Source organism: Eubalaena glacialis, chromosome 3 (genome assembly GCF_028564815.1).
Source record: "Eubalaena glacialis isolate mEubGla1 chromosome 3, mEubGla1.1.hap2.+ XY, whole genome shotgun sequence".
NCBI lineage: Eukaryota > Metazoa > Chordata > Mammalia > Artiodactyla > Balaenidae > Eubalaena > Eubalaena glacialis.
Genome location: NC_083718.1, coordinates 138,521,221 through 138,665,399, shown reverse-complemented (window position 1 = coordinate 138,665,399; position 144,179 = coordinate 138,521,221). Strand labels below are relative to the sequence as shown.

The 144,179-nt window shown below is 36.5% G+C and overlaps 1 protein-coding gene across 1 annotated transcript; it reads left to right on the top strand.

Annotated features, from left to right (window-relative positions):
* Positions 1–33,970: 33,970 nt before the first annotated feature.
* On the top strand, positions 33,971–102,152 carry LEPR (leptin receptor). The gene is made up of 18 exons (XM_061186478.1): positions 33,971–34,010; positions 38,485–38,814; positions 40,739–40,862; positions 54,619–54,827; positions 58,747–58,892; positions 60,698–60,842; positions 66,052–66,342; positions 66,502–66,619; positions 69,109–69,308; positions 71,494–71,642; positions 72,669–72,828; positions 72,946–73,028; positions 75,856–76,072; positions 76,875–77,057; positions 78,805–78,900; positions 80,290–80,392; positions 81,329–81,404; positions 101,325–102,152. Exons 1-18 carry the CDS (start codon positions 33,971–33,973, stop codon positions 102,150–102,152), a joined length of 3,498 nt encoding a protein of 1,165 aa, XP_061042461.1.
* The last annotated feature ends 42,027 nt before the right edge of the window (positions 102,153–144,179 follow it).

Below are 144,179 nucleotides of genomic sequence, written 5' to 3'. Positions count from 1 at the left end.
TGAAGACAGCAAGAAGGCCGGACCCTGATACTCAAGCTTTGATTCTGGATCAGTTTGTTGGCCTGGACTCACCAGGAAGCCCATTTCACTTCTAATGGCTGTGAGAGCTAGAAAGTTATTTCTTTGATTTGATTTAAATCTAGCTACCTATGCTTTCTATTCACTGATTTTAGTTTGGTTTACAGGAGCTATATACTGAAAAATCTACCACATCTTTTGATGATTGTGTTTCCAGTGTTTGAGGTAAACTGTAATTCTTGCTTGCTTCCAAAAGCAAATTTTCTCTAGTTTCATTTGGCGTGCCTATTAAAATACAGAGTTCTGGGGACTTCCCTAGTGGTCCAGTGTTAAGAATCTGCCTTCCAATGCAGGGGACGCGGGTCGATCCCTGGTCGGGGAGCTAAGATCCCACATGCTGCGGGGCAACTAAGCCCATGTGCCACAACTAGAGAGAGGCCTGGGCCGCAGTGAAGATCCCATGTGCCGCAACTAAGACCCGACGCAGCCAAAAATAAATAAATAGATATTTTAAAAAAAATACACAGTTCTGTTTCCCCATCTCCGGAGACTTTTATTCATTAGGTCTGTGGTGGGCTCCAGGATTTTTGTATGAGCTGTGTTTGCAACTGAGTAGTTTTATCAGCCTGTTTCCTGTATGTAGTAATTTGGAGGTCCAACAGCTTTCTTCCATTTTGTATGCTGTCTCTTTAATTCCAAGCTGGCAGTGTTTCTACTGGTATAAAATTGTCAAGAATCTATGAGGTCTCCTGCATATGTTAAAGGAATTCACTCCAGAAGAACAGAGGCTTGTCTATAGATGTTCCCCAGATAATCCCATCTCTATATTAGAGCTTTGAGGGGAACTATGAGTCAATCTCTCCAGAGAGATTTGTGGGACTGAATACTCTGACTTATTAATCTTTCTGAAGTATTAGCCAAAGGTTGACCAGCCACATTCTTGGCTTTTTCTCTGCAGAATGCTTTCCTGGTAGTGAAGCTCTTAATTTTTGTGTTTTGTTTGAAACTGGATAAGCTGAGAACTTCTCAAATCTAGCCCTGGTTCCTTTTTGTTTGAGTTCTTTCCTCAAGTTGGACAGCCACATGTAAACCGATGAAGTCAGAACACACCCTCACACCATACACAAAAATAAACTCAAAATGGCTTAAAGACTTAAACATAAGACATGACACCATAAAACTCCTAGAAGAGATCACAGGCAAAACATTCTCTGGCATAAATTGTACCAATGATTTCTTAGGTCAGTCTCCCAAGGCAATAGAAATAAAAACAAAAATAAACAAATGGACCTAATCAAACTTAAAAGCTTTTGCACAGCAAAGGAAACCATAAACAAAATGAAAAGACAACCTACAGACTGGGAGAAAATACTTGTAACCGATGTGACTGACAAGGGCCTAATTTCCAAAATATACAAACAGCTCATATGACTCAACAACAAAAAGGAAAACAAACAACCCAATCAAAAAATGGGAAGAAGGCCTAAATAGACATTTCTACAATGAAGAAACACAAATGGCCAATAGGCACATGAAAAGATGCTCAATATCACTAATTATTAGAGAAATGCCGATCAAAACCACCTCACACCGGTCAGAATGGCCATCATTAAAAACTCTACAAATAGCAAATGCTGGAGAGGATGTGGAGAAAAGGGGAACCTCCTACACTGTTGGTGGGAATGTAAGTTGGTGCAGCCATTATGGAAAACAGTAAGGAGGTTCCTCAGAAAACAAAAAATAGAACTATCATACGATCCAGCAATCCCACTCCTGGGCATATATCCAGACAAAACTGTAATCCAAAAAGATACATGCACCCCTATGTTCACAGCAACATTATTCACAATAGCCAAGACATGGAAACAATGTTAATGTCCATCGACAGATGAATGGATAAAGAAGATGTGGTACATATATACAATGGAATACTACCCAGCCATAAAAAAGAACAAAGTAATGCATTTGCAGCAACATGGATGCAGCTAGAGATTATCATACTAAGTGAAGTAAGTCAGAAAGAGAAAGACACATACCATGTGATATCATTTATATGTGGAACCTAAAATATGACACAAATGAACCTATTTACGAAACAGAAACAGACTCACGGACATAGAGAACATCCTTGTGGTTGCCAATGCGGAGGGGATTGGGGGAGATGGAGTGGGAGGTTGGCGTTAGTAGATGTAAGCTATTATATATGGAATGGATAAACAACAAGGTCCTACTTTATAGCATAGAGAACTATATTCACTATCCTATGATAAACCATAATGGAAAAGAATATTAAAAAAAGAAGGTATATAAATGTATAACTGAATCACTTTGCTGTACAGCAGAAATTAACACAACATTATAAATCAACTATACTTCAATAAAATAAAAAAAGAGTTCTTTTTTCAATTCATCTCTTTCTTTCTGCAATTTACTATAGGCAGTAAGAGAAAGCCAGGATGCATATTCAACACTTTGCTTGGAAAGCTCCTCAGCTGTATGTCCAATTTCATTGTATACAAGTTCTATTTTCCACATAACTGCAGGACACAATTCTGCTAAGCTTTCAGCCACTGTATAAAAAGGATCCCCCTTCTTCAAATTTCCAGTTGCATGTTCCTCACTTCCTTCTTAGTCTTCACCAGCAGCCACTTTAACGTCCATATTTCTACCAACAGTCTATAAGTGATGATTTAGGTACTCTCTAAGGTGATATATGTTTTTTTCTGCCATTTTCCTCCCTTCCTTTTGAGTCATCACTAGCAGAGTTGTTAACATTCATGTTTCTACTAACAGCTTGTTTAAGGCAAGATAGGTTTTTTCCATCATATTCCTTGAAATTCCTCCAGTTTCTGCCCATTGCCCAATTCCAAAGCCATGTCTACATTTTCAATCTTTTTAATAGCAGCACACTGCTTCCAGTTACCAAAATTTGTTAGGGTTCAGCTAGAGAAGCAGAACCAGTAGAAGATACATAGTAAGATATTTATTGCAAAGCTCATGTGATTGCAGGGCCTGGCTAGGCAAGTCCAAAATCCATAGAGCAGACTGCCAGGAACAGCAAGCTAGAACTCTTGGTCATGGTCTGAAGCTTCTGTCCACAGGTGGAATTTTTTCTTCAAAAGGGAAGCCTCAGCTCTGCTTTTATGGCCTTTCAACTGACTGAACCAGGCCCATCTTGATTATCTAGGATAACCTGTCTTACTTAAAGTCAACTGATTATGGACTTTAAACACATCTACAAAATATCTTCGTAGCAACACCTAGATTAGAGTTTGATTGCATAACTGGGGACTGTAGCCTTGCCAAGTTGACACATAAAGGAACCATCACAGTATACTGTATTATGCTTCTTTCATTAACCCAGCTGCCTCCTCACATATACCCTAGTAATTTTCATTTGGATATTCAGGCTTTAAAAGGATTTATTCTCAGAGATATTTTAAGGATCAAAATAAAATAATTCTACCTTATTAGCTTGTTGTACGTAATAGTTCTTCAATTAGCAGTTGTAACTTTATAAGCTGCAAATTATTTCTCCATGAGGATTTAAAAGTTTGATGTCCATTACATATAAATTTCTTTTTGTTGGCAATGGCATTAGTGGTATTTAAATAGTCTGTTGTCCTACTAGGTACTAGCAGCATTGACATCACCTGAGAGCTTATTAGAAATACAGACTCCAGGGTCTCACCCCAGCACTCCTGGAGTAGAATCTGTGTTTTAAATATCCCAAGTTTGATTCGGTTGTACACTGAAGTTTGAGAAGCACTGGTCTACTGCAATGGCTTAGTTTCTTCACTGTTATCCCTGGCTCTAGGCTTATCTTCTACCTTTTCCGCCATACTTAACACACCCGGGATGTGCTTTCCTTCCTACAAACCTGAAAACATAATTCCTAAGTCTAAAAGTTTTCAACATTTCGTCATGCATAACGGTTAAAGTCCAGATGACCTTCAAAATCCACATGACCTTCAAAGTTCTTCCTATTAGACTTCTAAGTACTTTTCCAGGTATATTTTTCTGAACATACCCTGAGGTCTCACTATACTGCTTGAATTTCCCTAAGGTACCATGCTTTTCCTCCTCTGTGCCTTTCTTTCCACACTCTGTTCCCCTGCATGGAGTGCCCTATACCAACCTGGTTGAACTTTGGGAATCCTCACTTTACTCTTTTTGGGAATAAAGGACCCATGCTCTTTATCTTGGTAACTGTACCTGATACACAATAGATATTGATTATCTATTAAGGGAAAAATAAATTATCAACGTACAACAATGTACGAAAATGTTTTCCAGAGATGCTTGAAGACTAAATGGGATGAATAACAAGCAAGCATAATAGAGTACTAGGTAATAAGTACCATTCTAAAGGCATAGTGGCTATCTCATTACTTCTGATGACATTTCAGAGAGGTGGTTATTATCATCTCCATTTTACAAAAAAGGAAGCTGAGACAGAAAGAGGGTAAGAAACTTATTCAATGTCTCATAATAGGTGTGCATAAAAACTTAAGCAATCAGATTCCAGAGCCCATGTGCTTGACTATATGGCCTCCAATGCATATAAAAGTATTTTTCAAAGTCCTTGTAAATGTAAAATTTTAAGATTTGTGTGGTAATCAAACACATAATCAATAGTCGCAATTGTCATTTCTTTAAAAATAACTTTCTATGAAACATTTAGAACACCATAAAGAGGGTGAAGTGCCAACTGTTTCAATTAAAACTATGTTCAGTTCACAGCAAAACTTTTTGAGTGTCTACTGTAGTGGATATGTATCTGGGCTTTTTTGCCCACTGCTCCTTCAGTAAGATCACCCTAATTTTATTTTGAGGTACCACTTTTCCCCCACTGTAAGTTATTTGGTTAGAGTGAGATCAATTCTCTTCCCATTTCTTGTTTTCCAGGAGTGCACAGGTGACTCACACCTGTCCGGTCATCATATTCGAAGTTATTGGCCACCATGACTGATTCAGAGATGGGCTCATGACCCAAGTAAGTCAATGAGTGGGACTCAGTTTAGTAGATATTAACATATTGGTTGATGGTTTATAATTGTAAGAGTAGAAGAGTAAGAAGGAAACTCAGAGGAAAGAGGTGAACCAGGAGAGAGTGGAGTCATTGAAATTATTGTTTGTAAAGAGTTTCAAGAAGTAATGCATCAATATAATGAAATTAATAGTGGAAACTATCAACCAAAATACTTGGACAAAATATTTTATTCACTTTCAGTAACCATAACTTCAGTTATGATTGATTGTTCCCAGCAGGATTTGTATCTGTGTAAATAGGCACATATTGATTTTTTTAAAAAAGAGAAGATAGGTGATCTCATTATTTTCTTTTTTAAATCAAAGGTTTCCTTTTAGGGATTTTTCCTTCACTCAGGAAAATACTGAATGAGTCATGGTGCTAATCTGTTTTGCTCTAATGAATCTTATCTTCTTATTATGGAGATGTTTTTCAGTGTGGTGATAATTGCCTAGCTGATTGATAGTGATTTATTTGTACTCATCTCTTCATTCAACAACTCTTTATCAAGCTTCAGGTATGCATCAGACACTGTGCCAGAGGAAATGAGTTTCAAACGTGTCCCATAACCTAGAATGTAAGCTGCATAGGAGCTCATGACTCAGAGCCTGGGGCCTAGCAGACATTCAGTACTGGATCACACTATCAGAAATCCATACATATGGATGTGGAGTGTATTTCTGTATTAATTTAACAATGGTAGCTTCTGGCAAGCTATGCTTGGCCTTCAAATATTTCCTATGACTCAGACATGAATTAAAAGCTTGAGCCTCTGTACTTCTTTTCCTTATTACAGTTACTCCTCATAAGCCCAAGTTTAATGACACATTTTTAGCAGTTCACAATAAAATCATTAATTATGCTTAGTATCAGTACAATTTTAAATAGTGGTCCTGGAATGACACCCTGATTCCACAGTAGACAATGATTTTGGCCCCTATTAGTTTACTAGCTTTAGTGGGTTGAATGGTGGCTTCTCCCCAAAATATGTCCACATCCTAAACTCTAGAATCTGTGAATGTGACCTTATTTGGAAAAGGGGTCTTTGCAGATTTAATTAGTAAGGATTTCGAGCTGAGATCACCCTGGATAACCTAGATGGTTTCCAATTCCAATGACAAATGTCTTTAAAGGAGACAGAAGAGAAGAATACACAGACACAGAGAGGAAGGCCATGTGAAGATGGAGGCAGAGGTTGGAGAAATTTAGCCATAAGCCGATGGAGTCCTGGAGCCGCCAGAAATTGAATGAGGCAAGGAAGGATTCTCTCCTAGGCCTTGGGGAAGTCTATGGACCTGACGACATCTCGCCTTTGGGCTTCTGGCCTCCAGAAGAGTGAACAAATATATTTCTCTTGTATTAAGCGTTGAGCCTGTGGTCATTTGTTAAGGCAACCCTAGAAAACTAATATGCTAGTTCATAGCAACTATCTAATTAAGGATTTTCTTGGGTTGTTTTATTTCACAATAGTTTGAGGAAGTCAGTATTTCTACTCCAATTCTTATTTTCATCCAGTGAAGACATTTGTCTCCATTAAAGTGACACTGACCCTGGGACGATATTCCTCTGGGGGAAAAGTTCCGTTTACAAAGCTCCACAGGTTGGCCAAGTGTCTGGGTCAGGGAGCAGGGAGACATTGCTTCTGGCTCTACCCATCTCTGGGCTAAGTTCTTTCTGTGTCTCTGATGCTTCTTCCTATGAGGATGTTAGGCAAGTTCAGTTGAAAATTAACCATCCACCCAATCCAGAGTACTCTACTCCCCTTTATTCTTTCTTCCTCACTCTGTTGGTTTCTTTCATATCATCTATCACAACTGGTAATTATATGAAGACTTGCTTGTCATAACTCCAAGTTCAAGGAACATAATAATTGCACCTAGCATATTGTGTGGCACTCAGTAGGGCCTCAACAAAAATGTATTAATGAATAAATCAATGAGTGAACATTTTGAGTGGAGAGCAAGAAAATGATTATTACTTTGGGGTCAGAATCACTGTTCAAGGACGGTTTTTTTTTTTTTTTTTTTTGAAACTTACTACGTCAAACGCCATTGAATTTCAAGATTGAAAAGAATCATGCCTTCCTGACAGATACGACCAAAATGCTTGGCTGAAACATTCTCGGTGACAGGAAACTCACTACTTCACTACTTCTGGTCTTTTCCATTTCGCTTTCCTTTCCCACTCCTCCCGATTATTACAATCTTTATTGTAGCATTTTGCACACCTGATGCACAGAGGCCTGGAAGTCTGGAAGTGGGAGGGACAGAGGGAACCCCAGGGCCCAGTTCAGGGTCTGAGACCCCCGGGCTCAGAGTGGGCGCGCGGTAGCTGACAGTTGGGTAAGGTAGCGGCGCCACCTTTCTGCTGAGTGCGCCGCCAGTCTCGGCTTCCCTGCGGGCACAGGGTCCTTCTCCCCAAACTCCTCGCTTTTCCTCCCCCAGGCCCGCCGCCACGCGCAGCCGCATCCCCGCCGCCGCCCCCGTCACCTGCGCGGCAGCCCTGGCGGCTCGGGGGCCACTCCTGCCGCCCCGGGAGCGGTGGCGGAGGGCGGGGGGCGCGCGGGCGGCGACCCGGCCTTTCCTCTCTTCACTCCCCCAACTCCCGCCTCTCCCTCCGCTCCCCCTCAGCCCCTCCTTCCACACTCCGCTGCCTCCTCTCTCCTGACAGCTGCCCGGCACCTTCGGCAGGGAGTTTGGAGCCGCCCCACCGCAGAGCCTACAGCCGGCCGAGCCCCCGCGCCGCCGCCATCTCTGCCTCCGCCTGGGTGGGACCTGGGCCTCGAGGTGAGACCCAACTCTCTCTCTCCTCTACCCCCTTCTGCCACCTCTTCCCTCTCCCGGCTACGCGAGGAGCCGGGCGCCGGGGCACGCGTGGCCGGCCGGAGCCCGCTGGCCACCTGGGGACCGGGAGGCCGGGGCGGGTCCGGCGGCGCCACCGGAGGGGCCCGCGCCAGGCGGGAGGGGCGGCGGGGGCTCTCGTTCCCCCGGGGCGAGGCGCATCGGGGCGTGCGCCCGAGGGCAGCCCTCCGAGCCTGGGCGCGCACCTGCCGGGTGCCCCCGAAAAGACGTGCCACCTGGCCAACTTCTTTTCCAGGTCTCCTTCCTACTTTGGAAACTGAAGGGACTGCGACGGAAACCAGTAAGCCCTGGGGCCCGGAGGAAGGATTTGTTGGTTTGGATGACAAAAGAAAAAAAATGTGCTCTAGGGGTGGTTTAGCCCGGAGCTTCTGTTTCCACCATCTCCGGCTCTCCCCAAGCAAATTAATAAAACAAAACAAAAACAACAAAACCCAATCCCAACCAAAGCACTTATTTAATGGGATTTGTAGGGATGTGAAAAAGAGACCCAACCGAGGAATCATTTTGGAAACCCCAGGTAGGATGAGGCCATTTGAGAAAGTGGGTATTTGGGGGTGTTATTTCTAGGACTTGGGTTTGCAAGCAGAAGAGGAGACTGGCTCTTGTAAGCCTGAGGGAGTTCCTTATATTGAGGGGCTGCCTGGAGTGTCCTCTGTTAACTTTCATTTCCTTAAGTATTAAAGTATGTTGAAACAAATACTCTTTCAGAACTCTGGACTTGGAGTCAGAACATCTGGCTTTTGGTATGATTTGCCATTTATGGTGACAACTGTGGTTAGTTTAATCTCTTTGGGCCTCAGTTTTCTCATCTGTCAAGTTAGAGGGTTGGATTCAAATTCTGAGGGCCTTTTAATAATATCTAAGATGTTTCCCAACTTAAAAATGTATAATTCTTTAACTTTTTAACATGTTACAAACATTGCTAGATTCATAATTTCATGAAATTTAAAAAATCTATACTGATCTTGGCATTTTTGTTCATATGCATTTATGACATGATTTTAGGGTTTTCCAACCAAAACTTAAAGAGAAAAACACTTATAAAAGAGCTCAGAAATATGTAGTTTACATGTAAATATTTAGATCATCTCTGAGTCTAGCTTAAAGAATCATGTTCAACTTGAAGTTAATATTTGCAACACTGCAACAAAAACATGTGGCTTTAGTATAGTACTTATTCACTTTCAGTATTGTATATTTGGAGGAAATAAAAATTGTTTAGGAGGAAAACAAAAATTGCACCTTTCCTATCAATTTCTGCTCTTGAACAGTGTTACTTTTTAGCATGAAGTTGTGTGCAGGATATTAAAAAAATGGTTTCAGACCACTTTAGAGCTTCTCTGAAATTAAGTTCAATAGCAGAGGTGCCAATTTTAGTAATGCATTTTAGTTGTCTTGGGATGAATCCTAGAAAAATGTCAGAGTTAACTAAACAGATAAACCAGAAATTAGGAATTGACACACAGACACACACACAGTTGTACAAGAAGTGTGTACTGTAAAGTGTCAGTGAGATTTTTATTTCCTTTTGATAAAAAACAACAAAAAACTGTTGACCTGTTTTAGCAGACAGAATGTTAGAATAGCTTTTGTTGTTCCTTGTAATTCAAAATTATTTGAGACCTAGTCATCAGTAGTTGGGATAGGTTTAGAAGTGTCTCTGGCTCTTTTTGGTGGCTTTGATCTAAAATAAAACAATGTGTTCCCACCTAGCATGTGCTTTGTATTCCATTTGGAAGAGTGGAATAGATTTGAAGTACTCTTTTATGAAGACATTTAAATTTATTTTCATCGCCTTTTCACCTTTGGACTGGAAGTGTCATCAATTATTCAGGCATTTGTCTTCCATCATAGTCTCTGGTGAAGTAGATGATCATCTCCTTTGAAAGAGATGCCCAGAATGTTAAAGAAATTGGTTGTTGAATGAACAGAGAGTAGTAGAACTCAAATATCCTGGCTTCTAGTCGCTTGTTGGAAAACAACTGAAAACAGTGGATGGATCTGCTCATGGTCCAACTCATTCATGGCTTGGGAGAGCCATCATGGTTGGCAGAAGCTCTATTCCTCTTTTGTAATGAATTTACCAAGAAAAAAAGTGTGTCTTCACAGTTAGATCACTATTATATAACTAAAAGGTTTGTGTTTGTGAAGTGCAGTATCCCAAGGGGGTCTTAGGAATAAAACTTAAAAAATATCCAGAAAAAGAAAAGAATTGCCTTGGCAGATATTGCACTGCACTTTTCCCTACTGAGAGCCAAACACATACTAAAAAACATGTCCTGTGGAGTTAAAAATGAAGAAAAGGGCTTACAGTCTGCTCTAATTCTTTTAAGATTTTTATGTGATTTACAAATTCCACTTTTAATTAAATCAGAAAGGCACAAGTGTTCGCCTCCTGGCCAGACCTAGTACATATAAACTTTTGGAGTTTCAGTTCAAATTTTGTCTGCTTATAATTTGAAATATTCCTCAAATATTTTTTAAAACTTCTGTTAACTCCATAGTGATATTACCTGTTGTCTTTTCATACACATGATCTTATTAATCTTTAAATTTTTTGAACTATGACATATACAGGGAGAAGAGTACATAAAACAAATGTACTGGTTGACAAATAATATAGCAAATCATTATAACAGATAATTACAAGGCAAGTACGCATTATTTACCATACAAGTAAGAGAACATGCCAATACCCAGAAACCTCTTGCTTGTTCCTTCCTAATCACAATTTTCCTTTTACTTAAAAAAATTAGATGAATATAGGAGGCATTCTTTCATAGATTCTTTTGCTTAACATTATGCTTATGAGACTAAGCCATATCCTCTCCATTTGAAAGCATAAACTTTTAAAAAGAGATGTCTGTATTCCCCATCATTGATTCATTTCTTCACATTCTCTCTTAAACCTACTTCTATCACTCTTTTGTTTTCAGTACTCTGCCAAAACTATTCCTGTCACTGTCACCGGTGACATCACCTCTCCCAAATCCAGTAGTCAGTTGTTACCTTTGATCTTACTTCACCTGTTGGTAGCATTGTCACAGTTATCACTCTCTGCTCCTTGTAATATTTCTTTGTTGACCTCCAGGACACCATGTACTCTTGATTTTTCCTCCTTCTTCACTAGCCATTGCTTTCTGTCCCCTTTGCTGATCTCTCTTCTGCTCTCAGAGGTTTTAACCTTAGAATATCTTAAGCTGTAGTCCTTGGGAGCTCATTTCTTTCTACACTCTTTGATGATTTCATGCAATCTCTATATTTGTACACTGATGCCTCCAAAATGATAGCTCAAGCTTTGAGTTATCTCCTTGAACTTCAGACCTCTACGTCCACCTGCCTGCTCAACATTTCCATTTGGATGTCTAGTAGACATCTCCAGTTCAGCATGCTCCAAATGGAATCTTCATCTTGCCCAAGCCCACTCTATCTGCAGCCTTCCCTACCTTCATCCTTCACGTTGCTCATGCCCCAAAACTTGGAGTCATCTTTGATATCTCCCATTCCCTCATACCTTAGATGTAATGTGTCAGGAAGTCCTCTTTGCTCTATCTTCAAAATAATTCCTGACTATAATTACTTTCATCACCTCCATGGCTGCCATCCTAGTCTGAGCTGACACCATCTCCCACGTGGATTATTGCAAGAACCTCCTAACTGGTCTCCCCATTTTCATCCTTTTCCCTCCATAATCCAGTCTCAAAATTGCAGTTAGAGCTCTTTTCTTGCAACATATGTCAGATCATGTCACTTTTTTCCTCCAAAATCTCCAGTGCCTTTCCAGTTCATACAGAGTAAAGTCTTAAAGGACCCAAATCCTTAGAATTACCTATAAGGTGCTACCTGTTTTTTTCTCTCCCATTTACCTATCTGATCTCACTTCTTGCTGTTTTTCTCATTCACTCAGTTCCAGCTACACTGGTCTCCTTGCTATTCTTTGAGTATATCAGAGACCATCTTTGCTCTGGCTGGAACGCTCTTCTCCCAGATACCACAGGACTTACTCTGTTACTTTCACTTCTTTTAAATCTTTGTTCAGTTGTCTCCTTTTCAATGAAGCCTACTCTGATTATCACATTTAAAATTGTACATCTTACCTTGCAAAACACTTTCCCCTTTCCTTTGCTTTTCCGCATGTACTTACTACCTTTAAAAATACTGTATGACTTAATCATTTTTCCTGTCTCATTTCTATTAGAATGCAAACTCCGTGAGGGTGGATTTTTTTTTTCCTGTTTTGCTCCAAAATAGAGCCTAGTACCTGAAATAGAGCCAAGCATATAAGGGGAGCTCAGTAATTTTTTTTGGTGATTGAATGCTGTTGCTGACAGTGGATGTTGTTTGTTTGTTTTCATTACTGGATATATTTTATTATATGAATATAATACCTTTATTTTTTACTCATTCTGTTTAAGGATATTTGGGTCATTTCTGTCCTTCTCTCCTTCCCTCCCTCCCTTTTTCCTTTCTTCCTTCTTCCTCCCTCCCTCCCTCCCTTCCTCCCTCCCTCCTTCTGTCCCTTTCTTTCACTACCATAAATAAACCACCTATGATTTTTCTTCTACAAATGTCTTGGTGCTTAGATGCAGGAGTTTCTTTAGAGTATAAAACTGCTAGTCAAATTACTAGAACACAGGGCTTGCAGATATCAGCTTTATTAGATAATGCCACACTTTTCCAGCATGGTTCCACCAATTTATATTCCTACTTTCATTCCTCTGCATCCCTGCCAAAATTTAGTATTATCATGACCTTTAATTTTTGCCCATCTGGTAGGTATGTATTATATCATTACTGTTTGTTTCTTCAATTACTAGTGAGATCGAGCCTAGTATCTGTAAAAATAGGCTAGGTTATGCTGCGGTAACAGATTATCCCCAAATCTCATTGACTTAATGCAATAAAGGTTTATTTTTCATTCAAGAAAAGTTTCCTCTGGATTAAGGCAGCTGTCCAGGGCAACTATTGTCAGGTCTAAATTCAGGGAACCTCCGTCATTCTGTAGCTGTACAATCTGGAACACAGGACTTTCCCAGTTGGTATAGTATGGGAAAAGAAAGTGTGGGTAATCATGAACTAGCTTTAAACGCCTCCATCTGGAAGTGACTTGAATGATTTACACTCATACTTTAGACACAAAAGAAGTCATATGGTATTCCTAACTTCAAGGAGGTGGGGAAGGTTAACCTCTGTTCTAAAAGAAAAAATAAATCTGAGAATACTGGTGAGCAGCAATGTATTAGTTATCCATTTCTGTGTAACAAGTTACCCCCAAATTTAGTGGCTTAAAACAACAAATACTTACTGTTTTCAAATATCAAGAGTTGATAATATGTGTGGGTCTGTTTTTGGGCTCTGTATTTGTTCCTTTGGTCTCTTTCTGTAATTACTACAGGTTTAAATTGTCTTGCTATCTGGTAGGTACGGGAGTAAATCCTTCCACTTGGTGCAATTTTTTCAGGAGTGCTATAGCATTCCTTGGCCCTTTACCTTTCCATATACATTTTTTGAATCAGTTTGTCAAGTTCTAAAAAATTTGTTAGGAATTTAATGGAGATTCTATTGAGATTGTTTTGAGTCTATAAACAAAAGGAAATTGATACCTTGTAAATATTCAGTTCTAGAATCCATGACTGTCTCTCAATATATTTAGGTCTTCTCTAATATGATAAATGTAAACATAGTCTAATTTTTCCCTTAGGCGTCCTTGAACATTACCTTGTTTGATTTATTCACAGGAACTGCATATTTTTGAAGTTATTTTAAATGAATCTTTTCAAAAAATTCATTGTGTTTCTGTTACTGCCATATAGAAATAAACTTGACCTTTAAAAGTATTTTAAAAATAATAGCTTTATTGGACTATAATTCACATATCATAAAATTCATCCTTTTATAGTGTACAAATCACCGGTTTTCGGTACGTTAACAGAGTTATGTAACCATCACCACTATCTAATTTTAGAGCATTTTTGTCACTCCCAAAAGAAACCCCATACCCCTTAGCATTCACTCCCCATGCCCCCCACTCCGATCCCTGGAAACCACTGATGTACTTTCTGTGTCTATGGATTTGCCTATTCTGGACATTCTGGACGAATAAAATCATGGGGCCTTTAGTGAACAGATTCTTTCACTTAGCATGTTTTTAAGGTTTATCCATGCTGTATCATGGATCAGTACTTCATTCTTTTTATGGCCAAATAATATTCCCTTATATGGATATATCACATTTTGTTCATTCATTCATCAGTTGATGGACATTTGGGTAGTTTTCACTTTTTGGCTATTATGAATAGTGCTGCTACTAACATTTGCATACAAGTTTTTGTGTGAATGTATGTTTTCATCTCTTTTGGGTATATACCTGGGAGTAGAATTGTTCAGCCATATGTAACATTATGTTTAACATTTGAAAATCTGCCAAACTATTTTCCAAAGCAGTTTTCATCATTTTACATTCCCACCAGCAATGTACAAGGGTTCCAATTTCTCCACCTCCTTGTCAACATTTGTTACAGTTCAGAACCTTGATTAAGCTATCATAGTGGATGTGAAGTGATACTCATTATGGTTTTGATTTGCATTTTCTGATGACTGATGATGTTGAGCACCTTTTCATGTGCTTATTGACCATTTATATATCTTTTTTTTGAGAAATGTTCTTTGCCTATTTTTTAATTGGACTGTTTGTCTTTTTATTGTTGTGTTGTGAGAGTTCTTTATATAGTGTACAATAGCTTTTAAGATATAGGATTTCAAATATTTTCTCCCATTCTGTGAGTTTTCTCACTTTTTTGATGGTATCCTTTGAAGCCCAAGGGTTTTAACTTTAAGTCTAGTTTATCTATTTTTATACTTAATTTCAGTCTAAGAAGCCATCACCTAATTCAAGGTTGCAGAGCTTCATTTCTATGTTTTACTTATAAGAATATTAGAGTTTTAGCTTTTATGTTTAGGTTTTTGATTACTTTGAATATATGGAATGAAGGAAAGGACCAATTTCATTCTTTCACATTTGGCTATCTACTTGTCCCACCACCATTTGTTGAAAAGACCATTCTTTCCCCATATCTAAGTGTCTTGTCAAAAATCATTTTGCCAAAAATGTAAGGGTTTACTTATGGAATCTCAATTCTGTTCCATTGATCTATATTTCTATCTTTATACCAGGTACCACACTGTCTTGATTACTGTAGCTTTGAAGCAAGTTTTGAAATCAGAAGTGAATCCTCCAACTTTGTTCTTCTTTTTCAATATTGTTTTAGCTATTCCCTTGCATATATCAATACATATGAACTTTAGAATCAGCTTGTCAATATATATACAAAATGTAGCTATAAATTTGAAGGGATTGCATTGAATCAATTTGGGAAGTATTACAATCTTAATAAAATTGTTTTTCAGTCTATGAACGTGGGATGTTTTTCCATTTATTTAGGTATTCTTTAATTTCTTTCAGTGATGTTTTATAGCATTCAGTGTACAAATAATTGCACTTCTTTTGTTGAAAATATTCCTGAGTATTTTATTCTTTCTGATGCTATAGGAAATGGAATTATGTTTTAATTGTATTTCAGATTGTTCATTGCTAATGCACAGAAATAGAAATGATTCTTGTACATTGATCTTGTATTCTGCAACCTTGCAGAACTTATTTATTAGGTGCAATATAGTTTTTGTGAATTCCTTATTATTTTCTACATACAAGATCATGTCGTCTGAGAATAGAGATAGTTTTACTTCTTTGTTTCTAATCTGGATGCCTTCTGTTTCTTTTTCTTGCTCAACTGCCCTGGCTAAAACCTCTAGTTGAATAGAAAGTGCAGGTGAATAACTTTGTCTTGTTCCTGATCTTAGCAGGAAAGCAGCCAGTCTTTCACCATTAAGTATGATGTTAGCTATGGGTTATTCATATGCAGCTTTATCAAGTTGGAGACGTTCTCTTCTATTCCTAGTTGAATGTTTTTGTCATGAAATGGCATTGGAATTTGTCAAACCCTTTTTCTATGGACATGTCATGTCTTTTTTTCTATTATTATGATTGATTGATATGTTGTTGATTTTCACATTTTAAATCAAACTTGCATTCCTGAGGTAAATCATATTTGGTCATAGTGTATAATCCTTTTTATACATTGCTGGATTTGGTTTGCTAGTATTTTTGCATCTATATTCATAAAGGATTTTGGTTGGTAGTTTTCTTTTATTGTGATGTCTTTGTCTGGTTTTGGTATCAGAGTAACACTGGCTTCATATAATAAGTTGGGAGGGGTTTAAAATGCTTGGTTTTCGGTAGTTATATTTTCCACCAGCAATCTTGCTAAGTTTTGTAATTAAGTTAAAAAACTTACATATAGATACTTCGGGATTTTCCACTTTTCTTGTCATTCATGAATAATGACAGTTTTGTTTCTTCCTTTATAATCCTTAAACCTTTTCCACTTCTCTTTCTGCCTTGCCTAGGACCTCAGGTATAATGTTGATTTGAAGTGCTCACAGGGGAAGTCATTTCACATTAAGAATGATGTTCCTTTCTGACTTTGAATTTCCTCTCAGTACTGCTTTATCTGCATGAAATAATTTAAGTTTTGAGATGGTTTTTTCACTATCATCAGTTTAAAATATATCTTTTTTGCCCAGTGGCTTACTTTTTTTCTTAATGTCCTAATATATGGCATTTGTGTAGTTATATTTTTGCTATTTTTTCTGTTTTAAAAACACCGTGGACAGAGAACGTGGTCTGTATGATTTTAGTCCTTTGGATTTGTTTGTAACTTGCCTTATGTCTTTGTACATGGTCAGTTTTTGTAAATGCCCCATTGGTGATTAAATATAATATGCTGTCTACAGTTTGGGGGAGCAGAGTTCAATGTATGTCAAATTTGTTAATGTTTTTGTTCCAGTATCATTTGTTAGTATTAGTTCAGTCTCATATATCCTTATGTATTTGTGTCTGCTGTTCTATTCATTCTTTAGGAGGGTGTATTAAAATTTTCTACCATATATGTGGATATCTGTCTTTTTCCTTGTGGTACTCTGAATTTTCACCATATACATTTCAAAGCTACATTGTAATAAATATATGTTATTTTGAGGTTATACTACATGTACACATTTAAAATTATTATATATTCCTGCTGAACGGATGCGTTCATTAATTTGGAGTGATTCTCTTGAGTTATATTTCTGTTTTTGTAGGGTTTTATTAAAGGGATACTACTTTAAAATATGTATTTATATGTTTAACAACCTTTTTCAATAGTTCTGACTTATGATTATCCTCATGCTTCCTGTTGGCTTTAAAATGGAAACCAGAAATATCCACTCTTGTAACCCTTCAATCCACATTGCTGATGTGCCAAGCTTAAAGATGTGATTAATGCCATTGTAATATTTTTAAGTGAGATTTAGTAGATGTTTATAAGAAATATCAGACACAGAAATGCTGGTTATGTAGTAAAAAATCCCTGTCAAATTTAAGTGCCATCAACTTGGAAGTTTAAAATCTTTTTTTAAAAAAATATTTATTTATTTATTTGGCTGCGTCAGGTCTTTGTTGCGGCATGCAGGATCTTCATTGCAGCATGCGGGATCTTTCGTTGCGGTGCGTGGGCTTCTCTCTAGTTGTGGTGCCCAGGCTCCAGAGCACTTGGGCTCAGTAGTTGCAGCGCATGGGCTTAGTTGCCCCATGGCATGTGGGATCCTAGTTCCCCGACCAGGGATTGAACCTGCGTCCCCTGCACTGGAAGGCAGATCCTTAACCACTGGGCCACAAGGGAAGTCCCTAAAATCTTTTCCAGAATATGAACACTGAATATGTCTAAGGTAGGCTATGTGAAATTTTTGTGGATATTGATTCTCACTGAATGAAAGTCAGCATGTCACTTATTCTTCCATAGAACTGATAGGCTAGATTCTTCCCACTTATACAATTTTATCGTACCAATAAAGTGTCCTCCAAAGTGAATACAGCCCACTTTCAGTTTTGCCTGGCATTAGCATCTTTAAGTGGTCCAGTCGGCTGGGTTAAAGCTGTGGCTTTGCTGAGCGTAGCATGGAGACTCGCTGAGGAGAGAACAGAGCTGTGGGGACCATTGTCCGTGGATGGTCTTAAAGGAGAGAGTCACGCATATGAGAACTATTTTAATGAAATTTTCTGGTACCCTGTGGACCTATTTAAATCAGACTAGAGTACTATGGACTAGCAAATAAAAATGACCCAAATGGAGACACCCTAAAGGGGCATTGTGACATTGATATTAATTTTTAAGTCTTTGCCAATTAGAGAGAAAATCCAGAAACAGTACAGACTTACAAATCTGTATATATATATGTGTGTATAACAGTGAATGAGAAAGATAAAGAGAGAAGGAGGAAGGGAGGGAATGGGAAGAGAGAGAGACAGACAGACAGACTGACGGACTGACTGACCGACTCTACTCTTGGGCTAATAATTTCTATAATGTTTATGGAAATGTATAAATGTTTTATCTATTTGTACTAGATAATAGCTAAAGATGTGAGCCAAGTAAGGATTCTCAGCGACGTCTATAATGGTATTATAATAGGCTTTAAAATGTGAACTCATGTTAAAGAACAGCTGTTACCAAATAGCTGTTTAGTGAAGGCATAGGACAACTTAGTTTTTCTCAGAATTATATTTCCTCGTTTTACTTTAACTAGCACCTGTTATTTGGGTGTCTAAACCTATGAGATAATCAAATAATTAGACTTCTGTATGCACCAACAAAGTTTCTGAACCAAACTGGTCAGTGTGTAGGAGATGAAAGAGAAAATAAATTATACACACACATATATGTGTGTGTGTGTATATGTGTTTATGCATAAACAGAGAGAAAACATACTGGCGCATACATAATAAGCACCTGATAATTGTAGTTGCTGTTATATTATGAAGATGTTATCTGTTAGGATCATGACCTACCCAGGAGGTAGCTGAGTATTTCTCTAGTGACCTGGGTGTCTTGCAGTAAACACTGCTGGTTACAGGTCTGATCTGAGAGAAGAAAAAGTTCTGTAAGAAAACCTTTTAAAATAATACTTATGATATGCTTCACATTCCTCCCCATCTTCAAGAGGCAGTTAAATCCTCACTCCTCTCTGAAATCTGTTATGATTTATCCAAATTAAAAGTAATCTCTGATTCCTCCTAGTTACCGCTCTTTCTAGTTAGTTGTAATTCTTTAAATCTAAGACATCGTGCATTTTTAAGATACACCACTGCTTTTGTACTGCTAAGAAAGAAAAAGCTCTGCCTATTTATTTTACAATGCTTTCTCATTGTTTAGAATTTTTGTTTTATATCTACTGAAATAGCTCTTTTAGAATTACTCAGGTAAAGATTTTTGTTTAAATCATATCACTCTCATAAGGAAAGTAAAAGTCAAAGAAATCCATTAAGGAATTCTTTTTCTTATACAGAATCCGGTTTTTCTGAATCACTTTTCAACTCAGTGTTGTTGATGTCAGTATTCTCCCAAATGGTATGATACTCTGGGTTATCAAGACTATTTGCTATATAACACTTCAAAAAAGAATGCTTCACTATGGTTTCTGAGATTTTCTTTTTTTTTCTTTTTCTTTTTTTTCATCTGTTCCCTTGGGAGAGGGGGACTGTGGCCCAGGGGAATGCTATTTGTGGGCTCTTATTATTTTTTTTTGAATTATATTTTATTTATTTTTTTATACAGCAGGTTCTTATTAGTCATCCATTTTATACACATCAGTGTATACATGTCAATCCCAATCTCCCACTTCATCCCACCCCCACCCCCACCCCCCACCGCTTTCCCCCCTTGGTGTCCATACGTTTGTTCTCTACATCTGTGTCTCAACTTCTGCCCTGAAAACCGGTTCATCTGTACCATTTTTCTAAGTTCCATATATATGCGTTAATATATGATATTTGTTTTTCTCTTTCTGACTTACTTCACTCTGTATGACAGTCTCTAGATCCATCCACGTCTCTACAAATGACCCAATTTCGTTCTTTTTTATGGCTGAGTAATATTCCATTGTATATATGTACCACATCTTCTTTATCCATTCGTCTGTCGATGCGCATTTAGGTTGCTTCCATGACGTGGCTATTGTAAATAGTGCTGCAATGAACATTGGGGTGCATGTGTCTTTTTGAATTATGGTTTTCTCTGGGTATATGCCCAGGAGTGGGATTGCTGGGTCATATGGTAGTTCTCTTTTTAGTTTTTTAAGGAACCTCCATACTGTTCTCCATAGTGGCTGTATCAATTTACATTCCCAGCAACAGTGCAAGAGGGTTCCCTTTTCTCCACACCCTCTCCAGCATTTATTGTTTGTAGATTTTTTGATGATGGCCACTCTGACTGGTGTGAGGTGATACCTCATTGTAGTTTTGATTTGCATTTCTCTAATAATTAGTGGTGTTGAGCAGCTTTTCATGTGCTTCTTGGCCATCTGTATGTCTTCTTTAGAGAAATCTCTATTTAAGTCTTCTGCCCATTTTTGGATTGGGTTGTTTGTTTTTTTAATATTGAGCTACATGAACTGTTTATATATTTTGGAGATCAATCCTTTGTCTGTTGATTCGTTTGCAAATATTTTCTCCCATTCTGAGGGTTGTCTTTTCGTTTTGTTTATGGTTTCCTTTGCTGTGCAAAAGCTTTCAAGTTTCATTAGGTCCCATTTGTTTATTTTTGTTTTTATTTCCATTACTCTAGGAGGTGGATCAAAAAAGATCTTGCTGTGATTATGTCAAAGAGTGTTGTTCCTATGTTTTCCTCTAAGAGTTTTATAGTGTCCGGTCTTACATTTAGGTCTCTAATCCATTTTGAGTTTATTTTTGTGTATGGTGTTAGGGAGTGTTCTAATTTCATTCTTTTAGATGTAGCTGTCCAGTTTTCCCAGCACCACTTATTGAAGAGACTGTCTTTTCTCCATTGTATATCCTTGCCTCCTTTGTCATAGACTAGTTGACCGTAGGTGCATAGGTTTATCTCTGGACTTTCTATCTTGTTCCATTGATCTATATTTCTGTTTTTGTGCCAGTACCATATTGTCTTGGTGACTGTAGCTTTGTAGTATAGTCTGAAGTCAGGGAGTCTGATTGCTCCAGCTTCATTTTTTTCCCTCAAGACTGCTTTGGCTATTCGGGGTCTTTTGGGTCTCCATACAAATTTTAAGATTTTTTGTTCTAGTTCTGTAAAAAATGCCATTGGTAATTTGATAGGGATTGCATTGAATCTGTAGATTGCTTTGGGTAGTATAGTCATTTTCACAATATTGATTCTTCCAGCCCAAGAACATGGTATATCTCTCCATCTGTTGGTATCATCTTTAATTTCTTTCATCAGTGTCTTATAGTTTTCTGCATACAGGTCTTTTGTCTCCCTAGGTAGGTTTATTCCTAGGTATTTTATTCTTTTTGTTGCAGTGGTAAATGGGAGTGTTTCCTTAATTTCTCTTTCAGATTTTTCATCATTAGTATATAAGAATGCAAGAGATTTCTGTGCATTAATTTTGTATCCTGAAACTTTACCAAATTCATTGATTAGCTCTAGTAGTTTTCTGGTGGCATCTTTAGGATTCTCTATGTATAGTATCGTGTCATCTGCAAACAGTGACAGTTTTACCTCTTCTTTTCCAATTTGTATTCCTTTTATTTCTTTTTCTTCTCTGATTGCCGTGGCTAGGACTTCCAAAACTATGTTGAATAATAGTGGTGAGAGTGGACCTCCTTGTCTTGTTCCTGATCTTAGAGGAAATGCTTTCAGTTTTTCACCATTGAGAATGATGTTTGCTGTGGGTTTGTCATATATGGCCTTTGTTATGTTGAGGTAAGTTCCCTGTATGCCCACTTTCTGGAGAGTTTTTATCATAAATGGGTGTTGAATTTTGTCAAAAGCTTTTTTGCATCTATTGAGATGATCATATGGTTTTTCATCTTCAATTTGTTAATATGGTGTATCACATTGATTGATTGGCGTATATTGAAGAATCCTTGCATCCCTGGGATAAATCCCACTTGATCATGGTGTATGATCCTTTTAATATGTTGTTGGATTCTGTTTGCTAGTATTTTGTTGAGGATTTTTGCATCTCTATTCATCAGTGATATTGGTCTGTAATTTTCTTTTTTTGTAGTATCTTTGTCTGGTTTTGGTATCAGGGTGATGGTGGCCTCGTAGAATGAGTTTGAGAGTGTTCCTTCCTCTGCAATTTTTTGGAAGAGTTTGAGAAGGATGGGTGTTAGCTCTTCTCTAAATGTTTGATAGAATTCACCTGTGAAGCCCTCTGTTCCTGGACTTTTGTTTGTTGCAAGATTTTTAATCACAGTTTCAATTTCTTTACTTGTGATTGGTCTGTTCATATTTTCTATTTCTTCCTGGTTAAGTCTTGGAAGGGTATACCTTTCTAAGAATTTGTCCATTTCTTCCAGGTTGTCCAGTTTATTGGCATAGAGTTGCTTGTAGTAGTCTCTTGGGATGCTTTGTATTTCTGCAGTGTCCGTTGTAACTTCTCCTTTTTCATTTCTAATTTTATTGATTTGAGTCCTCTCCCTCTTTTTCTTGATGAGTCTGGCTAATGGTTTATCAATTTTGTTTATCTTCTCAAAGAAGCAGTTTTTAGTTTTATTGATCTTTGCTATTGTTTTCTTTGTTTCTATTTCATTTATTTCTGCTCTGATCTTTATGATTTCTTTCCTTCTGCTAACTTTGGGTTTTGTTTGTTCTTCTTTCTCTAGTTCCTTTAGGTGTAAGGTTAGATTGTTTATTTGGGATTTTTCTTGTTTCTTGAGGTAGGCTTGTATAGCTATAAACTTCCCTCTTAGAACTGCTTTTGCTGCAGCCCATAGGTTTTGGATCGTGTTTTTATTGTTATTTGTCTCTAGGTATTTTTTGATTTCCTCTTTGATTTCTCCAGTGATCTCTTAGTTATTTAGTAACGTATTGTTTAGCCTCCATGTGTTTGTGTTTTTTACGTTTTGTTCCCTGTAATTCATTTCTAATCTCATAGCGTTGTGGTCAGAAAAGATGCTTGATATGATTTCAATTTTCTTAAATTTACTGAGGCTTGATTTGTGACCCAAGATGTGATCTATCCTGGAGAATGTTCCATGCTCACTTGAGAAGAAAGTGTAATCTGCTGTTTTTGGTTGGAATGTCCTATAAATATCAATTAAATCTATCTGATCTATTGTGTCATTTAAGGCTTGTGTTTCCTTATTAATTTTCTGTTTGGAAGATCTGTCCATTGGTGTAAGTGAGATGTTAAAGTCCCCCACTATTATTGTGTTAGTGTCGATTTCCTCTTTTATAGCTGTTAGCAGTTGCCTTATGTTTTGAGGTGCTCCTATGTTGGGTGCATATATATTTATAATTGTTATATCTTCTTCTTGGATTGATCCCTTGATCATTATGTAGTGTCCTTCTTTGTCTCTTGTAATAGTCTTTGTTTTAAAGTCTATTTTGTCTGATATGAGAATTGCTACTCCAGCTTTCTTTTGATTTCCATTTGCATGGAATATCTTTTTCCATCCCCTCACTTTCAGTCTGTATGTGTCCCTAGGTCTGAAGTAGGTCTCTTGTAGACAGCATATATATGGGTCTTGTTTTTGTATCCATTCAGCAAGCCTGTGCCTTTTGGTTGGAGCATTTAATCCATTCACGTTTAAAGTAATTATCGATATGTATTTTCCTATGACCATTTTCTTAATTGTTTTGGGTTTGTTTTTGTAGGTCCTTTTCTTCTCTTTTGTTTCCCACTTAGAGAAGTTCCTTTAGCATTTGTTGTAAAGCTGGTTTGGTGGTGCTGAATTCTCTTAGCTTTTGCTTGTCTGTAAAGCTTTTGATTTCTTCATCGAATCTGAATGAGATCCTTGCCGGGTAGAGTAATCTTGATTGTAGGTTCTTCCCTTTCATCACTTTAAGTATATCATGCCACTCCTTTCTGGCTTGTAGAGTTTCTGCTGAGAAATCAGCTGTTAACCTTATGGGAGTTCCCTTATATGTTATTTGTCATTTTTCCCTTGCTGCTTTCAATAATTTTTCTTTGTCTTTAATTTTTGCCACTTTGATTACTATGTGTCTCGGCGTGTTTCTCCTTGGGTTTATCCTATATGGGACTCTCTATGCTTCCTGGACTTGGGTGGCTATTTCCTTTCCCATGTTAGGGAAGTTTTCGACTATAATCTCTTCAAATATTTTCTCGGGTCCTTTCTCTCTCTCTTCTCCTTCTGGGACCCCTATAATGCGAATGTTGTTGCGTTTAATGTTATCCCAGAGGTCTCTTAGGCCGTCTTCATTTCTTTTCATTCCTTTTTCTTTATTCTGTTCCACAGCAGTGAATTCCACCATTCTGTCCTCCAGGTCACTTATCCATTCTTCTGCCTCAGTTATTCTGCTGTTGATTCCTTCTAGTGTATTTTTCATTTCAGTTATTGTATTGTTCATCTCTGTTTGTTTGTTCTTTCATTCTTCTAGTCTTTGTTAAACATTTCTTGCATCTTCTCGATCTTTGCCTCCATTCTGTTTCTGAGGTCCTGGATCATGTTCACTATCATTATTCTGAATTCTTTTTCTGGAAGGTTGCCTGTCTCCACTTCATTTAGTTGTTTTTCTGGGGTTTTATCTTGTTCTTCCATCTGGTACATAGCCCTCTGCCTTTTCATCTTTTCTATCTTTCTGTGAATGTGGTTTTTGTTCCACAGGGTGCATGATTGTAGTTCTTCTTGCTTTTGCTCTCTGCCCTCTGGTGGATGAGTCTATTTACAGGTCTTGTGCAAGTTTCCTGATGGGAGAGACTGGTGCTGGGTAGAGCTGGCTGTTGCTCTGGTGAACAGAGCTCAGTAAAACTTTAATCCACTTGACTGCTGATGGGTGGGGCTGGGTTCCCTCCCTGTTGGTTGTTTGGCCTGAGGCGACCCAACACTGGAGCCTACCCAGGCTCTTTGGTGGGGCTAATTGCTGACTCTGAGAGGGCTCACGCCAAGGAGTACTTCCCAGAACTTCTGCTGCCAGTGTCCTTGTCCTCACGGTGAGACATAGCCACCCCCTTCCTCTGCAGGAGACCCTCCAACACTAGCAGGTAGGTCTGGTTTGGTCTCCTATGGGGTCACTCCTCCTTCCCCTGGGTCCTGATGTGCACACTACTTTGTGTGTGCCCTCCAAGAGTGGAGTCTCTGTTTCCCCCGGTCCTGTCGAAGCCCTGCAATCAAATCCCACTAGCCTTCAAAGTCTGATTCTCTTGGAATTCCTCCTCTCGTTGCTGGACCCCCAGGTTGGGAAGCCTGACGTGGGGCTCAGATCCTTCACTCCAGTGGGTGGACTTCTGTGGTATAAGTGTTCTCCAGTTTGTGAATCACCCATCCAGCAGTTATGGGATTTGATTTTATTGTGATTGTGCCCCTCCTACCATCTCATTGTGGCTTCTCCTTTGTCTTTGGATGTGGGGTATCTTTTTTGGTGAGTTTCAGTGTCTTCCTGTCGATGATTGTTCAGCAGTTAGTTGTGATTCCGGTGTTCTCGCAGGAGGGAGTGAGAGCACGTCCTTCTACTCCACCATCTTGAATCAATCTCCGCGATTTTCTTTTAAGTTGGTCCATTTTGCAAATTTTATGCTGGCTCTATATTGGTCTTAGCAAAAGATGTCCACAGAAGGTTTTCAGATAGCACACAGGGCTCATATTCCTTCCTTCCTCAAATGGTCTTTAAATAGTTTGTTAACTGAAATATTGATGGATTAAAATTGTCCAGTCTGTCATTAGAAAAGCACCCCAGGTTTCTGTGTATGCAATCAATGACAACGAGGTCACAGCTGCTACCAGGCCATCAGTGGTTGTAAGATGAGATCGATTTTAACAAGGATCCTGGTGTCAGAGGTGTTAAAATATTGTGAATCTTAGAATAGAGGAAATACAATACTACTCTCTCCCTTTGTATTGTATTTCTTGGAGTTCAACTAATATGTCATTTCTGTGAACCTTTAATTAGCTCCTAGGAGTTTGTTAGTAGCTACTTTCTTTGAAATCCATTAGCACTTAATTTAATTAAAAGGACAAAATAATAATTTTGCATGAAAAGAATCCATGCACATGGTTACAAAAGCCTACTGTAATAAAACACAGTGGCACCTTGCCCCACTCCCTTCACTTTTTTATTCCTGACTTTGAGAACAACTAACTTTAATCATTTCTGGGTTTGTTTCCTCCATTGGCTACCTCTGTAGGGCTATATAATATGCTTATATTGACTTTTTTCCCTTTTCTTTTCAGTTATCAACTTTAAACAGGTACCATAGTAGGAAAGAATTTAGCTTACTAATTTCACCTTCTTTCTCTGACCCTCCTCTACATATAATTATATTAATTTTCTGACCTCTTTTATTGGTTCCGTTTATAATTCCACGACCATTTCTTGTTCCATTCACTACAGATGGTTTCTCTTGACTCCCTACTTTATGAGGTTGGGATATTTCACCCTTTGCCTTCTCACCATCTCTCCTTTTATAATTATACGACTCCAATTTTGACAGCTGTACAGTGAGAATATTGATAATATTTTATGCTTAATATTTGTAATTAAATTTTTCATTTTTGTCCATTGGTTAGGCCAAAAAGTTGAAAAATAAATAAATAGCAACATTAATGTTATTGTGACTTTGTAAGTATTACTCATTGCAGAACCAGGAAGAGTTCTAGGATTATTTCATTCAATATGACTTCTCAGCCACCCAAAGGAGAATGTTCCTAGAATCAAGGTTAAGGGGATTCTTTCTTCTTTCAAATGGATTTTTTAATTCCAGCATTTGCTCAAAATTGTGCCATATTTTATTTCAATTCATATTTAGTTTAGGACTTTTTAATAAGGCTTTTTCCAATTAGCTGAATTTTTTCTTATTGGGAGAAGATATGTGAGCCTTGTTCATTATGTCTTTAATTTTAAGTTTTTTACTCATTCCCTTTATTTTTTGGAATCCATTTCATTCTTCTTTTTGAAGCTTATTGAATGCATATTCTTATTTGGACTAGTGGCTTCAATTTTGAAATAGGGCTTCCTTTTTCCCCTCGTGTTATTCTGGTTTTTTGTTTGTTTTATTTTCAAAGTTTTGCAGCTTCAGAATCATATTATGCATTAAGTTGCCTTCTGTCCTCACCTTTTTCTTGGCCATTTCCTTTCAACGGTCATCTGTACCCCATCTGCTATCTGGACAGGTCATTCTCAAGTCTGCAGAGTCATCAGCTGGGTTGTAGTCAAGCTTTCCTGGATCCTGAGTCCCTGAATCCCTCTTTCTTGGTTTATTCCTCATTTTGCTGGAATACATCATAAAATTACCTCTGAGAAAGAGATTCAGGGGATATAAATTTTCTAAATCATTGCATTATTGAAAATATATTTGTTTTGCTCTGATACTTGCTTGATTGGCTAATAGAATTTTAAACTATAAATGATTTTCCATCAGTCATTACTGGATTGTTTTCTAGAATTCAGTGTTTTGAGATGAAACATTTGTTTTAATTCTGTTTATCATTCCTTTAGTGATTTTTTTCTCTCTGGAAACTCTTCCTATCTTCTTTTCTTCTTTGCTCTTCTGCAATTTCTTAATGATATGTTTAGGAATGGATTTTTTTTTCCATTCCTCTTTCTTGGAACTTGGTAGAATTTTTTTTTTTTTTTTTTTTTTTTTTTCAGTTTGAAGACTTATGTCTCTTTTCAGCCCTGGGAAATTTTCTTATATTATTTCGCTGATCATTTTCTCTTTATTCTTTTTTTCTGTAAATGCTATTGGTTGGATATGAATCACTTGACTTTATTCCCCTCCCCCCCACCTTGGGGAGGAATTAATTATGCAAATGTGTTTTCTAACCTTTCCATTGGAAAAAATTTTTCGCAACTATTCCTTTTTTTTTTTCCCCAAAGCTCTTTCTTCCTCTGATATTCCTTTGTCAGAACAATCTTTGAGTTTATGGGTGCAAAGTCTTTTGACACATCCTCATTAACATTTGTTAAAGCTACTTTTTTTTCTCTGATTTATCTCTGTGTCCCCTGTGGTAGGTTTTCTTTTTTCCATCTTTCTTTTTACAAAATTTTTCCATTATGCTGAAGACTTTCTTCATGTCTTAGCTCATGTCTCCATTCAGGGTGGCTTTACGTGAAGAAATAAGAAGAATGTGAATTCTGTGTGTATGGGCATTGTTTGCCATCTGACAGGCTTCATTTTAGGCACTTGAGTAAGGAGCTGCCATTTATGCTGAAGGCTTATCCCCTTAAGTATCAGGATGTATAAGGTCTTTACCATGTTGGTGCCAAGCCTATACTAGAAGCCCAAGTTCTCCTCAGATAACTTGTATTTCCCCCCCTTTATCATATAGGAGTATAAAGGACAATTATTTATTCTCTTTGGCCATTTGACACCTTTGAATACTTTGTGTTTGGGGAATTCCCCACATTATAGATCCATATTTTACCAAGTTTTCTGGCTGTCTGAAGGTAGATTGTGAATTAGGTTTTACCACTTAGAGGCATTCATGCCAGATTTTAGATGAGAAGTGTGGGACATGAAGGGGCAGATGAGCTCAGAAGAACTCAGAGGTAGTAGGCACTATGGTTTTAGTCATAGCATACAGTGTCCTGTTGTGGTGTCAGGACTGTCTTTTCTAGAGCAATTCTACATTAGATATTGGGTATGGTTCTTGACTGTGTGCTTTACTGGCTGGGTTCTCTGGTCCTCGCTGAGGTTCTGTGAGGTACCCAGTAATCTTTAGTAAGTTCCTTTTCTACCGTTGACTAAAAAAAATGCACAATGTGAGAGTTGTAAGTTAAGTTTTACTTGGGGCAAAATGAGGACTATAGCCTGGGAGAGAGCCTCTCAGACAACTCTAAGAAACTGCTCTGAAGAGGTGTGGGGGGGCAGTATATATGTGATTTTGGTGAAGGGGGTACGTGCAATCAAACACACATTTTGGCAGAGGGTAGCTGCTAGTCACGAGGATCAGATGTCTCCGTTAATGACTGTGCTTTTATAGATGTGAGAAGATGCAAGAAATTGGGCTCATAAAGTCTTCTGAAAATATCTAACTATCTGAAGGCCTGTTCTGCCAGATTTTCCCAGAGCGCAGAGTACCTCATTCCTGATCTCCACCCTGAACTCACTTCAGGGTGTGTTGAAGGTCAGCGACTACAGTGGCTAATGACTTCATTCCAGATAGCAAGTGACAGTTTTCAGTTGGCACTACTTAAACTAGCCAGAGTTGATTTTGGTTGTTTGTAAACCACTCCACTGACAGTTACAGGGAGCTAGATTTTGCTGTTTATGAGGGGATAAAGAAGTCAAACATTACATATAGAGACCAAACTATCCAACATCCAGGGTTCCCCCAAGCAAGTTTGTTTCCTCATTGATGACAGAGCCTTACCCAAATGTCCTAGGTAGTTCCTTCCTTCATTCTACTTTGTTAGTCTTTGTTTCATCTTCCAGAAGTTTGTTTAAATCTCTTTTTTGCTGCTGGTCCCGTCATTCTCTCTGTTCTAAGTGGATTGACTTTACTGTAATTCTAAAGGCATCTCAGGAGGAAAAGAAGATCAGTTTGTTTAGTTTGCCATCTTGAATCTGAAGTCCCATGGCACTTTATTCATACTGGAATTATAGTACTTTGACATGTAAAATAATAAAATAATGTCAGTATAAAATAAAAATTAAAAAATAATATTATTTCTTAAAGTAAATGATGATTTCTTCTTAATTTCTGTATTTGTAGCACCCCATGTAATAACTTACATTTTACCAAGTATTCAACTAATATTTAAATGAGTTGATTTATGTACAGATTTTAAGTTACTTTGTATATCGGTAAGATGCCTATTTTGACTCAACTGTGTTGACTTTGGTACCTAGGTCAATAAATCATAGCTTATTACTCTAATTTCAAGGAATTAATTTGCAACAAGAACACACAATTAGAGTCATATCAGGAATTAAAGAGCTCAAAATTATGTTTTCAAAGGGACAAATGCTTATACCAGGATGAAGGAAGAAATTTATTGTTTAATTAAAAAACTAATTTAAGTCTATAACAGCTACTTAATGGGAATAACATGACCAATTTCCATCCTAAGTGAAGAAATAAAAGTAAACATACTTAAAATAATGAGGTTACTAGAAATAGACCAGGCTATATTTGCTAAATTTTGATACTCTAAGAGTGTTTTTCATTTATATTTAAATAAAATGCTTAAATGTTGTTATTTAGGTGAAAGATACATGGCAGCTTCTCTAGCAGAAAGTAAAAGCAAAAATTAGTGGCAGATGGAGCTCATTGAGTTTGTTCATCAAAACAACAGTATTGCCAGAATTGCTTTTCTTACTCGTAAAATTTTCTACAAATCTAGAGACTTTTTGAGATCATTGGAGAAAGTTGTAGTTAATTTCTTTTCTGCCCAACGACTCATTCAAACACTAATTGAGACTATTCTGTTTATATATAAGTAGAATTTGATACATAAAAATAACACAAAAGTTCTCTACAATAGATATTAAAGTCTGATAAAATGATAATTTATGTAGAATACAGATTATTATTTTTCCTTTTGTTTTAAGTTTAGTAATAACTGAAGAGTTAGTTAGTGATATGTTTAATATGCTTTACTATGTTTGGTATATTACGCAAATTGAATTAGTGCCTGTACATCCAGATATAATGGATGTGTCGTTTAGATCAGACTATGGGTGAATCTTCGTATAGTTTACTAAAGATTTCTTCAGATATTTCAGATAAGACACATTACTCCTTTTAACTATCAATGTAGAATGATTACATTCCAGGAGAAATGTTAGGCCGTATTATCTCAAGCTCCTCATAACTTGATGTCTATCAATGACTCAATTCATGGAGCTATAATTATAGACGGATGTGCACTTCATTTACCTACATTAGGAATTCTTAATCTGGGAGCTTTGGATAAATTTCAGAGAGTTTATTAACCCCTTGAAATTATAGCCTTAATTTTAGGTATATGTGCCTCCTCCTGCCCGTTGGTACATTGCTCTCACCAAATTCTCAACAAGGTCAATGATCCAAAAATAGTTAGGAATCACCATTCTGAAATTCTCTCTGATATTACGACAGTTTCTCAAAGAGCTGTATCTGGATGATATTAGAATGCCTCTTTTAAAGATTGCTTTTATTCAATTTTGTCTTGGTGTGATACCACCAGCCTATTTCGAAGGATATTTCAAGAAAGAGTCTTATCTTGACACTCATTTATTCATTTCTTCACTCATTCATTCAGTTACTATATATGGAGCACCTTCTGTATGAGAGGCAGGCTTCTATGTGGGAAGGATATCATGAAAAGGACACAGTCAAAAAATCCCTTGGTCTAGAGGAGTTTACATTCTAGCAGGAAGAGTTAGAAAATAAGCAAGAAAAATAATGAACCATATTCATGTTAGATAGTGTTAAGTAATAAGGAGAAAAAAAGTAAACAGAACAGCAGATATGACATGACGGGGTGGGGAAGGTGTTGGAATTTTAGGTAGGCTGTTCAGGGAAGGCTCCTCTGAGAAGGTGACTCGAGCAAAGGGGAGAGCAGCAGTTGATGAGGTCAGAGGGGCACTAGAGATCCAGGACCTTGTAGTGTTGCACAGGACTGGGACTTTTACTCTGAGTGAAAAGGTGAGCACTGCAGTGTTTTGGAAAAGAGACATGGGCTGACCCATATGTTAACAAGACCATTCTGGCTGCTGCATTGGAAACAGACTGAATTGGGGAGCAAGGGCTGCAGCCAGGAGACCAGTTAGGAGGCCCTTCTGATTGTCCAGGGGAGAGATGATCGTGGCTTGGAGCAGGGTGTTGGCAGTGGAGGGAGTGAGAAATGACTGAATTTTTAAATTCCCGTGAAACTCAGTGCTGTTAGGATACCTATGAGGATGTTACTTGTTATCTTATGAAGTTACTCAGGCAAAATTTCTTTCTGTTCTTAGTGTTAGATTATTTTTCTAGATTATTCGTACTTTCCCCCTAAACTGTTGGTTTCACTTTAAGTTCTCTGAATTTAAAAAAAAGCTTAAAACAAATTAAAAGCTCATCTGTAGGAAGTGAATTTCAATTAATGGCGTTTTGTATATTATACTCATTTTGGTCATCTTACCATTAACTTTCCCTTTGCTTGATTTTTTTCCTCACAGTTTTAAGATATGTCATTTTTCCCCTATTATTTACGTTTTTATAAACCTCCTCTTATATTCCTTTCTGGTACAATTTAGGGTGGATATAAATATTTCTTTCTTTGTGTCTATGTAAATATCACCTTTCACAGTCTCTTCAGTGTTACGGCTATGCCCTCTTTACACTTGTGATTGTTACTCTGTTATAGGAGAGTGAAACCTGATTGCAAGAATTCAAACCTAAGAGTAGTTTGTGTTTTGCCTGGAACATTAAATAAAAGAATGGTTGTCTTATGTAAGGAAGAACAATATGATGTATTGTTGATCCACTTGACTCAGTAGATCAGTTGAGTTAACAGTGAGTCAAATCCGTTGTTGGACTGAATTACTTAGTCACTAGTCAGTTCAGTCGAAACACTTAGTCTAGTGATATGTTGCATTTATGACACATCCTGATTATGAAATTGACCTTGGGTTGGTTTTATGAGACAATGTTGTATCAGAAACAAGTAGCATAAAAAAACTGGGAGGACTTTGCACACATTTAATACCATTAGATAATTAAGATTGCACACTGAACCGATTTCTAGAAACCCTAAAGATACATTCTGATGTCAAGTGTGTAAAGAACCAAAATCCTGGTGAAAAATTCAGTCTGACAAACAAATTTACGAGACTACAAAATGGTCACACTCGTCCATCTTTTTCCTAAGAGTCATGTAAGTTGTGAACTAAACAAACACGTTTTTCTATTTGCTCATCACATGCTACCAGTTCTCAAATATGACTTATGAGACATGTTTCTCACTCAATACTTTATAATATTCTTTGTGCTCAAGCTGTGATCACTGTTTTAAACCAAAGTCTCCCCAGAATCGTAGGCAGCTCTGAAAGGGATTGTAGAGATCGTCCTTCAGTCTGATTTGTAGATGAGGAACCTGAGGTCTAGAGTGGTGACGTCCCAAGTCCTATAGCTGATTAGTCAAAGAGCCTTGATTGGCACCCAACATTCCCGATGCTTAATTCAGGGCATTTTACCTCAGATTAATTTTCATATAGTGAACTGAATTCCAAATATGAGATAATGAAAAAGACTCGGACATCAAAAGCCTTTAGTGTTCCTTTACAAATCTAAGCCCAATATGTTAACATAGTAGTACAAATAATCTTATTCATAATATATTCAAATTGAGTAGAACTCATGGGAAAGTTTGTCTCTGAAGTCATCCCTATCATCTGCATATATGAAGCCATCAGACTTTCCTTCAATTACTGATAACTCGCCAATGTGAATGAATATTACCTCATTTGCAAATGAACGGGGGTTTCCAAAAGCATATGGGAAAATTTCCTCGTCTTTATTGGAAATAAATGTGCAGTGCATTACCTATGCTATAATCATTTGGCTTTGTAGTATCATAGTAAAGATAAAGGCTTTAGGAAATACGAGAAATTTAAGAACTGAGCACACACACAAAATGAAGTGTGTGATACTTACAATGTTAGATCAGCTGTACATATTTAATTAACATTGTGAGCACTTTTGTTTAGTTAAAAATTCAATCTCATCAGTGATACCTGTCCTGGTTTGTCATGTCATAAAGGAACATTGCCATTTTTTTGATTAAGCCATGTATGAATGTATTGCTTATATTTTAACTATGTAAAATAGCATGTGCATAGGAATGAATCTATAACTTACAGTTTTACGTTAATGTTAAACACTGATACTGATCCAGAGTATTATAGAGGATTACAATTTAAAGAATTCTTAATTATAATCCTTTTCCTTTTATATTTTTCCACAGACGGCTTGTGTATATGTCAGTTTTTTTATGTGCGTGTGTATTTGTTTTAGATTTACTGTTTTTCAGGCGCACTTCTCTGAAGTAAGATGAGTTGTCAAAAATTCTGTGTGGCTTTGTTACATTGGGGTAAGTTATTTGCTTTTTAAATATCCATATATGAGGTAGAGATTTTGCCCTTAGAGATGCTGTTTCCTTTAATGGCTAATCAAATTTCCCGTTTCCAGTTAGGAATTCTCTTGCTTATGATTAAAAATGCAAACCAAACAAACGTATAAATGTGAAAATGAAAACTCTTCCCAACCTCCTGGAAACAATGTGATGTGTATCCTCCCAGAAACATAACACACACACACACACACACACACACATTCATATCTCTAGTTGCAAAAATAGAACTGGTCTATACATTCTGCATTTTTCTTTTTTCCACTTAACAGCTTTTCAATTTATCATCGCAACTATTCTTGCCAGTGTTTACTGGTTTACTTATTTGTTTAATGGTTGCATGACAATGAACTGTATGAATGTGCCTTAAATTATAAATTTATTTGAACAATTCCCATTGATAGACATTTCTTTTTCCATAACAGATAATGCTACATTGAAATTCGTATACATATATCTTTGTGTTTTTGGAAGAGTATTTCTACAGATTAATTCCTAAAGAGGAATTTCTGTGTTGAGTAGTTAAGCACATGTTTGAATTTGATAGATACTGTGAAATCTTCTCCACAAAGCTCTGTGCCTTTTGCAGTCCCAACATGAGTATATGAGTGGTATTCCATTGCATTCCTGCCAAAGATGCATGTTATCATTCTTTTACCTTTTTGCCCTGTCAAAGCAAAATACAACATCTCACTTTAATTTTATTTATTTGGTTATTTGTGAGATTGAGTACTGTTTAGTGACCATTTCTATTTTTTTACGTGATTTTCTAATTCACATACTTTGACTATTTTGTTGTTGGATTTTATTTGTCTCAATTGATTTTTAGAAATTTCTAAAATGTAGATATTTAGCTCTGTATTAGTCAAAGTTCTCCAGAGAAGCAGAACCAATAGGATTTGTATATATCTAGGATGAGGTTTATGATAAGGAATTGGCTCACATGATTATGGAGGCTGAGAAGTCCCAAGATTTGCAGTTGGCAAGCTGGAGACCCAGGAGAGCTGATGGTGTAAGTTCCTGTCCAAACAGTGGCAGGTTTGGGACCCAGGAAGAGTAAAGTTTCAGTTTGAGTCCAAAGGAAGGAAAAGACTGATGTCCCAGTTCAAGCCTGTCAAACAGGAGGAGTTCCCTCTTACCCAGTCATTTTTGTTCTATTTAGGTCTTCAATTGATTGGATGAGGCCCACCCACATCAGGGAGGGCATCTGCTTTGCTCAGTTTACTGGTTCATCCAGGAACAGCCTCATAGACACACCCAGATTAACGTTGGACCAAATGTCTGAGCACCCTGTGGGCCTAGTGAAGTTGACACATAACATTAACCATCACAAGCCCTAAGAATTTATTACGCTTTGCAAATTTTTTCTCCTTGCCCATCATTTATTTTCTAACTTGGTTTTCTTTTACAGTTCAGAATATTTATACATACACATTAACACCCTTATACATACTTGGAAACAAGATATCATGACATTTAAATATTTTAATTTTATTTAGCAAATGTAGCATTATTAAATTATGAATATATATATCAGATGATAGTCAAAACTTTAATTGTCTGTATCCAGGAGCAGTTTACTTGGTGATAATATTTAAAATAAATGGCTACCATACGGAATAACAGATTTGTTCTAAAATGGAAAGGAAATGTCGTTTTAAATGGTATTCCCCATTATGACTCTGGTAAACAATGACAAGATAATGTTATAAGGGGATATTATCAAGGGATGGTGTATACCTTGGGAATTCCCACCTTGACTATCACCAGAAGAATGCTTTCAAAAATTAAATGTATACTAGTCTTCCTCCTACCTATTCCTATCTCTCGAATATCCTCGAGAGAAAGCTTAATAGACATTTTTTTAGAATCTTGTGTTTTAAATTTCTGTGAAACATAGCAGGCTTCTGTTGGAAAGTAGTCACACAATGCCAGTGACTTTTGAGTATATAGTTGACCCTCGAAGAGCATGGGTTTTTGCAGGTCCACTTATACTCAGATTTTTTTCAGTAGTAAATACTGCAGTACTGCACGATCCAAGGTTAGTTGAATCTGCAGATGCAGAAGAACTGTGTATACAGAGGAACCGTGTATAGGGAGGGCCAACTATAAGTTATATGCAAATTTTCCACTGCTCAGAGGGTCAGTGCCCTTAACCTCCGCATTGTACTATTCTCAGTTGTTTCTTACAGCATTCTAGAGATATTTTGATTTTTTTTTAACTCAAATCATCTATTTAGACTGTGTTCCAAGTTTTTGAAATTAAAGTCAAGCTATCTTTAACAAAACCTATTTTCTCTAGCAACCATTACCTGTGTGTCAGCTAGTTCTGGGCATCTTTTTGGCTACTCCAATCTTTTTTTTTTTTAATTTTTATTTTATATTGGAGTATAGTTGATTAACAATGATGTGTTAGTTTCAGGTGTACAGCAAAGAGATTCAGTTATACATATACATGTATCTATTCTTTTTCAAATTCTTTTTCCATTTAGATTATTTCAGAGTATTGAGCAGAGTTCCCTGTGCTGTACAGTAGGTCCTTGTTGGTTATCTGTTTTAAATATAGCAGTGTGTACATGTCAATCCCAAACTTCCAATCTTTAAAAGTGCTCTTGGAGCTTTCCTTGTTATATATACTGTTCTTTGTCATTTTAGCCATGTATATATTTACTGAAAATATCCAGGATAATTCCACTGTTACAGATTTCAGAAAAACTAGACCACAGAGGGCTATCAAAGAGTGGTAACATTCTCTCTTACATTCTCTATCTAATTTTTATTAGGCTCCATGCTAATGTTTCACATTGGCTTTCCAAAAGGTTTGTGGTTTGGTCAAGTTTTGTGATTTGGAAGAGGTCTGGGGCCTTGATATATAACATATGATAGGATGATAACAGATGTCATATGATAACATGATAACATATGCCTTCAGATGAATATATTTCCCTCTTTGGAGGGAAAGAAATATCATTTGCAAAGGAAGCATGTAAACAAAATAGAATCATCTTTTAATTAAACTGATTCAGTAGTTACTATGTCTAAGACATTCATTATTACATTTTAAGTTTTAAATACTTCTTTGAGGATTTTAGGCTAATTTCAGTTCAGCCAACCGAATCTTCCATGTGCAGCTAGAAAATATAATGCTTTTAATTAGTACCAATACATATTCATGGTTTTGTAAAATGAAAGAAATACCCAGTTCTCTTTTTAGTGAGTTCTAATTTCAGAAATAAATGTTAGAAGGATTGAAGTCCAAAGGAACATAGTTGCAGTGAGGATTCACTTTTGGTGATGTTATAATACCTAATTGTTATCAGTGTGGGAAAAATAATACTAGTCGTGTTAATCATTTTTACCTTAATTTTTGCATCTGATACATGTTTATATTAATTAACATTAATAGAAAGTTCTAGAAACCAAATTGTTAACAGTCATTACTTGTGTATTTGAATATTTTTACATGTATTACTTTTGTAATTTAGAACAATACTTTTGTTAATTTTTTTAAAAATTTCTATTTTCTTACATTTTTACGTTTACCATAATCCTTCAAAAGTCTCATTCTATACAAATCCATGAAAAATTCTTAGAATTTTCATCCTTCATTACTTTGTATATGAGGAAACACAGCTGTTGGATAGTTAGGGTAACTTATAAAAGAAAGAATTATGGAGAATTCATTATTTTATTATCAAGCAACTACTCATTAAAAAACAAGTATCACTTTTGAGGATTTTTGCAGGGGGTACAGGATTATAAAATTGTTCTTAATTTTATGTGTCTAAAAAGTGATAAATTGTCTTTAATCAGCAGTGGACGTTTCCTGTAAGAAGTCTGTCATTGTGCATCAATTATTGGAGAATGCATTAAGGACATGTCTTATATGATGTCATATATCTGGAGAACCATGGGCAGATTCAGGAAATCATCCAGCTGTCCTGATGTTGAAGACAAACCCTTTCTAAAAGCACTCAGTGAAAGTAGTGTTAACATTTTGGTGTTATTCTCATTAAGAAATATTAAAACAGCACGTTAATGTTTGCTTATATAATTGCACATCCAGATACTTACCATTTATGCTGGAAGTTCATTAGAATAATTTATTTTTTAGAAAAGGAAATTGGAATATTTAGCTAGAATTTCCTATCATTAAGATATAAATATGAGATGTTAGATTAATGAGGAAAATGAAGTGTGAATTTCCAAAAAGGGGTGCTAAAGAGTGAAGTTACCTCTATAAATAAATGCACCCTCTTAAGTGTAACACTTTGTTCAGTGGAAGCACAGAGCTACGCATTAGGCACTGATTGAGCACTTGGAAAGTTAAGTAATCACTATTGAGCACTACATGGCTTAATCTTAGATACTTCCTATTTATGTCTAGTCAAAATGATTAATTGCTTTTCTGTGTGTCTTTTAAATGTCCTAACAGAATTTATTTATGTGATAACTGCATTTAACTTGGCATATCCAATTACTCCCTGGAAATTTAAGTTGTCTTGCATGCCACCAAATACAACATATGACTTCCTCTTGCCTGCTGGAATCTCAAAGAACACTTCAAATTTGAGTGGACATTATGAGGCAGTTGTTGAAACTAAACTTAATTCAAGTGGTACCTACTTATCTAACTTATCATCCAAAACAACTTTCCACTGTTGCTTTTGGAGCGAGGAAGATAAAAACTGCTCTGTACATGCAGACAACATTGAAGGGAAGGCATTTGTTTCAACAGTAAATTCTTTAGTTTTTCAACAAAGAGGTAAGTATTTTAATGTTCCAAGCATTACCTCTTACATAACTGTATTGAACAAAATGGTTCTATTCTCTGAAACCTGTGTGAAATAGATGTATTATGGATGTGATTCTGAGCACACATTATCATTTTATATTAGTAATAAAATTAGGACCAAACTAATAAGTCCCCAATTATTTTCTATCCCCTACAAATAAAATAAAAATGTAATGAGGGAACTTTTTAACCTTAAAATACATTTCTTGTAGTCTTCTAAATTGGCTTTAAAATAGAAAAAGTACAACTTATTTTTGTTAAGTAGATAAAATATCAAATGGCAGATAATACTGTTGAATTAGTTAAAGCAAGCAAGGAATCTCTCCGTAACCAACGAGAGATCAAAAAAACCAAATCAAGGTTTTTTTTTGTTGTTTAAGTATAATGCATACTAAATGTAGCTCATGTTGTTAATAATTCTGCATCTGGAAATCTAAACAACAAAATTATCTCCAAGCCTCTGGAAAAGCTAAATAGAGCAGAGACAATTGACTTAGCACTGTAGAGACCTACAGTATGAAAATAAAGACATACATAATGTAACACTCCTATGTAGGGTTAGTCAGAATTTCTCAACCTCAAAATTATTGACATTGTGGGCCAGATAATTCTTGGTTATGGGGGACTGTTCTGTGCATTGTGGGATGTTCGAAGCATCCCCGCCTTCTGCCCACTTAATGTCTGTTAACACTCACTCCCCAGTTGTGACAATCAAAACATATCTCCAGACTTTGTCAGATGTCCCTTGGAGGGCCAAAGCCCACTGATTAGATGGAAGAAACACTCAATTTGTTGAAATCAGGTTAGGAGTAAGGATAAAGCATAACTGTGCAATAAAATCAGAGTTTTAAAACAAGTTAGAAATAATAACTCCCAGTGTCTCCAACTGACTCTATAAGCATTTAAGTTAATTTTAAATGACACACTTTTTTAATTTGTAAGGGAACTTAACTTAGCCATTCCAATGATTATTAAATATGTTAAGAATGAACTTAAAATGTTAGGGTCCCTGTGATGAGCTGTGAAATGATCAAAAAATGTTAGCACTTTTTTTGATTATCAAGTGAAATGATTTTGATGCAGATTTTAATTTTACGTATATATATAAAGGCTAATAATTCATTATTTTTAAATGAGTTTAAGTTTTTGTAACTAAAATTACTAGGTTAAGTGGTGGTTATTCAGGATTTCCATTTAATATTCTGCCATATGGGCTGTTTACTTCATAGGGCTCAACCTATGCAAAGTCCCTACTAGCTAGGAATCCTTCAAATGGGGAAATATGTTAGTGGTGCTTAAAGATAAGTATTAGTGTTGTCTTAAGTTAGTCATGATTTTCAACTATTGCTATTCTTGCTCTCTAAATTACAAATCACTAATAGTTTATCATTGTCAGGTGAGTTTTTCAGTGTACAGTGAAATATACTCACATAGGTTGTATGTGGGGTCTATAATATTACAATAACAAGAATTTAAGATATGCATCTTAGTTCCAATGTGAATCACCATGCTTTATTGCTAAAGCAGACACTTAAATACTGCCCCAGATTTGCTTGTACCTTGATATTTCATGTTCTCTCGTCTCTTGGAAAGTGAGGATGGACTGAACTAGGTGAGTTTTGGGGTCTTCTGTCCTACTTAAGTGGTTCAGGATTTTAAAAACGTTTGAGAAACAATAATTGAATTTAATTCTCTTACTTTATGAAAAAGGAAATTGAAGGCCAAAGGGACTAAATGGGCAAACACATATGACCAGTTAGAGCCTGTTCTTTTTCTTTCAGAATGGGCAGTGGAAGTTGTATCAGAACACTGGTAAATTTAATTTAGCTCTTCTCTTTCACTGAGTTGTTCAGAATGTTTTTTTCGGGTTTAATTTAGTTTATTTTTAATTCAGGTGCAAACTGGAACATACAGTGCTGGATGAAAGAGGACTTGAAATTATTCATCTGCTATATGGAGTCATTATTTAAGAGTCCTTTCAAGAATTATGACCTTAAGGTCCATCTTTTATATCTTCTGTAAGTACCAAATAAATAAATTTGGACATTTCCATGACACAAGTTTTTTTGAAATGCAAGAGCTTCCATATACAGAAGTAGATTATGAAAGCTCTTCTATCTCTGCATTTCCTTTTATATCAATGTACATTTCTGTATTTTTTATACAACCTTCTTCTCCATTAGGTTTCCTCTTTTCTCCTCATGTTGGTTCAGGTAGCAAGACATTGCAGATATGGATGGGCATATATTCTCAAAGAAGCGTGAACTCAATTCAGTAGTCTTAGATATTTGAGTGGAGAAGGGGAAATAGTTTATATTTCTTTTTCTGGTGGATTTTTCTCTCATATTTGATCTTTTTATTATCTTAAAAATGTAAGTGCTTTTTATTTATTTGTGCTAGGTAGAGAGCCACGATGGTGGTTTCAAACAGCCATACACTTATGATTCTAACAGCTAACATGTCATTCAAGTTTTCTAATAATTCCAGTGATAATACATACCATTTCTATTTGAATTTTAACTCTTTAAAATTCATTCTCATTTGTTCTTTTATTTGATGCTTAAGGAGAATGTCACTCACCTCCCTCAGTTCTGCAGTTATTGAGGTCATATAATTAAGGGGCAGTGTGCTAGAAACTGTCCATATAAAGATGGATAGAGACAGAAAGTAGAATGATGGCTACCAGGGACTAGGGGAGGGGTAATGAAGAGTTCTTGTTTAAATGGGTTCAGAGTTTCAGTTTGGGGAGATGAAAAAAGTTCTGAAGTTGAATGGTAGGGATTGTTACCCAACAATGTGAATGTACTTAATGTCATGAACTGTACACCTAAAATGGTAAATGTTATGTTATGTATATTTTACCACAGTAAAAAAATTTTAAAGAAACAAAGATGTCAAGAAAAATATGTATTCATAGACTTTACTAAATGTGTATTTTACCTCAACTTTTTAAAATAACTGCAATGGTTGATATATGTATTTATTCTCACTGTTTTGCCATATGTTGTTCTATGTATTTTTAGACTATATTGTTGGGTGGATCTATGTTCTTAGTTGTTACATCTTCTTGATGTATTTTCCCATTAACCTTTATACAACATTCTTCTTTGTTTTGTATCTTGCCTTTAGTTTTAAAAATATATTTTGTCTTATATTTTTTTAAAAAAAGAATAGTTATGATCTCTGCTCTTGAGCCACTCACAGGCTAGTGGTTGGGACAGATATGTACAAATATGTATCAAAATAGGGTTTCAGTTTTAGTGGTTACTGATGTGCACTTGGTAGGCACACGAAGGTGTGGGAGCACAAGACTGGTGTGAGAGCCTTATGTGGGGATGTCTAGCGCACTGGTGGCAAGAGGAGTGAAGGTTTCCCAAGGAAGGAGACAGCTAAGTTGAAACTTCAGGAATGAATAAGAGCTAATAACAAAAATGTGTGGGCAGGTAGCATTGAGAAGCATATCAACATCACCTGGAAATATTATAGAAATTTAAATTTGATAACTCCATCCCAGAACTAGAATCAGAAATTTTGGGAGTGAGGCCCATCAATCTGTATTTTATCAAGCCCTTTAGATGAATCTGATGGAACTAAAATTTGAAAATTTCTGGTGTAAAGGCAAATAAGACAAATTTTAGAAGAAAATTTGCATAGCTGCTACCATCCTCATTATGTACTGATTATCAACAGTAGTTAATATTTATAACTTATGTTAGACTGCTGGACTAATTTATTTTTTGGCCTCACTGCGAGGCTTGTGGAATCTTAGTTCCCCACCAAGGGATTGAACCCGGGCCCCCGACAGTGAAAGTGCCGAGTCCTAACCACTGGACATCCAGGGAATTCCCTGGACTAATTCTTAAAGTCACCCCACAGGAGTAGCCCAGATAGGGTGCCCCTGCTGTCACATCTGGACATCGAGTGTCTCTGTGATGATTTCCACCTCTAATGCTGGTCACTAGATGAGTCTAGAAGCCCCTGCTAGCCCCTGCTGCTTTAATGAGTGCAATTCTCATTAGGGCCAGTGTCTTGAATGGGAGTATCTGATTGGTGAGAATGTGCTGTAGCTGCTAGTGTTTCAGCCTAACAGAAGAGTAGATTTTCCAGGCAGATGCTGGGCAGCCAGGTGGATAAATGTCCACAACAGAATGACTGGGCTATAAATCTCTAGAGGCCCAGGAAGCCTAGCTGAAGTAGTAAAGTGGGAAGGTGGAGGAGTAATGGGCAATGCACAGCCAAAGATGAACATGTAAAGGATGGGAAAGAATGAGCTTGTTTCTAGTCAATAGAAAATGACCCAGCAGGGAGAGAAAAATTGAAGATGTGGTAGAAGGGGACCCATTGAAGGTACATGACAGAGAGTGAATGGTTGAATAGGCAAGTTCCAGAAAAAGAGCACAGATGAAGGGTTGGTCTTAAAATGAAGGAGGCTCACCTCAACTTCAGAGTATTGAGAGAATAATGGAAGCACTGTGGTGGATGAGGATATATTTGACGTCTGGGCAGAAAGTTTCCTGCTTTATTAACCAAGACAGATTTTACCTCAGAGAAAAGAATTCCTTTGCAATGTAGTACATTTTTGTGATGACCTGAATACTTTGGGTGATGATTAAAATCTCACTAGGTGCCTATTCCAGAGAATTTCAAATATTATCAGTGGGCTAGGGTAATGTGCTCAGTTTTAAAGCTCTGTGACTATGTGTAAGGATTTATATTTTATAATTTTTATAATGTATAGGCCATAGTTATGTCTGAGGTCTGCATTTTCTGAAAAAGATATTATATATGAATATGTCAGAACATTACAAAATTGCACAGTAAATTAGCTACAGCTGCGAATTTGAACTTCAGTCAGCTAAGTAGTCATTGGTCTGTTCATCTAAATGGTAAGACCCAGAAAAATGAGAAAATTATGATAAACTAAATAGATTTTTCAACTTGCTCATATGATGAATTTAGTAGATTCTTTTGACCTGCTTTTATTTGAACTCAGGTTTCTAAAAATATTAATACAGGAAAACCTAATTGCATGCAATTTGAGAAGCATTTTCTTTTCTTTTTTTTTTTTTCTTGTCACTTTAATTGTTGTCTCCACTGTATGAGTTGGTTAGTTTTACCAATTGTCACATACTATTTCCACCTTGAATTCTATTTTTGTGTGCATCTTTGGGCAATATATCTCCAGAAATTTAAATAAGACTCTTCAGATCAGGAGGAAGAGCTGGCCAATATAACAAATGAAACCTCTGTGGAAGAGGAAATCCATAAGGATGGTTACTATAGAAAAGTTTTTCATCAAAATCACCTCCCCAAGACATTAGAGAATTCATGAGAGAAGTCTTTCAAATGCTTCCATGTGTAAATAAGTATGTATTTAAAAGGAACTAAAACCTAATGTTTATAAGGGATTTAAAGCCCTATAAATATGTCCCTTAAGGGAAAGCATTGTTTAAGCTCAGCTATTAATGTTTGTCAGAGAAACTGAAGGAGAGATACCATACAAATGTGTTATTTTTGAATTTTCTCTTAGACCTAGGAAGGAAATCCTCTTCTTCCTTTGTGAGGTGCCTATGTGTACATCAGACACTGAGCTGAGTGTAGAGAACAGTGTTAAACTACTCAGACTCAACCCTTGTCTTGTTGGAGCTGATAGTAAAGACAAAGAACATAACAAAGTTTGAAAATGCTGTGATGTAATAAATATGGGGACTTTCAGAAACATATGCTAGAAGTATCTGCCTAGATTATAAGGGGGCAGAGAAGAATGAGCCAGAGAGAGTGAAGAGCATTTGCAAAGGAACACAGTCACATATAGACATTTGAGGACTTGAAAAGTTCTGTGGTTGGGAAGCTGGGGAATGATGAGAAATCAAGGTGGATGAATAAGCAAGGGTCGTCCAGGGAGTTTGGACTTTTGCAACTGCTAATACCTAGTTTACTTTGTCTCTTCACTGTCACTCTTGTCAGCATTCTTGGTGATTTCAGCATCAACCTGGATGATCTTCAATTTCTTGAAAGCTTTACTTTTACTCTTCTCTTTTTCACCCAACCTAGCTTACCCATTCTCATGGATCTTGTCATTGCTGATAAGCTTGCTCTTTCTCTAATCTCAGTTTCAAAGATCCCACTTTTTGACCATCTCTCCCCCTACCCGTCATGTCAGGCCTATTCCCTCTGTCACCTCAACCTCAGGAGTAAATCTCCATGCCCCTTGGCTCTGCTCTCTGGGCCTTTGGTTCTGCCCTCTGAGTCGCCTTCCCTTTTTTATGAAAGGTTATACATCTCTGCAGCTGAGTAGTTTTCTCAGCATGCTTCTGGTTGGCACAATTTTGGGAATCCAGTGGCTTTGTTTCATTTTGTACTCCTTCAGTCTAAGCTAGCAGTGTTTCTGCTACTGTAATTCTCTCACAAGATCACACAGCCTCCTGGGAATCTTACTGGGGTTCACTCCATTAGATAAAAGCCCGCAGATCTCTTAGAAATAAGCTCTTCTCTGCCTTCTCTTTGATCTTTGCTTAGAAGCCATTTCAAACATCTTTAGCCATCTGGAGAGGCTGGGAATTTTACAACTCTCAAGTACTAGTTCCTTTGTTCAACAGCCCTTTTGTCAATGAATATCTCTCCTCTTGAAACAGTAAGGAACCAAGAGGCACTTTCAGCACTTGCTTGGAAATCTCCTGAAATAGATCACCAGATCAGTAGGCACATTCTACACTGTCCACAGAACTGCAGATGTGTTACTTAGCTTTTGACCACTATGTAAGAAAGATTCCCTTTCCTCCAGTTTCCAATATCATGTTCCTCACTTCCTTTCGTGTCCTCACTGGCAGTGTCCTCAAACTGTAGATTTCTACTAACAGTCTGTTCAAGGTGTTTTAGGCTTTCTCCATCATGCCTCTCCAAATACTTCCAGCCTCTGTCCATCACCTAGCTCCAAAGCCACACCCACATTTTTAGGTATTTGTTATGGCAGCATCCCACTTCCAGGTACCAATATCTTCCTTGGCTATCTATGCCATATAATAAATTACCCAAAATTTAGTGGCTTAAAACAACAATCATTCATCATTTCACAGTTTCTGTGGGTCAGGAATCTAGGTGCAGCTTAGCTGGGACATCTGCCTTAAGGTCTTTCACAAGGTTGCAATGCAGGTGTCAGGTAGGAGTGCAGTTATTTCAAGGTTCAACTTCAGGAGGATCTGTTTCCAAGCTCACTCCCTAGGCTTCCAAGTTCCTCATGGGCCACTAGACAGAAAGCCTTAGTTCCTCCCAGGCTATGACTGGAGGCCTTCTTCAGTTCTTTGTCCTGTGTATTCTCCATAGAGCACCTTACAACATGGCAGCTGGCTTCCCTTAGAGAGAGCCAAAGAGACTCGCTGATGACCTTGTTTTTGATTTTCACTGGGAAAGCAGGAGGGGGAGGGGGCGGGTTCAAGTTTTTGCTTTTCTCACCAAAATCTACCAGCCTGCTCATGTCTGTGCCTATGCAGTTTCCTTGTTTTCTTTAATTGCTGATGAATTCCCTGGGTTCCAATCTAAAATGAACCCTTTCTTCTGTGTTTTGAGTCCCATCCCCTGTTGTCACTCAAGGACTTTTTTCCGGCAATTATCCCCTCTCTTCTGCATCATCAAGTTTTCCTCTCAGCTGATACACATGCTGCAGTAATAGATTTCCTTGATCACACATTTCCATCAAGTAATCACCCCATTTCACTACTCCCTTTAAAGAAAACCAAGTTTTGAACTATGTGAATACATATCTTCAGAAGTTAATATAAAAAGTCAGCAAAACTGACATCTGGCCATGAGGGAATAATAAGTTCTGGGATTACTCTTCTGTCATAAACAACTAGAAAAGTCGATAAAAGTAGAAAACATCTATTTTCAGATATTGGACAAAGGCAGAACAGAACATGATTCCTGAGAGGAGGAAACAAAGTAAGTTCTATTTTACTCAGGTTTTCCGGGCTGGAGGCAATTTCCAGGACATGGCACAAGGCTGGGGAACTCAAGCAGAGCCCAGCAATATTGCTGAATTGATGAGACAGAGAGAAGAGTTCAGAGAGTAAAAGGGGGCTTGATTCATAGGGCAGGGTACCTGAAGCAGGGAGGTACACAGGAATTAGCACTGGCGTTCCCTTGATTCTTTGGCTGAATACCCATCTGTCTATGATCTTGGGCAAGAAAACTTCTAGGAAGAGAACAATTACCAGGAGCTGTAATCTAAGAAATTCCCAGAGGTCACACAGGGCCAGGAATAATGAAAGTTTCCAACAGGGAGACTTGGAGAGACCTTGTTGAATATCACTGACATTCAGTAGAAACCCCATAATAGCCACACTTTAAAAGTGGGGCCAGATTAGCCCTAGAGTCAAGGCTATTCTATACTCCCCCCAAAAGAGCTTAAAAGAAGCTTAAAAGGTTCACACTTAAGTCACCCAAGTAACTTAACTGATTGCCAGAACAAAATCCAACATTCTTTAAGGCAAAATAACATAATCCAACACTCAAAAATGTAATATTCACAATGTCTGGCATCCAGTAAGAAATGGTACATATATGAAGGAACAGGAAAACATAACCCCAAAAGAAAAAATAGACAATAGAAGCAGACCCAGAAATGGCAGAGATAATAGAATTAGCAGACAGTTAGTTTTAGCATGCTCCACATGCTCAAGGATATAAAGGAAAACATGAACGTAATGAGGAGAGAAATTGACAATATAAAAAAGAACAACTGAAATTTTTAGATAAGAAAGATGCATTATTTGTAAACAAATGTGCTCAATGTTAATTGGGACATTTTAGGCATAGTGTTATTTAATTAAGAAACAGTGTGTGCAGGCCACAGTGCTAGGATCTGTGAGAAGTACACTTTCCATTCTTTCTCTCTTACCTTTTTTCTTTCCTTCCCCCTCCTTTTTTCCTCCTCCCTCGCTCCCTCCCTCCCTCCCTCCCTTCCTTCCTTCCTTTCTTCCTTCCTATCAAGATGGACTCATGGATTATTATTTTATTTTGTGAGCTATATGTAGTTACTATCATTATTTATTTTATTGCTCACACTGTCCCATATTTGGCAGTGGGCGCTTATGTAAACTGGCCTCTGTGTCCTTTTGATGTGTTAGATCTTTTTTTTTTTTTTAAATAAGACTCCTTACTTTCTAGCACTACAAGACGTTTCAGGTTGATTTTATACTTTTCCTGCTCTGACACTGGAATCAGCCATTTTTCCAAGGAGCCCTGATTCCTTTCTGTTGGAGAATGATGTTTACAAAGTGGTATCAGGGGGCTAGATGCTCACTGTTACTTGGGTGGTATTGTTTCTAGGCCCACTCAGCTACAGAGTTAGTTATATGTATGCATACACACAGTACACACATAATGTGTATATATAATACTCACAAGTCTATATTTTTATATCTCTCTGTATACACACATATTAAAAGCATGTGTTCATACTAATGTCTCTTGTTCTAGTTCAAAACCACAGGATCTATCCTCGCCTTTCTTTTCTTTCTTTTTTTTTGTAACTCCTTTTTCTAGCAGTGAGAAATCTTGCTTCCCTTTCCAACAGTATATTACCTAGTTGCTCAGTCCTAGAATACACACAAAGTAGTTTTGGACTAGCTAAGCCATACCACCATAGAAAACAAATAGGGTAACTAGAGTGCAATGTTTGTTTAGACTCATTTTGCCTTTGCTAAAATTCTGTGTTCTGAAGTTAATTAGGATATCCCCTCCCCTTCTGCCTCAGGTGGTTGTATTGTTAACTTGATGTACATTTAGGTCTATTTGTTTTTGTTTGCATTCCTTTTTTATTTTCTTTCTTTTTTCTTCCTCCCTCTCATCCTTGTTGATTTTCCATTTGTTTGGTGATATTGTACATCTGATGAGTACTTTGTGTTTTACAGAATGCTTCTTAAATTTGTCTCCTTGATGAAATACATCTAAGTCAACTTTTCACCCGGGCCTAATTCATGAGGTCTGGCCTGGATTTGCATTTCTATCAATTTCCAGATGATGCTGATGTTACTGGCTTGGGGACCATACTTTGAGAACCGCTGGTCTATGACACTTACTAAAAACAAATTCCTTGGCCCCAGACCTACTGAATTCTCCGTGGAGGGTCCAGGAATCTATTATGATGAGACTAGTCTGGGACATTAACCTGTTCTTTGAAATTACTTGGGATTGGTAAACTAGATTTTGGGGAGTAACATTTGTATAGGTTACCAGTCTGAGATTTAAAATGTGACTTGATTAAATTATACACAAAGCTAATGCTAAATGTTCCAATTCATGTTTATTGGTTTGCCCACTATGTTTTGCTCTCAGTTTATGTCACAGTCAAGAACACTCATTTGGTGTTATTCCTATAATAATTTAGTATAGATCTTTGCTTAGAGAAGCATTAATATATTCATAGAAAAATTTGGGGGGAACAAGTAATTTGATCAAAGGTCAGATGATAGAATGTGCTTTCTATAAAGGATTTGTGCCTAAAAGATGAAATTTCAGTACTAATTATATATCTAATTTTTGAGTAGAAATATTGCCCAAATTGTGAAATTTGCAAAGAAGCCAAATTTAAAATTTATTTGACAATTTTTTTCACTATTTTCACTTGCAAGTAAAGTTTACTCACATATAGAGAAATTAAATAAATAGTGGCACTGAATTTGTGTGTGTGTGTGTTGGCAACGCATAAAATATTTTGATGCGTAAACATTTTTCAAGAATTTCAGAAATTCTTAAGTTTTGGTTATTTTAAGCCAGTGTATCTCTTTCTTATTTTAAAAATTTGATCATCATTTTAACTTATACTACTTTAAAATTTTGATGGTTTAAAAGTAGTATTATCAAAATTTTAAAGTATCATTTGATGTTCTTAAATACTTAAAACTTTAAAAAATCTTTTGGAAGGTAATAGAAGTTCAAATGCTGACTTTGGCAAGTAAGAAGGCTGGTGTATTCCAGGTTTCACACAAACTTGGAGAAACTTCTGCTGTCATAAATATGAGAAATACCTAATGTTTTCCTCAAGGAAAAAATAATTTGAAATAATTCTGTAATTCTCTAATATTCTGATTTATAGAAATATTAACAAAATTCAGATTATAATTATTCTTTAGTTGTGGACATTAAAGTCTTTATCAATCCCCTAAATAAAATGACAATGGTAAAAGTGAAACTTATCTTGTAATGATAAGACAGCTTGTAATGATAAGATAGCTTGGGTGTAATGAAACGAGCACTGAACATGGAAGCATGAGACTTAAGATGAATTCCAGGTTTACGTTCTCTCTGAGCTCAGGTTTTTACTTGTAAAGTAGGTGATATTAGTTCCCTCATAAGGGAACTAATAAGGTGGTTTGAAAAATTGAATTAGTGATCCTCAAGGTGTTTCGTGTACATTGCAAGTATGTTATGTAGTGAAATTTGATGATATATTTAATGTGGTTTCCTTATTTTTGTGTCTTTTGCCCATCAAATACCCACCTGTAGGGAGTACAAAATGTTTTTGGCCTATAGCTGGGATTAAAAATTTTTTTCTTAAAAGTCTAGAGAGTAAATATTTTAGACTTTGCCCACCATACTGTCTCTATCACAACCTTGTAGTCACAATTAATATGTAAATGAATGAGCACGACTGTGTTTATGGACACTGAAATTTGAATTTCATATAATTTACATGAATCATGGAATATTCTTCCTCTTTTCTTTGTATTGTTTTAAACCATTGGTTAATGTAAGAAGTCCTTCTAAAAACGGGTGTTATTTGGGCTGCAGGTTTCTCACCCCTTTTTAGAGCATTTGAAAACTAGGTTTAGGTTCATTCTTAGACTTTCATGATGGGGTTATCTGTTGGAGTGGTTTGGGAAATTACTGAATGGAGTTTTTTTAAAAAAAACCCCACAAATTATGAAATACTACAATATATGTTGTATATATACACACTATATAATATATAATCATTGTATAAAGTCATTATTATGAATATATATATTTGCATATATTTAAATTGTAAAGAAAATGAAAATAGATTGGTTAAATAGAACACAACAGTGAAGTGGTAGAGAGACCACAGAGTTAATTTCATTGGTAATCAGCCGTATTCTACAAATGTCCACTGTATTTAGAAAAAGATGGCATTGGTGAGACCATGTAAAGTAAGACAGTGTAATTCTAACTTTTCTTTTTGTTTTAAAAAAGAAAAATATCACCAGAATTTCCTATCCTTTAAAAAATTTTACTGGAGTATATGTGTCTTGTTTTCTGTTCAGTTCTATTTGTGGCTTAAAATTTGGGAGTTCTTCAGTCAAAGCATAATACAAGCTGCAAGCATATTTCTGACATAAATACCACAATTCATTTAATTTGTTCCATACTCTTCTGATAAAAGCTTTTATTTTAATATTTGAAAAACACATAAAAGCCATGGCGTGATATTTTTTAAAATAACATTTCATTGGATTTGTTTAAAGATTTAGGTAAAGTTGAAAGTGCTAAGTCATTCCACCTCCAATTCAAAATGGAATTGGGTGTATAGCCCTTTAAAGTTTTTAAAAATACTTTTATGTAATTGTCTTTTATATTCACAACAACTTTATAAAGACAGATGGTTCAGGCATTTTCTCTGTTTTACTGTTTAAGGAGACCAAGGCTCACAAAGATGAACTTACTTGTCTATGGTCTTATGGTTCATAAGCAAACAGAAAAACCTGATTTAGGTCTCAATGTTAATTTAGTGTGCTTCTTACAATAACAATATCCCTTCCACAGTGCCCAGGATATTGCTTTGCACATTAAAATGTCTTGTAAATGTTGTTTCCTGACTGATGGTTTTTTTTAGGACTAAAGGAATACTAAAGTCTAGCTCAGGAAACTTGAAAAATCTATCATAATTCAAAACACTTAACAGTCGTGGGCTGTGTATGGAAAGGTTAGGGTCCGTTTCTCTCATGTTGTGTTTATATCTGAATACTCATGTATAGGCTACGTAGCACAGTTTCTAAAGCAACACTTTCTTGACATTGAATTTTTAGTTAGTATATTTATCTCTTACAGCTTTTTCCTCCAAAAGGACTGAGGTCTTTTCTGAAGGCAGTGATCATGCCTAAATATTAATACTCTCTCCCTGTCCCCAGGTTCTTTAAAAAGCATGCAGTGGCTTGGATACGAGGCAGCAGGTGTTTATGGACAGAATGGGGGTAGATCAAACAAGACAGGGAATATGAGGCATGGATACACCCCCGCCCCTGCCATGAACTTCCACCCTAAAGTCTTCTCATTTATACCAAGGCTTAGACTCTCCATGGGATGAGGCAGATTAAAAAAAAAAAACACGAAAAAATCAGAAATAACAACTCTCTGTGTCTTGGTTGCATGCTGTTATTCTCTATGCCTTGAGTTGGGTAACCCTATAAGATAATTACAGTTATTTTCTAAAGTTAACCCATTCATTTGTAGGTTTACAGTGACAGGCAAAGTATTGCTTAAAAACTTTTCCCTAGATTTCCTTTTTTTTGTAAACAGCTTTTTTGACATATAAGAATATAAAATAAACTGTACATATTTAGTGTAAACTTGATAAGTTCTGATATATGAAACCACTAATAAAATCTTCACCATAATAAAGAAAATGAATCTATTGTCAATCACAAAGTTTCTTCTTGCCCCTTTGTAATCCCACCCTCTACTCCTACCTGTGGTATCCTACCACCAGCCCCACCTCCCATCCCCCACTGTCCCCAGGCAATGACTGATCTGCCCCTTTCTGTAACCACAGGTTTCTTTGCATTTTCTAGAATTTTATATAAATGCATTCCTACAGAACTTTTGTCTTGCTTTCACATGGCGTGATTATTTTGAGATTCATTAATGCTGTGTGAATCTACTGGCAGTCCATTCCTTTTCATTGCTGAGTAGCATTCCATTATATGAATATACCACAGTTTGTTTATCTACTCACCTATTGATAGATAAATGAGTTGTTTACAGGTTTTGGCTCTTACAAAGAAAGCTGCTACAATTCTCTGTACTTGTTTGTGTACAGATCTCTGTAAGGATATATGCTTTTATTTCTCCTGGATGAATACCTGGGAATGGAATATGTAAATTATATAGTAGGTGTATGTTTAACAACTTAAGAAATTGCAAAACTGTTTTCCAAAGTTGTATCATTTTACATTCCTACCAGCAGTGTATTAGAGTTCCAGTTCCTGCATACCTCTTCAATATGTGATATGATGAATCTTTTCAATTTTGACCATTCTAATATGTGGATAGTAGTATTTCATTGGGGTTTTAATTTGCACTTCCTGAATAACTAGTGATTTGGGGCTTCTTTTCACATGCTTCTTTTCATTCTATGTATTCTGTGGAGAAGTGACTATTGACATTTTGGCCTATTTTTAATTGGATTTTTTAATATTATTATTGAGTTATGAAAGTTCTTTATATCTTCTGGATTCAAGTCCTTTATTAGAGAGATGACTGGCAAATGTATTATCTCAGTCTATGGCTTGTCTTTTGTTATTTTTTTATCTTTCACAGTGTCTTTTGAAGAACAGAAATTTTCAGTCTTGACAGAAGTCCAATTATCAATTTGTTCTTTTTCTTTTTTAACATCTTTATTGGAGTATAATTGCTTTACAGTGGTGTGTTAGTTTCTACTTTATAACAATATCAATTTGTTCTTTTATGGATCATGTTTTTGTGTTGCATCTAAGAAATTCTTATCTAAACCAAGGCCACAAAAATTTTTTCCCATATTCTCTTCTAAGAGATTCATAGCTTTAGACTTGACATTTGGATTGATGATCCATTTTGAATTAATTTTTAGATATGGTGGGAGGTGTGGATTAAAGTTGCTTTTTGGGGTGCGGAGCATGTAGATATCCCACTGTTCCAGCACAATTTATCAAAAAGATTACTTTTTCTCCACAGAACTGCTTGTACCTTTGTAGAAAATTGATTGTACATATAGATGTTGGTCTCTCTTCTGTTCCATTAATCATTTTTCTATCTTTACACTCATACTCCATTGGCTGATTATCATAGCTTATTAGCTGTAACTTCTTGTTTTATTACTTTAGTGGTGGCTTTAGGATTTAGAATATAGATCTTTGACTTATTATAGTCGAACTGATATTATACCTCTAGCTGCTATTACACCACTTTGTGTATAGTAGAAGAACATTACAACTGTGTACTTACAGATCTCCCCCTTCCCCAAGTTTGGTACTAATGTCATACATTTTACTTCTACCTATGTTATAAACTCAATACTACACGGTTATTATTTTTGCTTTAATCAGTCAATAAATATCTACCCTTTTAGTTAAATTTCATTTCTTTGTGTGGAACCAGACTTCTATCTACTATCATTTTCTTTTTGCCTGAAGGACTTCCTTTAGCATTTTTTATAATGCAGGTCTGATGATAATGAGTTATTTCCATTTTGGCATGTCTGAAAAAGCCTTTATTGCATGTTTATTTTGAAAGATATTTTTACTGCATGTAGGGTTTAGGATCACAATTTTACTTTCCTTTCAGTACTTCACTGTCTTCTTGTTTATATTATTTCTGATGGCTAACCTGCTTTAACCCTTGTCTTTGTATCCTTGTTATAATGTATCTTTTTTCCCCAGATGCTTTTTAAGCTGAGTGTGCAGAATAGCTGCCCTCAATTTGAATATTGTGTCCTACATTTTAAATATATCCAGTGCTTTCACATCTGTGTTAATATTTAGCTCTTCTTTTTCCATATAGGCTTGAAGTATTAGAAGAGTCACCTCTGCTCCCCCAGAAAAGCAGTTTTCAGATTGTTCAGTGCAACTGCAGTGTTCATGAATGTTGTGAATGTCATGTGCCCGTGCCAACAGTCAAAATCAATTACACCCTTCTTATGTATTTGAAAATCACATCTGGTGGAGTAATTTTTCACTCACCTCCAATGTCAGTTCAGCCCATTAATGTTGGTAAGTTGTGCATAAAAAAGATAATAGATATCAACATCAGTCATACAAACAGGTTGAAGATAGCTGACAAAATTTTTCACTAGCTTATCTTGCTTTGACCAACACTCTAAAGATGGTAAGTGTAGTTCTGGGGAGTATTAAAAGCAGCTTCTGGAATGATTTAACAGCAGTATAGATATCTCTGCAATTGTAACTTAAATTCTTTTTGAAAACAGTTTGATTTCTTTAAATCCTGGATCCGTCTAATGGATATTTATTGCTTGGTTATTACTTTTTCACATCTCGGATAACTATTTCTGAAAATAATTGAAAGCTTGTTTTTACCTGAATTTATGCCTTCAATAAACATTTCTTAGAGGCTCATGGATGTCAGCCACTGACCTAGGAGCTGGAGAAACAATGGTGAATGCCTCACAGAACAGGGGCAGACAGTAGTGGGCAGACAGAAACAGTAAAAACGTAAACAAATAATTTGCTGTACAAATCTGACCTTAAGAAAAACTCAAATGATAGGCAAAGGCCCATATTTTCAGTGCAAAGATTCCCCAAATTTATTTGATCAACTGGAATGTATAATTACATTTATTCAGTGTATTCAGTTATTCAGTGTGAATAATACAGGCGAATGTTAACAAACTATTTATTAACTCAGTTTTGTATGTGTATGTTAAATTATATATTACATGATACATAATTTAACGGTGTTACTATTTCACATTTACGTTTCCTGAAACGATTGTATACAAACTCTTTATATGCATCTCTGCATCATTGTTTTTGACATCACTAGAGCCACTTTTCCAAGTATCTGACATACTTTCCCACACAGCTTTACCTTCACTTCTGTCTAAGTTACTGATGAAATAGCACTTTTTGAATCTGCATATGACATCATATTTAACATTAGGACTTTTAAATAACTTGTCCTCTAGGGATATATTTGTGATCTCCACAACGTAATTACAATGATATCCAAGGAATTCAGTCATGACGTTATACCACAGGGAAAAATACAAAATCTATAAAGTATCATCATTTTCTCTTTTTAAAACCAGTTCTATCAGGTGATTTTTAGAAATATTTAGAGCCAGCATTGAATTAAATTGTTTTTATAAGTAAAGTAGGTAAGAGAAGTTGCTGTGATAGACTTTATAAGAACCTTAAAAATGATTTTGTCTTATTTCGAATAATTTTGGGGAAAAAATCTTTCCTTGTATTGGGGTATATGTGATAATGTCTAAAAAAGTGCTATGAAAGAAATAAGAGAAGTTGTGTGATGGAGAATGTCAGGTGTAGGGGCTATTATTTCAGTTATAGATGTCCTCTTTTAGGAGATAGCATTTAAGCTGAAAGAAAAAGAGATAGCCATGCAAAAACAAAAGGTGCTCCAAGCAGGAAGAATAGCACTCACAAAATTCCTGGGAGGGAATGAGCTTGGAAGTTAGAAGAACCAAATACAAGACTCTTTTGCTTGGAGTGAATGAAGTAGGAGAATATTTAGAGATGTGGTTAGAGAGTCATCTGGGTCCAGGTCATACCATAAACCAGGGTTACAACGTTTGGATTTTATTCTAATTGCAGTGGAGGCTTTTGAACCAGGAGAGTGATATGATCAAGGGTGTGTGTGTGTGTGTGCGTGTGTGCGTGTGTAAGCATGCATATGTTTAAAATTTATGCTGCATGTGAAGAAGGAAATTGATGAGGAAGGAAGGAAGGATAGTTGCAAGAATGGAAGCAGAGGAATCAGATAGGAAGCTGTTGGAGTTGCCCCGTTGGCTTAGGGTTGTTGCAGTGGAGAAGTAAAGAAATGATCAGGCTTGGGATCTGTTTAGGAGATGGTGCTGACTGAACGTTCTAGTGGATTGGGTATGGAGTGTGAAGGACAGAGAGGAATCAAGGGTAATAGTTAGGCTTGGACCTGGGTGGTACCAGAATAGTGGTACCAGATGCTGAGATGGGGATATTAGAGAGGATTAGGTGTGTGACATATTATGTTTGAGATGCTTATTAGAAACCGAAGAGATGTTGAGTACGTAGTTGGATATGTGAGCCTGGAGTTCAGGGGAGATATATATTTGGGAGTCTCTAGCATACAGATGTTTATGGGATTGTATGAGATCACGTATTTAGAGTTCAGTGAGAGAAAGACTGAGGGGTGATCAGAGAGAAAAGAGGAGTAAAGGAGTGTGGTGGCCTGGAAGCCAAGTGGAAAAAGTATTTCAGCTAGTCATGGAACAAGCAGTAGGAATGCTGCTGAGAGATGGAGTAAAATGAATCAGACAGTTGACATTGGATTTGGCAAAGGGTAGTGACCTTGGTAAGAGTAGTTTCAGTGGACTAGTGAGAAGGAAGACCTGATCAGAATAGGTTGCTCAGGAAAATGGGATGCAAAGTGGAGAAAGTGAGTATGCCAGCTCTTTGGAGGAATTTTCCTCTGAACGAAGCAGGTAGATGGGGTCTGGGACTGAGTACATAGGGGGTCCAGGGAAAGATTTATTTTTAGATTCCTAATATGAAGACATATATGTATGCAAATAGGAAATGTAAAATAGTTTATAATTTTATGATTTCACTTCTGTTTGGTGTCTTTGTTTTCTGTCTTATTGGTCACGAGAACTCAGTGAATTTCACCTGTTGTTTCTGGACTTTAGAGTTTAGATATCCCTGCTTTAAAGTAACTAAAATTTGTAATATGTCACAGAAAGTAAAAACTTCATTAATTTTGACTCAAGGAAAAGAAAAAAAACTATGACTAAGTTCATGAAAATATGGAATGTGTAAAGAATGTGCCATTTTATTTCTTGAAAATAAAAGTCAGTAAATATTTCAATGTAATGGTGATTTCTGTGTTCATGAGTAATTCCTGTTAATCACAAAAATCTTGAAAGCATAGAGATGCACAAAGAAGAAAAATTATTTTATTCATTTATTATCTACTATTTTGGCATTTATTTCTATTTTAATATGTATTTACAAATATCCTTTAATTTGTAAATTTTAATAAATCAGGAATCCAAGTATAGATGTTGTTTAATAAACTTTTAAAACTAACAGTATTAAACATTTTCAATATTCTTCTCTAATATTATTTTTAAAGGCTGTATAGATTTCCCTTAAAGGGATGAATCATTATTTATTCAATCAATCCTTTATTGTAAGATGTTTGCATTGTTTCTACAAATGATTTAAAGGTTATATTCTATGTTTAAAGCCACACACACACAAATCTCCATGTATGAATATACACAAATGCATAGGCGTACATAAAAACACATATACACGTGAACTTAGAAATTATAAACTGAGTTAAATACCCCATTAGGATAAGAAACTCCATCCCCATTTCTGGTGACAAGCCAGGGCCTGCTAATGCTGTGTTTACTGCGTGTAAACTGTGCATGGTTTGGGCTATTTGAATGGGTATATCTGGATTTGTTGTATTTTAAAAGTAATAAATATACTGAATTTTGCATGCATATTTACATGAATTTGCATGAATATGTGCTTTGATCTTTGCATGCAAAATTTATATGCATTTTCCAAATAGTGCTCTGTAATATACTTTTTCCCCTTGTCATTTGCTAAAACAGTGGGTTTTGTCAGGGGAGGCTTCAAATAAGCATGGCAAAAGCTAGGTTAAATAAAGTAAGGCAGGCTTTTTTACAGCAGGAATTCACATTTATCAAAATAACATCATTTACTGATTTATAGTTTCTACCATGTAGAGAGAAGGAAATGAAGATACATGGATTGCTATAGTAAGGTACAGGAGTAGAACCAATATTTTGGTTCTGTAAGTAGCCTTTGAATAAAGGCACTTTAGTTGAAAGAATAGGATATGCTAAAAACTCATTTTGCCTTCACTTTATGATTATCATGAAAATTACATGACTTAAAAGTGTTCTTTTTTTTTCTTAAGTGAAGCCTGATCCACCATTAGGTTTGTGTATGAAAATCACAGATACTGGTAATTTAAAGATTTCTTGGTCCAGCCCAACATTGGTACCATTTCAACTTCAATATCAAGTGAAATATTCAGAGAATTCTACAAAAAATATGAGAAAAGTAAGTATATTTTAGTAAATAAAATGAAAAGTTGAGACGCAATTAAGGAAAGGTGAGACCCCGTCCAAATCCCTTACAGAACACCTCTGCATACCAAATGTGCAAACTGCTTCTGGAGCAGAATCAGTCATAATTTAATATCATACCATTGGCTTTCATTCAAGAGCAGCATAAGAAATGAGCATATATACAGCATTTCTGCATCTTCCATAAAATGATTTTAGAAAAATTGTTTGATGTTACTCAATATCTCTTACATGTAGATCCATGTTATATTTTGAGGAGCATGACAAATTCCTCCCAGAATTTACTGCGAGGAAAAGTTTCTTTTCCAAAAGTTTATGGATATTAGATCAATTCTCTCTCTCTCTCTCTCTCTCTCTCTCTTCTTCTCACCCTCCCTCTCCCTCTCCTTCTCCCTCTCCCTCTCATTAACACCACACCCACACACCACACACACACGCACAACTAATGGCTACAAGAAGTCCAGATACAGAATTATTGAATTCATAATTATAATATTTTCACCTAAAGACCTTCTCTGGTTTCTGATTTTACATGTCATCCTTATTTTTTCTTATTGCTCAATGTATTTGTTTACATGCAGTACAAACATGTATAGTGTGTCAAACACTTTTTTCGTTCTTTCAGTAAGTATTGAGTGCCTACCAGGTGCCAAGAACTCAGGACCCATTGTGTAGTAGAACAGGATGAGGGGAGCTTGGGAATGCTAGTGGGAGAGGGTGGGTTGAAATATTAAATGGAGGTAGGGGAAGCTCTCCTTGAGAAGGTGATATTTGAGCAGGGATTTGAAGGAAGTGGTGATGTAGATATCTGGGAGAATTGGAGTCTAAATAGGGAAAATAGCAATTCAGAGGCCCTAAGCTGGATGAGAAGCTGGAGGCCAGGGTGGTGAGTGAGGGCAATAGTATTAGTGGATGATCAAAGAGGGGGAGGGGAGGAGGAGGTCATAAAGAGCCTTGTGGGCCATGCAAAGACTTTGGCACTTTAATTTGTGAAACTAATTGTTATCTAATTTAGAGGTAAAAACCTGTCTTTTTAGATCTGGGCTAATTTTTTAAGACTTTATATTCATAAAGAACAGAATGGGAGTCCGGTGTCATGTATGGAAAAAGCAGTTGAGGCTTCTCTGGACTTTAGCTTTCTCATCTGTAAAATGGAGATAATAGGATTTGAACTACAGGTGATCTGAAATTGTTTAATGCATTTCTGATGCTTTTCGCCATTTTTAGTCTGTGGTGCCCCACAGTCTAATGAGCCAGGGAGTTCAACGTCTTTGGAGTACATCATTGGTTGTTTCATGCAGTTAGGTCTCTTAGATATTTTGATTCACTATAGCTGATTATCAGCCTTGGGTCCTTAAAATTATTCATGCCCTCCTTCTGTGACACTTTGCTCTAAGAATGTTTATAGTTCTCTGTCCACCCCTGTGCATCATCTTCTACTGTGTGTGTTATAGATGTCAGCAGAGGCTTGAAGCTTCCCACTGACTTTAGCTGTATCTCTCAAATTTTGAAACGTCAATATTCATTATCATTCAGTTAAATGCTGATTATCATTGTGATTTTTTTCCTTGGACTTACAGGCTATTTAAAATTTTATTGACTATTGTCAGTCAAACATTTGTTATTGGATTATTGATCTCTTTTAAATTCCACTGTGGCCAGCTAACTACTCTGTAAGATTTTAATTCTTTGAGATTAGTTGAGACCTGCTTGTGATCAGTTTTGGTAAAGGTTTCACACCGACCTGATGCTCTGATGTTTTCAAATAATATTTAACAGGCTGATGAGATTGTCTCAGCTACATCTCTGCTAGTAGACAGTGTGCTTCCTGGGTCTTCATATGAGGTTCAGGTGAGGAGCAAGAGACTGGATGGCCCAGGAATCTGGAGTGACTGGAGCACCCCCCTTACCTTTACCACACAAGGTAGGTTTTATAAGAGTCGCTTCTACTGACAGGGGAATATGGTTCCTGAATTTGCCTTTGGCGTATTACATGCATCTTAAATTTTGTGGCAGTAAACTTAAAGGAGGAACACCATATTAACTTTGAATTTAAATTTTGAACAATTAAAATTTTTAACCTGTTAATGAAAACTTGCGTGAGAGCTCCCACATTTATGTGCATCCATAGCAGTATCTTGCTGAATTACTCTTTCTGACCCAAAAGATAGAGTTAATATAATAGTTCCAAATTTACAAATTCAGAACACTACTTGTATTGACAGCTCCTGAATTTACACTTGAAAATCAGATATATTTATTTGGCATAGATTTTTAAGTATTAAAATTTTATTTGAGTATTACATATTATATAATTAAGCAATTCTTTTCACTCCAGATGCTTGCTTTTCAGAGTTTTTACTTTCAATTTTCATATTTTTAAAGGTATCTTTAACATCAGAAAAACTGCAATTTATTCACAGCTTCCTCGTGGAGTTGAGGTGCAATATTTTACATAGAGGTCCAGGAGTCTAATGGTGCTAGCCCTGGCACAAACCAGGGTGTGACTACAGGAAGACAGTTCATGGTCCTTTGACTTGTTGTCTGATCTGTCAAACGTGCAAAAACTATTCCTACTCAAACTCACTCAGGTTGATTATGGATATATGGAGATAGCAAGTACCATGTAAAACACTCAGCAGATATTCAACACATTTAACTAAATAGGTTTGTTTATTGATTACTTACTATTTAAAAAGCACTGATTGTTAAAAAGTAAGTAGCAGTAGTGGTTTAGGAGCCCTGACTTCGGAGTCTGACTGAAGTTTATTACCACTTATTTGGAAAGTTTCTTAACCTCTCTATACCTCGATTTCCTCATCTGTAAAATAAGGGCTTTTCATGTGGATAGTTCATAATGCACATAAAGTGCTTACTGCAGTGCTGACCCTTAGTAAGCACTCATGAAATAGTAGATCATAGCTTGTAAATATCATAGCTTGTAAGCTGACAAGCTCAATATTCAAAATCTCAAAGTCTAATGAAGGTGAGAGATTGACATGATATGTAACTAATTGCTTAGCACAAGTAAGATTGTGAGAAGAGCTAAAATAAGTGCTAAGCACCAGGAGGAATTAATTCTCATTGGAAAGGTCAGGAACCTTGAGTGAACAGACTTAGAAGACAGGAATTTCTCATCTCTCTTCCTCAAATAATAATTATGGAGTATCACGATGTGAGTAATATGATGCTGAAAATTCAACTTTTGTTCTATGTTCAGTTATGTATCATTGATTAATAGGTCTTAATGACCAGCTGTGAAATACGTAGAGAGGAATGAATTAACAACATCAAATTTCAGTGAATGGCCCATGGAGGTTTTTATACAGTGGGATGGGGTGAGTGGGTGGTAGGAGAGGGTAGTTTGACAAAGGAAGTAGAGGCAACAGCCCCTGCTCCCCTCTGAGTGGCTTGGGGCTTGTACTTTATTTAACTGTCTGGTGAAATATTTCTCTTCCACAAGAAAATGGCTTCATTCTTTGCTGTTTTACTTCTTATTAGATCTGAGAACCTATCCTCTCTGAAGAAAAGGGAAATTCTAAAAGAATCATCATTGTTTTTAAAGTTTGCTGATATTCAAGTTATATACTTATACCTTCCTAGAATAATGATTCTTAGCAATATTATGTATTCAGTTGGATGAATATGAAAATTTGATCCAGAATAATATAATAGCTACTTGTGCTACACTTATATGAAATTTTGTTTTGGATTGTTCAACTTAGGTTTTTAGACCTTTGGATGGACATATTTTTAGTTCTATTTTGCTTTATGCAAAGCCCTTTTGTACTTCTATTACTTTCCTAGTTCATGTCAATATCTGTAGGATTAAATTTGCTTGGTTTCTTAATATTTTGTATCATATTTTTATACTTTCATATATAATATAATCAGATTTATTAATATATATTATAAAGCACATACATACACATGTATATGCCTTTCCATAGGCAAATATTTAGTGTTTTGAGTACACGAAGGTAATAAAGGTATGTTTTGTTGAAAAGAAGCTTTGCCAATTTATTTGCTTGTGCAATATCCAACAATATTACCATTAACAGCTAGCCTTTTACTTATTCAACACAAGTGTGTCCCTCTAGTGACTGTAGACATCCCAAACAGAAAAACCTGAAAATAAGTGAGAGATAAATCCAGACAGTGAGCAAACGGCTGCCCCAAAGGGCAGAATTTGTTGATTTAGCAATGAGTGTAAAGTTAAGCTTACTAATTTAACAAACTTGGTTAGCGCCTATGCCACTAAGTGGTACCATGTGATTATTAAGGGAAAGACAGAAACTTGCCAAATAGAAAGTAGACTAGGACACCAAGAGTGGGGAGAAAAGCTTATACACTTTAGTATCTCCCAAGCACATTTCTCTATCACAGTATTGTCTACTGTAATGATGTAATGCATATTGAATCACAAATAAAAGGTAGAAGTAGATTGATAATTCCTTATTGAATAATAATAATAATATTGACAATTATAGGGTGCCTCCTGTGTTTAGGCACTGTTCTAAGTGCTTTGCACATACTATCATTTTATCCTTTCAACAACCCTGTGAGATAGGTACTGTTATTCCTGTTTCATAGACAAAGAAATTGAGAGTTAGATAGGGTTAAATAACTTGTAAAAGTTAATGCAGTTAGAAAGTAGCCTAATTCCAAAGTTCATGTTTGTAACCACTAGTAAAACAATTAAGTGCATAAATGTATAATTCTGCAAGATTTCTGGTGGCACTAAAAATTGATTCTCAAAGCTAGTAAGCAGTAAGCTTAATTACATAGAGCATTTTAGTGGAACACCTCGTTTCCTTCATGATTCCTGGTAAATGAGGTTTTAGTACTGCTTAGGTTTTTTAGGTTTAGGTTTGCTGAGCTACGTTGGCTGCAATGTCTGCACTTCACAGTGCTGCCCACACTTGAGGTTTATTCCCTGAAAGGTGTGCAACAGCAAAGTATGTCTCCAAACTCGGGGACTTCCTGTTCTTGTGTAAAGGGATTTGAATCCTTCTCCCTTAAGTCTAGTTACCTAATATTATTAGATTCACCTCCATTGTTCACTGATAGGTGCTGTAACGGCATCCACCAAACAGAAACATTCTGTAAGATTGAGGTGTTAATTTGTTTAGAATGAATTAGCACACCCACCTTTTCATTTCCAAACACTTTGGGTTTGTTTTTTTTAAAAAAAACAGAGGTTACTTGATGTATTACTGCAGACAGAATGCTAATTCTCAGTACCTTTGTAACTACTACTTTTTATTCATTAATATATTAAAGGTGAACCTACCAAGTGCACAGTTAATGGAGCATTGACTATTCCTAGTCAAGGAATTCTTATGGATTCTTTTATTTATTTTTAAATGGGGTATGAATCCCTTTATTTTCTAATTCTGTAGGTATTATCTCTTTTTTTAAAAAAATTTGTTTTTTTGGCCACCCGCCATGTGGGACCTTAGTTCCCCAACCAGGGATGGAACCCGCGCCCCCTGCTTTGGAAGCGTGGAGTCTTAACCACTGGACCGCCAGGGAAGTCGCATCTTATGGATTCTTTTCAAATGAATTGGATAGGTTCTTTCTCTGTAGCTGTTGGGAGATCTTGGGCTTTTAGAGGAAAACTCAGGACCTTCCCAGAACTTATAAAGTACAAGAATATTGCAATTTACATACTAAAAACAACTTTAGAATTGCTGAATTCTTGTAGTACCTTTATTAACTGCATTCTTGTTGCTGTGAAAGAAGAGGAGAAACAGATATTAGATAATTTCTACCCTTCCTGTGCAGCTCTTATACCAGATTAAAGAAAATATTTTTTCCTTAAAGAAAGATAGGTAATCTGCTCCAAGAATTAAAAAAAAAAACTATTTTCTGGAGCTATGATAACACATTTTAAAATAACTTATCTAAAATGTTTTGATCCATGATTTATGTTCTTTTGAGTAATTCACTAATATTTATCAATAGAATTTCCTTTTTAAATAAAATTTATTAATGTAGATCCTGTAAAGGTATTGATACTTGGTCATGAGAAGAAAATCATTATTGTTTCCTTATTTTACAATAAATAAATAAATTTTTTCCTGTTTATCCTTGACTGTAGACATACAAGATGCAAATATCTTATATGGATTATAAATATAAAGGCATTGGAGTTTAGCATGCTATTACTGAAAAGAGAAAAATAATAAAAACTAATCAAGGTTTTTTTGGACTTGTTTTGAGGGTAATCCAAATATGTATGAAAACAGATATTCATATTCTATCAGCAGAAAATAGCTTACCTTAAATTGTACAACTGAAATACCCTGTTTTTGTAATACACTATGGCAGAAATAATTTCGTCCTATGTAAACATTCATTTATTTTTATTGTTTCTAATAAAACATAGGGACAAACTATGTTTCCAACAATAGGAGACTGAAAGAGTAGTATGGAATGGTGTATAGGCATTAAAAATAATATTTTAGAAAAATACTGATTCCCCTTGTCCTCAACCACAGGGTACTGGCACTAAATAACTTCAAATGATACTACAGAACAGTATTTACAGTTTTGCCTGCTTTGTTTACTGGTGCATCATTGATTTTACATTTCCTAACAAGTTTTCTTATTTAAAGCTTATTTCTCTACCTGCTTACTTGAAATTTTCATGTATCCAAACGAGACAGTGGCTATCACCATTTATTCTTCAGGATTTTGTTTTGTAGGGATTTGACTTAAGAACTTAAGTTCACTAATCAGTGCTAAAGTTCACTGATTCTGAAAGCAGAGTCTTATGGAAGACATACCATTGTGGAATTAGACTACATTTCATTTTCATTAATTTTCTGCCTATCAGTTAGCAAGTGACAATTACTCTCTAAAACATATTTTATAATGCATAAGTCTCTGTGTTTAGAAAATACTGAGGACATTTATGGAGGCTCAAGTCACTTGGGAATGGGAATGCTTGGGACACTTACTAACTGTACACGAACAGGCAGCTACAGTTCTGCAGTCTCTCAGCACACTCATTTTATTTTGGGCAGTATAATCCTGAATGCCTTGTGAATCTTTTTTACATAGTATCAATTGCCTACGTGATGTTTTCTGTCTTCATCTAACATCCTACCTTTTTTTCCCCATTACAGATGTCATATACTTTCCACCTAAAATTCTGACAACTGTTGGGTCTAACGTTTCTTTTCACTGCATCTATAAAAATGAAAACAAGATAGTTTCCTCAAAAAAGATTGTTTGGTGGATGAATTTAGCTGAGAAAATTCCCCAAAGCCAGTATGATGTTGTGGATGACCATGTTAGCAAAGTTACTTTTCCTAATTTGAATGCAACCAAACCCCGAGGAAAGTTCACCTATGACGCAGTGTACTGCTGCAATGAGCATGAGTGCCACCATCGCTATGCTGAGTTATATGTGATTGGTAAGAATCCCGGGATTTTCTTCATTTTATTCCATGAGATACATTTTTATTATGGACTCTATCTTAGAGTCCCATTGAAGATGTTAAGGAAATTTTATTTTCATTAAAAATGTTTTGGTGTTTTTGCTTTATAGTAATATTTTAATGTGTTTTAAATAGATGTCAATATCAATATATCATGTGAAACTGATGGGTACTTAACTAAAATGACTTGCAGATGGTCACCCAGTGCAATCCAATCACTTGTGGGAAGCACTTTGCAGTTGAGGTATCATAGGTATGTATATTTTTGCTGTTTTATTTTTCTGTGGATATGGTGAGATAAACATCTCCTGTAAAATATCACCATAGCAGTAGTCTTGTAGATTTATTCCCGAAAGAGGAAGGTAGAATATTCTTAATTAGGAAATTTTTAGAGGGTTAAATAAATTGGTGATTCTTGAAAAAATTCACACACAAAAAGATTGTAATTTGTTTTTGCTTCAGATTATTTTTTTCTGATGATCAGTTAATTCTCCACAATTGCATTTTAGTTAATAAATGAAATCCAAAAAATTAATATCTATACATTTTAATTTGACTTGGAGAATTGGCTACAGGAGAATATCAAGGATTATAGAAGCCTCATATCATTTGCTGAAGATTAATGTTTTAGAAAAAAGTTGGAGGTAGTGGTACAGATATTGTAAGAGATAATATGAATGGTCTTTAGAAATAGGTAAGATTATTATTTTTTAATTGAAGTATAGTTGATTTACAATGTTGTGTTAGTTTCAGGTGTACAGCAAAGTGATTCAGTTATATATATATATAGATGTATCCTTTTTCAGATTCTTTTCATTATAGGCTATTATAAGATACTGAATATAATTCTCTGTGCTATATAGTAAATCCTTGTTGTTTATCTATTTTATATATAATACTGTGTATCTGTTAATCCCAAACTCCTAAATTATCCCTCCCTCCCCGCCCTTTCCCCTTTGGTAACCATAACTTTGTTTACTTAATAAGGATTAAACAATTCTAGTAAAGAGTAATTTACGGGGCTTTTTTTTTTTTTTAACCGTTCTCTGATTTGAAAAGAATTCAAGTCATCGTCTTCCTATAGTATTCTTCTCTCTACAAAGACCTTTATCTACAATAATAACACTCTTGATTAGGACAATTTTTATAACATTCTTTAGTAGTTTTCAAGTGTGTGTACTACTCTTGACACCCTGTCTCAGTTTGTACTGGGACTTTCAATTTGTATAGCTTGTGCTCATTTATTCTTAAAATCTAAAATTTCTGCTTGAAAAACAAATCCATTTCCTCAAATACTGTGTTCTGATTCCTATTCCTAACGCTACCTGTCTATTCTTAAGTAATATTAGAAAAAAATGAGGCAATTTCTTTGTTTCTCACGTGGGAATAATAGCTGTCTTCATCTTACCTGATATGAGAACTTTAAAATCAATAGAATATTCATGGCATACAATTTTACTTTTGTAATCTGTCTTTACTTTCTTTCCATGGCATTTTCACATTAAAAATGGTGTTTGTGGACAACTATTCCATAAGCATTTGGACTCATTTATCTTCCTAATATTTATAGAAGAACCATGAAACTAGCTGAATATACGTGTTCAAGTTTTTTTAACCTCTCTAAGGCCTCAATTTCCTTGTCTGTAAAATGGAATGAATAATAGGACTTGCAGGTTTTCTGTGAGAATTAATGACATTTTATTTAATTATAATTAAGTGATATGATTTCTGCTGGTAAACATTCAATAAATGGTTATATCTGTCGTGACGATAATGATGCTAACCTTTGGATTCCAAGTGGACTATTACTGTGCTTCTGTACAAGGTCATGGTTCTTATTTTTTATGCACAGATGACTCTTCATCCCTCTTTCTCATTTAACCCCCCCCACCACACTGATTCACACACACACACACACATACAAACAGTTGTAATTTTGAGGAAATAGGAAGAAAAAGGTGTCACCAAAAATGGAAAATGAGAGACAGAAAAATATAGATTTTTCATTTTCTTGTAACCTCCTTACTCCCATCCTTATGGAAACAGTAACTGCTACTTTAGCCACTTAAATACCATATTTAAAGCAAATAATGGCAGAAGGGTTATTGCAAAGAAGAGGAGAAATGCTTTGTATTCTCTGAGGTGGAGTGTTGATTGGGATGTAGTGATAAAAAAAATATTTTCTTACTTTTCTTCTCTGAGAAAATAAGTGATATACCTGACTATATGATCCATATAGAAGTCAATAATTGATATTATTTTAATTATATTGCTTTGAACTAGAAAAGATTAGGACAATGTCAATTAAGCTACAATTTACTATCATTATGTTTTCAATTTGTTTTGTGGAATTTAAAGTGCAAGGAATTTATCTTCCTTTCCATCTCAGGAATTCCCCATTACCACTTGTGATCTTTATTTTAAAAATTCGATCACTTCGGTATAATATTAGCGTAGCTTCCAAAGTGTTGTAAGTTCTATCTCCAGTTGGATCCCCACCTCCTTGTTAGAACATTGTCATTTATTTCATTTGCATACCCACTTACTGTCTAGTGAAATATTTAAGAAGGGTTATTTTCTATTTTCATGGAAAGATTGTGATATAGCTGAGAATTCAAAAATGAACAACTACTTTTAGATGGAGCAAAAACTGTCTATTTTAAACAACAAAGCAGAATTCTCAAATATCTTATTGCTTTTATCAGTGTTGTATATTTATTGATTGTTTTTGTATCTTTTAAGGAGCAGCCTTTACTGTTCTGATGTTCCATCTATTCATCCCATATCTGAACCCAAAGATTGCCACTTGCAGAGAGATGGTTTTTATGAATGCCTATTTCAGCCAATCTTTCTATTATCCGGCTATACAATGTGGATTAGAATTAATCACTCCTTGGGTTCACTGGACTCTCCACCAACATGTGTCATTCCTGATTCCGTGGGTATGTCAAAAACTATATGTATGTCTTCATTTTTATTAGCATATTTGGATTCAGGTGGATTCAGGGTAACTGTTGAATTTTCTGATCACACTAGATTAAAAAAATTCTTTTTCCTACTTACAGTGGAATTGAGAAGACAATTAGCCTTAGAAAGTTTTACACTTTTGGCTTTATTTTAAATCAATAATGGGAAGATTTTCAGCATATAATTTGATGAATTATATTGATCACTGGGTATAAATTTAGTAGTAATATTTTTCTAAATAATGCACTATTTTATGTTTTTTTTCCCAATGTACTTATGAAAACATTTGATGCTTTTAATCTAAAAGTTTAATTTGGATATTCTGATGGTTTTTGTAATCTGAGTAGTCATAGCTCAAGGCTTTAATTTGTAAGGCTGGGTAGGAAGCAGAAGGATTCAAAATAACTCAAATGAAATAAAGAGAAAATAGACAAGGATGATGACATCCATTATAACATTTTAAACATTCTTTTAAAAGGATATTTTGATTTCAAAGAAATAAGAGACTCCTTGGAGATTTTGATATATTACTCTAAGTATCACTGTGAAATCTTTGGGAAATGATCCATTTATGATTTTGCAGCAAATATAGAAGAGTATCTTTTGATGCTATATAATATTTTGTTGGGGAATTGTACCAAAAATTAATATTTGATCCATTGTATTTTCAAATAATTAGTACACATCTGAATTCAAACCTATATTTTGTTAAATATAGCATAAAGTTGTCATAATTTAAAAATTTTTTTCAATATGAAGTCCCAGTTAATTGATCTGCCCCTTCCTGTTTAGTTTGGTTCCATTTTAAGTGAGTTTACTGTAAGCAATACTTCTCTGGTACTAAATATCCTAAGGTAGCATGGAACTGTCCTACCTCCCTACCCTACAGACATGCACAGATATACCCTCACATGTATTATATGACAACTGCAACATGGATTCAGTTCGATATCTGAACAATTTTTGATGTTATTCTTTTCAGTACTAACATAAGGCATTTAAATTGTGCTTATATTGCCTACTGAGTACTAGAAAACAATGTGAAAATTCAACTTTGGAATCCAAATGCCAGCTCCACTTATTACTAGCTTTGTAAACTTGAGCTAATCACTTAAGTGCTCCGTGACTATTTTATCACCTATAGAATGTGGAAAGCTCCTTATACCTCCCTAATGTGGGTATTGTGGGGATCACATAAACCATTGTACTTCAAAGCATTCTTTCTATAAACTAGATATTCATGGAATATATACATGTGATAGCCATATGATTCCGTCAAGTGCAATCACAGCTTTAATGTGTTAGGGTCTCTTGAACGCTCATACTTCCTTTCCTGAAGAGGAATTATCTTTTCAAGAGATGAAATATATGTCATCTTACTGGTTGGTGAAGAACGTCTTCTTGGCATATGAGGAATTGAATAAGCATGAGATACTGTATAGTAATTAAAAAGTTTAGGTGTTTTGGTCATCAACAGTCTAAAGAAATATTGTTGATGAAGTCTGTAGCTTCAGAGGTTCACACTGTTGTGCTTGAGCTGTGAGATGTTAGTTCCCAAATACGTTGAGTTTGCATGTTGCCTTTTATTATTTTTTAAAGCCCTTGCTGTTCTGTTCATCTTTGCCTCTATTTCTACCCTTTCAAAAGCTTATTTTCCTCAGATTGTAGAGAACCAAGGCTTTACTCTGCAAGACTTCCTCTGACCTTGACCTAGAGATACCTAACAACAGACAGTAGAAGATTTTGAAACTCACACATGTGGAAATGAATGCGGTGTATAGTTTTTTGCTTTTAATTAAGGCTCTATTTAGAACAGAGTTTGCTATTGATATTCCTCATGTGATCAGTATGGTATCTTTTGCATGCAGAGCCAATGGTTCCATTTCTAATCGGGTCTTACAATTAATGTGCAGAGTGACATGGACGATGCATTGATCTTTTTTCAATCAACCTCTCTATTTTCAAAATAGAGATAATCCCTTTCTTATGTATCACATAAAGTTGTAGGGGATCAAATGAGATAATGAAGGAGAAGGTTTTGAGAAAGAGATGTTACTTTATAAATAGAAGATATGGAAGATTATAACATCATAATAACATTTTAAAAATATTGTTACTGTTTAAATTACTGTTATATAATACTTTAAAAAAATTTTCTAGTGAAACCACTGCCTCCATCTAGTGTGAAAGCAGAAATTACTGTAAAAATTGGATTATTGAAAATATCTTGGGAGAAGCCAGTCTTTCCAGAGAATAATCTTCAGTTCCAGATTCGCTACGGTTTAAGTGGAAAAGAAGTACAATGGAAGGTACCTTTTACCTGGAAATTTCTTCAGCTTGCCTCACTAAATATTATTTCTTATAACTGTTTAAGAATTTTATTGCAAAGGTTTATTTTATTGGCATAAAAGTACATCCTCCTGTATTCCATAGCTCTTTTTATTAAATAGATTGATCTAATTCTAACCCTTTTAAGGAATGAACTTTCCTGCTATTTATCATTTACCAAAATGTGTTTTATAGTACATTGATCCCATACAATGTTTCTTGAAGAAAAGATCACATGGCTTAATAAAGTTTAAGAAACCCTGAATCACCATATGTCCCTAGTGTAGAATCATGATATATTACATATTAAAGGTTTGGAGAAGTCCTGAATTTAAGAAACATTTGTGACTTTATTTCATCCTATGTTTCTCAAACTCATTTTACCAAGGAATCTTTTTCCCTTTAACAATGTTCTTTAGTACACACATGTTCAATGGGACACATTTTGGAAGAAGCTGCTTTTATCAAACAACCAGAATCACACCCATAGTGACAAGTGTGCATATGATGCCTTCCTGTGTCAGTTTTCTGATGGCAGCCTGCAAAGACCTAGAAATAGCAGGAACCCTAGAATAGAATTAGATCACAATGAGTTGCTGTAATAAATGTGACAGTTTACTTGCTTATTGAGGAGACTGAATATCAGAGATTCTCTACAGCAGGCCCTATCTAACCCCTAGGTTAAAATTCTTAAAAGTCTTTGTGTATAGAGGATTAGTGGATAGAGATTAGTAATAGGGTAAAAGAGTGATTGGGAAGTGAGGTTGCAAGTGGGCCAGTCCAAATCTTGTCACGAGATGGAAATAACAAGATGACTAAGGCAATCCTTAACTTGAAGGAGCTCATGATTCAAGCCTAATAAGAGTATTTATAAAGCCAGAAAACACAAAGTCAGTTCTCTCTTAATTTTGGAATAGTGTTAGGGTTTAAAATAAAATGCACTTCAGGGCCCTTTAGCTACATATGTGTTAGTAATGATCAATCTAATAGTTTGACTTATTTTACAGGTATTTGAGGTGTATGATGCAAAATTAAAATCTGCCAGTTTCCCGGTGCCAGACCTGTGTGCCGTCTATGCTGTCCAGGTGCGCTGTAAGAGGCTAGATGGACTGGGATATTGGAGTAATTGGAGTACTCCAGCCTACACAATTGTCACGGATATAAAAGGTTTGCAGAGATTTTGTGAACGTGTCTTAAAAATGCATAAGTATGTGCTTCCAATGTGACTGAAAAGTAATCCTTCCAAGAACACATATACAACTTGGGCTCCTTGTTATTTTGCAGTTCCTATCAGAGGACCTGAATTTTGGAGAATAATTAATGAAGACAACACTAAAAAAGAGAGAAATGTCACTTTGCTTTGGAAGGTATTCCTGACTGTTATTCTTAAATTTTACTTCTATACTCTTGAAAGATTTGCTTCATTGTAAAAAAGACTTCATTGTAAAAAAGACTTTTTTAATAATTCTATAATTTTTAGTCTCTGCAATCCCAAGTTTATTTCAATTTGGAGAAGTGATTACAGAGAGCCAAGATGTAGAATGGAGGGAGCACTGGCCTGGAGTTCGGAGACTTTAATTCTATTCTTGGCTTAACATAGTATAGTTAATCAGTGCTTTTTTGACAAAGTCACTTAGACCCTTCAGCCTCAGTTTCCTCATCTGTGTCAATATAAGATTGGACTAGATGATATCTAGTGTTCCTTCAAGTGCAAAAATTCCATTTGTATTTAATTCTAAACAGAGTAAACGTGGCTTTCCCTACATATCTCAAGGGCATTTAGATTATTCTTTTTGTATGATGGCAAATACACTACGGATATTTCCAAAAACAATGAGTATACAGCTTAGAAATTTTCAAAGCGTTCTCTCCCCCAAATGAATTGATTTCTATCCCAAGTGAATGTATTTTTTTTGGTCCGAATTTTAGGGAGACACAAACATTCAGTCCATAGCAAACATCATTTGTCATTAGGGAAATACATATTAGAACAACAATGAGATACCACTACACACTTATTAGAATGGTTAAAATCCAAAAAAACTGACAATAAATTGCTGGCTAGCATGCAAAGCAACAGGAACTTTTATTCTTTGCTAGTGGGAATGGAAAATGGTACAGCCACTTCGGAATATAGTTTGGTACCTTCTTACAAAAAACTTTGGTACTTCCATACAATGGAATATTATTCAGCAATAAAAAGAAACTGCTATAAAGCCACAAAAAGATATGGATGACTCTTAAATGAATGTTGTTAAGTGCTAGAAGGCTGCCTAAAGGGCTACATTATGATTCCATTTATAGGACATTCAAGAAAAGGCATAACTATAGAGATGGCAAAAAGATCAATGGTTTCCAGGGGTTTGGTTGATGGGGAAAGGTTTGAATGGGTGAAGAACAGGGGATTTTTTATGATGGTGAAACTATTCTCTATAATATTGTCCTGGTGAGTACATAGCATTATGCATTTGCCAAAACTCATAAAACCTTATACCACAAAGAAAAAACCTTAGTGTATACAAATTAAAGATAAATTGTTAGGAGGTTGGAGAATCCCAGGGTGGAATCCAGACTGCAATAAGAGAAACTAACTGTATTACAAATGTATGGAACAGCCTTACTGAAGGATGTGGGAGAAAAAGGTTCAGACCTAGGTAACCTTGTTAATGAGTAGATTCTTAAGACTAAAGGCAAAAGAAACTACATAACCACTGTGTTCTAGTTGATAAAGTCATTTCTCTCACAAGGTACGGGTTAACAATTCTTGTATCATTAGATATGCAAACTGGAATTGAACAATTAAGCATTGGATGATGGATGGTAGGAAGGACCCAGGTTTCTCACTGTTTAATTGGTTACAGACAAGCAAGGAGAAGATCGGAATGATCCATGTGGTAATGGATTAGGGTTGGAGACATCAGTATGAACTCATATTTAGCTTAATATGGATACAGATGGATTCATTTAGAAATTTTCATAGATATGTGTGTATATAGATGTAGTATACACAGATGTATTTCCTTGATCTGTAAGCTGAGAAATCCATATTCTGGTAGTAAGGAGCATTCCCAGATTTGTTTCTAATACTATTCTCCAATAAAAGGAACTAGGGCTCTGTGAAAAAATGCTTGGTTATAGGGCTGGGGCAGGAAATAACACAAGATGAGCCTAGAGCAGCTTGTAGGACTAGAAAGTAAGGACTTTATCATCAATTTTACTTGGTGGTTACGAAAGTAAATATTTGTATATGAAAACTGACAGATTTTTTTAAAAAACAAAATGCAAAATTTGCATGGTTTTTCAGACATTTATTTCTTGCAGTGGCTGCTAAAATCTTACTCACCACCTACCCAGGTTCTTCCATGCCCTGCAGGGACATATTTATGTTTGTTTGTATTTATGTTTCTCAATTTCTGACTTAGAAGAATCTCAATGACAAAAATTGAGAAGCACTGTTCTAGTCTATTGTATAGAGTTAAGCTTTCTAAGGGTTTACAAGGGATTGGTAGCACTTAAATCTTACCTGAAACAGGTGAAGGTGATGGGGGAAGTGGGACATATTGTTATATTCTGTAGAATGGATAAATACAATTGGACTAATTATGAATCATCAGTGACCTGGTATGATTTTTGTTTTAACTAAAGGCACAAATTCTGGGGTTCCATGTACACTTTCCTGATAGCCTCTGTTACTGGAAGGGGCAGCATATCAAGGGAAGAAAAAAAATGAGTGACCAGTCTTACCAGGATTAATAGAAGTGATGACTAATATCTTTTCAACTCTCTCTAGTTGTTGCTTTATGAAAACAGAGGGTTATTCCTTTTTTGCTTTTTAGATGAAGAAACTCTCAACTCTCTTTCAGTCTTTCTTTTCTCTAGAATTAGAGTGAAACTTCCAGGTAGAAAAGTGTCCTATTTGTATCCATACTTCATTATCTTCAAATGATTTAGTCTTTGAGTCTTAAAAAAACAAAAACAAAAAGGGGGAGATAAGTTTCCCATGCTCCATAGCCACCCAGACGGCTTCAGGGAGACTGTGGTCAGAGCCCCATAACTCAGCCTTGAATTCAGCAGTGCTTGCTATGGCCTGACCCCTGCTTACCAATGGGAAATGTTTAATAGGAGTTCCATGAACTCAGTCAGTATAAAAAACACTGTAGCCCTTGAGCTAATCAATTTTTATGTTTACCGCAGCCCCTGATGAAAAATGACTCGTTGTGCAGTGTGAGAAGATACGTGGTGAAACATCATACTTCCTGCAATGGAACATGGTCAGAAGATGTAGGAAATCACACTAAATTCACTTTCCTTTGGACAGAGCAAGCACACTCTGTTACCGTTCTGGCCGTCAATTCAATTGGTGCTTCTTCTGCAAATTTTAATTTAACATTCTCATGGCCCATGAGCAAAGGTAAGAAAAGGTACACCTCACTTTGCATTCACAGAGTCCAATAGATGAGACAGACATTAATCAAATAATCATGCAAGTTAATGCCTATTTACAAACTGGGACGAGTGTTCCCAGGAAAGGAGTATAATTTTATAAAAGAAAAGAAAATAGGAGCCTAACCTGGTATTGAGGGTCAGAGAAGCTTTCTTGAGGATACAGTAGAAGAATTAAAGTTCTCGCTCCCGCGAGAGGAAAAATCTGACCAAAAGTCCTGTGGTCCAGGAGAGGATATGAAGGAAGACCTGGTTGGCGCTGGTGCAAAAAACGTCCAGAAAGGCCGACAGAGGCTCTGAGGCATGGCCCTCAGGGAATTGTAGGCATGATAGGAATTTTGTTCTCACATGCGGAAGTCTGGAGGCTTTTAAGTGGGACTCTGTGGAGAGGGTGTTAAAATGATCAGATCTGTGCTTTGAAAGCACGACTCCATCAGCGGGAGAGAAGATTTGGAGGGAATTAGAATGATTAATAGGCTTGTACAGTATTACAGTAGAGAACACCTTTTGACCATATCCAAAAATCTCTTTTTTGGACTTTAGGTAGAATCTTATTTCTCCTCATAGCATGTATTCCCACACCTCTCTGCTTATATGACTCTTGTGACACAAAAATAATTGCCATGTGTAAATGTCTGCTTTATTTATTTGTATAAATGCCTGCTTTCTCTTCCTTCTCCCCTTTTCAGTAGGTTATATGTTCCTAAAGGCAATTAGGAGATCTTCATTAATTTTGAATTTAAAAATAAATTTCCTTCTTTTCCCCACAGTAAATATCGTGCAGTCACTCAGTGCTTATCCTTTAAACAGCAGTTGTGTAATTCTTTCCTGGATGCTATCACCCAGTGATTACAATCTGATGTATTTTATTCTTGAGTGGAAAATTCTTCATGAAGACAATGAAATTAAATGGCTTAGAATCCCTTCCTCTGTTAAGAAGTATTATGTCCACGGTAAGCTTACTGTACTTTAATTGTTTCTCCTATGGATTAGTATGACGCTACAGATTATTAATTCAAATAACATAGTCAGTTAATGAAAACTTCAAAAATATAGATGATAGATCTTGCTGCCTAAATTGTCATCCTATTATAAACATTTAATTCTATTTCATTTGATCCTTTTCCATTTAAATATTTTATGTAGTTGTAATCATATCATCTACCACTTTTCTTATGATTTGTTCCTTTGATATATCACAAGCATGTTTCTATTTTGTTCACAATCCTTATAACTATTTTTTAAATGATTGTATAGCATTTTATTCAAGAATCTACATAAACCATTTATTTATTTGAGAACATTTATGTTGCTTCCAGCTTAACCTTTTTTTAAAACCATTTTAATGGCTTTTGATATCTACTGACAAATTGTTTTCCCAAATTGTGTACCAACTTATGATGCCACTAGCAATGAGTGGGAGGGCCAGGCTGAAGGTCTGAGGATCATAAGCCAGCATAATATTCCCAAAGTAGACCAGTTACCCCCCAAGGTGATTAAAATGCAAAATATTAGTGCACAATACAGAGTCTCCAAGCCTGAGTAAGGTTTAAGCAGGTAAGCTAAGGATTGCCATGTTCTTGTTTACAACATCATCCCAAAGGCACATACTTCTATTTCATTGCAAAGACCCTAGAATTTAGCATCGAGGTAAATAGAAACAAATTATTGATAGAGAACTAAATCCAGTTCATTACTATACTGTTGTCTAGGTGGTTACTCTCTGTGCTTCAAAGAGATTTATCTCTTGTGGAATAATATTTATATCTTATTAGCATTTGTAAAAATGATAGATCACTGATAGATCCATTTTGAGCTTTGCTATGAAGACGATCATCCTCCATAGATCTAGACACCTGGATATATAAGGGAATTCCTGGTCCCCACTCCCGTCTTCTTTGCGTGGGATTTCATGAGACTTTAGTCTCCCAGCTGCCTTGAATGGGGAGGCTAAGTAAACTAAATTCTTTTTCTTTTTCTTTTTTTTAAAATTTATTTATTTATTTATTTTTGGCTGTGTTGGGTCTTCGTTTCTGTGCGAGGGCTTTCTCTAGTTGCGGCAAGCGGGGGCCACTCTTCATCGCGGTGTGCGGCCCTCTCACTATCGTGGCCTCTCCTGTTGCGGAGCACAGGCTCCAGACGCGCAGGCTCAGTAGTTGTGGCTCACGGGCCTAGTTGCTCCGCGGCATGTGGGATCTTCCCAGACCAGGGCTCGAACCCGTGTCCCCTGCATTAGCAGGCAGATTCTCAACCACTGCGCCACCTGGGAAGCCCCCTAAATTCTTATGAAAAGGGAATATTGCTGGCTTTGGTCTTAGGAGGTAGAGTGTATTGTCCTGGAAAGGGAAATAAAACAACTCCTACACCCTGAACTTGAACAAACCAGCTATCACTGGAACACGCCTTTGAAAAATTGCAATCTTCTATCTTTGGGTAAGATTTTAAAACATTATTTGTGAAATTGTTGTCATTACAGTAGAATTGGTAGTGCTTAGATTGTCTTTGAAACTCCTTAATTATCAGTTTCAATCCATAGGTAACAATCATCAGTTTTTAATCCATCAGTTTCAACCCATAAGTCATCAGTTTTACATCCATGGAAATATAAGAGAGAGTCACTTAACATTTTTTTTTACATAGATTTCACTCATTTATATTAATTCAGTGGGAATGACTCTTTAAAATATTTTTTCTCCTCAGATCATTTTATCCCCATTGAGAAGTATCAGTTCAGTCTTTACCCAATATTTATGGAGGGAGTGGGGAAACCGAAGATAATTGATAGTTTCACCCAAGGTAAAAATGTTTACTTTTAGTTTCTTTTTACACAGATGTGTGGTTTCCTCCTTAGCTAGCAGTAATGCTGCCATCTGATTATTTTCTTTCTGATGGAATCATGGAATAGCCCAGAGTCTTACATAGATGCCTCATGGGTGACTGCAGTAAGGGTACATGGTTCCATGGTGGTGGTAAGAAGAATAATCAGGCGTGGTATTGTGTTCTTGTATTGGTAAGTAAAAATTTCAGTCTAAAAGTTGATGGAAACAAAATAAAGGGAAGTATCCAGATATACAATAAAATACATCATCATAAAGATTAATTGGAAAAATATTAATTTTCTGTACAATTAATATAAATACACCTACCCAAACAATATGTTTTGACTCATATTTATGAGTCTTTAAATTTTAATCATCTTCTAAAGGAAATCTTTTTCTAAAAATAAAACTGTAGCAATAATTATAGAAAAAAGTTCACAGGGTGTCTTATATTTCTGATTCACCTTACTGTACTTGAAGTGGGAACATTTTGATTTTGCTATTACTTTTCAGATTGTCTTCAAATCCAAGCAACCCAATAATGAAGTTTCAAGAGAGAAACATTTCACCTGGTTTTAGAATTAAAATAATTATAAAGCTTCATTCATGTATTGTTCAACAAATATACACTGAACACTGTTCTAAGCACTGGGGATTGAACAGTGAACATAAGTCTGTGCCCTAAATGGAGCTTAAACTCCAGTACTCTAATAAGAATGACAGACAATAAACAAATCATGTATAATATAATGTCAGATAGAAATAAGTGCATGAAGCAAAATAAAAGTAAAATGAAGGGATAGAGTTAAAATATGGTGCTTTAGTAAGGATGGCCAAAAATGGTCTTTTTCTCTGTGAAGGTGATATTTGGGTAAAGTCCTGCAAGAACAAAGGGGAAGAGCATTTCAGCAAAGGGATAGCAAGTGCAAAGGCCCTGAAGAGTGAGCATGCTTTTTGGTTCAAGACACAGTAAGGAGGTCAGTGTGTCTGGAGTGAGCAAAATAGAGGTTGGTGGGTGTTGTAGGTTGCCTCCTCTAAAAGCAGATGCTGAAACAAAGAGTCATCATAACAACTTTTATTGACACTTGGACTCATATAACCTAAAAGTGACCAGATGGAGAGAGCTGGCAAATAAATACTTTTGAAAAAATGTTTTGCTAAATTACAAGAAGCATAATTCTGACCAAAATAATAATTTTATTAATGTGATCAAAGCTATACTTTTATCTTCCTCTTTCTGATTTTTATATCTTTAAAGGTCATTCAGATTTATGTTGAAATCGGAAAAAAAGTCTATTATAATTTCTGATTCAGAAAGATGTTATTTCCTCAAGCTTCAGAGTTGTGTGAATTTTTTCTTTTTCAGATGATGAAACACACCAGCGTGATGCAGGTCTATATATAATTGTGCCAATAATTATTTCCTCTTCCATCTTATTGCTTGGAACATTGTTAATATCACACCAAAGGTATTGTACTTGGTATTAAAATCTTGAACATATTTAAACCTTGATTTTAAATCCAAATGAGAAACACTAAAGTGTTCTAAATATTTTTATATGTATTTGATGGCAATGAGATGGCATAAAAAGAAAAAGCCTGATTTCAGGAAACCACACTCCGTTTTGCTAGTACACATAAGCCTCAGGGAAGAAATTAGTTTGTTTTTATTTTTTTACTGTATATACATTCATGAAATAACAAGCTTATAATAGGAAATCCTAGGCAGTATGTTCTTAGAGGTGAGAAGAATGGCTTTCAGAGTTGTACAATCTAGGTTGAGAACTTTTAGTGGTGAAGATTTATCTGAAGCCGTCAGTTCACTTATGGTCAGTAGGCATTCTGCTTTTTAAACGTCAGTGCTGAGTGGCTCCATTCTGTTTGGTTTGGCAAATGGCCTTGAATTTCTTGGATGGTTCTTTGGGTGCCCCATTACTCTGTGCTGAGAGGTCCGGACCATTGAGGTTATTTCACACATGCCAAATCTCTACAGAAAATTTTGTCTTCTAGCAGTGAAGAGGGAAAAGTGATTTTACAATCTGAATTTACCTTTCAGTCAAGTGAGCTGATCGGGCCATATCCTGTAGAATTGTTTCTGAAACTCAATTGATGACCATATTTAATATTTAATTTTCTCTGAGAAAAACCTGTGCAAAGCATTTAGCACAGTACCTGGCAAACAGTTTTCAAGAAGAGTTGGCTATGTTTATTATAGTGATCATTAACTTTGGTCTAGACAGAAAGTTGGTGGAGATCTTCATGGTAGAGCATGTGAAAGTGAATCTGATCCTACTGAGGCATAACCAGTCTGGTAGATAAATTTCCAGTTTGTACATTTATTAACTATTAACATTTTCAATGTGAATGTTTTTCTTTACTTCTAATGCCTTGTTTATCTTCTGTAGGATGAAAAAGCTGTTTTGGGAAGATGTTCCAAACCCCAAGAATTGTTCCTGGGCACAAGGACTTAATTTTCAGAAGGTCCCTTTTTCAGTTTTTTAAACCCCAGAATATATAAGATCGCATTTTAGATGCTATATGCCTTCTAGAGCTTCAAACATTTTTAAGGTTTAAAACATTTTAAGGATAAGGTTTAAATCTTATTTTATTCAATTCATCTTAATATGAGTCTATTTAATCTGTTATTTGTTTTCAAGAATAGCAAGATGCAGGGATTTGAAACCAGGACAAAAAAAATTCAATAAGTAGTTTATCATCTGAGTTAACAAATACATATCTTTCTTCTGTGTCACAGTATGTAATAAAATAAATATTAGAATATTAGAGTCAAATCTGGTGGAGAACAAATATTTGTATATACTTTTTTGGTATAAATTGATTGTCCTTAGGAAAAGGCTGGAATCAATATTTTTTAACCCTTGTAATTATCTCCATAATTACTTAAATCAATTAAAAACTATATAAATAATCCTTTCCTCAAATACTGCAATCTGAAAAATGCAATTATCATAATAAAACTTACATTTATGAAGATAGTTCCTTTCAAGCTACTTTATGAAACAATTAGTCAACTCTAATAAAATAATTTGCACTTTATAGTAGAACTTCTCAGAAAACTCTAGAGTTTAACAAATGTATCATTAATTCCCATAATTTCCCTTGAAGCAAGGTTGGTTTTCCACCCATAAAACTGGGAAAATAGAATTCAATTTTCATGGCAAAATATCTTCATGCTGTTTTGAACAATAATCATATGGAGGTTATTATGCAGTCTCAATAATTGTGTCATCATTAGTCACTGTTACAAGTCTTCAGTGGTTTTCTTTTAGTTACAAGATCAAGTACTCAATGACTTCTCTCTACAATCTGTTATCAACCTACAGATTTCATTTTTTCTGTCCGTGGGCCTTAGTCATGCCTATACTATTCTCCTCACCTCTACAGACCCTTCCACGTCAATGAAGACCTTGCTCTAAGCTCTTCTTTCCCCAAGCCTTTTGTGAACAAACGTAGTTCAGAAGAATTTCTGCCCCCTTTAAGTTCCTGGAGCATTTTATTTTTTATTGTGAAGAGCGTTCCGAGTTCAAGGACTGTGTTTTACCAATCACAACTATTGTTGAGCTCCTCCTGCTAAATGCAAAGTACTAAAGTCAGGATTTATTAATGACTTGCTGATATCTTATAATAATGTCCATGTATTTATGTGCAAATCACTGAGATACATATTCTTACACTCATTAAGATTTTTACTTCAATTCTCAGTATCTATCTCTGTTTCCTCTCCTGTAAAATGAGGTTTAATAGAACTTACCTCATTGGGTTGTTTGGGGGACTAAAGAAGATAGTACTTCTAACATAGTATTGTCTCAACAAATATTAGTTATCATTATTTTACATATTTACATGTTTTATGTTATTCTTTCAGTTACCCTGTGGGATAAGTATTATAATCTCCATTTTATAGAAGAAAAAACCTAAAGCTTATAATGGTTAGGTAACTTGTTTTAGAGTCTGGCTTAGTTTTCTAATTTGTCTGACTTTGGGGCCTGTTCTATTAGTAAGTGTTCTCTCTGGCTTTCGATTTTTTTTTTTTTTGACCATGACCCACAGTGAGAAAAATGCTTTACCTTGCAACCTAGTAAATGAGTAGATGTAGATAATATGCAAAACTGAAACAAAAGATGCTCAAAACAGTTTTACTATTTGCAGCACCCTCTGTTTTCAAAATTCTGTTTCATTTCAAAAATACTGGTTACAACACTCTACATTCATTCACATACTAACGGATATGATTTGCGGTTTGAAAACACTGCTCTACAGTTTACCAATGAATGAATGAGTGAACAGATATGTAATAATGTGGACAAAATAATGCAGACATTTAAATTGTAATGTTTCAGCGGAAGAGACAGTGCCATATCTTCAGACATGGTAGCAGTGTAGTTTTACATATGGTCATTCTCGTTATAGAAACTTCACTTAGCCTGAATCTAACCAGCCCCACACCCATACACTTCTCAGCTATGCCCTTACTCATTGTAAGCCACGGAGTCTCCTTTCATTAAAGCAGAGCTGATGGTTTTTTCAATTAGTAAAGTATTTATTCCTCTTCTTTCTCTTCCATTATGAATTCTTACAGTGATGTTTATTGTAGTGATAGTGATATTTCAGCCATATGTATTTGTTTGTCATTCATTCATTCATTCATTCAGCAAGCACAAAATGAGAATAAGTATTTACATGTAAGTCTAGGATGTTGCTAGGCTCTGGGAAAACAATTTGTAAGAGATTCTCCTTACCATCTAGGCAGTAAGACAGTGAGGTCATAGAGGAGTGACTTGGTTAAAAGCAGAATAGAAAGAACTTTTCTTTTCTCTCTCTAAAATGGTTTATTTATTTTAAAATCCATTAATTCATTCCATCCATTCATTCAAGGGATATTTATTGAATAGTTATCCTATGCCAGTCACTATGCTAGGCCTTAGGGTTAAAATGGTCAGAAAACAGGAACTCTTGGAGTGTGCAGTCTATGGGGAAGATAAGCATTAATCAATTTATAACTGAAATAACAAATAATATACATTATATATGTTATATGTAATATATAATGATAATATTACAGACACTAATAATGATAAACTACGTGTTATGAAAGAAAGGGGCCCAGTGTGCTGAGTGTCGTGTGTGGGACGGGGGTGAGCTGGTGAAGCTAGGAAAGCAACAGGTGAGCTGAGATCTGGAAGATGAGTAGTCATTAACTAGGATTTGTGGTGGAGGTTAGAGCCCAGGCAAGTCCACCCGTGAATACAAAGTCCTGTGGTAGGAAGTACCTTAGCACATTTGCAAGCTGAAAGCGGGGAGATTAAAAGACAAAGAGTAAGGAGGAGATTATTTTTCTTAAATATTGGGTTTTTTTCTTCTTTTAATATGAGAGGAGTTTTGTCTAAAAAAATCTAAATACCTATCTAAATAAAAATTTAAAAGCTTCACCATGTCAGTACATATAAGTGCAGGGAATAACCATCATACTGTCTCTTTCAGAGAAGCTAAAACACTCTGTCTTCATTATGTTGAGCTCTGAAATCTCTCTATGAACCACCAGGAAAATGGTTTCTAAGTGTTTACTAGGGCAGGGAAATGATTAGGCCCACCTCAGCAAAATGCAGTTCGAACCTGCACCAAATGGCTTTTCCCTTTTCCAGAAAATGCCCGACACAAAGGAACCACTTGGTGGATGTAGGTTCAGTCAGTGACTGTTTTTAGCCTATGCGCTACCCGGCTGAGCTCCCTGAGGAGGAGTGTAATGCCACAGCAGATCATCCGGCAGACATATACAATAGACGGAAATATCATCACATTTCCCCAGGTTCTGGTAAACTGAGGAAGTGTGAAGAATTTTTTAAGTACAGTAGGTGTGAATGTCCTTATTTGTAAGACTGATTTTTTTTTTTTTTTTTTTTTTACTTTTGCCAGTGTTAGACTTCATAATCTTGTTAAGATATTCTTTAAGCATAACTAGCCCTCAAGATGCTTAGTTTATTACTAGGGCTTAACAGGTACACAATTAGGAATAAATCAGTTTTAGGAATATTTGAAGAGTAAAGAAGAATATAATTTCAAAGGTTTTACTAATGATAAAAATCTAATCTTCTAAAATTCAATAACTTCTTAAAATTTCATCTTCTACTTTAATTTCCTAAATAACTAAAATATATCTTTTTAGGGGAAAATGATATAGTATAATTCACATTATATTTCTAAAGAGGACAAGACAAATTTACTATCTGCTCCATACTTTCATATTCATATTATTTTATTTAATTCTCTGATAGACCTAATAGCCTTATATTTTCTGATGACAAAACTGAGGCATAGAGTAGTTCAGTAGCTTGTCTTGATCATCCAGCCTATAGGTGTGAAAATCTTGGTTAAACTCAGGTCCATCAGACTCACATTGATACCCTAGCCATCAATTCCATATTAACAATGTATTGCTTAATGTACTTAATGCCCCTAAATTGTACACTTAAAAATATTTGAAATGGTAAATTTTATGTTACGCATATCAACACGCACAAAAATTGGCAAAGGATCTGAATAGACATTTCTGCAAAGAAGATGTACCAATAGCCATAAGCACAAATGAATATATATATGCTCAACATCATTAGCGATTAGGGAAATGCAAACCAAAAACACAAGATAGCACTTTACACTAGCTAGGACGGCTATAATAAAAACGACAGATAATAAGTGTTGGTGAGAATGTGGGGAAATTGGAACTCTCCTACACTGCTGATGGGAATGTGAAAATGGTGCAGCGCTTTTGGAAAATAGTCTGACAGTTCTCCAACAGTTAAACATAGAATTACCATATGACCCAGCAATCCACTGCTAGGTATATATCCAATGGAAATGAAGTCATATATCTACACAGAAGCTTGTATATGAATGTTCATAGCAACAGTGTTCATAATGGTCAAAACATGGAAACAACCCAAACATCCATCACATGATGAAATGGATAAGCAAAATTTGAGATTTCCAATTCTAAAACAAAAGGAAACAAACAAAAAACCCACAACGCATTGCAAAGTAAACAGACTATGGGAGCCCATTGTTTTTAAAAACAATTCAAATACAGTATTGTTTAAAAGGAGGTAATAATTTTTGTATAAACTATTTCCCTTAATTTGTTCTTCAAATTCAGGTCTTTTTGAACATTGATTTTTATCTATACCTGTAATTTCTAGACAATAAACCTGATTTCTAAAATGTCCCCTAAAATTAATTAATTAATTTCTTCCACTTTTTAAGCTATCATTCTCCTTCCCTTTATAGTAAATCAAAATCCATACTAAACCTGTAAGTATTCAAATCAAAGATGAAAAAAGCCAGTATTTTGAGGTATTTCTCAAAAAAACCCACATTTGTTTAAAACAACATGTCAGTATAGGATGATACCATATGTGATGAAAATTCTCTTATATAATTTCCCCTTGATTTTCTTTCTTTTGTATGTTCCATTTCCTTTTACCCTTTAAAATTATTTTAAGACAATATAAGTACATAAAATGGAGTAATATAAAAACATCTGTGTACTAACACAATATCTTAAAATTTTCTCATATTTGCCTCATATTTTTTTTATTAATAAAAATTATAGATAAAGTTTGTCCTGCTTGTTGCCCTTACTATTTTTGGTCTCTCCTTCCCTTCCTAGGGCACCCACTTTCAAGAATATAGTATGTATTTGTCTAGTTCGTGCTTTTATACAACACCTTTTTTCTTACACCTGCATGTATGTATCCATGACCAATTAACAATAATACATTTGGTTATTGTTAATGTTAATACATCTCCCATATCATTCAAAAATTATTATTTTCTCAGCATTCTTTTTGAGATATCTTCATGTTGATATAGTTTATTTAGTTTAATCATTTGATCCATAATATTTCATCCTATGTATATATACCACGATTCATATATCCATTCCCCTGCTGATGGATAGAAAACTCTTTTCTATTTATTACAAACAATGCTACAGGACACATGGTTGTATATGTCTCTTTGTTCTCTGGGAATATATTCCTTGATATGTCCAATTATTTTAAAAACTCATTTTGCATTACGGTATGCCTAGTGTGCATGGTTTAATAGTGAAATAGTGTGGAAAAACATTTATTGGACAGTATAGTCTCTTCTGCACCCTTCTCTACCTTTAGTCTTGCTTCCCAAGTGCCATTACTTTAAACTGGTTTGCTTTTAATTTTTCTGGCAGGTCACCTTTATATTTCTAAAAATAATATGCTTATGGCATTATGAAATGTAGACATTATTTACTGATTTCTGGCTATAAAGTGGATTTACTTATACACATACTTTTTCTCCCCTTCTTTCCCCATGCTCCTACCATATATAGTTCGTCACTTTTTTCAATTCCTTCAGTAATCACTCTGCAACCTCAGAAGAATCTTCTTAAACTCCATTTCTTGTTCCATGAAATAGAGACTGTTTCTTGGAGCTCCCCTTCCCCCATTTTTTCTTTTTAATAAAATAAAGACATTAGCACTCTTACCCTTCCCTCCATTTCTCCCTCCACTTCCCAATCTCTGTCAACTGTAACTTTACACTCTTACTTAAGTCAGGGTTGATAACATGTTCCGTGCTATAATTTGTCTATGGGTTCATTTTAAAAAATAAAAAACCCAATAAACTGCATTTGCATTGTTATGAGTATGTAAATATTGTTCCTTGCAGAAGCAAGTAATATGTAATTATATTACCACACTTTTTGGTGGTTCCAGTGTCACAGGAGAATGTTTTTTAAAAAAATTTTAGAAACATTCCACCCTGTTGATTTAAATTGTGCCAAATTTTAGTTGGCTTCATTTTTAGTTTTTATGTTTTGTGTTTGTTTTGCTTTTTCTGGAGTTTCTAATTGCTTCTTAAAAAAAATTTTTTTTTTAACCTTCTGTGCGCTGCTATTATATAAGCTTCTTCACTGAGACCTGTTCCCAGGGCACCCTGTCCAGGAAACCCTTTATCCTCCTACTGCAATCTGGATTAGTCCTTTTCTAAAATTGCTGCAAGCCATCACTCTGAATTTTCCCTTAACTGGTTTCTAATGCATACTGTTTTCTAGATTTTTTTCCCTTCCTCCTTATTGATTAACTAATTCCTTAAATGACCTGCCAGGAAATATTGTGTAAGTCGGAGTCTGTGCATGCCTGAAATTCTTTTTATTTGTGCCTTCCTTGCTTGATAGTTCGGTGGAATATCAATTTCCAGGTCGACAAGCCTTTCCAATAAAACTTTGAGACAATTCCTGCCTTTTCATCTAGCATCAGTATCACTTCTGAGAATTCAGAGGCCATTCTGATTTTTACTCCTCACTGGTTACTTGCATATTTCTGACTTTTAAAATATCTCCACATTATTGATGTTCTAAAATTTTAGAGATAGGTCTAAATCTATTTAGGGAGATTCTTTTTTATGTAACTTTGTCCTCATTTGAAGACACTTTTGATTCCATGTCTCCTGTCAACTCTAAGCAATTATATTATTTCTTTGATAACTTCCTCTCCTCTTATTATTTTGGATCTCTTTCTAGAATCTGTATTAGATGGATGTTGAACCCTCTGCATAGATCTTCTATATTTCTTATCACTTCTCTAATATGTTCTGTTTCTTTGTCTTTTTGTTTTACATTTAAGACCTTGCCGTACCCTGTTTTTTCAGTGCTTCTATTAAACATTTATTTGCTATTTAAATTTGTAAATTTCCAAGTATTCATTTTCATTGTATTCTGTTCTGGTTTTATGCATGCAATATTTTCTTAAGTCTTACTAGAAATACCAATTTAGAGGATCATTGTTTGTTTTAGAAATTCTCTTTTCTTCTATTCCCTGAATTCTCTATTTCTGCTAGGATCATGTTCTCCTCCTATTTATCTTGGCTTTATTTTTTTTAATCTCACAATTTCCCCAAATGTCTGGAAATCCTTTGTTTTTCTTTCATGTTTAAGAATAAAATAATAGGCTGACTGGGAGAGCATAATGCACCTAAGCAGGGATTGTTGGCCTAAATGGGTAGACAGGGCTCTGGCTAGATGAGGAGAGATATGGTTGTAGACACGAGTACCTCACAGCTGCTAGATTCCTCCCCAGATAATTTCCTTTTTTTTTTTTTTATTTATTTATTTAACATCTTTATTGGAGTATAATTGCTTTACAATGGTGTTCTAGTTTCTGCTCTATAACAAAGTGAATCAGCTATACATACACACACATCCCCATATCTCCCCCTTCCTGCGTCTCCCCGCCACGCTCCCTATCCCACCCCTCCAGGCAGTCACAAAGCACCGAGCTGATCTCCCTGTGCCATGCGGCCGCCTCCCACTAGCTGTCTATTGTACATTTGGTAGTGTATATAAGTCCATGCCAATCTCTGACTTTGTCCCAGCTTATCCTTCCCCCTCCCTGTGTCCTCAAGTCCATTCTCTACATCGGCGTCCTTATTCCTGTCCTGCCCCTAGGTTCTTCAGAACCTTTTTTTTTTTTTTTTTTTTTTACATTCCATATGTATGTGTTAACAAACGGTATTTGTTTTTCTCTTTCTGACTTACTTCACTCTATATGACGGACTCTAGGTCCATCCACTTCACTACAAATAACTCAGTTTCGTTTCTTTTTACGGCTGAGCAATATTCCATTGTATATATGTGCCATATCTTCTTTATCCATTCGTCTGTTGATGGACACTTAGGTTGCTTCCATGTCCTGGCTATTGTGAATAGATCTGCAATGAACATTGTGGTACATGACTCTTTTTGAATTATGGTTTTCTCAGGGTATAGGCCCAGTAGTGGAATTGCTGGTTAGTATGGTAGTTCTATTTTTAGTTTTTTAAGGAACCTCCATACTGTTCTCCATAGTGGCTGTATCAATTTCCATTCCTACCAACAGTGCAAAAGGGTTCCCTTTTCTCCAAACCCTCTCCAGCATTTATCGCTTGTAGATTTTCTGATGATGGCCACTCTGACTGGTGAGGTGATACCTCATGGTAGTTTTGATTTGCATTTCTCTCATGATTAGTGATGTTGAGCATTCTTTCATGTGTTTGTTGGGTTTCTGTATGTCTTCTTTGGAGAAATGTCTATTTAGGTCTTCTGCCCATTTTCGGATTGGGTTGTGTGTTTTTTTGATATTGAGCTGCATGGGCTGCTTGTAAATTTTGGAGATTAATCCTTTGCCAGTTGCTTCATTTGCAAATATTTTCTCCCATTCTGAGGGTTGTCTTTTCATCTTGCTTATGGTTTCCTTTGCTGTGCAAAAGCTTTTAAGTTTCATTAGGTCCCATTTGTTTATTTTTGTTTTTATTTCCATTACACTAGGAGGTGGGTCAAAAAGGATCTTGCTGTGATTTATGTCAAAGAGTGTTTTGCCTATGTTTTCCTCTAAGAGTTTGATAGTGTCTGGCCTTATATTTGGGTCTTTAATCCATTTTGAGTTTATTTTTGTGTATGGTGTTAGGGAGTGTTCTAATTTCATTCTTTTACATGTAGCTGTCCAGTTTTCCCAGCATCACTTATTGAAGAGGCTGTCTTTTCTCCATTGTATATTCTTGTGTCCTTTATCAAAAATAAGGTGACCATATGTGCATTGGTTTATCTCTGGGCTTTCTATCCTGTTCCATTAATCTATATTTCTGTTTTTGTGCCAGTACCATACTGTCTTGATTAGTGTAGCTTTGTAGTATAGTCTGAAGTCAGGGAGCCTGATTCCTCCAGCTCCGTTTTTCTTTCTCAAGATTGCTTTGGCTATTCAGGATCTTTTGTGTTTCCATACAAATTGTGAAATTTTTTGTTCTAGTTCTGTGAAAAATGCCATTGGTAGTTTCATACGGATTGCACTGAATCTGTAGATTGCTTTGGGTAGTATAGTCATTTTCACAATGTTGATTCTTCCAATCCAAGAACATGGTATATCTCTCCATCTGTTTGTATCATCTTTAATTTCTTTCCTCAGTGTCTTATAGTTTTCTGCATACAGGTCTTTTGTCTCCTTAGGTAAGTTTATTCCTAGGTATTTTATTCTTTTTGTTGCAGTGGTAAATGGGAGTATTTCCTTAATTTCTCTTTCAGATTTTTCATCATTAGTGTATAGGAATGCAAGAGATTTCTGTGCATTAATTTTGTATCCTGCTACTTTACCAAATACGTTGATTAGCTCTAGTAGTTTTCTGGTCGCATCTTTAGGATTCTCTATGTATAGTATCATGTCATCTGCAAACAGTGACAGCTTTCCTTCTTCCTTTCCGTTTTGGATCCCTTTTATTTCTTTTTCTTCTCTGATTGCTGTGGCTAAAACTTCCTAAAATATGTTGAATAATAATGGTGAGAGTGGACAACCTTGTCTTGTTCCTGATCTTAGAGGAAATGGTTTCAGTTTTTCACCATTGAGAACGATGTTGGCTGTCGGTTTCTCATATATGGCCTTTATTATTTTGAAGTAAGTTCCCTGTATGCCTACTTTCTGGAGAGTTGAATGGGTGTTGAATTTTGCCGAAAGCTGTTCTGCGTCTATTGAGATGATCATATGGTTTTTCTCCTCAATTTGTTAATATGGTTTATCACATTGATTTGCGTATACTGAAGAATCCTTGCATTCCTGGGATAAACCCCACTTGATCATGTTGTGTGATCCTTTTAATGTGCTGTTGGATTCCCTTTGCTAGTATTTTGTTGAGGATTTTTGCGTCTATGTTCATCAGTGATATTGGGCTGTAGTTTTCTTTCTTTGTAACATCTTTGTCTGGTTTTGGTATCAGGGTGATGGTGGCCTCGTAGAATGAGTTTCGGAGTGTTCCTCCCTCTGCTATATTTTGGAAGAGTTTGAGAAGGATTAGTGTTAGCTCTTCTCTAAATGTTTGATGGCTGTGAAGCCATCTGGTCCTGGGCTTTTGTTTGTTGGAAGATTTTTAATCACAGTCTCAATTTCAGTGCTTGTGATTGGTCTGTTTATGTTTTCTATTTCTTCCTGATTCAGTCTCGGAAAGTTGTGCTTTTCTAAGAATTTGTCCATTTCTTCCAGGTTATCCATTTTATTGGCATATAGTTGCTTGTTGTAATCTCTCATAATGCTTTGTGTTTCTGCAGTGTTGGTTGTTATTTCTCCTTTTTCATTTCTAATTCTGTTGAATTGAGTATTCTCCCTTTTTTTCTTGATGAGCCTGGCTAATGGTTTATCAATTTTGTTTATCTTCTCAGAGAACCAGCTTTTAGTTTCATTGGTCTTTGCTATCGTTTCCTTCATTTCTTTTTCATTTATTTCAGATCTGATCTTTATGATTTCTTTCCTTCTGCTAACTTTGGGGGTTTTTTGTTCTTCTTTCTCTAATTCTTTTAGGTGTAAGGTTAGGTTGTTTATTTGAGATGTTTGTTGTTTCTTGAGGTAGGATTGTATTGCTATAAACTTCCCTGTTAGAACTGTTTTTGCTGCATCCCATAGGTTTTGGGTCATCGTGTTTTCATTGTCATCTGTTTCTAGGTAGTTTTTGATTTCCTCAGTGATCTCTTGGTTATTTAGTAGTGTATTGTTTAGCCTCCATATTTTTGTATTTTTTACGGATTTTTTTCCTGTAGTTGATATCTAGTCTCATAGCATTGTGGTCGGAAAAGATACTTGATATGATTTCAATTTTCTTAAATTTACCAAGGCTTGATTTGTGACCCAAGATATGAACTATCCTGGAGAATGTTCCATGAGCACTTGAGAAGAAAGTGTATTCTGTTGTTTTTGGATGGAATGTCCTATAAATATCAATTAAGTCCATCTTGTTTAATGTATCATTTAAAGCTCATATTTCCTTATTTATTTTCGTTTTGCATGATCTGTCCATGGTGAAAGTGGGGTGTTAAAGTCCCCTACTATTATTGTGTTACTGTTGATTTCCCCTTTTATGGCTGTTAGTATTTGCCTTATGTACTGAGGTGCTCCTATGTGGGGTGCATACATATTTACAATTGTTATATCTTCTTCTTGAATTGGTCCCTTGATCATTATGTAGTGTCCTTCTTTGTCTCTTGTAATAGTCTTTCTTTAAAAGTCTATTTTGTCTGATATGAGACTTGCTACTCCAGCTTTCTTTTGATTTCCATTTGCATGGAATATCTTTTTCCATCCCCTCACTTTCAGTCCTTATGTGTCCCTAGGTCTGAAGTGGGTCTCCTTTAGACAGCATATATACGGGTCTTGTTTTTGTATCCATTCAGCCAGTCTGTGTCTTTTGGTGGGAGCATTTAATCCATTTACATTTAAGATAATTATCGATATGTATGTTCCTCTTACCATTTTCTTAATTGTTTGGGGTTTGTTATTGTAGGTCTTTTCCTTCTCTTGTGTTTCCTGCCTAGAGAAGTTCCTTTAGCATTTGTTGTAAAGCTGGTTTGGTGGTGCTGAATTCTCTTAGCTTTTGCTTGTCTGTAAAGGTTTTAATTTCTCCGTCGTATCTGAACGAGATCCTTGCTGGGTAGAGTAATCTTTGTTGTAGGTTTTTCCCTTTCATCACTTTAAATATGTCCTGCCACTCCCTTCTGGCTTCCAGAGTTTCTGCTGAAAGGTCAGCTGTTTGCCTTATGGGGATTCCCTTGTATGTTATTTGTTGTTTTTCCCTTGTTGCTTTTAATATTTTTTCTTTGTATTTAATTTTTGATAGTTTGATTAATAAGTGTCTTGGCGTGTTTCTCCTTGCATTTATCCTGTATGGGACTGTCTGTGCTTCCTGGACTTGATTAACTATTTCCTTACCCATATTAGGGAAGTTTTCAACTATAATCTCTTCAAATATTTTCTCAGTCCCTTTCTTTTTCTCTTCTTCTTCTGGGACCCCTATAATTCGAATGTTGGTGCGTTTAATATTGTCCCAGAGGTCTCTGAGACCGTCCTCAATTCTTTTCATTCTGTTTTCTTTATTCTGCTCTGCAGTAGTTATTTGCACTACTTTATCTTCCAGGTCACTTATCCGTTCTTTTGCCTCAGTTATTCTGCTATTGATTTCTTCTAGAGAATTTTATTTTCATTTATTGTGTTGTTCATCATTGTTTGTTTGCTCTTTAGTTCTTCCAGGTCCTTGTTAAACGTTTCTTGTATTTTCTCTATTCTATTTCCAAGATTTTGGTTCATCTTTACTATCATTACTCTGAATTCTTTTTCAGGTAGACTGCCTATTTCCTCTTCATTTGTTTGGTCTGGTGGGTTTTTACATTGCTCCTTCATCTGCTGTGTATTTCTCTGTCTTCTCATTTTGTTTAACTTACTGTGTTTGGAGACCCCAGGTCTCCTTTTTGCAGGCTGCAGGTTCGTAGTTCCTGTTGTTTTTGGTGTCTGCCCCCAGTGGCTAAGGTTGGTTCAGTGGGTTCTGTAGGCTTCCTGGTGGAGGGGACTAGTGCCTGTGTTCTGGTGGATGAGGCTTGGATCTTGTCTTTCTGGTGGGCAGAAGCACGCCTGGTGGTGTGTTTTGGTGTGTCTGTGACCTTATTATGATTTTAGGCAGGCTCTCTGCTAATGGGTGGGATTGTGTTCCTATCTTGCTAGTTGTTTGGCATATGGTGTCCAGCACTGTAGCTTGCTGGTCATTGAGTGGAGCTGGGTCTTAACGTTGAGATGAAGATCTCTGGGAGAGCTTTCAGCATTTGATATTATGTGGAGCCAGGAGGTCTCTGGTGGACCAATGTCCTGAAACTCAGCTCTTCCACCTCAGAGGCACAGGCCTGTCACCTGGCCAGAGCACCAAGACCCTGTCAGCCCCATGGCTCAGAAGAAAAGGGAGAAAAAAAGAAAGAAACAAAATAAAATAAAATAGTTATTAAAATAAAAAATAATTATTGAAAATTAAAAAATTAAAAAGTAATTAAAAAAGCGAAAAAAAAAAGAAAGAAAGAAGAGAGCAACCAAACCAAAAAACCAATCCACCAATGATAACAAGTGCTAAAAACTATAGTTAAAAAAAAAAACAAAAATGGACAGAACCCTAGGACAAATGGTAAAAGCAAAGATATACAGACAAAATCACACAAAGAAGCATACACATACACACTCACAAACAGAGAAAAAGGAAAAAATGTATATAAACTATATATAAAAAAAAGGAGGGAGATAGCAACCAAATCAATAAACAAATCTACCAATGATAATAAACTCGAAATAGTACACTAAGTTAAACATAAAACCAGAAACGAATTAGATGCAGAAAGCAAACCCCAAGTCTACAGTTGCTCCCAAAGTCCACTGCCTCAATTTTGAGGTGATTCATTGTCTATTCAGGTATTCCACAGATGCAGGGTACATCAAGTTGATTGTGGAGATTTAATCCGCTACTCCTGAGGCTGGGGAGAGATTTCCCTTTCTCTTCTTTGTTCGCACAGCTCCTGGGGTTCAGCTTTGGATTTGGCCCTGCCTCTGGGTGTACGTCGCCTGAGGGCATGTGTTCTTCGCTCAGACAGGACGGGGTTAAAGGAGCAGCTGATTTGGGGGCTCTGGCTCACTCAGGCCAGGGGGAGGGAAGGGTACGGATGCGGGGTGAGCCTGCAGCGGCAGAGGCCTGCGTGACGTTGCCCTAGCCTGAGGCACGCCGTGTGTTCTGCCGGGGAAGTTGTGCCTGGATCATGGGACCCTGGCATTGGAGGGCTGCACAGGCTCCCTGGAGGAGAGGTGTGGAGAGCGAGCTGTGCTTGCACACAGGCTTCTTGGTGGCTGCAGCAGCAGCCTTAGCGTCTCATGCCCGCCTCTGCGGTCTGTGCTGATAGCTGCGGCTTGCGCGGTCTCTGGAGCTCCTTTAAGCAAAGCTCTTAATCCCCTCTCCTCACGCACCACAAAACAAAGAGGCAAGAAAAAGTCTCTTGTTTCTTTGGCAGCTCCAGAGTTTTTCCCAGGCTCCCTCCCAACTAGCTGTGGTGCACTAACCCCTTCAGGCTGTGTTCACGCCGCCAACCCCAGTCCTCTCCCTGCGATCCGACCGAAGCCCGAGCCTCAGCTCCCAGCCCCCGCCCGCCCCGGCGGGTGAGCAGACAAGCCTCTCGGGCTGGTGAGTGCTGCTCGGCGCCGATCCTCTGTGCGGGAATCTCTCCGCTTTGCCCTCCGCACCCCTGTGGCTGCGCTCTCCTCCGTGGCTCCAAAGCTTCCCCCCGCCACCCGCAGTCTCCGCCCGCGAAGGGGCTCCTAGTGTGTGGAAACCTTTCCTCCTTCACAGCTCCCTCCCACTGGTGCAGGTCCCGTCCCTATTCTTTTGTCTCTGTTTTTTCTTTTTTCTTTTGCCTTACCCAGGTACGTGGGGAGTTTCTTGCCTTTTGGGAGGTCTGAGGTCTTCTTCCAGCGTTCAGTAGGTGTTCTGTAGGAGTTGTTCCGCATGTAGATGTATTTCTGATGTATTTTTGGGGAGGAAGGTGATCTCCGTGTCTTACTCCTCCGTCATCTTGAAGGTCTCCTCCTCAGATAATTTCTTAATTACTTTTGAGAATAAAACCTCAATTTGGGTGTGGAGAGTATGAAGGCTCTTCCATGTGCAGCAGAGTTAGAAGAGCCCCATTCATATGCAGAGTTTCCAGTTTTCAGCCAAAGGTCTCATTTCTTCCTGTGTTTTTACCTTCCATTTTTTCACTCCCCCACTGCCCTCCCTCCCATCTCCACTGTAGTCAACAGGGCAAACTGTCTTTCTTTTCAGCTATAGCCCACTCTGGAGATATTCTGGTCTGCAGCTTCCTTTGTTCATCTCCTTCGGTTTTCCATCTTTTAGAAATTCAAAATCTCATTCCCTCTTAACCTTCTCAGACTATCTTCTTTGTTGTGGGTATATATTTAATTTATTCATGTACTTTCATCCTAACAGAGCCTCTACAGAGATAAGAGAGAAATATGTATGCTCAAACTGCCATCTTGAACCAGAATACTTCTCTACACCATTTCTCATGATACTTTAGAAATCAGAATCTTTAACAACATTGTAAATCAATGATAATTCAATAAAATAAATGAAAAAAATCAGAATCTTCTAAAAAGTTTTTAAAGAGCATAAAAATAAAAATTTTAAACAAAGGTTGAATTCTTGTGGTAGGAAAATGTATTGCAGTGAGTCAATAACCTTGCCTTTCTTCTAATTCAAATTTCACAGTGTTTAAAAGACTGTAGCCAATTTGTTTGTGTTTTACCTTTTTCTTTAGCATTTTTGCCTAAAATATTACTTTCTTCCTCTAAATCCAAACCATCTATATTTGAGGTGGGGGGAGTCTAACCCTGCTCCTTTTTTGTCTACGTTTATGACTATTTCCACAAGAGTGTACTCCACTTAACACCCTACTTTAGAGTGTTAATCTAAAAACAAATGGATTTTTTTCTTGTGGTTCAAAGACCATCCTAGATTCCTCAGCCTATTCTAGCTCTCCAGATAAGAAGCTCAGCAACCCACAAGCTCCCAGAACACCATCCTCATGGATCTGAGGCAGAGCTCCCTGAAATTGCTAGAATGGCTTTACAGAAGTGTAGAAGAGCTGGTGCAGCTTCGAGTAAGAAGTTCTTTCTAGAAGAGCACATGACTGGGCTTAGAAATGTATATTTCACTGCCCTAAAATATGACTTCAGTTTTCTCTATTTTCTTGTTCTTCTTAATATCTATATATATATGCCCTTGGGTTATAAGGAACCAGAAGAGAGGATGAATTTAATCAGCTCAAATCTATCACAACAAATAGAAAAAGCAAAACATGTTCTCCTCCCTACTTGTGTTTGGAATATCTTTTCATCTTCCATTGTATTATAGAAAGCTTGTTGGATTAGAAAAAAAGTCAGGGGCCTCAGTCTGCTATAATTAGCTGTGCAACTTTAAGCCTTGATTGCTTTGTCTATAAAAGGGAGAAATGTGGACCAGATGATTTCTTAGAACATTTTTCTAGATTAAAAAAATCATGATAATGATTCTGTTATTCTATTCTTCACGATTGCAACTCTTCTTTCTTTCAATTTTTAAATATTTGTTTTCAGAGATACACTCTTTTACTCTTTCTTGTTCCAAACTCTTCAATAGTGCTGTTCCTCTACTTCCTTTTTATTTTTCCAGCTCTTTGTTTTTCTCTCATTCTACTTATTCTGTTATTCCTCTATAGTTTTTCCTTTTCTGGGATCATTAAGACTGTCCTTAGAGTGTGATATTAGGGCATGCATTAAGAAAATGGAAGAGGACACCTTAATTCAGAATTTTATCTTTTCCTAAAAACATGCATTACTGTAGTATAACACAAGAATTTATAATCCAGAACTAATGCTTGACAGAACATCTTTTTGAAATCTTTTATCTTTTGCTTTCTGAGTGATTTTTTTATTTTTCTTTCTTATTTTGTTTTATTTTATCTGAACAGAGAATGGACATTCTTTGAAGTCTAATCATGATCACTACAGATGAACCCAATCTACCAACTTCCCAACATTCTATAGAGTATTAGAAGATTTTTACATTTTGAAGAAGGGGAGACAATCTAAAAAATTTTGGTGGAACTATTGAGAACTAAAATATGGTGGATTATGTTGATTTAGAACTTAAAATAGATGGGTAAATTTGGGGTCAAGGTATACGTCTGAGTCTAATTCAGTTTGGATGTATGATTACTTTTCAAGTCATCTAAAGTTTAAAAAGTAATATTTATGATATCTAGCTTTTGATTTGTCATTTGGTCATAAAACATTAAAGAATTATGACTGTTGCTCTTACCACAGATTTATTAGACATCATCAAATATATAGTAGACTATGCTGTGACTAGGTGAAAACTGCAACTTCTGACACATAGCTTTGCAAATACAATGGCTCTAAATATAGAATGCAGTCAAAATATTTAGTTCATATTTTTATGTCCAAAATTTTCCATTTTATATTCTTTTAGACACTTCAGCCTATAAACTGACCCATTTGGGTATTCTTTTGAATGTCTTATATTGATAGCTTTTATGTATATCTAACTTTGATCAATATGGGAATTTTCATTTTCAATAGCCTTAAAAATGGCTTAAGTAACTTCCATTTCAGTTCAAAGAAAGACAGTTTGTTCTGGTCAAAGGCCAGTAGAAGTTACAGTTTGTATCAGGATGACCTGACATATCCAGGTCAGATTGACCAGATCAGAAAACACATCAACCTCCAATTCAACCTCCTCGTGAAATTCTTTACTAAATTTAATTTATTTACACTGAACCACCCAAAGCTTCTGGGAGTCAGGTAAGTGGGCAGTGATGCAAAAAAGGAGACTCTCTGGAGTTTTTAGAACTAGTTCAAGGCAAACATAGGACTTTTCTACCTGAAAAAAAGACCACCTGCTATTTCTATGAATTTAACTTGTGTGGTATATTGCTCACATTCAAAATAAACCAAAGCCTCTGTTTGATAAACCCAAATACTACTCAGATTTAGGCTACATATATATTACTTACATTTAGATTTCATTCATAGTTTGATTTGAATCTAAAAAAACCCCCCAAAAATCAGGAAGAATGTGTCCTTTCCCCCTTCACTGACTTTTAATAGACATCATTGTAAAGTAAAATTGAAGTGTGAAAATATGAAAGGATATTCTTTAATTCTTACCAGCTGAATACATATTCAGTATGCTTCCAGACTGTTCTAAAATCTTGAAAAATTAGATGCATATGGTGATTGAAATGATTTTTTAATAAACATACTTTTAATAAATGTTTGTGACCCATTTATAAAATATACTTTAATAATATATGGATATGTGATTTCTTAATTATGAGTGAAATCTTTCATCAAATGCATTTGAAGACATGTAAATTATTTGACATAATACTTAGTTACCAATTATGAAGTTTTAGAGGGCATGAAATACGCCAAACACATCATTTGAAGAACAGCTGTGAGTTTGACTGTATGCTATGTGCTATTTGTATTTTTTGTTTTCATGTTGATAGCCTGACATTCTTTTATTTGGAGATCTTAATTTCTAGGTTACTTTAAATTTTAAGAAATTCAATACATATATAGTCATAACCTTAAGAAACACAAAATGAGCAAGAAAATATTTGAAGAAAATTATAAATCTAATAGATTTCTGTCAGAAAGAAAATAGGCACAGGAACAGTTTTCTCTTCACATACTATGTTCATAGAATAATAGAAAAGGTTGTGTTAATATAGTATTTGTTATTATGCAGTATTTTAATATCTGTATAAGTCTATTCCATTATATTTGGTGTTTCATATATTTATTCCTTTATGGTTATAATCACCAATATATTTCATTTAAGAGTTCAAAACTATGTTAAATGAATTGTGTTTTTATATGGAATATATTTGCCATTATGAAGAATAGTCAGTTATATTGTTATTTCAAGCAATAAATCTGAATTCATTCTATTAGTTTAAAAATTGTAAAATTCAAAAGTTTAATTATATGTATAACGTAAAAATTGAGCACATTTTCTATAGCACTTCATTTAGTTGTGTTAATTTTTTAATGTGATGTGTCCACAGTATTTTTTATTTTGCATTTATTTTTTCAATATGTTTACATTGTATGAGTTGAGCTTTTTTGCACACAGATTCTTGCTTGTAGCTGCTTGGCAGTATTTTTTGTTGTGATGTAACCACTGTTCTTATAAAAAATATGATGTGCATTTGTTTTGCATCTTTGTCTTCATTCCACATGTCCTATAGTTTGTATTTTTATATGAAGTTATTTATAAGGAATAGTAATTTAAAAGTCTGTGATCATCTCTTTCACCTTCATTGTCTTCAACAAATAGATATTCTTAGTTCTTATTTTCTGATAGTCATAAACAGATTTTTAGTATGATGTAAGGCAGATAAGGGCACATATAGTTTACCTTCATATATCTTATGTCATGGAGTACTTATTTTAGCTATCTTTGGACAAGTTGTTTTGCTCATTCAATTTTATATCAATTTACTTTTTAAACTTGGGTTAAATTTTTTAGTTCATGGAAGTGTAATTTGCTATAAAATATTAGGAATTCTTCTGAAGATAGCACTTTCTAATTACAGTAACCAATCTTTATTGAGAGCTAAGCACTTTCAGACACTATCTAATTTATTCCTTGCACAACACCATGAAGTAAATATTGAACACAATTTTACAGATGAGGAAACTGAAAGGCAGAGACGTTGATGTACTTGTCCATGGTCATAGAAACAGAATGACTCACGTCTGTCTCATCCCACTTTTAAACACTATCTTATACTGCCTCTCCCTTATGATTTTTGATCTGTTTATTTCACACCAAAACCAGGTAATTTGTGCTTGACTTATGTCCTTTATTATTAACCTTTCACACTTCCATTTCTTCCATGATATCACAGTGAAGCAAAAAGAAAAAAAATTAATACAATTGAGTATTAAAATGTGTCTTTTCTTTTAGCCAGAAACATTTGAGCATCTTTTTATCAAGCATACAGAATCAGTGACATTTGGTCCTCTTCTTTTGGAGCCTGAAACCATTTCAGAAGATATCAGTGTTGATACATCATGGAAAAATAAAGATGAGATGGTGCCACCAACTACAGTCTCTCTACTTTTGATGACTCGGGATCTTGAAAAGGGTTCTATTTGTATTAGTGACCAATGCAGCAGTGCTCACTTCTCTGAGGTTGAGAGCACAGAGATAACCTGTGAGGAGGAAAGCAGGAGACAACCCTCTGTTAAATATGCCACCCTGCTCAGCAACTCTAAATCAGGTGAAACTGAGGAAGAGCAAGGGCTTGTAAATAGCTCAGTCAGCAAATGCTTCTCTAGCAACAATTCTCTACCTAAGGATTCTTTCTCTAATAACTCATGGGAGATAGAAACCCAGGCATTTTTTATATTGTCAGATCAGCATCCCAATATAATTTCACCACACCTTCCATTCTCAGGAGGATTGGATGAACTTTTGAAACTCGAGGGAAATTTCCCTGAAGAAAATAATGACGAAAGGTCTGTCTATTATTTAGGAGTCACTTCAATCAAAAAGAGAGAGAGTGATGTGCTTTTGACTGATGAGTCAAGAGTGTTGTCCCCATTCCCATCCCACTGTTTATTCACCGACATCAGAATCCTCCAGGACAGTTGCTCACACCTTGTAGAAAATAACTTCAATTTAGGAACTTCTGGTCAGAAGACTTTTGTATCTTACATGCCTCAATTTCAGACTTGTTCTACTCAGACTCAGAAAATAGTGGAAAACAAGATGTGTGACCTAACTGTCTAATTTCATTCCAGACACATCTCAGATTTATGATGTAATGAGTCATATGAAGGGTAATATATTCCACTATAGTGTTGGTTAGGGGAGAGAAAAGAAAACTGTCAGAGGCAAATTTGAAAATGATTGTTTCAAAGCTAATGGTATCTGTTTGTCCTCACTCAGTAATATAGACAAAAAATGTGAGAAAGCCTTCAAGAGCCTAGCAGTGTAGACCGACTCTTCTAATGATTAACCAGCACCTTGGGAAGGTCTCCAGTGGCTTGTGTCTAGCTAGCCATAAACCCAACAATACTATTTTCTTTGAACATTGAACCCATGTAGAAAGAGCTAGTCATCTGAATTACACTCACATCTGAAAGAACACTTCACACTAACACTTGTGAAATGTAACTATTTTCAAAGGTGTGGTTATTTTACCTTGAGTTGTCTTTGCTGTGCACTAATTTACGCATACACACAATTATACCTAATAGGCATCCTTGTGCATTTTAAAAGTGTGCAATGTATTTGTATTTTGTGCTACTAGACTGTGTGATTTGAAGATGTTTCAATTTAACATACTTTCCCTGAGTACTTACTCTGTGGTAGGCACTCAACTGAATGTTGCAGATAGAGGATTTAGCCCTGGTCTAGGGGATATACTTGTGAAGATATACAAGAAACAAATGTTTATGTATCAAATCTCAGATCTGTACCATAGAATGAAACTACCTGTTAGAATGGTGATACCCACAACAAGTGTTTTGATGAGAACACAAGCCCTTATGAAAACATAATGTCTGCCTCACCTCTTCTCTTTAAAAGATGTTGAAATGCTCACTTTCTGCTACAGTTAGATTGCTAAATGTTACTGTGTATCACTCTGGAATCGTCTTCCCCATTCCCACTTGCATGTACACTGTTTTTTTCCTCACTTACCGAGCATTCTTCCTGTATATAAACCAACCACTGTGCTAATACTTTCCATACTTTAGCTCAATTAATTATTGAAATAATTGTATGAGACATGTACTACTATTACATTCCTTTTAAAGATTAGAAGATTAAGTAATTTGCCCAAGGTCACAGAGTTAGTGGAATCCATATATAAACCCAGATCTTTTTAGTACTAGTGATTATGTTTTTAACCCATACCTTACATTATCATCCATTAAAAAAAACTGACTTGTAATCAAATAAAATTTATTAAGTAGAAATATAACACTGGATGAAAATTAAGTGAGAATTACGCAGATGTTGTCTTTGCCTTTAAAGACTTTAATGTTTATTGTTTATTTCAGTTCTTGGTACGGCAAGAAAACCCAGACAGCATATTGAACAACAAACTAAATTAAGAAACCTGCAGAGATGTTGCTCAATGGCAATATGTAAGAATTTCAAGATTATCGGTATCGTCAAAATAAATACTTTAGTCCTCAAAAATATTCCTATGAGTTGTTAAACATCACTAGTTTCATACTTAGACTGAGAGAGGATTCCACTGATTTACTATTACCATAAATAAAATCCTCCCCCTGTCTCTATTCCAGTTGTGACCATATGAAATGAGCTGTTTGGACCCCAATTGATAGATATTTTTTCACACCTTTCATGATCATTTGCCAACTAGAAATCAATAAAGCTGTTTCATGCCATAAGTATTGTTGAGATATCTCAGGATCTCACACACTCAACCAGTGACTCTCTTACAAGAGAAAGGTAGAGGACCCATATCAACTCACTGAATAATTAGTTCTATACAAAGATAAAGAGAGAAAAAATTTTTTTCAATGATTTTTCAGTGATTTATAGTTTCAGAAACAGAAAGAATTATTACATGTATGGAAATTTTAGTAAAATTGACCATTATTTTTAATACTGCTCACAGAATATACATAGATAGAAAATTACATTTTGCCCCATTCTGCATATAATTAGAGATTAAACACTGAGCAAGTCCTCTGAGACATGACATCCTCCCATTCTCCTGTGGTGTGGGACCCAGAACAACAGGGAAGAGAAACTGATAAATGTTCCAGTCAGCCCAAGGTTTTGCCATGCTGTGTGTACTCTGTAGTGAATTCAGACATCCCAGGACCACCATAGTGCTGCAGGTCTGAGTTAAAGGAATTTTGTGACAGCACATTTAACCTGAGGTCACTGATACCATTCTGGTGCAGCTTCAGTTCCCAAAACAAACAAAAACATTTCAGAAATTGATATTCCAAGGGACTTTCTTTTCATAGAGTGGGTTGAAGTGGTGCAGTTTGGCCTATTGGTATATATAAATTTAGATCATATTTACTGTCAGTGTGCTAGGGCTCTGATCTTCACTTTCGAAAGTTCATTTCACTATATATATTACTGTATATTATTGGGTCTTTATGAAAATTACCATTTAGATGAAAATTTAGAATGTTTTGTACTTCAGTTTGGTTAAATATTCTTCATTTCTTTGCAGAGATCCTATAAAAATTTTTTTAAGTGAGAGAGGAGCTGAAATATAGGTTTGGACTTTTAAACTTAGGATAAATCTGGAATTTTGAGTATTTCATTTAAAGGCCTAAAATTTCAACACAAGCTGTGAATCAGTCTCTCTAAATCTGAGCTTCATGAAAATAAACTCAGAAATTAATAATTTGAGCTATGGCTTCAAGTTTAAACAGATTGTTTGAAGATAAATCATTTGTCAGGGTTAATGAGATTATAGATGTCCTAGGTTAAAGCCCCAAGAACAAAGAAGAAGAAAGAAGACGAGATACACATCAGTATGAATAGGGGCCTCCTACTGGAGCCCTGTGTTCCCATTTAGAGATGAGCTACATAGTGGCAAGAGGAATAGGAACAGATAGTCTTTTATTTTTAAACCTAGTCTCGAGTAGTAAAAAGACCTGGATGAAAGTCCCAAACCAGTGGGTGATCCTGGACTGAGAATAAGGTTTTATGACCCTAAGCACGACATTCTTCTACCTCCTCTCATCCATTTCCAATAAAACCAACTCCCTCTTTCCAAATATCAAACATATGGTCATATTCTCTTAGGAATATGCATTTTAACTACTCAAAAGTTGAGAGAAGATAAACTTCCTCCACAAATTGATACCAGATTCCAAAGCTACTTTCGTTGACACAATATGAAGATGAGGCTGTAAGAGTTGTGCCCACGGGTCTCCCGTGGGCTTGGACGACGTGCTAAATGAATCAAGACATACTGCAACCATATGTCACGTAGACTTGGCTGAAAAAAAACCCTCTCTCTAAATTTTTTCCTGTAGTTTTTAAAAGAAATGTGTTCTACTTTTCATCTTTCAAGGGTCATCTTGATAGTTACAGACTCTTCTAAAGTATTTACTATTGAGAAAACACATTCTCAAACTTTAAAACACAAAATTAAAATTGTCCACTCTATTATGATTAAAAGAAGCCACATTTGAGAACAAATTTAAACACAGTTACCAAAAATGTGAAGAACTGTTTATAAAAAGAAACTGGGTAAGTCAGTAGTTTTACTCCTTCTTGAACAATTGTTTAAAGCAGGAAAGTGTTCCTGTACCTCATCATGATGTTGGGCGAGCAGCTTAGAATACAACAGACTGCTTTAGAACTGAAATATTGTTAGTTGCATTTGTATGAGCATCAGGAAATGGTTTCCATGGGTTTTTATATTGAATGAAATATTTTTATACAAAGTTTATCAATCAATATTTATTGTGGAAAGTTGCTGTCTATTTTTCAAAATTAATTATACGTAAAATGTATGGCATCAAATTCAATTTTGTAAGGATCTTTGACAGGATATTTTAAATAACATGTCCATTCAAAAAGTCTGAACTGAGAAAAAATTTGGAAGATATTTAATTTTGTAGTGAAATACTTATATTGTAGATATTGTACTTTTTAAACTTGTCATTAAGTATTTGGCATGCAGATAACACTTTCTCTTTAGTCACAATTGGTATGTTAATAAACGTTATAAACATAAGTGCTGAGACATGCCTCACTAATTGTTTTATAAAATTTAATTATCTTAATTCTCCTTTTTGTCCCTAAAGTCATAATGAAAGATGTGTAAATTATGACTGTGAAATTTTTATCATTATAAATCATAAACAATGTTGGAATTGATATGAGATCAAATATGAGAAATTGAAAGTCCAAAGAGAATTTTTATGAATTTAAGTTATTTTAGGATTATTTTATGTTTGTATGATTACTGCTTTCAGCAAAGATTTGAAAAATATGAAGTAATCCTTGTATTTTATGTGAATAGTTACTATATTATTTTTACCCATTGTTAGCATTTGTGTTTTTAAAATTGTTACAAACATGCCTTGCCTTTGGAAGGGATTTGAAAACATTTTAGATCCAGCTGTCTCTCTCTACTGTTATTCTCTCTGTATTCTCAATATATCACCCACACCAAATACTTGCTGGCATTATAGCCACTTGCAATGAAAAATTACTCATTTTAAACATCAAGAGCTCTGTAGTTTGATTCTTTACTTCCTTTAGAAATCTTGATTTACAGTCATTTGTGAACATTTGTTTCATCACTTAGTTTTCTAGCAATTTGAGTTTGGGGGCTAGTATTTGGGCTAGGATTCAGATATGTTCTCTTTCTTGCTTAGTTTTAAAATGTAAATGAAACGAACATAAAAAATTTCAAACAGTACATGGAAATATAAAATAAAAATTGTTGTCTCCCTCCATTCTCAATCTTTAGTTCCTATTCCCTAAAAATAACCTGTTATTATTATACCACGTACATTTAAAGTTTTTATATAGTTGGGATCATATTCTGCTTGCTGTTATAAAATTATCCTTTTCCCTTAATATATCTTGGTGATATTTCCATAGAAACTCAAATATACCTACTTTATTATTTTAATGGTTACATAGTTATTCCATTATATCAAAGTACAATGATTTATGTAACCTGTTCAAAATTGGTGAACATTTAGGTTGTTTCTAATCTTTTACTTTTATGGACAATATTGAAGTGAGCATTCTCATACATAATTATTTCTTGGCATACTTTTGCAAATCTACTTGTCAGGACTCTTGGTTTCAAGTATAAGAAATCAACTGAAATTGTCTAAAGTATCTTTTTGCTATTTTAATTTTAACTTGATGAGTGAAGTTGAGCATATTTTCATGTTTATAAGCCATTTGTTTTTCTCTACCTTCCTATTCGTTCCCTAATTTTCTACTGGGCTATTATAATTTCATTGCTTTCTTATCATTATTTTTTGTATATGTGATCTAAGTTTTCTTAATTAAGATATGACTTATGTACTGTAAAGTACACAAGTCTTCAGTGTAAGCTTAATGAATTTTTACACACTTCATATCTGAGTAAAATCACTGAATCACAGGATAGGTTTTAGTTTAGCTTTAATAGATACATACTGCCAAATACATATGTAAGTACATACTAATTTACACTGCTGTCAGTATGGTTGAAGAGTTCTGTTGCTATATATACCAATTACTAATCAACATTGATATTGTCAGCCTTTTGAATTTTAGTCAGTCTGATGGTTGTGAAAGGGTTTCTTAGAGTTTTAGTTTGCACTTCTCTAATATGTAATAATTTTGAGAGACATTTAACGAATCCCTCTCCTATTTCTGTGTATTTCATAAACATCTGAAATATTGTTACATTGCTGCTTTAGGCAGTACCGAGTCTTTCAAATTTCCCCTTTGTACTGTTTGTTTATTACTTGCATCTTTGTGCTTCCATCTGGGATAATTTCCCTTCAACCTAAAGAACTTTCTTGTACTGTGGATCAACTGTGACAAATTCTTTCAGGCTTTGTTTGGGAACATCTATATTTTATGTTCAATTTTGATAGATATTTTTGCTCAAAGTTGAATTCTAAGTGCACTTATTTTCCATATTTGTAAGTTGTCTTTTTATTGTCTTCTGGTGTCTGGTGTCCATTGTTACTGTTGAGAAGTTAGCCATCATTTTAATTGTTGTTTCCTTAAGGTAATTTCTCTTTGTTAGTTTGTTTGCTTTTAAGATTTTTCTGTTTATCTTTTGTTTTTAGTTGTTTGACTATTATAAGTCTAGGTGTGCTTTCTTTTCTACTTGTCCAGATTGATATTCATTGAGCTTCTTTTATTTGAGCGTCAATAGGTTTTATTAGACTTGAAAAATTCGCAGCCATTATTTCTTCACATGTCAATTTCATCCCATTTTATTTATCCTTCCCTTCTGAAACTTGTTTTTTAACATCTTTATTGGAGTATAATTGTTTTACAATGTTGTGTTAGTTTCTGCTGTATAACAAAGTGAATCAGCTATATGCATACGTATATCCCCATATCCCCTCCCTCTTGCATCTCCCTCCAACACTCCTAATCCCACCCCTCTAGGTGGTCGCAAAGCTCCGAGCTGATCTCCCTGTGCTATGCAGCTGCTTCCCGCTGGCTATCTATTTTACATTTCGTAGTGTATATATGTCCATGCCACTCTCTCACTTCGTCCCAGCTTACCCTTCCAACTCCCCGTGTCCTCAAGTCCATTCTCTACGTCTGCATCTTTATTCCTGTCCTACCCCTAGGTTCATCAAAACAATTTTGTTTTTAGATTCCATATGTATGTGTTAACATACGGTATTTGTTTTTCTCTTTCTGACTTACTTCACTCTGTATGACAGAATCTAGGTCCATCCACCTCACTACAAATAACTCAATTTCGTTTCTTTTTATGGCTGAGTAATATTCCATTGTATATATGTGCCACATCTTCTTTATCCATTCATCTGTCAATGGACACTTAGGTTGCTTCCATGTCCTGGCGATTGTAAATAGTGCTGCAGTGAACATTGTGGTACATGACTCCTTTTGAATTATGGTTTTCTCAGGGTATATGCCCAGTACTGGGATTGCTGGGTCATATGGTAGTTCTATTTTTAGTTTTTTAAGGAACCTCCATACTGTTCTCCATAGTGGTTGTATCAATTTATATTCCCACCAACAGTGCAAGAGGGTTCCCTTTTCTCCACACCCTCTCCAGCATTTATTGTTTGTAGATTATTTGATGATGGCCATTCTGAAAGGTGTAAGGTGATACCTAATTGTAGTTTTGATTTGCATTTCTCTCATGATTAGTGATGTTGAGCAGCTTTTCACGTGTTTGTTGGCAATCTGTATATCTTCTTAGGAGAAATATCTATTTAGGTCTTCTGCCTATTTTTGGATTGGGTTATTTGTTTTTTTTGATATTGAGCTGCATGAGCTGCTTGTATATGTTGGTGGTTAATCCTTTGTCAGTATCTTCATTTGCAAACATTTTCTCCCATTCTGAGGGTTGTCTTTTCATCTTGCTTATGGTTTCCTTTGCTGTGCAAAAGCTTTTAAGTTTCATTAGGTCCCATTTGTTTATTTTTGTTTTTATTTCCATTTCTCTAGGAGGTGGGTCAAAAAGGATCTTGCTGTAATTTATGTCATAGAGTGTTTTGCCTATGTTTTCCTCTAAGAGTTTGATAGTGTCTGGCCTTACATTTAGGTCTTTAATCCATTTTGAGTTTATTTCTGTGTATGGTGTTAGGAAGTGTTCTGATTTCATTCTTTTACATATAGCTGTCCAGTTTTCCCTGCACCACTTATTGAAGAGGCTGTCTTTTCTCCATTGCATATTCTGGCCTCCTTTGTCATAAATTAGGTGACTATATGTCTGTAGGTTTATCTCTGGGCTTTCTATCCTGTTCCATTGATCTATATATCTGGTTTTGTGCCAGTACCATACCATCTTGATTACTGTAGTATTGTAGTATAGTCTGAAGTCAGGGAGCCTGATTCCTCCAGCTCCATTTTTAGTTCGCAAGATTGCTTTGGCTAATCGGGGTCTTTTTGGGTTTCCATACAAATTGTGCAAGTTTTTGTTCTAGTTCTGTGAAAAATGCCATTGGTAGTTTGATAGGGATTGCACTGAATCTGTAGATTGCTTTGGGTAGCATAGTCATTTTCACAATGTTGATTTTTCCAATCCAAGAACATGGTGTATCTCCCTATCTGTTTGTATCATCTTTAATTTCTTTCATCAGTGTCTTATAGTTTTCTGCATACAGGTCTTTTTTCTCCTTAAGTAGGTTTATTCCTAGGTATTTTATTCTTTTGTTGCAATGGTAAATGGGAGTGTTTCCTTAATTTCTCTTTCAGATTTGCATCGTTAGTGTATAGGAATGCAAGAGATTTCTGTGCATTAATTTTATATCCTGCTAGTCTACCAAATTCACTGATTAGCTCTAGTAGTTTTCTGATACCGTCATTAGGGTTCTCTATGTATAGTATCATGTCATCAGCAAACAGTGACAGCTTTACTTCTTCTTTTCCGATTTGGATTCCTTTTATTTCTTTTTCTTGTCTGATTGCTATGGCTAAAACTTCCAAAACTCTGTTGAATGATAGTGGTGAGAGTGGGTAACCTTTTCTTTTTCCTGATCTTAGAGGAAATGGTTTCAGTTTTTCACCATTGAGGACGATGTTGGCTGTGGGTTTGTCATATATGGCCTTTATTATGCTGAGGTAGGTTCTCTTTGCCTACTTTCTGGAAAGTTTTTATCATAAATGGTGTTGAATTTTGTCAAAAGCTTTTTCTGCATCTATTGAGATGATCATAAGGTTTTTCTCCTTCAATTTGTTAATATGGTGTATCACATTGATTCATTTGCATATATTGAAGAATCCTTGCATTCCTGCGATAAACCCCACTTGATCATGGTGTATGAGCCTTTTGATGTCCTGTTGGATTCTGTTTGCTAGTATTTTCTTGAGGATTTTTGTATCTATGTTCATCAGAGATATTGGCCTGTAGTTTTCTTTTTTTGTGACATCTTTGTTTGGTTTTAGATGGTGACCTCGTAGAATGAGTTTGGGGGTGTTCCTCCCTCTGCTATATTTTGGAAGAGTTTGAGAAGTTAACTCTTCTCTAAATGCTTGATAGAATTCACCTGTGAAGCCATCCGGTCCTGGGCTTTTGTTTTTTGGAAGATTTTTAATCACAGGTTCAATTTCAGTGCTTGTGATTGGTTTGTTTATATTTTCTATTTCTTCCTGGTTCAGTCTTGGAAGGTTGTCCCTTTCTAAGAATTTGTCCATTTCTTCTAGGTTGTCCATTTTATTGGCGTATAGTTGCTTGTAGTAATCTCTCATGATCCTTTGTATTTCTGCAGTGTCATTTGTTACTTCTCCTTTTTCATTTTTAACTCTATTGATTTGAGTCTTCTCCCTTTTTTTCTTGATGAGTCTGGCTAGTGGTTTATCAATTTTGTTTATCTTCTCAAAGGAGCAGCTTTTAGTTTTATTGATCTTTGCTATTGTTTCCTTCATTTCTTTTTCATTTATTTCTGATCTGAACTTTATGATTTCTTTCCTTCGGCTAACTTTGGGGTTTTTTTGTTCTTCTTTTTATAATTGCTTTAGGTGTAAGGTTAGGTTGTTTGAGATTTTTCTCTTTTCTTGAGGTAGGATTGTATTGGTATAAACTTCTTAGAACTGCTTTTGCTACATCCCATAGGTTTTGAGTCGTCATGTTTGCATTGTCATTTTTTTCCAGGTATTTTTTGATTTCCTCTTTGATTTCTTCCATGATCTTGGTTATTTAGTAGTGTACTGTTTAACCTCCATGTGTTTGTATTTTTTACAGTTCTTTTCCTGTAATTAATATCTAGTCTCATAGCATTGTGGTCAGAAAAGATATTTAATACGATTTCAATTTTCTTAAATTTACCAAGGCTTGATTTCTGACCCAGATATGGTCTATCCCGGAGAATGTTCCATGAGCACTTGAGCAGAAAGTGTATTCTGTTGTTTTTGGATGAAATGTCCTATAAATATCAACTACATCTATCTGGTCTATTGTGTCATTTAAAGCTTGTGTTTCCTTATTTATTTTCATTTTGGGTGATCTGTCCATTGGTGAAAGTGGGGTGTTAAAGTCCCTTAGTATTATTGTGTTACTGTTGATTTCCCCTTTTGTGGCTGTTAGCATTTGCCTTATGAACTGAGGTGCTCCTATGTGGGGTGCATAAATATTTACAATTGTTATATCTTCTTCTTGGATTGATCCCTTGATCATTATGTAGTGTCCTTCTTTGTCTCTTGTAATACTCTTTGTTTTGAAGTCTATTTTGTCTGATATGAGAATTGCTACTCCAGCTTTCTTTTGATTTCCATTTGCATGGAATATCTTTATCCATCCCCTCACGTTCAGTCTGTATGTGTCCCTAGGTCTGAAGTGGGTCTCTTGTAGACAGCATATATACGGGTCTTGTTTTTGTATCCATTCAGCCAGTCTATGTCATTTGGTTGGAGCAATTATTCCATTTACATTTAAGGTAATTGTCAATTTTTATGCCCCTATTACCATTTTCTTAATTGTTTGGGGTTTGTTTTTGTAGGTCTTTTCCTTCTCTTGTGTTTCCTGCCTAAGGAAGTTCCTTTAGCATTTGTTGGAAAACTGGTTTGGTGGTGCTGAATTCTCTTAACTTTTGCTTGTCTGTAAAGGTTTTAATTTCTCCATTGAATCTGAATGAGATCCTTGCTGGGTAGAGTAATCTTGGTTGTAGATTTTTCCCTTTCATCACTTTAAATATGTCCTGCTACTCCCTTCTGGCTTGCAGAGTTTCTACTGAAAGATCAGCTGTTAACCTTAAGGGGATTCCCTTGTATGTTATTTGTTGCTTTTCCTTGCTGCTTTTAACATTTTTTCTTTGTATTTAATTTTTGATAGTTTGATTAATATGTGTCTTGGCCTGTTTCTCTTTGGGTTTTTCCTGCATGGTACTCTCTGTGCTTCCTGGACTTGATCGACTATATCCTTTCCCATGTTAGGGAAGTTTTTGACTATAATCTCCTCAAATAGTTTCTCAGACCCTTTCTTTTTCTCTTCTTCTTCTGGGAGCCCTATAATTCGAATGTTGGTGCATTTAATGTTGTCCCCGAGGTCTCTAAGACTGTCCTCAATTCTTTTCATTCTTTTTTCTTTGTTCTGCTCCATGGCAGTTATTTCCACCAGTTTATCTTCCAGCTCACTTATCCATTCTTCTGCTTCAGTTATTCTGCTACTGATTCCTTCTAGAGTATTTTTAATTTTAGTAATTGTGTTGTTCATCTCTGTTTGTTTGCTCTTTAGTTCTTCTAGATCCTTGTTAAATGTTTCTTGTATTTTCTCCATTCTGTTTCTGAGGTTTTGGATCATCTTTACTGTCATAACTCTGAATTCTTTTTCAGGTAGGTTGCCTATTTCGTCTTCATTTATTTGGTTTTGTAGGTTTTTACCTTGCTCCCTCGTCTGTAACATATTTTTTGTCATTTCTTTTTTTTTTTTTTTTTTTGATGGGTGGTGCTACATTCCTGTCTTACTGGTTGTTTGGGCTGAGACGTCCAGCACTGGAGTTTGAATGCAGTTGCACAGAGCCAGGTGAGGACTTCCAGGAGACCTCACTCCAATTAATATTCCCTGGGGTCTGAGGTTCTCTGTTAGTCCAGCGGTTTGGACTTGGACCTCCCACCGCAGGAGCTCGGGCCCGACCTCCAGCCTGGGAACCAAGATCCCACAAGCTTTGTGGCACAGTAAAAAAGAAAGAAAGAAAAAAAGGAGCAGTACAATATCAAAGAATAAAAATCAAAATAAAATTAGAAAGATAAAAAAATATTAGGTAAAATAAAACTATAATTGAAACAACTGCAACAAGGTCAAATAAAACCACAACAGAAAAAAGAAAAAAGAAAAAAAATAAAAGGGAGGGAGGGGAACAAGCCAAAAGGAGAGAACAATAACAAAGTATAAAGAATAAAATAAAATTAGAAAAATAAAGATTTATTAGGAAAAATAAGCATATAAAAGAATCAACAACAAGAATCAACAAGGTAAAACAGAACCCCAATCTAAAAGAGGAAGAAAGAAAGAAAAAAAGCCTGGCTATAGTGGCAGAGTTTAGCCGGGTGTGGGACTTAGGTGGGGCGGGGTTTAGGGTGGGGAGGGACCTAGGTGGGTGGGGGGGTGATGTTTGAGCTTGGGGCAGGGCCTAGGCAGGGTGACGTTCAAGCATGGGGCGGGGCCTCTACTTAGGACCTGCATGGAAGGGGAGATGCAGCATGTAGAAAGGAGGGCCTCTGGAGTGTGGAGTTCCTGAGTTTGGAGGTAGGGCCTGAGTGAGGGTGTGTGGTTGGGGTTTAGGCCAAGCGCATTGAAGGGGGTCTCCAAGTGTAGAGGTAGGGCCCTGGGTGGGGGTGTAGGGGCGGGAATTGGGTTCTGTGCAGCAGGAGGGAAGCTCCGAGGGCAGAGGTTTAGGCCCGGGAGCCCAACAGGCTCGCCGGTGCTTAAGTGGACAGGGAAAGCACTGGCCATGTTCCCTTCCATTCCTTCGCACCACTCCCCCACCGTCTCCCCCAGGGTCTCCCCCATCGCCGCTGGACCCCTAATTGTGGGTGCATCCCGCTGGGTGTAGGAACTCCTCCCCTCCCCCAGCCACCCCTCAGGGGTGTCAGTCCCAGAGGTCTGGCCTTTACTTTTGCTCCCCCTTCCCTCCCTCCTACTCCCTCAGGACGTGCGTGGCTGGAGGGGGTCTCGGTGGGCTGAGGATCAGGCCCGGGATCTCAGCAGGTTCCTGGGAGCCCAAGTGGGCAGGGGAAACTTGTCCACGCTCCCTTTTGATCCTCTGCCCTCCCAACGGTTCCCCAATTTCCCCCTTTAGGCGTGGGATCCCTTCCCCTCCTCCAGCCGCCCCTCAGGGGCATGAGCCCTGTCCCACTTCCACTTCTCCTCCCCCTTCACTCCCCCCATGCCCCACGTCCTACCTGGTCACTGGGGGTTCCTCCCGTCCCATTAGGTGTCTGTGGTCCCCCCACTGGTGCCTGGTAGGTGCCCTAGTTGTGCTCCCTTCTGAAACTCTTGAGTCACATGTTAGTTATTCTGGTCTAGGTCCACATGTCTATTTCTTTCCCAATCTTTTTTTGTCTTCATTCTTAGTTTTGTTTATTTTTTTCTTGATCTGTCTTTGAGGTCACTAGTTAATGTCATTTCTATGAACAGTGTGTAGTTAAAACTATCCAATGTGTTCTTGTTCTTTTAATTCTTTTTTATAGCTTTTAATAGTCTCTTGAAATGTTATACTTTTCCTCTACTTTGTCCATATTTTCTTCTATTTCCTTTTTGTTAATTATAATTATTTAAACATGTTTCTCTAACTTCAATGTGTGAATTTCTGAGCCTGCTTCTATTAATTGGTTTATCTCCTGATTTCCTGTTTTTTTCACATATGTAGTAATTTTTGCTTGTATGCTGGATATTATGAATAATACGCTGTAGAGGCTCTGGATTGTGTTATCTTTTCCCTCCAAATGTTGAGTTTCATTCTTTTTGGCAGTTAAAGAATTTATGGATCACTTGGATCTTATTTACATTTGTTTTATGCTACTTGAGGAGGGTATATTTCAGTTTTGTCCCATCCTAGGTTTTAGTCTTTACTATTATTCCTAGGTATGACCTTTCTAGAGTTACAACTAAATCTCTTGGGTGTTGTTCAATGTCTTTTCATTATGGCTGGGATGAAATTCTAAACTTTCCCCAATATTGTGCTATTATTACTAATCAGCTCTTAATTCACAAGCAGCTCTTTTCTACTAGGGATATTAGAGTTTCACCCAGTAAATACACAGCTTAGAATTTGGCCAAGGACCCAAGGAACCGCACCTCATGGGGAGTTTTGAAGATTCTTAACAACTTGTTCCTATTGAGTACCTTGCCCTCTAAATACCAACTGCCTTACCACTCAAACTTTGACACTCCCAGAAACACTGATGCTCTCTTCTGGGCCTAATTTTCTTGTGCTTAGAGAATAAGGGAGAAAGCCATGTTAAATATGGGGTTTCTCCATGTGCTTCCTTCCCTCATCTCCTTGCCTAATGCCAGAAAGCAGTTGTGTTAAGTTTTATAGTTGCTTATGGGAGAGTAAATCTGATAAGACTCTGCCATGGCTACTACTAGAAGTATGCAATAATTCTTTTATTAAAAAGCTGTTCTTTTTCTCTCATATATTGAAACATTTGTTACAGTTTTTCACTTATATTTTGACTTTGTAGTATTATTGCCATTCATACATTTTGCATTCTTACATTATTACATTTTTCAACTTTTCCTTCATTCCTTCTGGGTTTTGCATCATACTTAGAAAAGTATACCAAATTCTAACACTTCATTGATAATTATTTTTTCTTATATTTATGCTGTTATTTTGGGGTTAATATTTTTCGTTTATTTGCAATTAATTTTGATATAAGGAGTGGAATAATAAGGAGTGGAATAATGATTTAGCTTTTATGTTTTCCAAGTGGCTAATCAGTTGTCCCAACACAATTTGTTTCTGGGGAAAAAAACTTTTTTTCACTCACATAAAATGCCACATTTATCACCTACTAATCCTCAAGTATATTTTTATTTCCAGGCTCTCTATTCTTTTTTATTGATTGTTCAATCTATTTTCCTCTACTACTAAGTTTATTAATTATCACCAGCTACTCAATATTTTAATATCTGGATGGCTGGATCCCTCAGCTCTGCTCATTATACCTCACTGATATCTTTCTAGACCAATTGTAGTTTAATTAAATTTTTGTAAAAAAAATTCTTTTGGTATTTCATTCAGAGTTAAGATAAAAATACTGAAAAATGTCATCACCTTAGTTGCCCAAGGTTTTCTGTCAATTTTTAAATGCTGAGAGCAAAATATTACGTTTATCTTCCTAAATAATAAAGACAAATAATTCATATCTATAATATTAAACTCTTCCCAGAATTCATCTTTGATACTAGAGAATAGAAATGTGATAGGTGCTCTAAACTTTGTGCTTTAGATGTGGAGTTATAAATAAGGTGATTATCCATCTCACTGTGTCTGGCCTACTCTCCCTTTATGTATACATGAGACTCCTTTCAATCTTATAAGTGTCTCAGTTTCGACAACAAAGTATATGTTCATCCTGTAAAGAACTAGCCTTGTTGACAATAATTGTTACCATGGCTTTTTTCTCTTTTATCTCAGTTTTTATCAACTTTTTTCAGGTGTAGAACATTTGGAAATCATGGTACACCTTAAAGAACATCAAGATATTGCTTTAATTTTCTTATTTTATCACCTGGAAACAACTGTCTATTAGCAAATTACTATTATTTGTATATATGTATCTCCTTCTCAAAAATAACATAAAAGCTCTCTTTATTCATCAATACAGTAAACTAGATGTTCAGAGAAATCTCTCCCAATATAGCATAGCTAAAAAAAATGCTAGATTGAAACATCATTTTAATGTATGGTTACACTGAAGAGAAAGTAAGAAAACCCCAGAGGAGTATGCTAACTTTGGATCATGGAGGATCATCAACTGATCTCCATGACCTTTAACCTAGTTTTGAGAGGGCAACATCTAGGGAGAAAAAGAGTGGGGAGACCTTCCCATGAGTTGAGGACCTCAGAGGTGAACAGGATAAAATCGTGCTCAGCAGAGAAAAATGGTGGGGCTTACGTTTTGATCTCAGCCATTGCTCAGGACTGAGTCGAAAAAAGAAAAGGAAAAAGAAAAGCTGCTCTGAGTATTCCTACCTCAGGTTTCCATCTCCCTCAGATTTCTGTCCTCAGATTTTCCATCACATGGATTTGGGGTCAAAATTCATACTACTTGTGTGGCCCAGCAAAACATAAGCAGAATATTTAGTCTTAAGAGTCTCGGATTGGTTGAGAATTGCTTGCAATTTCACACAGACTATTTTGGCAACACACTGGGGTACATGACAGAGAGAAATATGTGTCTGTGTGTGTGTGGGTGGGTGTGTGTATATAAATAGAGGTAGTTTTATATGTATATATTTTAAAGCAAAATGATATAAAACAAGACACCAGAGTACATTAAATGAATATTGATGGCCTATCTTTATGAAAATCTCTTTACTAAATATTTTGTCTACGGCCTCAAAGTCTGATATTTCAAGGCACTGTAAATTCATGGGAAGGCTGTCAGGGAATATTGTTGAATCTGTAATGGTTTTCACGTCCCTCTACCACCATTCTAGTCCAGGCTTCCACGATATCTCATTAGATGATGGCAATTGTCTGTTTATTTCAGGCATCTGGGTGAATGTGTAATAGTATGGTAGACCAATGTTTTGCATTTCTCTGATGAGAAATGAGATTAAGCAGCTTTTCTTATATGTTTTGGTCATTCAGATAATCTGCTTTTTAAAAGTATTTGACTAAGTCTTCTGCCTATTTGTTCTACTTGGTCATTTGCTTTTGTTTTCAATTGATTAGTAAAATTTTTAAAATATATTCTGGATGTGAATCTTTTGTCACATATGTGAATTTGCAAACATAATTGTAATATAGTACAATTTATTATTTTTCTCAATGGCTGGCATTTTTGGAGTTCTGTTTAAGAACTTTTAACCCATCCTAGGATTATCAATATATTCTTCTACTTATTTTCACAATCCATCTAGAGTTAGTTTTTTTTTTTTTTTGGTTTTTCTTGTTCGTTTTTTTTGTATGGTATCAGTTAAGATTCTCTGTAATAGTTTTTTATTGCTGTGTACAAATCACCATAAATATAGTAGCTTAAAACAACACATATTTTATTATCTCATAGCTTCCATGAGTCAGCAGTCCTTGAAAGTGCTTAGCTGGGTCTTCCACTCAGAAAGCTACAGTCAAGGTATAAACTGGGCTAGGGGCTCATCTGAGGTTCGATGTCCTCTTCTGAGCTAATACGACAGCAGAATTAATTTTCTTGCACCTTGAATCATGGCAGCTTGTTTCTTCAAAGTCAGCTAGGGAGAGGGGGTTATTTGGCTTGTTTGGGTTGCTCACCCCTAGATCCTATTGTAAAGGGCTCTCTTGGTTAGGTGAGGCCCACCCAGGATTATCTGCCCTTTGGTTAATTTAAAGTCCACTGATTAGAGAACTTAATAACCTCTAAAACATCCCTTAACCTTTGCCATATTCTATTGATTAAAAGCAAGTTACAGGTCCTGCCAACAGTCAAGAGGAAGGGAATTTACAAAGGCATGGATACCAGGGGGTAGAAATCATGGGAGGCCATCCTTAGTACTCTGCTTACCACAATCTCTATTTTTTTCCCATGGTATAATAGACTCAGGTCCATTTATTGAAGAAACTATCATTTCCCTCACTGAATTATAGTATCACTTTGTCCTAAACATATTATGTGTGGGCTTGTATCTGGACACCATTCTGTTCCAGTATTTTGTCTGCCCTTGTGCCAGTATCCATATTGTTTCATAACTGTAGCTTTACCATAAATCTTGATATCTGATTATAAGTTCCTCAGCTTTGTTCTTTCTCAGATTGCATTGACTGATCTTGGTCCTTTATATTTCCATACAAATCCTATACAGTAGGTCGCCTACCTACGAATCTTCAAGTTGTGAACTTTCAAAGATGCGAACATGCGTTCCATCAACATCAGGCATGAGTGAAATTGCAGCTTGCCTTCCGTCTCCTATTGCTGATGATCCTTCAGCTCTACCATCTCCCACCTCCTCTCCCTCCTCCAGTCAGTAACTCTTCTTGCCTGTTCACTCGATGCCAGCCCCTGTATGCCGGCTGTTGTACTGTACTACTGTACTTTTCAAGGTACTGTACTGTAAGATTAAAAATGTTTTATTTTTTGTGTTTGTTTGTTTTTTATGTATTATTTGTGTGAAAAGTATTATAAACCTATTACAGTACAGTACAATATAGTTGATTGTGTTAGTTGGGTACCTAGGCTAACTTTGTTGGACTAATGAACAAATTGGACTTACAAATGCACTCTTGGAATGGAACTGGTTCATATGTAGGGGACTTACTGTAATCAATTGGTTAATTTCCCAAATCAATGTGTCAAAAATTTTGAGGGGAATTTCCTTGACTTTATATTTCAAAAGTATCAGATATTCCAATGCATGAACATGGTATAGCTCTTCATTCATTTAGATTTCCTTTAATTTGACTCAATAATGTTCTTTTTTTTTCAGTGTGGAGGTTCATATATAATTTTCTTAGATTTATTACTAGATATTTGATGGTTTTTTGATGCTATTGTAAGTGATATAATTTAAAAATATTTATTTTCTATTAGTATTGTCAGTATATAGGAATACATTTGGTTTTGTATACAAACCTTATAGTGTTTATAAATGTATTGATTAATTCTAATTAATAAAAGGTCTGTAGATCCTTTTGGATTTTCTACATCCACAATGACTTAATTTGTGAATAATGACAGTTTTATTTGTTCTCACACATTCTTTTTTTAAAATTTTATTTATTTATTTTTGGCTGCATTGGGTCTTCATTGCTGCGTGCGGGCTTTCTCTAATTGCAGTGAGTGGGGGCTACTCTTTGTTGTGGTGTGCAGGCTTCTCATTGCAGTGGCTTCTCTTGTTGCGGAACATGGGCTCTAGGTGTGTGGGCTTCAGCAGTTGTTTGTGGGCTCTAGAGTGCAGGCTCAGTAGTTGTGGAGCACGGGCTTAGTTGCTCTGCGGCATGTGGGATCTTCCTGGACCAGGGCTCGAACCCATGTCGTCTGGGTTGGCAGGTGGATTCTTAACAACTGCACCACCAGGGAAGCCCTGTTCTCATACATTCTTAATCCATTTATTTCTTTTTCTTGTTTTATTTCACTGGCTAGCTTCTCCGTTATAATGTTGAATAGAAGTGGTGAGAAGTATCTTTATCTCATTACCAATACCGGGGGGGATCTTTCAACAATTTACTGTTAAATATAATATTTTCAGTAGGTTTTTTTGGGTAGTTTCTTTTATCAAGATGAAATATGTAAGAGCTACACCTGATCATAGCAACCTATTTTAAACATAAAGACACAAATAATCTAAAAGTAAAATGATGAAACAAGTTATATGATGCTAACACTAATTAAAAGAAAGCTGAAGTGCCTATAATAATATCAGACACGGTAGATTTTAAGGCAAAAAGGTAATAAAGACCTAAGCAGAAAACAATGATATAAAAGGCCTAAAAACAAGAGAGAAAAACAAAAAAGTGGTTCTTTAAGAAGACCAATAATATTGATAAAATCTAGCCAGACTGAGCAGGAAAAAAAGGTGAAGACACAGCTACCAAAATCAGGAATGACAGAGATGACTGATATACAACAGTTTCAGCAGATATCAAAAGGAAAATAAGAGAATATTGTAAACATTGTTTTCTCAGTAAAATCAATACTTAGATGATATGGACAAATTCCTTGAATGACCCAAACTACCAAAGATCACTCAAGTAGAAATAGATAATTTAAACATCGTAATAACTATTACAGAAATTAAATTTGTAGTTAAAAATCTTCACACAAAGAGAATTCCTGGCCCACTTAACTTCACCAGTGAATCCTACTAAATATTTAAGGAATAAATAATACTAATTCTACAGAAATTCCTCAAGAAAAACGAAAGTAGAGGGACTTTTTTCCCTACTCACGCAAGCAATAAAACCAGTTTTCCCTGATGCCAAAATCAAGAAAAAGACCTTATGACTAAATAAAACTACAGAATAACATCCTTCCTGAATGTAAATTCAAAAATTTCTAATAAAATTTTAGCTAATTATTTCAACAATATGTAAAGGAATTATATATCATATCCAAGTGAGATTTATTCCAAACCTGCAAGGTTGCTTTAACATTCTTAAAATGTTATATACACCTCACATATGATCCAGCCATTTCACCCAGAGAAATAAAAGCACGTGTTCATACAAAGATTTGTACACCAACGTTTTTAATAAATACCAACATCTGTAATATATACAGTAACATGGATATATCTTTTTTTATTGAAGTATAGTTGATTTACTATATTGTGTTAATTTCTGCTGTACAGCAAAATGATTCAGTTATACATATATATATATATATACATTCTTTTTTAAAATATTCTTTTTCATTATGGTTTGTCATAGGATACTGAATATAGTTCCCTGTGCTATACAGTAGGACCTTCCTGTTTATCCATTCCATACATAACAGCTTATATCTGCTAACCCCGACATCCCATTCCATCCTTCCCCCAACTCCCTCCCCCTTTGCAACCACAAGTCTGTTCTCTATATCTGTGATTCTATTTCTGTTTTGTAGATAGGTTCATTTATGTCATATTTTAGATTCCACATATAAGTGTATCATATGGTATTTGTCTCTCTCTTTCTGACTTACTTCACTTCGTATGATGATCTCTAGTCGCATCCTAACATGGATGAATCTTAGCATAATTTTATTGAGTGAAAAAAACCAGACCCCAACACCACCACCACCACCACCACCAAAAAAATAAAGGGTATATACCATATAATTTTATTTATTGAAAGTTCTGGAAAATTCAAAGTAATTTATGGTTACAGAAAGTAGGACAATGTATGCCTGGGGTCAGTGGGTTGGGGAGGGGTGAGAGGAGGAATTACCAAGGAGCACACTTAGGTCTAAGTTCTTGTCAATAAAACATGAACAGAATAGAAGTATACCACTTCCAGGATGGAAATGTAAGGCCTATTCATAACTCCTCCATTCTCTCTTCTCCCTTCTAGCTATCTGGAACCCATGACAACTCACTACCCCAACTATAGATGAAAACAAGGACCTGGAGGATAGTGTATCCCTGAATGGCCAAATGAAATAGAGGCTCAACGTTTACCTTGAACATTCCCTCAGACTATTATGTGGGAGGAAAGTAAACTTTAGTCTCCTTTAAGGCATTGAATTATTGTTGGATCTTTTTGTCAGAGTAGCCTAGCCTTATTGTATCAAATATTTATTGAATTTTAAATTTCAATGACATTATTTTTTAACTTGAGGAATTCTCTTTCAAATCTTCTAGGCATTTTTATTGTATCTTATTTTATGCTTATTTTAAAAATCTCAATATCTATTTTTAACATAGCTTATTAGTAATTACCTTATATTTGGTAGCTGATAATGTCAATATTTGAAGTCCTAGGTCATCTAAATCTATTGTTATTTCTGTTAACTCTAACTCATAGTGGCTTGTTTACTGTTGCATGTTTTTTAAAATTGTGGAATCATTTTTGATTGAACTTCATTTTTGGAAACTATAAGAGATCTGAGTTAAACATGCTTTACCTCAGAGTGAATTTGCATCGTCTTCTGAGTCAGGGGCTCTACCAAGCTTTTAGAACTTTAATTTCACCCACCAAACTGTAAATACAAATTGAACTCCAGTCCATGTTCTCATGGGGAGACTTACTAGGGCTATGTATTTTTTTCTAATCAGAGATGTAGGAGAGACAGACACATTTCCCTACAGGTTCCCTTGGACAGAAAGAGGGTCCTAGCTTTGTGTGAAGCTCCCAGGTTTAGCCCCCACTGTTTGCAAATACAAAGCCTCAGCCCAGTAGCATATAAGCAGTAACCATTTGGTCCTGGGACAGTGTTGTCAGATAAAATACAGGTCACTCGGTTATATATGAATTTAGGATGAACAATGGATAATTTTTTAGTACAAGCATGTCCCATGAAATAATTTTTTTTCACCTAAAATTCAAATTTAACTGGGTGTTCTATATTTTTATTTGCTAAATTTAATATCTGAATTTTGATTTTCTTATCTTTCTTGTTTCAGCTCCCTGGTCAAGTTTTTAGACCTTGAGGATTTCATTAACTTTTTGTCCAGCATTAAGTGTTTTGCAGTGGGATGTCTATTTGTTTGAGAATCTCTAGTCTACCCTCCTGTTTAAAGCAGAATCCCCACTTCTGCTTTATGTAATACTTTATTTAGTCTTGGACCTTATCTAATTACTTTAAGGTGTTGTATATCTCTGAGTGAGATAAGCTCTTTAATTTCAAAGAATAGTTAGGAGAATTTAAGGAAATAAGTGTTTATTTTAAAGAAATAACCTTAGCCAGATAGATCGTCTATGGTATGTTTCCCAATTATTCTGGGAATAATGGAGCTACAAAAGAATCACTTTCTCAACCTTACTATTTCAGACCCAATGTAAATCTCCCAAACTCAAGAAGTTTTTATATGCATGAATCTTTCCTACTTACTACTTTAGTTGGCTCCAACTGCATGTAAAATCTTTCATCTTTGCAGAACTGATATTATTTGAATGAATGGGAATACTTTAGATTTAATTTTGAAAAATTACATTCTTAGTACTGAGCACCTGGGCTCTAAGTCTGCCCCTTTGATTTCCCTGTGATGATCCATGAGCACCCACCTATCTGGCCAACTACTTCAGATTAAGATTGGAGCTGGCACCGGAACCGGAAGCGTGTCAGCGACCGAGGCAGCTCCAGGAGATGCTAATTTCATGATCTCTGTCCCAACTCCAGGGCAGGTTGTCTTTCAGGCATCTCTTTTTCTGAATATGTGTAGATTCAAGCTCTTCTCTGTATTCTACTCTCTGAATAACAGAGGGAGATAGTTTGATTGGTTTCACTAATTTCCAGCACTCCTATTAGGCAGTTCTATCTGCTTGGATGAATGTCGCCTTTAGTCATGCACCCACCACTGATACAGTCATTGGGTATCAGTGTGGAAAGAATTACCTGTTGTTTCTTCCCTGGGGTAGGGTTGGGAGGAAGCTTAAAAGTAGAAGGTCACTTTGAGTGCTGTGTGCTCTAAAGCCCTCTGTGCCACATAGAATTATCACATTTTTACGCTTCCTAATATCATCAAAACATCAGAGGAAAGGATGAGTGTATCTAACAAATGAGGTCATTTAAATAGGAAAATGCCAAAAGGAAATGAAAGCCCGGTGAAGTGGATGAGAGGTGCACAGGAGGCAGCTATACTTTCTCAGCTCTGAGGTATTGGATCTGCAGTAGAGGGCACTTGAAGTGAGAAGTGTTCATCATTTTCTCCAGGGCAACTGACCCATTAGAGTCCTTGTAGCAAACTGACTGCCTCAAATTCCCTAAATTCCCCTTTCAGTAACTTCAGCAATATGTACTCAGCATTTTCTGGTACAAGCCTATCTGCCCTGCGTGCTCTGGTCATGAAGACTGAGCAGAGAAACTGCTCCCAGCTGAGATTTGCAGATGGACTCAATAGCTCCACCAGATGTGTAGGCCAAGGCTGCTGGAGAGTAAGGGAATTAACAGGTGTTTTGGCCATGGAGAGTATAGCATAGCAGAAGAGAGAGAATATTTAGAGAGAAAAATCAGACTGGGAAGGAAGAGATTCATGCCGTGTAGTACCTGGAGATATAGAAATGCAGGTCAGCCATATCAGCCTTAACTTCATCAGAAATACGCACACTTACATCTAGAAAACTATATGGTTTTAAAACATTCCATAGGAGAAAATTAGTTTTCTAAAAATAAAAATTCCTTACAGACATGTAATGTTAATCCTATTTCAAATAGCTAACATATTATGAGCATTACTTTTGAAATCTTACCCAGTTAAAGACTAGCATCTTAAGCCCTGGGAGGCATATGCCAGGGAATTTACAAATTGAAAAATGAAGCCATTGGCTTTATAGTAATGGCAAAATGTTAGCTGGAGCTAAACTGTAGCTCTGAATGGCTTGATGTGAATCAGGCCAAGATGGTGTTTTTGTATATTTGTGTTGTCTGCTTTATTACAGCTAGGGTATGCATCAGCTTTCTAGACCAACTCACTTGTACCCCTTGCGGCTACCTTAGGAGCTGGCTAGCTAGGTGCATCTTCATGAATCATGGCTGGGAAACAAAGAGAGGCAGATTCAGTGCCCACGACCTCAGTCCTAAGGTGACTATCACAGGTAGTTTTTGAAAGCCTAAATCGAAAGTATAACAATTCATTTTCTGTAATAATATCAATTCTGCAAAGATTAAAAAGTTTATGTGCAGTTGGAACCAACTAAAATTCTAAATAGGAAACATTATAGCATATAAAAATTTGTTGAGTTTGGGAGATTTATATTAGATCTGAAAAACTGAGGTTGATAAAGTGACTCTTGCAGCTCCAATATTCTCATATACTGGAAAATGAAGAATATTTATTTAGATTATATCCTTTTTTCAAGGGCTTTTTGTACAAAGAATGAAATAACCATCCCCTTCTTCCAAAGCTTTGTCATACTAAAAACATCCAATATCAGCCAAGAGTGTTCTCTTTATCTAAAACTGTTAAGGGTGTGGGGAAAGCTATAATACACACTTGGACATTTACAAATGGACTGGAAATTAGATGGTATCTGGGAATTATTGTTCAATGTTCTTAGGTTATGTAGGAAAATGTCTTCATTCTTAGGTGAGGTACAAAATGTCTACAACTTACTTTCAAATGATTGTATATAAGTATATATACATATACATATGTATATAATCTCCTTATGCATACATATCATTTAAAATGTAGAAAAATGTAAACAATTATTGAATCCAGGTGGTAGATTTGTAGGTGTGCATTATATCATTCTTTTAACTTTCTATTTGAAATTTTTGTAATAAAATGTTGAAAGAAAGAGAACCATATTTAAAAAAGAAGATACTGGAAAAGATAAGCCTTATTAGCCAGTATATTGTGAACTATTACCTGACATACTTTTTCTTCCCAGTAATTTCCTGACTTCCTTATTCCACAGCCATGTTCCTATTAACACTAAGTCATGGGCTAAAGTTCATTAGTCCAGGGAATGGGGAAGATATTTACAGCTCAAAGAGGTCACTTTTCAGCTTTGACTTCCCAAATAAAATTTTTAAGACTGTGGCCAAAACAAGAGACTGGAAAGCCAGAACTTCATTTAAAAGACCCATGCTTTGTTGGTGGTGATAAAGTGCTGCATGCAAAGAGCCATAGCTTAGAGGGTTAATATTAGAATTATATTCTAAATAATGCAGAAGGAGGTCTCTTCTCCCAGCATTAGAGTGGGTTAAATAAGTTAAACATTTTTCTTATTAGAAAAACTAGAAATGCTCATTAATTATGATAAATATCTTTTTAAATGCTTAGATAATCCCACAAAAATGAAGGCATATTTTCGTGGGCTTAAAACAAATAGGAACTGAAAACCAGAACCGTAAGCACCTGAACTTCTGCTGCTGATTCTCTGCACTGTTTGCTGGTCTAAGTAACACAGGAGTTTGGTGTTTTAGTAGCATCTTAGGGGCAAATGAGATGTCAAGTCTTTGGGAGACATAGATTTAGAACTAAGATCAGGTTCCTTGAAGGACTCCACCACCAGTGAAAATATTAGATAAAATTTTGCTATTAGCAAGGGGCAATAACAGTAACCTTGTCTATTTTGTCCTGGGATATGAGTAGGAAAAAAATCTTCCCTGAGAATTTATAACCAGAGTTCTGTCCTGGCACAAGTTTGGGAAATAAATTTACACTCTTTGCAAGGTCTATAACCAACAAGTCAAGATGTTAATGTATATGTGGTCCTGTGTAATATCCTTACAGCTTTTGCCAAAAGCAAATTCAAAACTACTCTAGAGGGATACATCTTCAATCCAGACTCCACAGGATTACATAGATTTAAATCAGCCAAACATGAACTCACAGTCCAAAATTATGAAACACAGGAGGACACAACCATCCATGAATAAGAGAGAGTAGAAAAACATCACAATTAGACCCTTCAAGAATTTAAGAAATTGGAATTATCAGACTCTAAGATGAATGAGAGCAACTTAACTGAAGTAACAAAGGAATAAAATATATGAGATAAGAAAGAGATATTAACAAAGATCAGGCAGATCTGAAAAACACACAAATACAACTTACAGAAATAAAATATATAGTTATTGAAATTAAAAAGTAGTGACTGCCACTGGTAAATCTAAGGCACACAGCAGGAGCAACTGCCTTCAACTGAGCTACACCTGATTCCCACAGATAACTTTCACTAAAGAGAAGCTCACAATCAAAAGAATAAACCATGCACTATGGGAATAAGTTATCATACCCAATGAAAACCAGGTTAGATACATAAGAACTTTAAAATTAGCATGCTGATAATAACTAAAGATATAAAATAAAAAATGGAAAGTGACACAGAAAATCATTATTACTAATCAAACATGTGGATTCTAAAAAGAACCAAATTAACTTCTAGAAAGTAAAACAATAGTCATTACAATTTTAAAAGTAATGGAAAATTCAACAACAGAATAAACACAATCAAAGAGAGATTTAGTGAACTAGGAGATAAAACTCATGCATTTACCCAGAATGCTGCCCCTAAAAATAAAGAAAAAGAATACATGAAAGAGAAGTTAAAAGGTATGGGGGTGAAGAGAAAAGGTGTGTAATAGGAATTCTAGGAAGAAATAATGAAGAGAATGAAAGAACAGTACTATTCAAAGAGTTGTCTGACAGACAATGACTCAGAATTAGAGAAAAACATGAATCTTAAAACCCAGGAATCACAAGGCCAAATTGTAAATAAAACTATATCCATAACCAGACATATGATGAAACTTCCAAACCATGAACAGAAAGAAAAGATACTAAAAGAAACCAGAGAAAAAATGACAATCTACGAAGGAAGAACAATTAAACTCTAAATAGACTTCTCAAAAGCAACAGTGGGAACCAAAATAGAATAATATCTGTGAAGTCATGAGAGAAAAGAACAGTGCACCTAGAGTTTACCACTGACAGATCTTTGCTAAAAGAGCCACCCAATAACATTGATAAGAAAGAAATGGAACCCAGAAGGACAGAGTGAGATACAAGATGTATTCTTCAGCAAACAAATTGGTAAGCATGTGGGTAAACTGACTGAATTAAACAATAATACAAATGCTGACTAACTCACAAGGAGAAATTTCTGTATGTAAGATTAAAGGATTACCTTGCAAATTTTTTATATCCATAGGCACTGCAATGTAAACCTTAAACCTTACCACAAATTCCCGAGCTCTCCCTTGAAATCAACAAACTCAAATGGTGGGTATCCCTAACAAACCTCAGATATTTCTCATGTTCCAGACCATGACTGGGTTTACCCTCAGACCTTTAACCAAGGAACATTCTTTCCTCTTCTGTGATGTCAGACCTACTAATTTGATAGGGAAAGGAGAATTGCAGGATTGTTTTAACCACAAGGATCTGTGGTGATGGCTAACTGATAACAGGGTCTCTAGAAATGAAATGGATGGGCAGCCTAGTAAGATGTTGCTTGACATATATAGGATGAAACTTCGGGGGTTTGCTGAGAAGACATGGGGACCCATAGTGGAGATTCACGGCTTCTTACCAGGTTGCTAGAATTAAGCCAGTTTATAGAACCAAAGACCCTCGACAAAGAGAAGCTGCAGCCATTTACTAAGTTAACGGTGCACTGCAGACAGGTAAATACCCAGATCTTCCAAATGTTAGTAGATACTCGCTGTGAATTTACACTGATTCCCAGAGATCAGGAACATCACAGTGTTCCATGGATTAGAGTTTATGGAGATCAGTGATGGGGGAGTCTTGGCCTGAGCCTCAGATTTACGTTATTTCTTTTCCCAGTCCCAGATTATGGAGTGGGAATAGACTTTCTTCGTAACTGTCAGAATCACCATGTTTGTTCTCTGACCCAAGGAGTGAGAGCTATTATGGTGGGAAAGGCCAAGTGGAAGGCCTTGGAGCTGCTCCAAGGGGGACAATTGCAGAGCTAACTGCCACCATGAGAGCTGCAACTGTGGTGCTTCCTACCAGACCTCAAGCTGGGGATTCTTGGGAATCTTCTGGAAACCTATGGTCTCCTTTAAGATGACAGGTCTCACCCTAGATCCTCAAACCTTCAAACATGCAGATGACTGCATGAAATATATAAATCTTTTCCCCCAGATTCAATGAACAAGACATAGATTGTCATACTTAAATCTTCATTCTTTTGTTCTTTATTTTCCTAGCTATCTCCTTTCCTCATTTTCTAGTTTAAGGCTACTGTTAAATACTCGGATTAACTCTCTGTCTGGTGGCTTACAGTAGCATTTGTGCTACTTTATTGCTTTTCTTAAGTGCCATCTCCTGGCCTCTACCACACCCATAGCTATTTTTCCCATTGAAGCCAGGAACCCAATTCCACGGCATCATACTGCATGGTCATTTCCAGTCCCAGAGGAGTCACCACCGAGCTCTTCAAGGATGCAGGTGCCCCTTCACAAGGACTTGGTTAGTGAAGGGAGGGTCCTCAAGTCCTCTGAGGAGGGTGTGATAAGAGATCCTGAGCAGGTCGCCCATCATATATCCATTCCAACCCACCTATTTCTCTAAGACTTTGGTCTCCTTTTTCAAAAGGATGCCAAGAAAATAACAACAAAACTGTTACTGTCCTGGGTCCCAAGAGAGGAGGGGATGGAGCTTCCACCCGAGAACATGAGAGAGAGAGACAGAGAGAGAAAGAGAATCAGCCACTTTGAGAGGAGCAGTGGGGTTGGCTGAGGGACACAGAAAACTGGAGGCCTTGCAGCTCCCCTCAGTGAGAGATCCAGGGAATAACTACCTCAGCATCGCTCTCCTCACCTCCCTCCAGGTTCCTCTCAGAGCTTCAACCAGCCAAACCCAACCTGAGAAGGAGGGCTTGGAGTCCTGTTGCTGCAGTCCATACAGGTCAGCCTTCTGGGGCAAAGAGAAGTGTGGAAGAGAGGGGAGCAAGGCAGAGGAAAGGCAGAGAAATGTTTGTATCCTCTCAGCAGAAAAGAAATGGAAATTCATAAGTTAGTGTCTTTGTAGAAAGAAAAACGTTACATTTCTTCCAACATGGCAGTAATATATGTTAAAATGGGCTGCATGAGTATTTTTTTGCTCTTCCTAAAGAAAGCTAAAGAAAAGCACAAATAAGGAGGACCCACAGAGATCCTTGTCAAGAGGTCAGATAAATTAACCTGGATAAGAACATATTGAGAGTCAGACTGTCAGAACACTGACACCCTGGTTCTCACTTAGGACCTGTGAACCCGAAATGCGCCAGTGTGTTCGTGGGTCACTGCCTCACTTCAGGCAGATCTCTGCTCAAATTGATTTCCTCACCTCAGAGAGACCATCCAAAACCAAACTAAGTTGTGCCTTTTCAAGTCATTCTTCTTCTTTTTAAAATAAAACCATTTTTTAAAGTTATATTAATAACTTACTTTTTATAGCCTGTATATTTCATTAAAATATAATCTTATACGTTTCAAAGGGCATGGAATTGTTTTTTCAATTTTATATCCTTAATGCCTAGAACAGTGCCTGAAACAAAGTACACCCATCATTTTTTTTTTTTTCCCGAATAAATACATATTGAGCTGCTAGAAGCCTAACCATAATCTCAGCGTCACTGGGCTCCTCATCACATTTCAAGCCAGGCACTTTTCAAAGTCAATCTTTTTCTAGGTGTTATTTTCTGCCCATTGTGCTCTCTGTTTAATAGCTCAGAGTGGCACAACTCAATAAAAATTTAGAGAGTACAACAACTTACATAAATTTTACCAGTTCCTTGAAAAACACAAACTACTAAAGCTTAGTCAAAAAGGAATAGTTAACCTGACCAGTTCTATATCTACTAAAGAAATTGAATTTGTTGTTAAAAATTTTCCCACAAAGAAAACTCTAGGCCCAGACGTTTTCACTGATGAATTTTTCCAACTTAAAGGAAGAGGCAATACCAATTCTGCACAATCTCTTCCACAATCAAAAAAGAGGAGGAAATACTTCCTAAAACTGGGGTTAAAAATGCCCCAATACTGAAACCAGACAAGGACATTACAAGAAAAAAAAAAATACAGACTCAAACATCAACATAAAATCTTGAAAATATAAACAAATCAAATGTCTTATGTTTATACCATCAAGGTCTACGATAGTGTGTGTTACCTAGTAAGTCTTTGGCAACTTTATTGAATGTTATTAAACAAGATGAATTTGAGTGAAGTGTTTAGGACAAAGAAGTGTTGGCATGCTTGCATTGCACAGCAGAGTTAAAAATAAATTAACAAGCAAAATGTTGGTTTGAGAATCATTTTCTCTGCCTCTTTAAAGCTCTTTGAAATGATACCTTTCCCTATAATAGATAAGCTCTTGATTCACCTCACCATTATGTTGTCTTGCCTGGGGCAAGGTAACGGGCACTTACTTCCCACGTGGCCGGTGTTGTGCTAGTGATTTAACCCTATGTTCTTATTTTAATTAATCCTCATATGGTTAACATCCCCAGGAGAAAATGGGGGCTTAGTAACTTTTCCAATTCAGAACTAGTAAGTGGTCGAGTGAAAAAAGGAGTCCAGGTTTAAAGACTGAAACCATCTTATCAAATATTGTGCTTCTTATAGGAAAGATCTTCTAACTTGGGAGTGTGAAAACCAGAATGGTGGCGGGTGAGGACATAGGATCCCCAGACTCCAAATCTCCAAAGGGTTAGGAGACAATCATGGGCTAATCAACTGCGGTGGGACTCCTTAAGTTATCCATGAGGTGAAAAGAGCATCCATCAATCAAAAAAAAAAAAACAAAAAGCTTGATGGTTCCAACTTCTCTTTCCCAGATCTTGCCCACAGCCCTCCTGATTTGAGTTGTGCTCTGCTACCACCTGCTGGTCATCTGTGGGAAGCTTCGCATGTGAAGCTGTCGTTACCAGTCCAGCCCTACAGAGTGACTACAGCGTCACCTGCAGTTGTTCTTAAGGGGCTGGTTTTGAAATCCTTGGCGTGTCTCTATTTTTCAGGTGTTTCTGAAAAATTCAGAGTGAAGGACTTCTCCCCAGAGTCTGTTGTTCCGGCCGGCCTTCAAACAGGATGCCGACGGGGGCCTCTCCCCTGCGTCCCCTGAACCTTTGATATAAATAATGGTTCACTCATCAGTGCCTGACTGGTGCATAGTGGGCGTTTTCCACATGAGAGTTCTTCATTCTTCTCCCCGTCCTCCCCAACTATCCCCTGCCCCAAAGGAAATGCTTGGCCCTTGTAGTCCTCCCATTTGGAGCACGCTTAGAGCCTGAAATAGTCCCAAGAATTTGGAGACATCTTGCTGGCATTTAGGACTCCCTAGCTGAAAAAATCTGTCATGGACTTGTGCAAGAGAGACCCTCCTCATTTGGGGTGTGTGCACCACTGCAGAGTCGGCGGGCAGCTGACCTGGTTATGCCAGGGCTCTAGCTAGGTGGGCTTTTGAGGTCAGCAGGGGACTCAGACTCCAGATTGTGCAGTAGGACTGAAAAACATCCATTAGTGACTTCAGAAGACTGACCATTACTTTTTTCCACCTAAAATCTGGGAGAAACATTAAGAAATAATGTGTGAATGCATATATTCACACATATACAAATAATATAAATTTCCGATAAAAGACCAAATATCAACGGTACTTATCTGAGAAGAAAAGGTGATGAGATTATTATTTTCCTTTACTGCATTTTCTAGGTTTTTTTTTTTCCCTAAAGTGAACATTTATTACTGGTGTAACATTTTTTAACCTAAAAAAAAACCCCAATATTTCTTAATCAGAGACCTGGCACTTGGGAATTTTTGCTGTGGGTAGGATGGATACAGGTCTCCCAGGCTGGAGATGGGAAAGCAGAAAAGAAAAGGGAATTCTGGGGAGTTCCCTGGTGGCCTAGTGGTTAGGATTCCAGGCTTACACTGCTGTGGCGTGGGTTCAATTCCTGGTCCAGGAACTGAGATGCCACAAGCTGCGCGGCAGCCAAAAGAAAAAAAGAAAAGAAAAGAAAAGGCAATTCTATTTCATGATTGCAGCTCACTCACATCAGCAATTTGAAGATGGTAGACGGTTATGCAGCCTCTTTTATGCCACCACTAGCTTGGCTTGGATGGTATGCTGCTGGCCCTGGAGTCCAGAGACCTGGCACTGCCTTGTGTCCCCACCTGTTTTCATTCCTGCTTCACCCATGATCTCCTGCCACTTCCTCTGTCCCTAGCCCTCCCTGCTAATGGTAATCATCCCATCCTCACTATGACATCTCTTTCCATCGCCTGGGGAAATGTTCACAAACAAGTGGCTAAAGACAGACATTGATCATTCAGTATTAAGTCAAGGGAGAGAGGGAGGGGACCACAAGGACGTTTTTACCATTGGAGATGTTTGTGAATATCAAGGTTTAAGACTTATGAACCTATACAATTTAACATGAGTTGAGCGAGGCTAAAATTGAGGCTCTCCCCATTAGCAACCGAAATACCACATGAGTGAAATTGAACCCAGTTTCTCCTCACTCACAATGAACTCTTTTTTTCTCCTCTTCTCCTTTCTGAAAATGGGGCCATCACCCTTCAAGAAACCTACGCATAAAGTCTGGGAGTTAGTTTTGCCTCTTCTCCCCATCTAAACAAGTATTCAGCCTTGAAGATCCTGTCTCCAGGATATTTGTATCTTCTCTCCTTCCCACTGTGGTTTCCTTCCTCCATTCCATTGCCTCTGCTCACCCCATACCACTGGTTTCCTAAGAGGTTCCATGCTCCCAGTCTGCCTTGGTCCAGTCTGTCTGACTACCAGGAGGGTCAGTTTTCACCATGCTGTCAAAAACATTCACAAGTTACCCAGTGTGGACTAAGAATGTTGCCTGCCGTATCAGTAAAGAAAAGGATGTTGCGGCCATCAAGCCATCAGTCATGGCAACTGCCCCAGACTGTGTACTCTGAGGGGATTCAGGATGAAGGAAAGCAGGATACTGGCCCAGCAGTTAAGGTGCAGATCAAAGGAATGATTTCAGTGAGCCCAGGCTCTTGCATCCTTCCATACACAGAAAAGCGCTAAATTCATTAACTTGAGATGTTTTATTTAATTATCGGTAGTCTTTTTTTTTTTTTTAATCTTATTTTGTTTTTTTTTATACAGCAGGTTCTCATTAGTTATCTAGTTTATACATATTAGTGTATATATGTCAACTCCAGTCTCCCAGTTCATCCCACCACCACCACCACACCCCCATCAGTAGTCTTTTATGTTCCTTTTTTTTTTTTTTTTTTTGGCAGAAACTCCTATATATCCTGGCTCCTCTCTTACCTCTTTGGAGCAGTCCCTCAGAACTATCTGAGAAGCTTCCAGGCTTAAGTCCTCAGCAAGTCCGCCAAAGAAAATATAATTCTCAACTTTTAGGTTGTGTATTTTTTTTCAGTCGACACCCAGTACTGACCAAATAAAATCTGAATTCCAAAGCTGGGCGTATAAGCCCCTCCACAATCCAATCTCAGGCTTATCATCTCTACTCCCCTCCTTGTAACTTCTTAGTCAGCAGCCAGATTTGACGATTATGTTCCGGGCATGCTAATGGCCACTGGGGCTGTGGACACAAGTGAGACACAGTGCACGCCCACCAGCAGCCCAAAGTCCTGTTAGAGAAGCAGCCACAGTGTAATAAGTGCTCTAGAGGGATGCCCAAGGCTCTCCAGGAGTCCAAGCTGGAGAGTGTCAGGCTGGAGACAGGTAAGGAATGGGAATAAGCTCACCGACTTGGAGTGGATAAAGGGGCTGGGGAATCGGTGGACATTTCAGGCAGAGGCAACAGACGCACAGATGCGTGGACTTGGAAGAGTACATGGCGGGTACATGGCAGGTTTAGAATGGCTAAAGCAGTTTAGGATGCCAGCTGCTTCTCTATTAGGTTTTGCCAATAGGAGGCACTAGAAAGCGCTGGAGAGCGAAAGAAGGAGAAAGTTGACTTCTCCTGTTGTCCATGTTTCTCGAGAGTCATGGACAGTTGGCTCCAGCCTTTCCAAGGCCCCTTGGGTGCCAGCAGCTGCTGGGTTGTAACCCCTTTGACAATCAGTGAACCAGCCCTGCTGGTCCTTCACCAGATGGGCCTTAGAATTCCTTGATAATTAATCGAAGCCTCTGCTGGATTCTCCTTCCTCGGTGGTCTGAGTACCAGCTTTGCAAAGTTTCCTCCAAGAAGTCTAAATTCCAGGCTCTCAGAACTCCTCCTTTAAGTTCTCTGGTTCTGGAAACATCATCTTTCCCTTTAGGTTCCCCGTTCTGAGGAGGAGTTCTTGCTTCCTGCAGTTCTTACTCTCCAGGTTATCGTCCTGTTCCCCTTTACACTCTCAGCCTGCCAGTACTTGAGTGACCAATTCCTGATCCTAAGAGCCTCTGTTTAAAAAACTTCATGTGTCCTGAGCAGATCCCAATTGTTACATCACGTTCATGACTATTTCTCTGTAGGGAGAGGTGAGTTTTGGAAGGCATTTAGGCAGAAAAGTGACTCCTCGCTGCAGACCTTATTTTATTTCATCTTTTGGCAGCATTTGACTCTGTTGATAACTTTTCCTTCCTTTAAATATTACATCTTCTTGGCTTCTATAATATCGTACTCTCAGAGTTCCTCAGTAGCTTGACTAGATGGCTCAGGAGGCAATGCGTGGAACTAGGTTTGACTTTGTTACTTCCAGTGAGTCAGGTAGGGCGTGGTGCTTTCTGCCCTCACAACCTTCAGTTCTGCTATGTGAGAGGTCCTGATTCCCACAGGAGTGGGAGAGGCCCCTTTCAGGGCAGGCCTCTGCACACTTTCCTGAATTGGAAGCAGTGACAGCCACCTGGCCACATTGGGCGCCTCATGCATGTAAGCCATCCAGTAAATAAAGGAATTACTATATTGATTGTCACAGTGGACCCTGATTACCATGAGGGGCTAGTATTGCTGCTACACAATGGGGAGGGGTAGGAAGGAGTATGTTTGAAACTCAGAGAATTCATTGAATTTATTCAAGCCTCTAGATCAGCAATTGGCCTATGTTTTCTTGAAGGGCCAGATAGTAAATATTTTCAGCGTTTCAGGCAATGCAGTCTCTGTCATAACTATTTAACTCTACTGATGTAGCAGTCATAGACAAGATGTAAATAAACAAGCATGGCCGTGTTCCAAAAACAGTTATTTACAAAAACAGGTAGCTGGCCTATAGTTTTGGCCTATGGTGTGCTGACTTCTCCTCTAGATTTAACCTCAAGTAACCAAGAATTACAGAGCATAGAGGAAGATGTCAAATGATACCATGAAGTTGCCATCAGCCAAATCCAGAATGTGAGCAATTCCACAAAACAAATGACTTGTTTTCTTCAACAGATACGTGATATGAAAACAAAGGAGGAAGAACTTCTATATATTGAAATATACCTAAGAAACATATTAATAAAATTCAATATGTGGACCTTCAATTATAAAAAAATATTTTTAGATTATCAGGAAAAATCAAACACAGGTTGGGAATTACATGATATTGAAGAATTGAAAAAAATTTTATTGGGTATTATATTGATATTGTGGTTATGTTCATGTCATATATAGTGTATATGCAAATATATATACAGAGAAAGAATGCAATATCTGGGATTTGCTTTAATATAGTCCAGCCAAAGGAAAAAAAATTGTGTGTGTGTGTGTGTGTGTATGTACTGTGAGGGGGGTAGGTATCGGTGAAATAATAATAATGGCAAAATATTGACATTAGTTGAAACTGGTTGATGGGTATGTCATTATACTATTCTCTCTGCTTTTGTGAATGTGTGAAAAATTCCATAATAAAGACTTTAAAGAACAGCAAAAATAATTTAAATTGAATGAAAATGTTGAAGATGTTGCCATGCCAAATTTCCGATCACTTTGTTCATTTATTATTTAGGTACACACCAAACGAAAAAAATGTTGGTTGCTCAATTCTTTAGGTGCACATCTTTCTCAGTTTTCCCCGTTGTAGTTGGGTTTCTGATCTAAACCTTTGGGTAAATAATTTATTCTACTAAATTGTAATTTCCACAAGGAATTCTTTAATCTTTTTATGAAGCTAAAGTATTCCTGCTGAATATGTACAAGAGGACATGAGAGATAACATCCTCTCCCTTCCTTGAGTCTCTCAGTGAAAAATTTAGGGAAAGAAAATGTTCATTCACTTGCTTTTTTCCATTTGAACCTTGGGCACATACACTCCCTGTGCTACACACTCCACATGTCCAGTGGTTTTATAACTGGCCATTTCCAACATTAACCTTACCAACCTGGTCCCTAAAGGCATTTGAGCTTGGACCCCTCTGTGATACCCCCTTTGATAGCTAGAAAGTATCTGTCCCTGCCAGGCTGGCATGTGCTCTAAAGTTCAATCTCCTGTTATAATGTCATTTTTAGATTAGGGAGACTCTTCATCTTTAGCTTCCCTCCCCCATCTTTTTAGTGAATTTTATTGACTCAAGCTTTCAACACCCATGATGAAGATAATGAACCCCCAGCCCCAAGGATCGCTCAAGTACATATCTTGGGAAAAGTTTAGCCTTAGAGGTTTCAACCTTAATCTTTATTGAAAGCCAGAAAAGATAGAGAATAAAGGCTATTAATTAGAAAGTGAGTGTTGGGCTGAGGAATTTAGTCCCCCTGAATATCATTTGGAGGGACTGCCTGATGAAGGGCAGGGGGAATCCAGGTGAGAAGCCCAGGCCTCCCAATCTTGAGCCTTTAAACTCACACCACACAGAACCTCAGACCCAACCTCAGTCCTCCTTGGCTTAGGAAGGCAGCTTCTTAGCTCTGAAGCCCCTCCGCCTACCTTCTATCACCTGCTGAATCCTAACTGGAAGTACAAAGGCCTTGAATTTAACCCAAGAAGGGTGAGCATTTTTAAAAATTCAATTGCCTAGAGGGAGGCACCTTTGTTCAATTTTGTAGGACAGCCCTAAAGCCAAAATCTCTAGGACCAACTTGCCGAGAGCTTATGAAAATATTCAAGGCCTAAAGAACAAAACACATTGGCCTCAAAATACACACACAAAAAACTGCAAAATTGAAATGAATAAATGAGTAATTACATGTCTTTCCCGGAAAAGTTTGCCACTGAACTGAAACATATTGTACCTGCATTAAATGTAATATGGGATGTGGGTGCTTGTAATATGCTTGGTATTTGAAGGGTGGGCTCTTCAAAAGTAAGAGAGCTCAGGGCCTCTAAAGACTAGAAAACAACCCCACAGGACACAAAAGCACTGGGGTCCCACTTCTTCTCTGGAGTCAACATAGATTCCATTATAGCCCTTCGGGAATCAGAACACTGCCTGTCTCACGCCAGACTCAAAGTGAGAATTTTACTCTGCCCTGGAGTATTGTCATCTTCCACTCTCAGTGTGGCCCTGGCTTCGTGTATTCCCCTTTCTGAGTTTCCATTTCCTTCTCAAGGAAGTAGACTAGGTTCAGAAGGAAGTGGGGGTCCTGGGTTCAGGAAGAAGAATAGTTTTAAGGTCAGAGCTGAACGCAGTTCTCCAGCCACTAGAGGTAATCTGGGGCAGAAGGCTCCTCCCACTCCCGCAAGGAGCATCAAGAAGCAAATCTCCTTCTCACACCTCCTAATCTTAACATCCACTTCACCTCTGCCACACACACTCCCAGAAGTCTGTTCAGCTCCGGGCTTCTAGTGCAAATGAAGTGTCTTGGCTGAAATTGATCTGAAGTTCTGCACAGGACTCTAGCCAGGAGCCTTGAAACCAAGACCTGAACCCCAATCCCAAAGTGATATTCTGATTTCATTTGTCATCTCAGTGAGTGGCTACCTGGTGGTATCTTGGTGAAAGAAAAGAATAAAGTGGCATCTGAAAACAGCCTGTACTTTTAAATGTCTCATTTAACAAACAAATAGTAGCCAAACACCTACTCTGTGCCAGGTTCTTTGTTGCTCATGTCCCCTGTCTTTCCCAAGGCACCAAACCTCTCCTTCCTCAGCCCTTTATTTACTTATTTATTTTAATTAATTAATTAATTAATTTTTGGCTGCCTTGCGTCTTCGTTGCTACGCGCCGGCTTTCTCTAGTTGCGGCAAGCAGGAGCTACTCTTCGTTGTGGTGCACAGGCTTTTCATTGCAGTGGCTTCTCTCGTTGCAGAGCACGGGCTCTAGGCACGCAGGCTCAGTAGTTGTGGCACGCAGGCTTCAGTAGTTGTGGCACGTGGGCTCAGCAGTTGTGGGACGCAGGCTGTAGAGTGCAGGCTCAGTAGTTGTGGCGCATGGGCTTCGTTGCTCCCCGGCATGTGAGATCTTCCCAGACCAGGGCTAGCATCCGTGTCCCCTGCATTGGCAGGTGGATTCCCAACCACTGCACCACCAGGGAAGCCCCAGCCCTTTATCTTTTAATTTAAGTGTTTAGCACATCAATCCAGACGGTACCCAAAGGAACAATGGAAAAAAGACTGGAGAGCCTGCTAGAATATGCCTGTGTGGAGTTCCCATTTGTGGGCGCCTCCATTTCAAGGAGATGGTGGGAGCAGGAGGGAGCTTGGAATTCAGCAGGGTGTGGGGGGAGCCCCTGCTTTGCAAGTTATCTGCAGCAGGGTCACATAGGTCACTTAATCTTCTTGAGTTCCAATTTCATCCTTTAAAAATAGCAATGACTATAATAACCACCTAGACAGTAATTGAGGGATTAAATAATATATGTAGGCAAATTGCTGGGCCGTAGTAGATTCTTAACAAATATTAGATCCTTTCCATCCTTCCAACCTCCAGCATGGTCTCACTGAATATTTACCATGCACCATAAAAGTGCTTTTTATTGAAAAGTTTAAACTAACCCTTCCGATGTTACCGAACTCAGATTCGGCAGCTTGCTGCTTGAAAGCCAATACTTGAGAGCCAAGCACTAGTTGGAAAGGAAAGTTTGCTTTGTTCAGCAGCCCAGCAACCTGGGGAGAAGGTGGACTCATGTCCAGGAACCAACTCCCAAGATTCTGCTTGACCATGAAAGTTTTTAAAGGGAGAATCATTTGGGGAGTGGGGTCAGAGTCTTCACTATCTTCCGTCATGGGCAAACTTTCTTCTGATTGGTTGGTGGTGAGGTAACAAGGTGGTGCTCCAGGACTCTTGTGTTCAGCCTGAAGTCACCATCCTCCACCTGGTTGGGCCTTAGCTCCTGCAGAAGAACTCAAAGACAGTGTCCTGCTTGGTTTCACCAAGACCTACCCAACAGCAAAGGTGGAAATTCACTTCCATACACACACTCCCAGTGAAGTGACAAGTGAACAGGAATAGGCAGAAAGTATTGTAGTCACTAATGGGAATGGACTAGAGGTGATACAAATTAATTGACCAAATACAAGGAATGTCATTTTATGAAAGAAATACATGACCAGAAATGCCACTGAACATTTGTGTCATTTTCCTCACCTCTTGGCTTTTATCTTTTCCTCTAGACATGGGATTAATTTTGTTGTGTCCCCAGTTATGTATGCATTCAGGCTTCACCCACAGATTGTCCTTACTCTTGGACAGATGCATAACCTCCAGCAAGTGCCTGCATTATTGTAACGAAAAAGGACACCCAGCGAGTTCCCTATTTATAATACAAACTTTCTGAAGAGTATCTTTGGAACCAAGCAGGACCCTCGCAGGGGCCCTCCTGGGTACAAATCCTTTCTGGGTCTCCCATTTCCTGTTTGCAGGAAAAAGGCTTCAGCCTCCTAGACCTTCCCTGAGTTCCAAAGGGCAGATTCAATAGTGGCTAATCAGAAAGGTGAGGGAATGCAGAAACAAAGGAGGAACAATCAAGAAACAATAATGCAGTGATAAAGCAGGGTCCTGGTTTCTCCTCAAGGGATACACATAACAATACCTTTGAGTTCTTCTGCAGGAACTAAGTCCCCCACCGAGGTGGAGGAGCACAAGAGTCCTGGAGCACCGCACTGTTACCTCACCGCCAGCCAAACAGAAGAAAGTCTACACAGGGTGGGAAGACAACGAAGACTCTGACACCCTCCCCAAACGATTAACTGCGATCAACTTCCCCTTTCTCCCTTTAAAAACTTTCATCGTCAAGTAGAATCTTTGGAGTTGGTTCCTGGACATGAGTCCACTTTCTCCCCAGGTTTCTGGCCTCCTGAACAACAAAGAAAACTTTCTTTTCCAACCAACACTTGTTACACGAATTCGGTAACATCTTGACTGTACGTATACATTGAAAGCCTTAAAATGGATATACTCCTTAACTTGGCAATTCTAATTCTAGGAAATTATTCAAAGGAAATAATTAAAATGTGCTAAAAATATATGAACAAGCATGCTATTTATAAATTAACATGGGATGTTATGTAGCTATTAAAAATGTGCTGTAGAAGAATAATGACATGGGGAAATATTCATAATGAATTTCTATTCTGAAAAGCAAGTAGGCCTTATGAAGTCTAGAAAGAAATAGGCAAATTATTTAGTGATTATTTCTGGATAATAACATTGTCAGGGAGAAAAATTTTCCTCTGTCCTCCTAGGTTCTGGCTTGTCTAAGAATTAAATTGATGTGAGACAAACAGGAGAAAATCAAACAAAAGTTTAGTAACATTTATACATGGGAGAGTAGGGGAGTAGAGTTTGCCAACCTAAAATATGTCTCTTTGGCATATTCATTGTTTTAGTGTGGTTATTTTTTGAGAAACAGCAGACATGGGAAGGGCTCTGAAAACCAACTAGAAGTTGCCCTTTTGTAAGAAACACATCTGTAAAGGAAACCTCCACTTAAGTGTGTCTCCCTCTCTGTACCTGGAAGAGGAGGATGACCAAATCTCTAGAAACTCTTATCATGAAGAAGGCTACAACTTAAATCTGCATCACAATCACCCCTGTTTACTGTGCTTCTCCTAGAAACCTCCCATAACTGACTCTCTCCACCCTCAACATTCTCTTTTGTCTTTAAGTACAGAACGAATATTTATTATGATAGAGAAGAAGTAGAAGGAAGGGGAGAAGAAGGAGAAAGAGGAAAGAGAAGGGGAAGAAACAAAGAGGCAGAATAGGAAAAATAGGATTGCAGAGAGAATAAAAAGTATGTGAAGCTTTGGGACCATACAACTGACAGCCCACTCACCTCTGCTTTGCAGAAATCCTCATTCAGTGATTTAAAAACAATTTTTTTAAAGCTTCAGACTTTTTTTTTTCATCAAGTGACATGTACTGAACGCTAACATATAAAACGGATGAGACTGGGATGGAACTTGCTGTACTCATCCAGGTAATTCCTAGCCTCCCCTGGCCCTCCTCCAGCTCTGAGACACCTCTGAAGAATTGTTAGGATCTGAGAAAAATTTGAAAGCCACTGACTTAATTCATTTCTAGATGATGGTCACAAGAGTGCCTTTGTGAGTAGAACCCTTATTTCCTATAGGATCAATGTTAAAATTTGTGATCTGTTTCTGAGACCCCATTTCAAACCATACTAAATCCAAAACCAGTCATTAAAATAAGGGTAAAGAAAAATGAAACAGTTATGAACATGGAATTCACATTAAAGATGTTCCCTTTGGAAGACTTTTTCCTACATGAGTTTTATTGGCTGAAGAATTTATTTAACTTGAGCCTGATAAACATTTCTACACCAAGTATAGGTCGTCTCATTGCTCCAAGGATTTTCAAACTGTTTTCAATATTAGTATTATTTATCCCAAAAATTTTTATGGTTATTTGATATGCATGAATGCCTCTGAAAACTTTTGAATGAAATAAGAGAAGGTGAGGGAGATTTTCCAAGGTCACTTTACCTTCTTCATTGATTCTTTGCTCAAAACACAGAGTGTATCTGACTTCAACCAGCTAATCTATTTATTGCCAAGCAGGATCCATGATAGAATTGCCCAAAGTCATTAGCAATTATACATAAAAGTGCTGATCATTACAGTGGGGTTTTATTTATGGTAAGGAAGATTACAAAAGCAAGATTTTTTGGGTCAAATTAATATACTGGCTTTATCCTGTACATTAGTCTATAGCTACCTTTGAGTGAACAAGATATAATTTTATTTCAGCCATAACAGGCATGGGGAGGTCTTGAGAATGGTATTTATAGATGACGTGGAGGAGATATTTATGTAACGTAGGTTATGTTGCAAATGTCTTCTATACCAGTTTACACATCTGGGACATGATGTGTGAAGTATAATATAGCTTCCTTGATAGTAGGCTAGCTTGTGGTAAATTCACGTCATTAACTAGAAAGGACTCTCCAAGTATCTACCTTATAATCATGTATCCTTTAAATAAGCATTGCATTTGCAAGTTAACTTTGACATATCTTTGATATTTCAATTGTTTTATGAATCAGGAAAATAGCTGCCATTTATTACTTTCTAAATGCAATCATCTTATCA

Excerpts from the sequence above, each read along its gene's own strand:
- LEPR (XM_061186478.1), top strand. The coding sequence starts at position 33,971 with ATGAGTTGTCAAAAATTCTGTGTGGCTTTGTTACATTGGG. Across the intron at positions 71,643-72,668 it reads GAAAAGAAGTACAATGGAAG|GTATTTGAGGTGTATGATGC; the intron begins GTACCTTTTACC and ends CTTATTTTACAG. Across the intron at positions 73,029-75,855 it reads ATGTCACTTTGCTTTGGAAG|CCCCTGATGAAAAATGACTC; the intron begins GTATTCCTGACT and ends TGTTTACCGCAG.